The following is a 121,896-nucleotide window of genomic DNA, read 5'->3' on the forward strand; positions in this document are numbered from 1 at the left end:
AGCTTTTTATTTTGGTGTGATCCAAATAGTTTAGTTTTGCTTTTGTTTCCCTTGCCTGAGGAGCTATATCTAGAAAAGCGTTTCTACGGCCAATGTCAAAGAAATTACTGCCTGTGTTTTCTTCTAGGATTTTTATGGTTTCAGGCCTTACGTTTAGGTCTTTAATCCATTTGGAGTTTATTTTGGGGTATGGGGTGAGACAGGGGTCCAGTTTCATTCCTCTGCATGTAGCTGTCCAGTTCTGCCAACACCATTTGTTGAAGAGACTGTCTTTTCCCCGTTGCATATTCTTGTCTCCTTTGTCATCGGTTTACTGACCATACAAGTATGGGCTTATTTCTTGGCTCTCTATTCTGTTCGTTGTTCTATGTGTCTGTTTTTGTGCCAGTACCATACTGTTTTGATAATTACAGCTTTCTAGTATTCCTGAAATCTGAGTACTCCAGAAACCTCAAGCTTTGTTCTTCTTTCTCAAGATTGCCTTGGCTATTCAGGGTCCATACACATTCCATACACATTTTAGTGTTGTTTATCCTAGTTCTACAAAAAAATGTTGTTGGTATTCTGATAGAGATTGTGTTAAATCTGTGGATTGCTTTGGGCAGTATGGAAATTTTAATAATATTGGTTCTTCCAATCAATGAGCATAAAATGCCTTTTCATTTGTGTCATCCTCAATTTATTTCATCAGTGTTTTATAGTTTTTGGAGTACAGGTCTTTCACCTCCTTGTTTGATTTTATTCCTAGGTATTGTATCATTTTTTGGTGCAATTATAAGTGGGATTGTTTTGCTTCTGCTACTTCATTGTTAGTGTATAGAAATGCAACAAATTTCTGTACATTAATTTTGTATCCTGTGACTTTGCTTAATTCATTTATCAGTCCTAGTAATTTTTTGGTAGAGTCTTCAGGGTTTTCTATATATTATATCATGCTATCTGCAAATAGTGAAGGTTTTACTTCTTCCTTGCCAATCTGGATGTATCTTATTTCTTTTTCTTATCTAACTGCTGTGGCTAGGACTTCCAGTACTATGTTGAATAAAAGTAATGAGAGTGGATATCCTTGTCTTGTTCCTGATCTTAGGAGAAAAGCTCTCCCTATTGAGTATGATGTTAGCTGTGGTTTTTCATATACGGCCTTTATTACGTTGAAGTATGTTCCTTCTAAACCTACTTTGTTGAGAGTTTTTATCATGAATGGATGTTATATTTTGTCAAATGCCTTTCTGCATTCTGTTGAGATGATCATATGGCTTTTATATTTTCTCCCGTTAATGAGATGTAGGACCTTGATTGATTTGCAAACACTTTAACCATCCTGCATCCCTGGAATAAATTCCACTTGATCGTGGTGAGTGATTTTTAAAAATGTATTGTTGGACTTAGTTTGCTAATATTTCTGAGGATTTTTTGCCTCTGTGTTCATCAGTGATATTGGCCTGTAGTTTTATTTCCTTGTGTCTTTGTAGAGTTGTGCTATCAGGGCAGTGCTGGCATAACACAATGGTTGGAAAGTGTTCTCTCTGCTACATTGTGGAAAAATTTGTGTAAAGTTGGTATTATCTCTTCCTTGTTTTGTAGAGTTTGCCAGCAAAAATATCTGGGCCTGGAATTTTGTTTTGTTTTGTTTTCTAGGGGTCTGTTGTTATTGTTAGAAGGTTTTATATAAATATAGGACCATTCACGTGAGATTGGCACATTGTGTCTTTCAAAGGAGTAGTCCATTTTCTCTAATCTAAGGAATTTATGGGACTAGGGTTGTTTGTAGTATTTTCTTACCAGCCTTTTAGTGTCCATAGGGCTGGTAGTATTATCCACACTTTCATTCATGATATCAGTAATTTGTGTCTTTCTTGTTTGTTTGTTTTTTCTTGGATATTTTATTGATTTTTTTCAAGAGTTTTACTGGTTTTTCTCCAACATTTTTGTTCTGGATATCGTTGATTTCTGGTAGTATCTTTAGCTTCTTCCTTATAGTTGCTTTGGGTTTAATTTGTTCTTTTTCTAGTTGCTTAAGATAGAAGTTCAGATCATTGATTATTTTTTTCTTTCAGTTTAAAATATTTTCTGATTTCCTTTGTGATTTCCTCATTGGCTCATGAGTTGTTTATAAGTGTGTTATTCAATTTTCAAATATTTGTGATTTCCCAGAGATCTTTCTGTTAATGAATTCAAGTTCAATTCTGTTGTGGGGCTGAAATAATTTGTAAAATTTAGTTATCGGTGTTTTTTATTTTTATTTTTTGTGAGCCAGAATATAGTAATTTTGGTGATTTCCCATGTGCCCTAAAAAAGAATGTGTATTCTGCTACCATTAAGTGGATTATTCTATAAATATCAATTAGGTCGAGTTGGTTTATAGTTTTGTTCAGGTCTATATCCTTACTGTTTTCTCTCTACCTGTACTATTTATTATTGAGAGAGAAGTGTTGCCAGAGATTTGTCTATTTGTTTAGTTCTATTGGTCTTGTCTGCTATAGTTTGAAGCTCTGCTCTAATTGAGGTGCATAAATATTTAGAATTGTTACGTCATCTTGGATAACTGACTCCTTTGTCATTCTGTAATGTCCTTCATTATCCTTAGATGTATTCCTTGTTCAGAAGTCTACTTTGTTTGATATCAATGCAGCACGCCAGCACTCTCTCTTTCTGTGTCTCTTTAAAAATAAATAAATAAAGTGGGGTTCTTGTAGAAAGCAAATAGCTGGAGTTTGCTGTTTTTTTTTTTTAAATTAAAGGTTTTATTTATTTATTCATGAGAGACACAGAAAGAGAGGCAGAGACATAGGCAGAGGGAGAAGCAGGCTCCCTGCAGGGAACCCCATGCGGGACTTCATGCCCGGACTCTGGGGTCACGCCCTGAGTCAAAGGCAGATGCTCAACCGCTGAGCCACCCAGGCGTCCGAATGTCTAGTTCATTCTTATCACCCCAAAAGGGAACATTGTCCCCATGGAGCAGTCACTCCTCATCCCCCCCCCCCCAACCTCCTCCTGGCAACCACCAGTCAGCTTTCTGTCTCTGTGGACTTATGTATGTATTCTGGATGTTTCATACAAATGTAGTCATACAATATGTGAGTTTTGCACCTGACTACCTTCACTTGGCATAATGTTTTTGAAGTACATTCATGTTGTGACATTTATCAGCACTTTATTCTTTCTTTTTTTTTTGTATTATTTATTTTGTTTTTTAGTAATCTCTACACCCAACATGTGACTCAAACTCACGACCCTGGTATCAAGAGTTGCATGTTCTTCTGACAGAACCAACCAGGTGTCCCTAATTCTCTTTATGACTGAATAACATTCCATTGTATGGAGATGAAATGTTTTTGTCTATCCATTCATCAGTTGTTTCCACCTTTCACTTATTGTAAATGGTGCTGCATTAAACATTTGTGCTAAGGTATTTGCTTGAGTCTCTGTTTTTAATTCTTTTGGATATACCTAGGAGTGGAATTGCTGGGTCATATAGTAATTCTGTTTAACTTTTCTTTCTTCTTCTTCTTCTTCTTCTTCTTCTTCTTCTTCTTCTTCTTCTTCTTCTTCTTCTTTTTTATTAAGATTTACTTATTTGAGAGAGAAAGAGAGCATGCATGAGCTGGGGAAGCGCCAGAGGGAGAGAGAGAGAGATAATCCTTAAGCAGACTCCCAGTGAGCACAAGGCTTGATCCCAGAACCCTGAAATCATGACCTGAGCCAAAATCAAGAGTGGGCCACTCAACTGACTGAGCCACCCAGGCGCTCCTGTGTTTAACTTTTTGAGGAACTATCAAACTGATTACCACAGCAGCTACATCATTTTATGTTCTCACCAGCAATGCACAAGGGTTCAATTTTCTCCCCATCATGCACTTGTTATTTTCTGATTTTAAAGTTATGGACAACCTAGTTGGTATGAGGCAGTATCTCATTGTGGTTTTGATTTCCATTTCCCTGATGACTAATAATGTTGAGCATCTTTTCGTGCTTTTTGGTCATTTATACATCTTTTTTTTTTTTAAGATTTTATTTACTTATTCATGAGAGACACAGAAGGAGAGAGGGGCAGAGACACAGGCAGAGGGAGAAGCAGGCTCCATGCAGGAAGCCTAATGTGGGACTCGATCTCGGGTCTCCAGGATCACGCCCTGGGCTGAAGGTGGCGCTAAACCGCTGAGCCACCCAGGGATCCCCTATACATCTTTTCTGGAGAAATATCTACTCAACTTTTTTGCTCACTTTTAATTGAATTGTTGACCTTTTGATTCATGAGTTAGAAGAGATACATATATTATGGAGACTAATCCTTATCATATATGTGATTTGCAAATGTTTTCTCCCGTTCTGTATATTGTCTTTTTATTCCCTTGATATTGTCCTTTGATGCACTAAAATGTTTCATTTTGATGGAGTTCAACTTATTGACTCTTTTGTTGCTTGCACTTCAGGTAACATATCTAAGAGATTTCCACACCCAGATCATGAATATTTACCCTTATGTTTTCTTCTAAGAGTTTTTCAGTTTTAGCTTTTGTATTTAAGTCTTTGATCCTTTATATTTTTTATATATGGTGTGAAGGGTCTAACTTCTTTCTTTTGTACGTGGACATCCAGTTGTTTTAACATCATTTGTTGCAGAGTTTTCTTTCCACATTAATGGTCTGGGCACCTTTGTTGAAAATCAGTTAACTATAGATATAAAGTTTTCTTTTGGGACTTTCAATTTTCTTCTGTTGATCTAATATGCCTTTCCTTATGCCAATACCACACTGTTTTTATATCTGTAGCTTTATACTAAGTTCTAAAGCTAGGAAGTGTGACTTTTCCAACTTTGTTCTTTTTAAAGATTGTATTGTCTACGTGGAGTCTCTTCAAACTCCATGTGGATTTGAGAATCAGCTTTTCCATTTCTGAGAAAATGGCCAGTGGACTTTTAATAAGGGACTGCATTGAATCTGCAGATCACCTTGGGGAGTTACTGCTATCTCTATGATATTAAATATTACAGTCTATGAACATGAGATGTCTTTCCATTTACTTGGTCTTCTTAACTTCTTTCAGCAGTGTTTTGTGGTTTTCAGGGTATATGTCTTGCAACTTTTTTGGTTAAAGTTATTCCCAATTATTTTTATTCATTTTGGTGTTATTGCAAATAAAATAATTTTTTAAACCTCCTTTTTTGGATTGCTCATGGTAATTGTATAGAAATAAAATTGGATTTTGTGTGTTGATCTTGTACCTTTCAACCTGGTTGAATTTATTAGCTCTAATAGGTTTTTTGTTTTTGTTTTTGTTTTTGTTTTTTTTACCATACATTCTTTAGGATTTTTCTATACATAGGATTATGTCATCTGTGAAGAGAGATCATTTTACTTCTTCCTTTTGAATTTGGGTACTTATTTTTCTTTGTGATTGCTCTGCCTAGAACTACCAGTACAGTGTTGAACAGAAGCAGTGAAAGTGATGTCCTTGTTTGTTCCTGATTTAAGGGGAGAAACTTTCAATCTTTCACCTTGGGTTAACTGTGAGTTTTTTATCTACGGTTTTAATCATGTTAAAGATGTTGCCTTATATTCCTAGTTTGTTGGTTTCTTTTTTTAAATCATAAATTTTGGCAAAGGTTTTCTCTGCATCACTTGGGATGATCATGTGGGGTTTTTTTTCACTCTAGCAATGTAATATGTTAGATTGGCTTTCATATGTTGAACCATCTTCTCATTTCTAGGATAAATCCCACTTGGTCATGGTGTACAATCACTGTAATGTGCTGTTTCTTTCCACATTAATGGTCTGGGCACCTTTGTTGAAAATCAGTTAACTATAGATATAAACTTTTAGATATAAACAGCTTTTAAGGTGTTTTTTGCTAGTATTTTGCTGAATATGTTTGCATCTATGTTCATCAAGGACATTTGTCTGTAGTTTTATTTTCTTGTGATGTCTTTGTCTAGCTTTAGTATCAAGATAATGCTGCTTTCATAGAATGAGTTAAGAAGGGTTCCTTTCTCTTCTATTTTTTGAATGAGTTTGAGAAGAATTGGGGTGAATTATTTGAGTATTTTGTAGAATTGATCAGTGAAGCCATCTGGTTGTGGGTTTTTCTTTGTTGGGACATTTTTGTTTACTGATTTAACCTCTGTACTAGTTATAAATCTATTCAGATTTTCTATTTCTTCTTGAGTCAGTTTTGGTTGGTATTCATGGTTACTCGATGTTAAAAACACTTTCTTTTTTTTTAAAGATTTTATTCATTTATCTGACAGAAAGAGAGCGAGCACAAGCAGGGGGAGAAGCAGAGGGAGAGGGAGAAGTAGAATCCCTGCTGAGCAGGGAGCCCAATGTGGGACTCGACTCGATTCCAGGACTCTGGGATCATGACCTAAACTGAAGGCAGGCACTCAACTGACCACCCAAGTGCTCCTCAAAACACCTTTCTGAAAAAAAGGTATATATAAAATATATTGCATATACTTAAGTACATGGAAAGACTAATCATTGGAATTTTTTTATGTTGGAATTTTTTTAGTTTCAAGAAGTAACTTCATAACCATGTTATTTAGAAATACGAAGGAAAATACTAAGGGAATCCATTGAAAGGGATAAAAGCAATTGACTTCAGGAAAGGAAGTGGCAGAGGAATGCTATTTTTCTGAAGAAATATAGCTGCACAATTAGACTCTTTGTAAAAATAACAAACAAATAATAGGTGATGTAACAAGAGTTCTACAATCAGGCTGTCTAGATCTAAATCCCACCTTGCCATTCAGTAGCCGTGTAATTATGGGCAAGTTCAAGGTGTCTGATCTCTCAGAGCCTCAGGTTTTCCATTTGCAAAATGGTAATGGCAATGGTACCCAACATATAAAGGATCTATGGGAACTGGAGGAAACAGTGAATGTGAAGGGCTTAGCTGGGGAGTGTCCTGGAAATAGAAGCTTCTTCTACATCAGGCTGTCTCAGACCAAACTAACTTTCCTTTTGACTAAACCAGAACTGTCTGGTCACTCTAAAGACCCCCTACTTGTGTTACTGACTGACTACTTGACCTTCAGTGTGTCTCTTCTCCTAGGATCCTTTGGAGGCAACTTCAGAAGGGCCCTAAACTTAGCTAGCTCCCCCAAGCACAGGCTGGCCCTGTCCCAGACTCCAACTCCTCCCCCTGGGGGTCATGGCTTTGTTTTCTTCTGAAGACCCAAGATTTCCAAACTCTGTGGTTGCCTTGCCTTGCTAAAAGGGGAAGAAGAGGATCAGCCCAAGGAGGAGGAAGAGGAAAACAAGAGAAACAGCCAGTACAGCAGAGAGGAGTGTGTGTCCAGCAGCCCTGGTCCCTGCGGAGCTAGCAGCTGAGACCCCAGTGCCTTGTCTATCCCTCAGCCCCGCATCAACCTGCCGCCTCCCCACTGAGGCCATGGGCCTAGGGGCTCCACTGGTTCTGCTGGTGGCCACAGCTTGGCATGGTAAGAGCAAAATCGGGAACTCTTCGGGTTGGGGGGCGGAGATGAGTGACAGAGAAAGCCCCTGTGTAAGGACCTCGTAAACTCCTGCCTCTCCCTGAGTGTCCCCACTATATGCCTCCATCTCCTTAGCCTGGACTGCAGGTTTGTGGGTATCTGCTTTCGAGAGGCAATGGAGGGAAAAAGAAAGTGTGAGTGGGGTGGGACCAGCCCAGCCAGGGTTGCAAATCTGTCCCAGCTCAGATGTTGACTCACTGTGTGTCCTGAACAAGCCCCTGATGCCCCAGGGCTTCTGTGTGCCCATCTATTCAATGGCAGGTTGTTGGGGGGCAGTGGTGAGCTAGGCGAAAGAATGCTTTTCAAACTCAGCTCTGCACAGATTACCTGGGGATGTTGTTACACTTTCTCACTCAGTAGGTCAGTAGGTCCCAGGTACGAGATTCTGCATTTCTTACAAGCTCCTAGGAAATGCCAATGCTGCTGATCCAGACCTACAGCTCATTGGGAGGCCCTAGAGAGCTCCGAATGGCCCTCCAGCTCTGCCAGCCTGTGAGCCACAAAGTAGGCAGGACCTGACTTGGAAAGGGCCGAAGAGGCAGGGGTTACTCTGGGGAGGCTTGGATAAGGGGCTGGGAAGTTCGGAAATAAGAGGTTAGCCTCTCTGGTCCAGGGCTCAGGTGAGGCAAATTTGGGAGGCTACTAGAGGAGGACTCGAGTAGGGCCTGTGGAGAGGACAGTGCAGGTGGCCCTGGCCAGCACGTTCCCAGACACAGGCTGCCTGGCCTCAGGACAGGTAGCTCTGTGACAGACCCTGTCCCACCTCCTACCTTCTGGTAGCAGCAGCATTGATGCAGAAACTCTCATCCCAGGTGGGTGCCCAACTGGAGGTGAGGGGCTGGCGGCTTGGCTTGTAGCTACAGTTCTGTTTTATCACATGCTTGTTTGGAGGGACCTTGGGACAGGATGGTGATGGTGTGGGGTTGGGAAGGCAGACTCAGCTCTGGCCTCCCCATAGCAGGACCTGAGGAGTAGGTGCAGCTGGTCCCCATGAGGAGATAGCCCACCGAGGGTCTTTTGGTGGCCCAGGCTCTCTGGGCCTGAGCGTCTGTTCTTTGTTACTGAGATGTAGTTTACATACAAGAGAATGCACATTCTTAAGTATACAGCCTGATGGGGTTTGACAAATGCATATGCTTGTGGACACGGCATCCCAATTAAGATGGAAACGATTCCCCTCTCTCCAGAAAGCCCCTTGGGTTTTATTTCACTTCCTTGTCCTATCTTCCTGTCCAGATTCTCACTACTGGGGGGTGGAAGGGTTGTTCAGTATCTAGACCCAGAAAAAGAAAAAATGGAAGGCAGCAGGCCAGGAGTCTCAGCTTTCAGCCCAGGAGACTTATGAGTGAGAGGTGAGTGAGTGGGGGTGCAGGGGTTGCTGTGAGGGAGTCAAGGGCGGGGCTCTGAACACCCTAGTGATGAGGAGAGGCTCACTAAGATCCTGCGCTGAGGAGACCGCGATGTCCTAGGCCTTGGTGTGCAGTGTGGGGGAGGTGTTGAGGGAGAGGTGTGGAGGTCGAGGCACATCCTGGAAGCCGAGATGGGAAACAAGACAGAAGAGGACCTTGATCAGTGTCCACCAAGGCCCCAGCCCCCACCCCAAGGAGGATGAGCCTGAGCAGGCTTTCCTTTCCCGCCAGCCAAACCAGCAGGGGGAAGTGAAGGGCAGAAGTTGAGGGTGTCAGCCTGGCCCTGCATGAATATCCGGGACAACAGGACAGGACAAAACAGGACACATTTCTCTGACCACATTTCCAGGAGACCGAGACAGGGGCTAGAGGGACAGGGCAGGGGAGGGGAAGGAGAAGGCGCCACTGAGACCAGGCGGGTGCAGAAGAGGAACACAACGAGAATTACAGAATTCAAGACAGCGGATGGTACAGTCACAGGCTGTGACCTTTAAAAGTTAAAAATTGGGACTCCTGGGTAGCTCAGCGGTTAAGCGCCTCCCTTTGGCCCAGGGCATGATCCTGGAGACCCGGGATCGAGTCCTGCGTCAGGCTCCCTGCATGGAGCCTGCTTCTCCCTCTGCCTGTGTCTCTGCCTCTCTCTCTCTCTATGTCTCTCATGAACAAATAAATACAATTAAAAATAAATAAATAAATAAAAGTTAAAAATTTTAGGGACACCTGGGCAAAGTCCGTTAAGTGTCCAACTCTTGATCTCTGCTCAGGGCTTGAACTCACAACCCCCTAGATTAAGGGGTTGTGATCTCGGGGTTGTGAGTTCAAGCCCCATGTTGGACTTCATGGCTGGCATGGAATCTACTTTAAAAAAATTTTTTTAAAACAAGTTAAAAACTTTAGGCGTTAAAGTGTCAGGATCAGAACGGGGGGTTAGAAATGTCATAACTGAAACTGTAGCCCAGGACAAGAGCAGTTGAACGAGCCTGGGACTGCTATAGTTTCATTGAATTCTCCCAAGACCTCAGAGGTGGAAACACACTGTTCCCATTGGATGGAAGAATAGCCTAAAAGTCAGAGAGGTTAAGCAAGCTACCCAGCACAAGGAAGAACCAAGTTTCAGCCCATGGGGGTGTGACCCTACCATCCAAGCTCTTCCCTGCAGTAAAACCCCAGCTGGGGCCCTGCATAGCTGCAGCTATAATGGGGGAGCACAGGCTCCCAGAAATGGCGCTTGCTCCTCTGCCTGGTGGTCATGTGGCCCAGGAGGGATACAACCCCCGTGTTGGCTGTGGCAGTATTCACCAGTTCACTCCATTTTTTTATGCTGCTCAGAAGCTCAGGCAGTGAGGCAACTCACCTCTAGATGGATATAAAGTCAAAACATTTAATGAAGCCATCCTGAAATACTTCGACAGAGGAGATCTTCCCAATTCTGGAGTCCACGGTGGGGATGGGGTGGAAATACCCACCCAGAGAACTTTTGTGCAGGAGAGCGGAGAACCCTGAATTCAGCCGATACTCGGGGGGCAGCAGTGTCCATGGCCCTGTCACCGGAGTAGAGGGGTTGGATTCATTAGAGACACCCAGGTGGTCAGTGGCAGAGCCAGGCCCTACAGCCCAGCATGTTCCAATGTGCAGCAGGTGGCACTCCATCTCCTGGGGGTCTCTCCACTGGAGAGGGGACAGTAGCCAGGAGGGCCAGGAAACAGAAGTGAGAACATCCCTGGGACAAGGGCTGCAGGCTGAGCGGAAACTGGGGGCCAGGCTGGATGCCAGCAATGTGCTTCCGCCCACACAGGCTCAAGGGTGCCTGGCCACCCCTCCAAGGCCTTGAATCAGCTCTCACTTCCCTCCTTTACCCCTATTTTAGGCCTGGAAAAATGCTGACACTGCAGAGGCAACGGGCCTTCTTCCCGGAGGGCCTGATACGGGTTTCAAGTTCTCTTTTCTCCTTCAAGAAAATTTTCCTTAAAAGAGATTGGCTTCCTAGTAAACACAGCAGTGCTGGTATACTTGGCTAGAGTGATGACCAACTCTTACTATTTATTTGGAGATAGGTGAGGTTCCAAAGGCTTTCTCCATGCACTTAAACCTCCTGGCATCCCAAGAAATGCATATAATTATTGCTCCCATTTTATAGGTGGGGCAAGTGAGACACAGAGCCTCTGAACCGTCCCATGGTGCTGCAGAGCAGATGTCCAATGGTGGGGGTGGGCATGACACAAGTCTCCTGGAACCCTTCTAAATCTGCTGTGCCAAGATCCTATGGCCTTTCTCTTCTTCCCCATACAAATTATGTTGGAGGACTTTGCTATGAACATTCCACTTATTTGTTTTTTCTGTTGCTTGTTTGCGCCCCCTGCTCTGAGCCAGGTCCTGGGTCTCGCACGAGGGATACAGCACATTTTATACATGAGGCTAAAGGGGTCCGCCCCTAGGGAGAAAGTTGCATCACAGCTGGGAAGGCTGAGGCTGGGGGAGACTCCGTGGGACAGCAGCTGACTGGGAGCTGAGAAAGCTCCCAGGTCTCTGTTTCTCAGAGGAGGGGCCTGCTGGACATCAGTCCCTCACCTGAGTAGATTTGAGGTGCGGGGAAGGGAGGGTGGCGGGGAGGAGGGCCCAAGCAAATGACAAAGGGGACAGGACTGCTCAAGGTGACCCCAAGTCACAGCTGAACCCCAGCCCCATACTTCCCCTGCCAGGGCACCACCCATCTCAGAGGCTAGGGTCAGCAGATCAGGGAGTGCCTCCTCAGGGCTCACCTCTATCCCCTCTTTGCCCCACCAGTTCGAGGAGTCCCAGTGATAGAACCCAGAGGCCCAGAGCTGGTCGTGGAGCCAGGCACAGCAGTGACCCTGCGATGTGTGGGCAACGGCAGCGTGGAATGGGAAGGCCCCATCTCCCCACACTGGAACCTGGACCCTGATTCCCCCAGCAGCATCCTGAGCACGAATAATGCCACCTTCCTGAACACCGGGACCTATCGCTGCACTGAGCCTGGAAGCCCCCTGGGGGGCAGTGCCACCATCCACATCTATGTCAAAGGTGAGGACTCTGAGCCCACTCCCAAGAGGCCTGGCCCAACAGGCCCCGCCAGGAACGGGCAGGAGGGCTGAGCCCTAATATTAATAACCATAACAAGCCAGCTCTACATTTATTGAGCGCCTGCCATTGACAAAGACCAGTGGCAGTGCTTCCAATTTCATGTAGTCCTCATAATAACCCTGGAGGTAGGTTCCATGACTATGCTCATTTCCCAGAGGCTCAGATGAGTTGAGTCATTTGCCCAAGGTCACACAGCACCAAGGAGTAGGGCTGAACCTGGTTCCAGCGCCCCCACTCTGAAGCATCGGCTGAGCTTCTCAGGTGTTGTGTGACCTCTGGCAAACGATCAGCTTCTCTGAGCCTCCCTGTCACCAGTGTTCAGAGACCACTTGGCCTGGTAGAGGGAGACAGTTGTAACCCCATATCCGCTCTACCCCAGACCCTGTTCGGCCTTGGAAGGTGCTGACCCAGGAAGTGACGGTGTTGGAGGGGCAGGATGCGCTGCTGCCCTGCCTGCTTACCGACCCAGCGTTGGAGGCAGGCGTCTCGCTGATGCGGGTGCGTGGCCGGCCTGTCTTGCGCCAAACCAACTATTCCTTCTCGCCCTGGTATGGCTTCACCATCCACAAGGCCCAGTTCACCGAGACCCAGGGCTACCAATGCAGCGCTCGAGTAGGCGGCAGGACGGTAACGTCGATGGGCATCTGGCTTAAAGTGCAGAAAGGTGTGTGGGGCTGGGAGGGACAGGCCACCGTGGAGGGCAGGGACAGAGAGTCGGTGACTTGCGAGCCGTGGCAGGGCTTGGGCCTGATGGGGAGTAATGGGGTGTCCCTCTTCTTTCACTTCTTCCTTCTAATTGCATCATGGTCATCTATAAGGGGCCCTTTGGGGCAAGACAAGCAAAGTGTTGGGCCCAGAGGCAGCCCAAAGATAATCTCAGCTCATGAGACACACTATGCAAATCATTCCACAAGGGGATAGGAGAGAGTGGGGAGGGGAGGCGCTCTGAGAGAGTGACATTTTATTGGAGCTGAACTGTGAATGATGGGAAGCAGGTGGCCGTGCAAAGCTCTGCTTCAGCAGAGGAAACAGCAGGTACAAAGGCATGAGGTGGGAACAGGTTCTGACTGTTCCAGGAACGGGAGGAGAGCCTGAAGCTGTCCCACATCCTCAGATCTGGGTTTCCCACTCAATTCATTGAACTTGAATTCAGTGTCTACTCTGTCTCAGGCACCGCGCTAGCCACCGGGGATACTGCTGTCCACCAGGGGTAGGGGAGACAGACTAGAGAGAGCAAATAACATGCTGACGGTGATCAACAAGAAACCAAGCTGGAGAAAGCTAGGTGTGTGTGGGATGGGGAAGCTCATTCAGCTGACTGGTCACAGAAGGCTTCTCAGAATGAAAGATCTAGAGGATGAGAGCAACCACCCACTCACAATGTGGAAGGAAAAAGCACTCCAGGAGGGTGGGCAAGTGTGCAGTCTGTGTGGCCAGGAGGCCGGTGCGGCTGCAGAGCGGTGAGCGAGAGGTAGCAGGCACTTGGATGGTCAGTAACGGGCCTGGGCTAGCATCCCATGAGTGATGGGAAGCCACCAGATCCCAGCCCAGGAGTTGCATGTGATCCAGTCCACATTCTTAAGAGCTCCTTGGGCTGCTGCAAGCAATCTGTGTTGTGCAGGGGTCAGAAGAGAAGTGGGGGCCTTCCAGGTGGCTGTTGCAGGCACCCAGAGCAGAGACCAGGGTGAGACTGGGGAGAGGTTGGCGATGCAGGGGAGTAGGCTTCTCAGAGTCCGTTTAAAAAACAGGACCTACTGTCTGAGGCCTCCAAGGCTGCCTCCTGGGTTTTGTGATAGGAGTGGGGTGGGGGCCTCAGCAAGTTTCTCCCTGTGGCAGGGAGCAGAGTGACAGCTCAGGCCTGGGTGTTTATGGGTCGCTTTCCCTGGCCTCAGTCATCCCAGGGCCCCCGACCTTGACGCTGAAGCCTGCAGAGCTGGTACGGATTCAGGGAGAGGCCGCCAACATCGAGTGCTCGGCCAGCAATGTTGATGTTAACTTTGACGTCTTCCTGCAACACGAAGACACCAAGGTCAGTCCCTGGGGTGACAGTGGGATTAGGTGTGCCCATCGTCCCAGCACACCAGGCCCTGCAGGATGGAGCCCCAGTCCTCCTACGAGCTGGCTCTCTGGACTGAGGGCACGGCCCAGGCCCTAAGATCTCACTGCCCGTCAATGGCTGATTCAGAACCAGGACTCAGGCTCACGCCACTGAATCTTGTGGGGGGAAGGAGGTGATACTCTACCACCTTGACCCATGACCTTTGTTTGCCCCAGTCTGTAGACAAGAGCCAGAGGTCAGTTCACTTCTGACTTAGTGAGGGGTTCCTAGGCCACCTCAAAGCCCAGGAATATAAAGGCCATTTCAAAAAGATTGGAGAGAGGGAAGCAGAGAGCATCTCCAAAGGAGAACGGCACTGGGCTGCTTCGAAGAGCCCCTTGCTGTCCCACTGTGCCTACTGTGTGTCAGGCACAATCCTACCCACATTTACAAGCAATAGCTCATTGTTCTTCCCTACAACCCTAGGAGTATGGGCTAGTATTAGTCCCATTTTGCAGATGAAGACACCAAGGCTCAGAGTTCAGTCTTTTGCCCAAGGAAAGGCAGATGGTAATCTTTAAGGGTTGATGATTTGAACGCAGGGTTTTCTAATCCCTAAACAATATTGGTATCCCATTTTCATTCTTTCTGGCTACAGCTCACAATCCCTCAACAATCTGACTTCCAAGGTAACCAGTACCAAAAAGTCCTGACCCTCGAGCTCGATCACGTAGGCTTCCAAGATGCTGGCAACTACACCTGCGTGGCCACCAATGTTCGAGGCATCAGCTCCACCTCCATGATCTTCCGGGTGGTAGGTAAGCATCAGGGTGATGGGGGAAGGCTGACAGAGATCCCAGCTGGGCGGGGGGGTGCAGAGAGAGTGTGTGAAGGGATTGAGAAGGAGGGAGTTCATGGCACAGAATGAAGAGACACTGTTGAGAACACCTGCACTAGACTCCCCTTATCCTGGGCCTGGCTAGGGAGCCACACCACTGGGATCCTTCCCAGGTCCTTCCCAGGTCCTTCCCCAGAATCCCTCACTCCCTTCCTAGGGCTCCTATCGTGCTTTTTTGTTTTGTGACTGATGTCCAGTAACTCCCTGTTGGATTGCCGTTCACTCCATCATTCATCCCTTCATGCCTGGAACACCCACATCACGTGGACATTGGAGCAGACGATGCTCACCCAGTGTGATCCATGCAGGAAGTATGGAGTGTCCTGAGGACACCAAGGGGACCCCCCAACCCTGACTTGAACAAAGTGGCCTACGTTAGGCTCAGAAAAATCGAGGCAGGTTAGCAAGGCAGAAGGGTAACAGCACAGCATGTGGAAGGCCTAAAGGGAAAGAGATCAGAGAGCATTTGAGACGTGGAGAGAAGTTGCCCATGGCTAGGATGTGAGTGGTGTGACAAGTGGCCCAAGAGAAGCAGAGACGGAGGCACCATCCAGATAGTAAAACGGGTGGGAGGTTTGCATCATATCCTGTTGGGAAGTCATTGAGAGTCTAAGAGGGGAGTGATGGGATGAGACTGTGTGGAGGGGTACGTGGTGGTGGCCTGCAGCCCATACTCCCAAGGCAGCATCCCAACCTGGCTCCGCCAATGACAGCACATTGCTTCTCTAAAAAACAGGGATACTAACAGTACTAGGAGTCACTGTCTCATAGGTTTGTTGTGGGAATTGAGTGAATCTATTTATCATTATCATCTATCTATCTATCTATCTATCTATCTAATCACTCTGGCACAGACTAAATGCTGCCTCGTGTGCATAGGAGCTGTGATCTCAGAAGGCCAGTCAGATGTCCTGTGCATTAGATGGGAGATGGGAGTCTGGGCAGGCTAAGTGGGAGTTTCTCAAGGTCAGGACAGGCTGAATGACTTTGGTCTGGCCACACCTCATGTGTTCAATGTTATGGGAGATAGAGGGGTACTGGGGAGACCAAGCATGACCATCACCACCCTTATAGCACCTGCACTCCCCTAGGCCCCATTGCTGGGAGCTGTGTGGGGTGAAAGAGGGGAGGAGCTCATAGCATTGTTCCCCAGTTACGGGTTCTGAGCCCGTGTGTTTCCTAGTGTACGGGTACCACAGTCACTCAATGTTCGTGTTCGTGCACACTTCTGGGCAGACACTGCTCTCGATGCTGAGGGTGCGGCTGCAAAGGAAACATACATGGAGGCCCCTGCCCACATGAAGTTTGTGCTCGAGCTGGGAAAAGACAAGTGATGAGAAACACAAATTCTGAAAACTGAATCAGTTCTAGAGTTTGCCATTTAAAGTAGAGTGTGTCCTCAAGGAAGGTCTCACTGGCCAGCTCACATTTGAGCAATGACTTGAAGTTGGTGAGGGGGTAAGCCATGCAGATGTACTGCCGAACAGAGCTCCAGGCAGAGGGCAAGCGATGTCCTTGGCAGGACTGTGCTGGCCACGTGCGAGGAATAAGTCAGCCAGTGTGGCTGGGGTGGAGCTCGGGAGGAAGAATGGTACAAAGTGAGCCAAGACGTATAGTATCCAATTCCACAGGGTCCTGTAAGCTGATATAAGGACTTGGTTCTTTTCCCCTTGAGAGAGATGGGATGCCATTGGAGGATCTGAGTAAAGCAGTGTGACACAATCCGACTTGCATGTAATAAGATTTAACATGGTGCTTTGTGGAGAGTAGAAGAAGGGAGACGAGGTAGGAGGCTACTGTGATTGTCCAAGCTAGAGGTGGTGGTGGCTTGATTAGGCTTGATTAGGGTGGTGGTGGTGGAGGTGGTGGGAGGATGGATGGAGGATGGAGAGACTCATCCTCCTCAGATAGATGGCTGAGGGGAGAGAGAGAAGAAGACAGAAGCCTTGCCCTAAAAGCTCCCAGATTAGTTAGAGAGGATGGCTATCTGAAGGGAGAAGATGTATGAAGTAGAATAGATGTGGTGCCTAATGGATGTGTAGTCTAGAAGGGCAGCAGGAGTCCTGAGGAGGAAGAGCCCCCTGTGGCCTGAAGTGGTGGATGGGGACCCCCTGATAGGGATGAGCCTGGAAGGATGAGAAGGATTGAAATAGAAAAGAGGAAGTGGAGGGGGCTCCTGGTGGAGAAACTGGCTTGATAGAAACCTCCACGGTAGGAATGACTGTGGTGTATTCAGGGCCTATGAGAACGCCCAGATGGGTGGAGCAATATATGTGTGTGTGTGTGTGTGTGTGTGTGTGTGTGTGTGTGTGTGTAGGAAGAGGGGCGACAGCTAGACGGGCATAAAGAGAGACCTGATTGAGGAGAGCCTTGAATGCCAATCTGTATGGCTCCAAGGGGAGCCAAAGGGACTTAGGAGCAGGCAGGTAAAAGAGTGAGTTTTAGATTTCATAGACGAGTAAGGAGAAGAACCTTTAGAGATCATCTAGTTCCAGGCTTTTTGTAAAGTCTTGGGGGATTTGAAAAAGTATTTCAGGAGCTTCCGTGAGAGGCATGGAGAGGGTGAGTAAGTGGGGATTCTTGCCATAGCTCCTCTGCCTGAGATTCAACCAAAGCAACTTGATTTTAATTCATGCAAGATTTAATTAGAAGAAACAAGTCAGGACTTTTTCAGGCATAGGTAACAGAAATCAACTTGAGCTAGCCTGATCACAAGAGGATTTTATTGGCCTTATAGCTAAAAAGCCCATGGATCTGAACTTCAGGTGAACTGGATCTTGGTGTTCAGTTGATATGGACAAGAACCTGTTGCTTCTTGCCTCTCAGCTCAACATTTTTCTTGTGGACTCCTTCAAGTATCAGGCTTGACAACCCCCTGGAGTTAGGGCTTCTCCTTTCCCAGAGCTCCAACAAAAATCATGGAAGTAAGTGTCAAAGGACCCAAGGGCTCATGTGCCTACTCTAAACCACTCACTGGTCCAAAGGGGACACACTACTTTGACTGGCTGGCCTAAGTCACATGCCCTCCTTAGAGCTAGATGTGGAAGCTTCACTGCCTGAACTATAACCAGAAGAAGGGGAAATGAGTGAGGGTGTCTTTGCATTTTGCCACTTTGATTTTTTTGCCACTGAAAAACTTTCAAAGGTTATACCAACACAAAATATTCAATCTCTTGGTTATATAAATAAGGAGGCAGAGGTAGCAAAGAGGATAAGAATTTGTCCGAGTTCTCCCAGGGGCTCAGCGAAGTGTTTGGGTTTCTGTGGGGCTGTGGTGGGAAGGGAGATGCCAGAGCATGAGTCTTGGTTAGGGGTGGGGGCTGCACACCTGGTGCACACAGGAAGGGTCCAGCTAAATGGCTGAGTCAATGGGTGGATCACCAAATGAGCAAATAAACTGAGACATCTTCCCAGCAATGCCAGATCTTTACGTGTTCTGCTTTCCAGAGAGTGCCTACTTGAACTTGACCTCTGAGCAGAGCCTCCTCCAGGAAGTGACTGTGGGTGAGAAGGTCGATCTCCAAGTCAAGGTGGAGGCCTACCCAAGCCTGGAAGGTTATAACTGGACCTATCTGGGACCTTTCTCCGACCAGCAGGCCAAACTCAAGTTTGTCATCACGAAGGACACATACAGGTACCACCTGTCAGCTCAAATCTGGATGGCCCCACAGCCAGAAGGGGAACACTTCAGCCAGGAAGCAGGACACTGACTGGGTCATATCTCAGCCTTGCTAGTGACCTGGATCAAATAAATCCCTTCCCTTTTCCGGGTCTCACTTTTCCTGACTATAGAACCTCAATATCAGTCATCTGTGTTTGAGACTTTGATAAAATTGGCTTGCCCCTCTGTCCCACATCCTTGGAAAATCCAATGCCCTCCTCAAGAGTTCTACTATTTCTTGGGGTGTGTATTCTCAGGCTCACTGAAGATTCTTTTTTTTTTTTTCACTGAATAATTCTTAATCCCATTAATTCTCTTCTTTTGTGGCCAATCCAAATATAGAAGACAGTGCTTCATGATTTCTTTTCTTTTTCTTTTTTTTTTTTTTTAAGATTTTATTTATTTATTCATGAGAGACACAGAGAGAGACACAGAGACACAGGCAGAGGGAGAAGTAGGCTCCATGCAGGGACCCCGACGATGTGGGACTTGATCCCGGGTCTCCAGGATCACGCCCTGGGTTGAAGGCAGCGCTAAACTGCTGAGCCCCCCGGGCTGCCCCATGCTTCATGATTTCTACTCCTAGACACCCTCCTAATAATGACTACACAGGCAATCTACCGCATACATGGGTTTAGGGGGTAGACAGAACTAGCATCACACAATCACATATACATCAAAAGTTCTTTAAAGGGCTCATTCTTCTCTACAGGCTCAAAATGCTTCTCATAAAGTGCCATCTGACTCCTTTTCCCCCTTCTTTCCACTTCTAGAATCTGGCTTATCTCCCACACACAACATGTTAGAAGTCTATTTTCTGTCTCCTTACGACCTCAGGGTGTCACTTTCCCATCCAAAGTGGTGTAACCAGGTTGTCTACTACATAAGAGTCTCGTCTATAGGAGGAACACCAGTAGCAGGTGTTAAAACAATAGCTTCTTTACCCACTTGTGTCTGAACAAGAGTACGGCACTCAAGAACAGCAAGCATGCGCTGTGCATGCAACCCATTCCTATCCCACGCTCTTGACAGACATCTCTATTCTACTGTCGAGCTCTTTCCCTCAGGGTCCCCATGCAGCCTGGGAGTCCTTGACACCATCTCCAGCCAGTATTTTCATCATTAATTGACTTAGGAGAGGAGACATGTTTGCCATTATTTAGGGATTTGCTAGATGTTTGCTAGATACTCCCTTAGCCAACTTCTAACTCCAGAACTCTCCGGAGTTCTTTTTCTAGCTTCTGAAGCCCAGACTTCATGAATGCCTGGCTTCCAGCTTGCCAAATTTCAGAATCAAAACAGAACAAAATGTTCAGCAGGACAAAAATGTTTCCTTGTCCTCCTCATTTTTCTCCTCCCAGTTCCTTTCTCATCTATTCTGGTCAGGATTTCTAGCTTCTCCTTGTCTAAAGCAGAAGTTCTGAATCTAGAGTCTATAGACCCCTGGGAGGGGGTGGTCCATGCACAGGTTTCAGGGATCCATAGACAACAGGGACATTGCAAAAAAAGAAACTCTGGAGATCCCCCAAACACGGTAGTGTGGGGTCATCCAGCACAGGGCAGAAAAACCTGGTCACCAAACAGCCACCAAACTGAGCTCATGTGATGGATGTGTTCATTCATGATGGTGACTTTGAGTCACACAAAAAAGTTAAATTCTTCCAGCTTAAGAGGCAGGTGTGTAGAGGGGTTCTGTATGCCTAAGGTCTAGCTGAATGAGATTGCCCTTTGAATACCATGGGTATTAGCCCAGTGTAATTTATAATGATATGCTGTAGTTTATTTTTAAAAAACATATCTGTTACCTAAACAGTGCATGTCCATAATGGACAAATGCTAAAATAGAGCTTAAGAAAAGAAAAAAAAAAAAGGAAAAATTATCTGGAATCAGCTGAGGATAACTTCTGTTATTTGCATTTGCTTCTGGGTCTTTTCTGTAACAAAAGGCACCATTAAATTGGTATATAACCGCAATCTACATTGAGTTGGGCTCTGAGTCAAGTACCCCGAATATATGCCCCTTTCGTCCCCAGGCCAAGCCTGTGAATTAATAACCATCAGTGTAACCCTCACAGAAAGGGAAGCAAAGGATCAGACGTTGAGTACCTTGTCTAAGATCACACAGCTAAGAAACAACAGCACAAGAACTTGAACCCTGGTTTCTGCAGCCCTGGGGCTACATCCTGCCTCTCATCCCTCTCACAGTCCCTCTTGGCAGGGTTGGTGCTTTCGGGGCTGCAGCTAACCTGGGTGCTGGTGTTTTGAGCAGGGACTGCTTAACCCAGTGATGGTGGTGTAAGTAGATACATTCGGGGGCTGGGGGGAGGGCTTTGATGTGCTTTCCAGGGTCGGCACTTCACAGACATCATTTCTATGAAATCTCAGGACAAAAAAAAAAAAAAAAAAAGGGAAGAAATCTCAGGACAAAACTACTTTGCAAATGAGAGAAGCAATTAAGGAATTGGGTTGCTGATTGGGTTTGCTGATTTTCCCATGTCTCAATGGCACTCAGCCTGTGCCTGGCTCAGCCAAGGCCTTTGTGTCCTGGACAGTTTACCAAAAATAAAAAAGCCCTTTAGGAAGGTTGTCCAAGTACCAGGACTGGGGTTCACTCCAGACAGCTTGCCCCTCTTTGCAGGTATACCTCCACCCTCTCCCTGCCTCGCTTGAAGCCTTCAGAGGCTGGTCGCTATTCCTTCCTGGCCAGAAACACTAGAGGCGGGGATTCTCTGACCTTTGAGCTCACCCTACGATGTGAGTGATGGGGCAGGTGCGTGGGGGTGGGAGCGGGAGTTCAGTTAGGGGGCTGGGGAGTAAGGTCCCTGGGCTGCCTGTAGGTCCCTGGGGCTTGCAGATGGACGATGGAGGGAAAGCAGCTCAGTGCAGGGGACTTGGGGCCTCTGGGGCTGATCCTTCCCTCGTCCACTCCTCTTTTTCTCCTCAGACCCCCCAGAGGTCAGGATCACATGGACCACTGTCAACGGCTCTGACGCACTGCTCTGTGAAGCCTCTGGGTATCCCCAGCCCAATGTGACATGGCTGCAGTGCAGAGGCCACACAGATAGGTAAGCGGCTCTGCTCACCTTCTTCACCCCAGGCCGAGGGGCTGAGGGGCCGAGGGGCCGAGGGACTGGGCATCCTGAAACTCTAAGCCACACTCTGCTCTTCTCAGATGTGATGAGGCCCAAGCGCTGGTCCTAGAGGACTCCTACTCGGAGGTCCTGAGCCAGGAGCCCTTCCACAAGGTGATCGTCCACAGCCTGCTGGCCATGGGGACCATGGAACACAACATGACTTATGAGTGCAGGGCCCTCAACAGCGTGGGGAACAGCTCCCAGGCCTTCAGGCCCATCTCCATAGGTGAGCCCTCACCCCTCCCAGGCCAGCGTGGGAGCTGGGCCCAAGAAACTGCCCCAGCCCCAGGGAGCCAGGGAGCCAGGGAGCCGGAGCCGGAGGGCCAAAGTGGAGCAGATCCCAGCCCTACCGAGTTCCACCTGTCTGGGTCCGACTCCAGCCACCTCCTGAACAAAGGTCTCCTGAAGAGGCAGGTGGAGGAGTCCAGAACCCATAGGACTAGAAGCACAGGGGGCGGGGAGGAAGAGCGGAGGGCAGGAAGCCATGAGGTCCGGAGAGAAAGCAGCCTGAAGCGTGGCTTCGCAAGTATGTATTTAGCATGAGCTGTGTGCCAGGCACTCAGGGATGCACAGGGGGACGGGGCATCCGTGCAGCTCCGAGCACGGGGACAGAGACAGGCAACAGGTGGACACAGCCCAACCACACCTCAGGGCCAGCCCCCTCAGCCTCCTCCTTCCCTCTCAGACACTCTTCCCTCCAGATACAGTCTCCTTCACTCCGGGCCACTGTCCAGGGGTGCTGATGGCTAGCCGGGCACTGACGCAGGCCGCGTCTGCTTAGAGGAAGGGGTGCCTTTCCCTGTCACACAAGGGCTCCGGCTGAGTGTGAGTGAGAGGCCTGCAGCCGCAGACACCCGCCGCACCTTCAGACTTCGGCCAAGCAGGACTCAGCACCACTGTGTGCCTGGCCCTGGCGGGGCTCTCTGGGCGGACAGCGCAGGGCGAGCCTGTGCCCAGCTCAGCGGGGGCCCTGCGGGGGCCTCGGAGCAGCTGCGACTAGGCCCAGACTCCACACGCAGCTGCCTGCGGCTGCTCTGCCTCACTGCTGGGGGGCGTATGTGGACAAATCTAAACGGATGGTGCGCTGAGTGCTTACGCTGTGCCAGGCGTCGTGCTGAGCACCTTACGGTCATTGTCTCAGCTCACACAAGCCTGGGAGGTGAGCACTATTTTCCTTCCCACCTGGGAGACGATGAACCAGAGGCTTAGGGAGAAGTCACAGACTCGACGTCACATGCCTCTTGAGAGGCAGAGGGGAGATTTGGCCTCAGACCCCCACACTATTGATCTGGGCAAGATGATGGACACAGTGTCCTTCAAACGTATTGAAAGAAGTAAGGTTATTGATCTGGGAAGAGGAGGCCCAGGGGCCATAAGCCAAGCTTTCAGACCCTCAGAAAGGCTGTGGTTCCAAGGGATGTTCGAGAAAGCAGTGGGGGAAATGCTGGGACGGCAGATTAGTCCAAGCGCTAGGTCTTTCTGTGTGAGCTGTCCGGAGGTGTGGGTGGTGAACGCCCATCCCTGGGGGTGGGGGTGGGTGGGAGTGTGTATGGTGTGCATGAGTGTGTGCATGCGTGCATGCGTACACACAGAAGCCACAGCTGGGCACTAGGCCAGCCTGCTGCAGAGGCTCCTTGTACTGGCAGGAGGGGGTACTGCAGCGACCTGAGGGGCTCCCCAGCCACAGAGGCTGTGACTGAGCAGGATTTGGGGCTGGGCGTGAGCAAAACTGGAGGGGCTGTCCTCCCTGCTCCTGGCTGGGGGAAGGTCTATAGGAATACTCCCTGAGGCTCTGGGGCCTTCTGGGTGAGAAGACACTTTGTTCAGTCAACAGGCATTTATTGAGCACCTACTGTGTTCCAGGCAGTGCAGTGGCCTGATCTCAGTGGTGGCAGGAGGTCTCGGAGGCCCCCTCTGCCGGCTTACTCCTCTGCTCCACCCCTTCCAGGAGCCCACATCCAGCCTCCTGACGAGCCGCTCTTCACGCCTGTGTTGGTCACCTGCATGTCCATCATGGTCTTGCTGCTTTTGCTGCTCTTGCTGCTTTTCTACAAATATAAGCAGGTGAGCCTGGGCAGGGCAGTGGCGGGGGGAGGGTGCATCCGGGCGCCAGAATGAGCCAGACCCTGGGACGGTGCCACCAGGTTGCGAGAATCCACCCTGTAGCCCCCCTAAAAGCTCCCTCATTCTGTCAGCCATTCAGCCAACAGCTCTTTAGTGGGCACCAACTGTATGCTAACATGAGCAGCCGGGTGCTGAGTGAGCCAAAACTCAGAGCCTCTGAGGCTCTTCCCTCGAGGGGTTCACTGTCTAGAGTAAGAGGTGGTTGCCTGTCAAACAACCAGAAAAGGGAGGGTGAGGATTACAGAGCCAAGGATGCAGTGGGGAGAGGAATGGTGTTCCGGGCGAGCAGGAACATGGGGGTCTGTCCCCCTGGGGGATTCAAGCACACAGAGAGGGCCTCACGGGGCCGGGTCTGTGTCTCACGTCGGGTGGTGGGCGGTCTAGTGGAGGAGGAAGGCTTGACCATCATCATCCCCTTCGTTAGTTACTGCTAACGGAAGCTGCCCTGGACGGCACATTGACGTTTAGCGCACTGCCTGTCACCCTGAGCTCTCAGTCAGCGATGGCAATTTTAGGGGCAATGTTGTGAAGCCTGTCACTTACCTCCTCTCACTGAATGTCCTCGACAACAGCGCGCGGATAGCATCGCTAGGCCTGTTTTACAGAGTTGGAAGCTGAGATTCCGAGAGGTGGAGGCAGCTGCCCTAGTCTACGGCTGGTCGGTGGCAGAGGCTGGGTTTTAAGAAACCATGTTCCTAGTCATCATGTGAAACACTGAATCATCTTATCTTCCCCTCCCGACAAGCTGGGAGCAGGGACTGTCTGGCAGTCAGTATTTTATTTCATTTTTTTGGCAGTCGGTATTTTAGAGTTAAAGGCGCTGAGGGCTGGCGAGGTTGAAGAACCGGCCCAAGGGTCCCAGGTGCCTCCCACATGGCAGCCCGAGGCCTCCTGCCACCCCGCCTCGCTGCCTTCCTACACAAAAGGTGGTGTCCCCTGCAACAGTGGCTGAGGCCAGGTCAGAGCGGGATGGATGTCTTCCCCTAGTGGGGAAGGGAGACTGCTTGGAGAAGGTGGTTGTCATGAGTGGGACAGATCTTGGAGAATGCAGGGTGTAGCAGGGGGACGGTAAGGGATGGAAACAGTATCTCTGGGGGAGAGGGCAATGTGTACCCGGGGGAGGGTGGGGTGGGGTGGGGACCACCAAGGCAAGATTTAGAAATGTTGGTGCCTAGAAGAGGAGGCAGGTTGGGGAGTCCAAGGAGTTGGGATCCATCCTGTAGGCTCAGAGCTATCAGTGGGTTCGAATAAGGGAGCAATGTGATTTAGGGGTGAATAACCCACGTTGCGGGCCTCCTCTGGGCCTTCTCTTCTGCACCCCTGCCTTGGGGGTTTTAGTATGAGAAGAGGACTTAGTGTGGATGGGATGAGGGGGCCCATGGGGGCCCATGGGTTCAGCTCTCATGCTCATGCCAACACCCAGCCTGAAGAGGCAGCTTTGACCACAGCCTCCAAGAAGCAAAGCTGCCGGGTCAAGACTTGAAGGATCTGGGTCCCGCTCTGAAACTCTTATTTGCCGTGTGACCTTGGCTGACTCACTGCCCACTCTAGTCCTCAGTTTCCCCACCTGTACCATGGGACTGGTTACCAGTCTTCCTCCTCTGACACTCCAAGAGCCTACTGATAGTCTGGTTTAAGAGCCAGGGGTTGGGAGTTGGATGGATGTGGATCCTGCCTCTGCCAGTCTCCAACTATGGTAACTCAGGGGAAGCTGGAGGTGTCTCTGTTTCTCCATCTTGCAATGGGTTTAATAATGGTGGCCGCCCCACCAGGTTGTCATGAGGATTTAACAAGGGACTGCATGTAGGGGACTTAGCAAGGCGCTGGGCACAGACAGTGCTCAGGACAGAAGCTGCACGCCCTTGTGCCAGGAGGAAGTGGCCCGGGGAACCCATGTTAGCTCATGCATCTTGGGATTGTAGGAGTGTCCCAGATTGGGCATCTCCTTGACCACACACCCACAGTGGTTGTTGGGCCCTGCTCGCCCACCTCTGAGGACAGGCCTTAACTCACTCCTGTGGCCACCTCTTCCTTCTCTGAGCAGCTCCAATTGTTGCAAACTTCTTCCTTTTATGGAGCTGAAAACTGCCTCCCACTGCCCCTCCTAGAACTGCCTCCTCAGCCCAGGACACTCCTGCAGAGATTCCAGAGTAGGGCCCAGTTCCCTCTCCAGCCCTTTCTACCTTGAGGTGCCCAGCTCCCCGGGCCAGCATTGGCTTGGGGACACCTTACCCTCTTCTCCATGGGACCATTTTTGGAACATGTGGTCCCAGCCACCTTGTTTCCCATCCAGGAAATGTAACTGCCCCCCTGAACCAATCAATCTAAGGCCAAGAAAAGGAGGGCATCCCATGGGACAAAACCTCAAGGGGTCAAGATGGTCATGCTCTTGCCTCTAGGCCCTTCCGTCTAAGTCCCCTCTGCTTTGCCCCATGGGGTTCTGAGCTTTGCGTCTGCACTGGGGACCCAGCCTGGCCCGGCCTCCCTGCCTGTGCCTGCAGTGAGGGGGAAGGGTTGGTTCTGCCTCAGGCCTGAGTCATCACCTTTCTGGCCCCTAGAGAGACCACGGGGGTGGGGCTGGGGGTGGGGGGGAGAAAAAGGCAGGAGTCAGCAGGCTGGAAGGAGGAAGGAGGCAAGGAGGAAAGGATGAGGCAGGGAGGCAGGAAGGGTTGGGATCCTGGAGTCAGAACTGAGCTCTGGGGCCTGGAGGCCAACTGGGGCAGTACTGGAGGGTCCCCAGGGTTTCCAGTGGGAAGTGTTGAGGTCCTACCTTTTCCTAAGACAGAGAACATCCAGCAGCCCAGAACCGGCAGGCCTAGATGGGGAGGGTCACAGGACTTGGAGGTCGGCCTGCCCAGCTCAGTCACTGAGGGGAAGTGGGGTGAGGCCTGGGCCTGGGCCTGTCCTACGGAGTAAGTGAGATGTGAGATGACGCACACCCAGTGTGCTGCCACAGGGGCTGCTCAGGGAGCACGCTGCCATTAGGGACAACTACTGCCATTAGGAAACCTGGCCCAGGTGGCCCGTCCCGACTTCCCTGGAAGGGCTCTCCGTCAGGCGGGCACCCCAAGGGAGAAGCCCTGGGCGGCCAAGGGCACAGAAGCCGAGCTGCAGGCTGCCTCCCAGGAAGGGGTCGGGATGCCAGAGACGTGGAGGGGGAGGTGGGGGGGGGGGGCGAGCTGCGTCTTCCTCCAGGTAGAGTCTGAGATTCAGAGACCAGAGATCCAGCCAGAGGACATCTTCCTCCTTGGAGCCCCCCCTTTCCCCAACACCCCTGCCTGGCTGGGGGCGGGGCAGCGCTGGGGAGGGGGCTGACTCAGCTGCAGGGGCCAGAAGGAGAAGTGGCGAGGAGGAAAAACAGCTCTGGCCACAGGAGCCCCTGGAGATGGAAGTGGCCTGGGGGAGGTCAGAGAGTCCCCTCCACCCCCCCAGGGCTTTCTCTCCATGTTTTGAGCTGGGGAAGTCACCCCACACGAGGCTGGAGTCCTCTGTGACTCGGGAGCCTCCTCCTTTGCTCCTGCTTCCGACTCTCCTCCCCAAACCATGGCATGGATGTTAAGTTTGCCCGCAGGCTCCCTCCAGAGTCAGAACCCGGAAGTTCTTCTTTGTGTCTAACCACAGTCTCCTCTCCCAAACTGCCATCAGGAAGTTCTTCCCTACGGCTCTCTGGAGTCTTTTCATCTGGTGCAACTTGCAGCCCCCGGCTGCCTGCCTCCCCAACACCCATTCACGTACCCTTTAGCTCCCCCAGGCTGGGTGCCTGGAGAAGGAGCCCAGCTGCTAAGCACAGCCCAGCTGGTCCCTGTCCCCAGGGGCCGACCGGAAAGAGTGGGACTGCTGAGCCAAGGCCTCAGTGTCCTCTACCATCCAAGCCCAGCTTCCACTTTCCCCCTAAAGTCCCTCTTCCATCAGCACTTCTCAGGGGCACCCCCCCTGGCATGATGCCCCCAGGCAGCTGCCACCCTGGGCAGGAAGGGGAGGCAGCCATTCTCTTCCCCAGATCTGGCTCTGGCCTCTCCCTCCTGCTTTACCGATATAAAGTCCGACGTCTCCCTCACTTCCATCCCACCCTCAAGGGCTCCTCGGTGCAGGTAGGAGGGAATCCATTCACCTATCCCAGTGCTCAAGATTTGCCGCCTCTGGAACAATCCCCACCTCCCTGCAGCCCACGGCAGCTTCCAGCCCCGCACACTGGCTAGGACTTTGCCCACTGCAGGCCTCTGCACCTGCTACCTACTGAGCCTGCGACGGTCATCCGACCGGCTTCGCACCTCCTCTGGGGCCTTCCCTGACCTGCCCTCGGACCAGCACTCTCTAGCCCATTACCCGGTTTTATTTTCTCCACAGCACTATACGAAAATGTCAGACATATACATTTGGTTGAGGTGAAGGCCTGTCTTAGCCCCTTGCATGCAAACTCCGTGGGGGCAGGGGCTTTATCTTCTTCGGGTCTGAATCCATGGTGTCTGGCACTAATAGGAACCCGGTGAAATATTTGTCTGGAAATGTTATTCAGCCTTAAAAAGGAAAGAAATTCTGACACTCAGATGACCCTTGAAGACATTAGGCTCAGGAAAATAAGCCAGTCACAAAAGGACAAATACTGCACGATTCCAAATAAATGAGGTACCTAGAGTCGTCGGATTCAGGAGATAAGTGGCCAGGGGCTCAGGGGAGAGAGGAATGGGGAGTCACTTAATGAGTACGGTCGCTTAATGAGACGCTTAATGAGTCACTTAATGAGTTTTGCAAGATGAAAAGAATTCTGGAGACGGGTTGCACAAGAGTGTGAATGAACTAGTGAAGGGTCTACTCAAAACTGGTTGAGATGGTAAATTTTATGTTGTATGTAGCTTACCACAATTAAGAATAAAACTAGACAACATTTGGATGGGAGGATGGATGGATGAATGGGTAGAGCTCAAGATCTTCCCCTCCCTCCTGGCTCAAGAATTACCAAGTTGTCAGAGCTGCCAAGGCTCTCAGAGGTGACCCTGTCCACGCATTTCAATACAGGGATGGGGAAACAAAGGCTTGCCCAAGGGAAGGTCACATGGTGAGGCCAATCCAGGCAGGGACAGGGCTCTCAGTGCCAGCCCCTCCCACCCGCATCTCAGGCCACCCCTGCCTCCTCCTGCCTGCCTTGGAACTGCCCACACCCCTGTTCTCGGGGGTCAGGGATGAGATCCCAGATCCGCCTGTGGGTCCAGCTGACATATGCCTCCCCTCTCCCCTGCAGAAGCCCAAGTACCAGGTGCGCTGGAAGATCATCGAGAGCTACGAGGGCAACAGCTACACGTTCATTGACCCCACCCAGCTGCCCTACAATGAGAAGTGGGAGTTTCCACGAAACAACCTGCAGTTTGGTGAGATGGGATCTCAGCACCCACCATGCCCTCCCGTCATGGTGCACTGCAGGGAGCCTGTGGGCCCTCAGATGAAGGGCCCTTTGTCGTCCAGGGCTCTAAGTAGGCTATGTGTGTGTGTCTGTGTGTGTGTCACAGGGAAGACTCTCGGAGCCGGTGCCTTTGGGAAGGTGGTAGAGGCCACAGCCTTTGGTTTGGGCAAGGAGGATGCTGTCCTGAAGGTGGCTGTGAAGATGCTGAAGTGTGAGTGAGGGGCAGGGGCTTCGGGAATTTGGGGGAGTCAGGAGAAGGTGGGTATGCTAGGGGAGGGCCTGCCCTGGCCTCACAAGAGGCACCACCCACATTTTTGGCCTATCAGAGCCTGGGGGACAGGGCCTGAGATTGGGGGCAAGGACTCTTGGCCTCTTTTGTGAGCTCCAGCCTCCCGCTAACTCCTGGGTCAGGAGAGGCTTCTGATGGAGCCTGAAAGAGGCCAGGCACACAGAGGTCACCCTGGGCCATGGTCTGGCCACAGCTTGGTTTTCTGCCACTTAAGAGCAGTTCAGGGATGAGCCACCTCTCTTCTCTCCCTAAGTGCCATCTGTGTGTCTGCATTTTTCCTTTTCCCTTTTTTGGTCACTAATCACTTTGGGGCACTGGGTGCACCTGCTTGCTCTCCTGGGTGTCTCCCGTCTGTCTGTGTGACTCTCTATGTCCTGCTTTCTCCCGATCTATGGGACCTGTGGTTCCATCTTCCAGCCACAGCTCACGCAGACGAGAAGGAGGCCCTCATGTCGGAACTGAAGATCATGAGTCACCTGGGCCAGCACGAGAACATAGTCAACCTTCTGGGAGCCTGTACCCATGGAGGTGAGGGGTCCTGGCAGGCAGTGGAGCCCATGGTGTTGGAGCCTCTTGAGTGTCTCAGGGCCCAGGGCCACCTCACTCCATCCTCTCCTTCCCATCTCCTCCAAGTGACTGTAGGATTTCTATAGACCTCAGAGTTCCTCAAATTCCTGGACCAGGTGCCTGGATTGGTCAGAAGCTGTTTATGACGGATTGACAGTTCTGTGTGCTCTGATCAGTGGTTCTGACCTTGGTGGGTGTCTGAGTCAGCCAGAGAGGGGATAGAGTGCAGATCCCTAGAGTGCAGAAAGTCTGATTCTGGGGATCTAGAGTGAAGCTCCCATCCAAAGACACTTGGACACACCACAGATGGGCCTCAGGGCCCGTCAGGACTTCCAGTCTCTCCCTTCCTCTTCCAGAGCAGCTTTGACCCATGGAACCCATGGAACTACCATAGACTTCCTTTGAAGAAAGAATTCTTCAGCTACAGTTTTTGAGATTCCTCTGCTTTAGACAGATGGGATTACTGAGATGCAGAGAGCAGAAAAAGCTGTTCACAGACAGGATTAGAATCTAGGACTCCCGAGTCCCATTCCAGGGGGCCATGTTGCCCCACCTCATATTCCTGTCCATGTGCCCTTACCCCACTGTCTTGGCTGCTGTAGGCCCGGTTCTGGTCATCACCGAGTACTGTTGCTATGGTGACCTGCTCAACTTTCTGCGAAGGAAGGCTGAGGCCATGCTGGGACCCAGTGTGAGTGTGGGCCAGGACCCCGGGGCAGGTGCTGGCTACAAGAACATCCACCTGGAGAAGAAATATGTCCGCAGGTAAGATCCTGGCAAAGGACAGGAGCAGGGGTAAGCCCTGGGTGTGGCCGTAAAGCTAACTCAGGCTTGGGTGGCTGTGTGGCCTTCGCATTCCTATCTCTGCCATGGGGAGAAGTCACCCCAGATTATATGGGCCAACTCAGCTTTTCTACTACTTGTTCCTATCATCCAACAAATACTGGGGCATCTACTATGTTCTAGGAGTATTGAGGGCAAAGATGTGCAGCTCAGAGTCTGGTGGAGACAGGCATTAATAAAATCATCACTTTAATGTATATAAAAGATCAAACAAGATCCATTCAGGGCTCTGGGCAGAGATGGGCAGATCTTGGGGGCAACTGCCCTATTTCTCCCATACTGTCAGGGGCTGATGCTGTCAGGGGCTGGCTGCACAGCACCTGGACAGAGTCTGCTGTTTGTTGGGTGAGAAGGTGCAAAACAATGTGACTGTGGCCAGGTCCCTGATCTACTTGGGCCTCAGTTTCCCTGGGGTGAGCTTTCAGGGGGTTGAACCTCTCAGAGTCTTTCCTACTCTGTTATCCTATGATGCTGTGATTCCTGGAAGCCACCCGGACGCAGATGGACAAAGCCACATGGGGAACCAGAGAGAGGAAGTGGCCAGTTCCCTGTCACACATGAGTCAGGGGCAGAGGCGGAGCCTGGGCTAGAACTCTGTTCCCTGAACTCCTGGTCCAGTACTCACCTAAGCCCACACCACTGTCCTGAAGTCTCAGTCTTGGGGCGTGTGGGGCCTCAGGGTCAGGCTGCCGAGACAGGAGCAGAACGAGAAGGGTATACATTGGGTTCCTAACTTAGCCACTGTCAGCTGCCAAGCCTGGGGAGGCGAAAGGGGAAGGAGGCCATTTCATTCCACCCAGTATCCTCGAATATGAGGGCTGGCAGGATCTGCTTCCTCTTCTATTCTCTGTTGCCCCTCTGAGAGGGCAGCTCACGCTGGGCCCCTGCAGGCTGGAACCTCAGGCCAGGTCAAATCAAAATGAGAACTAAAGTAAAGTATTAACTTCTTATCTTCAAACATACAGGTGGGGAAAGTGCTCAGTGGAGCAACTTCAAGGGCAAATGGCATGTGAACCAATCTTGCCAGTGGGTTCCCAGGCCACATTAATGGAAGTATAGTTTCTAACCCAAGGGAGGGGATGGCTTTGCCATGGTCACAGCATAAATAAGACACTCCCTTCTCTTTCTGGGAACACTAGAGTATGGGTATTGTCAAGGTGCACATCTTCATCACAGAGGGAACAGGAGGGGGTGGAGAGAGTCCAGAAATCATACCTAGTTGGAATATTAGAAGCAGTAGTGACTATTCAATCTAAAGAAGTGCTTTCTTCAACTGCCAACTCAAAGCATGAGCTCATAGGCGTCACCTGAGACTTTTAGAAATGTAGGAGCTCAGGCCACCAGACCTGCTGAGTAATAAGATCGCTATTCATAGGCTCACAAATTAGTTGTGGTCTCAACTCAGGCTGCACCCTGGAATCACCTGGCCAGATTTCAAAGTGTGAATGACTGGGTTTTGCCCCTAGTTTTGGAGGTGGTCTGGGCACAGGGAGAGTTGACAACTCCCCAAGTGGTGAGAGACACTGTCCAGACAGAGAAGGCTCAAAGAAGGGGCCCTAGAATATGCTCAAATGCCTGCAGAGCTGTTATGGGGAAAGGGAGCTTAATTGTCTATGGCCCTTGAGCAAGAACCAGCGGGAGGAAAATCCCAGGGGGCAGACCGGCATGAGGGACAGTGAAGAGCTTTCTAGCAGGCAGAGAGCTGCCCAGCGATAGAACAAATTGTCAGCTTCCTCATGGAAGGCCAAGCAGAGATCAATGTTTACTCACATAGAACGTGGCATGGGATTCCCGGTCAGAAAAGGATGTTCAAGTTGACCTTGAGGTCACTGTCCTTCCCTGCCCATTGGTGAGGCCAAGGCCTGAGCTGAGTGGTGTAGCAATAAGAACTCACCCGCCGTCCCCAACCTTTTCTCCTGTACAGGGACAGCGGCTTCTCCAGCCAGGGTGTAGACACCTACGTGGAAATGAGGCCTGTCTCTACTTCTTCGTCAAACGACTCCTTTTCTGAACAAGGTGAGGAGGTGCTGGGCTGCAGGGTGGGGTGGGGGTGGGGTTGCTGTGCAGAGAAGGGCTGCTGGGGTCTGGGCAGGGAGGGGCAGGGGTGCGATGGGGCTGCTGTGACATCTCTCCCCACACCAGACCTGGACAAAGAGGATGGGCGACCACTAGAGCTGCGGGACCTGCTCCATTTCTCGAGCCAGGTGGCTCAGGGCATGGCCTTCCTTGCATCCAAGAACGTGAGTCATAAACTGGGTCTGAGCATGATCAGGTTGGGCAGGGGGGATGGCTGAACCTCTCCCCCACCCCTACCCCGATGAGGCTGGATGACTGAGGATGAAGGGGAGGAAAGGGGAGCATGTGATGGAGCTAAGGAGGAGCCAGAGTGGCAGAGAGCAAGTGGGCAGCGGCCACACTGCCTCTAGGAGTGAGTGGGAGAAACCTGTGCCTGCGAGTTCCTCCTCCGCAGGACAGGGAGAGCCCCAGCCTGCGCAGCCCCGTTTCCCTGGTGTGCAGCAGGCTGCAGAGGACCCCATTTCCAAGAACAGGCTTCATTCCTTGGTTTGGGTCAACAGTGTGAACAGGACAACCCATGTGTCCCCTTGTGAAGCACACGGTCTCGTGGGGCTGATAAAGGGAACTCCCTGAGTTGTTGTGAGAGTATGAGAAGGTGTTGTGAGGGTATGTGTACAACACACTCAACCCAAGAAGGGCCCAGTGAGTGGGAGCTGTGACCGTCCTCCTTACAGCAGATCTGGGAGTCCAGAGTTTGATTATTGGCTCTGCCATTTGCTGTGCGACTTTGAGCAACTATTGCGATTCTCTGAGCCTCAGTTTCTACATCTATAAAAATGGGCATAGTCACAGGGTTATAATGTGGGTTGATGCTTAGAGAAGAGCCTGGCTTGGTAGAGCCCTAGAGGTGGCAGGTGCTGTTGTTAGTAACCAGCGAGGGGGGCAGAGGCTGTTCCCAGTGCCAGGGCTCACTACTTCTCTGCCCGAGCAGATTGCTTAGCTCCAAGTCAAGACCTGGTGCTCAGGGCCAGAGGGCCACAGCAATTGGTGGTTTTTAAATACTAAACTATCTGACAGCATTAAATTTTCTCCGACCTGGGTCTCAGTAGAAGGTAGGGACAGGAGCCAGAGTAGAGGACCATGACTGATGCCCACCCCCTCAATGAGGAGCCCAAGGCCTTCTGGGGCCCTGGCTGGTCCCCCCCAGCACCTCAGGCTCAAGTAGGGGAGGGGCTGAGACTAACCCTGCAAGCGCTTCCCTTCAGTGCATCCACCGGGACGTGGCAGCCCGAAACGTCTTGCTGACCAGTGGGCGTGTGGCCAAGATTGGGGACTTTGGGCTGGCCAGGGACATCATGAATGACTCCAACTACATCGTCAAAGGCAATGTGAGTGCGGGGATGTGAGGGTGGGCCAGGCTGGGGAGCGGGGGTGAGCCAGGGTCCGAGATGACCGGTGTCTGCTGTGCCAGGCCCGCCTGCCCGTGAAGTGGATGGCTCCAGAGAGCATCTTTGACTGTGTCTACACGGTTCAGAGTGACGTCTGGTCCTACGGCATCCTGCTCTGGGAAATCTTCTCACTCGGTAAGCCGCTGGCCCAGTGCAGGATCGGCCTGGGGCTGACTCGTGTTGTTACCATGGTGTCCGATAACTCATGGAGGATGCCACTCAAGGATACCTGGTGCCCAGGGCGGAGCAAAGGCTGATGGGAGTGAAATGATGGGCAAAGAGTCTGAAAACCAAGCAGTGCAGCTCCCGTGAGGGCTGAGCAGAAGCTCACGCCACCAGGCATCCTCTCCAACCTTTTCCCTCACTTGCCTGCCCATGCAGTTGCCACTTCCTCGATGCAGTTTTCTCTTGTAATGTGCCTATCTTGCTTTTGGAGCACTAGGCCCAGGGACTTGGGCTAAGCCCTTCAACAAGCTCCTCTAACATCTTATTCCAAAGCCTGTGCTGGAATTCTGGGTGTAACTGCGAGGCCTGCGTGAAAACCCCCCAGTTCTATTGAAGCCTACGGCCTTTGTAATGCGCACCCCAGCCTTCCCAAGATGTATGTGGGTGTGGGGAGATGAAGGTGAGCACTGAGCATGGTCTCCTACGCGATCTTGGCCTTTGCAGGGCTGAACCCCTACCCTGGCATCCTGGTGAACAGCAAGTTCTATAAACTAGTGAAGGATGGATACCAAATGGCCCAGCCTGCATTCGCCCCCAAGAACATGTAAGTGAGGGACCCCAGGAAGGAAAGAAGACACCCCAGGCTTTGGCTGAAGGGGCTAGAAGTGCGCCTGGTCCCAGTCTCCCTATCGGGTGGTCCAGGGCCAGGCTTTACCTCCCCCACAGTGGGCCAAACCAAACCTGTTTCAGAGCGAGTTCAGGGTTTGCACTGGTTTCCCAGGTAGCCTAGAGGGTGTTCTCAGAGGTCTCCTAACTGGGACTGGTTACACAAATGATTTTTAAATCAGACTCTTATCATGACCTCAAGGCAGGCTCCTGTCATTTCTTCTGTCCTGGCAAACCATAGTGTCAGCCAGCCTTTCACTGCACAGCCTGCAGCCACTGCGGCCTCTCCACTGCCTCAGCACAGCTGGCCCACCAGGAGCTGCTGACCCCCCACCGCACCGCGGCCTCTGCACAGGCCAGCCGGCCATGAATCCACCCACTGCACTCCTCCCTGGCCACTCAGCACAGCCGCTCCCCGTGCCCCATCGGGTTCACCAGCCCCAAGCCCCTGCAGCCCGCCTGCCCTTAAGTCTCCCGTTAGCCACTTACTCATCTCTCAGCCCAGCCCTCAAACCACCTACCGGCAGCAAGAGCGCCCCTTCTTAGCTCTGGGAGCTTGGGCAAGAGAACACTTCTGAGCTTTTTCTCCTTTCAGTTGTCAAATGGGCATGAAATAAATACCTCCCAAGGGCTACTGGGGAGATTAAGATAATGCAGGTCAAGGGCTTGGCACAGGTCTTGCGTCAGGCCCGTTCTCACTAGGTTTCAGGACCTCTGCTGGGCAAGACTGCAAGGTGTGGGGGGGGGTGTGTGTGTGCCTGCTTGCCGCGCACAGCTGTGTCACGATCCCCAGATCCATAAGCAGTTTCTGTCCCATCAGATACAGCGTCATGCAGGCCTGCTGGGCCCTGGAGCCCACCCGAAGACCCACCTTCCAGCAGATCTGCTCCCTCCTCCAGGAGCAGGCCCAAGCAGACAGGAGAGAGCCAGTGAGTGGGGTCAGCCTCAGGGTGGGTGGGTGGATCCAGCAGGCCAGGCTGGGCCTGAACCATCAGGACTGACCACCCCTGGCCTCTCCAACCCAGGACTACACCAATCTGCCAAGCAGCAGCAGTAGCAGTGGCAGCAGTAGTGAGCCAGAGGAGGAGAGCTCTAGCGAGCACCTGGCCTGCTGTGAACAGGGGGATATTGCCCAGCCCCTGCTGCAGCCCAACAACTACCAGTTCTGCTGAGGAGACGACCGGGAAGCACTGCTTTTCCCTTCCTCCAAGCTTCAACTCCACTGTGGATGGGGCACCACGGCGGGGAGCCTACGGACTCTGCCCTTGGTCATTTCACTCAACAGCTCGGCCCAGCTCTGAATCTCAGGAATGTGAGATCCACAGGAGTTTGGGAAGAACCCTTCCGGGACCTGGGCCATCACTGCCAGTCAGGGGCTAGGGCTGAGCCCCCCGCCCACTGTTCTCAATGCTATGGCCTCATGCTTGCTATGCCAAAGGGGAGAACCCCCAGCTCACCCTCTTAACCTTGTTCCCACTCCCAGGAACCCCCTTCCCTACTCTCCCTCTTATCTCATTGGAAACGGACCGGTTTTGTGCCTATCAACTTTGGGAAAACCAGGCTTCTTGGGCTTTGTCAGAGTAGGACGCCTCCTGTAGCTGAGTGCAATGGCAAGAGCAGAAGGGTGCTCAGAGACTTGTGCCTGGCTCGGGCGCCTCAGAGCAGGGTGGCTCCTAAGAATGAATTGGACCTCCTAGTCCGCGCCCTCTAACCTGGTCTCTACAGCCCCACTCGCTCTGGATCTGGTCGCTACAATGAGCCAGGTGGCAGCTAAAAGTTCGGGGTTCTGACCAGTCCCCTATCATTCTGAGCTGGAAGGCAGGGGCCCGTGTGGCTGGCCACACCAAGCAAGCAGCATGCACTCCAAGCTGACTCCCCGTAACTAACAGTTGCCCTGCGGGATGTCTCAGTCATTAAACTAACAGCATTAACACAGCTGGCCTCCAGTTCTCTGTGTCCCTGGGGGGCCTGTGGATTCCCCAGGGTCTCTTCCACCCTCCATGTCAAGTGACCAGCTTGGCACCTCAGATGCTCAACCACACTGCACCCCACACAATGAGCATGGAATTGACTCTTGCTTCACCAAAACAGATAATTTAATAAATTTTATTCTTGGCAGGGGAAGAAGGAGGGGAAAAAAGCCACCTACTCCACTCCTCTCAATAAATTAAATAACACACGGCCAATTCCCGTGCCCTAAGCAAACCTTAGGCACTTGAGCCAGTCCCGCTGTTTCCTTATGGCCCAGTCTGCTTCCCCTTCACAGAAGGGAGTTTTTCCTACTGCCGCCAGGTTATGTCATGCCAACGGGCCACATCCCCTCTGTGGTGAGGGTCCAGGGCCCAGAAAGGATGTAGGATGCAGCAGCAGTGGCCAGGGAAAGGAGGAAGGGGATCCTCTTCCTCAAAGCTCAGGGCAGAGAAGACAGTCCTGGAAGAGAGCTGTGGCTGTTTCTCCCTCCTCAGCTTCCCCTAAACTTGGGTGGAGGAAGAGGAGGAGGAAAATGCATCCCTCCTCTGGGAAAATCAAGAGCCCAAAGGGACCCCTAGAGCTAATGAGGCCCCCAAGGCCCCAAGTCAAAGGCAACAGGCTAAGGAAGTCATGTGGCTGCAGGGGCTGGAAAGAACATTCCCCAGGGGTGGCAAGAGAGACCGCAGCAGCCTCCCCACCTAGCGCCGGACTCCGCCGCCTTAGCCTACCCCAGGTTCTCCACCCTGACCCACAGGAGGCTCCAGGGAAGCCACCAGCTACCAGCACTCCCTCAGCCCTCCCTTCCTCTCCGCTGAGCATACGATGTCCCCCAAGTGTTCTCTCAGGGCTAGTAAGGAGTGTCCTGGTGCTTCTCCTGACCCCCAGAAGGTTGAGAACCACGGACCCCAGGCCCCACCGTGCTCAGGAAATGGAAGCTCTTTGGTCAGTCCCAGCATCAGAGGCCTCCCCAAAGGTGAACGTTCCCGTCAGTCCCCTGGATGGATCTGCCTTGGGCAAGGGCCTCACTATGGCTTGAGACGGTGCAGTCCCTGTGCAAGAGCCCAGCTTATACTGTCACTGCGGCCACCTCTTCTTCTTCACCCTCCTCCTCTGCCTCTGTCTTGATCTGAGCAACCCCAAGGCGGTAGAGGGTATCTCGGATGACCACCTCGCCAGGCTGGCAGCTCTGCACAATATCATGGATCTGCCGGTTGACAATTTCACGGCTGGTGAGGAAGTCCATGAGGCGGTTGTAGAGGTAATAGTGGGTGGCATTGTCAAAGGCAATGGGCCGCTGGCGGACACTGTTTGGTTTGCTGTCTGCTATGGAGGCCAGGATGGTCGCATAGGGTGCCAACTCAGGGCACAGGGCTGAAGAGTGGTGCCCAGTGCTGGGGTCACCAGGACTGGGCTGTGTGTCTACGTGGACGATGTGACGTGTGGCAGTCTTGGTGACTGGGTGCTGGACAGAGTGCTCAGCCTCCATCATGTCCACGGTATAATGCTGGTCCAAGAGTTCTGGGCAGGATACGCTCTAGAGATAAGAAACCACTCTGACATGAGAGAATGACTATGGTAAAAGCTGTATGGTGGGTGAGAGTGAAGGGGGGTGGTGTCAGTCAGCCCTACTGAAACCCTCAAGTTACCACATATGCTCACATCTCCTGGGGCAAGTCCCCTCTCCTCTTCCTGGGCTTCCGTCCCCTTGGGAGGACAGTGACAGTCACAGAGGCCACTTCCCAGAACAGATGTTAGATTACCTGAGCTGCTATTGCTTATTACCATGCCTAGTCACTTCAGGCTGGGCTGCAGGGGAGTGGAGAGCGGGGCTCTCACTGAGGCTCAGGTGCTTTTCAGCAGTGCCTGGCACAACCTCCCAGAGCCAGTGAGTCCCTGGGAATAAGGAGAAGGTAAGTGATGATAACGTCCCCTTCTTCCTGTTGCCAGTCCTAACGGCTCTTCCAGCAAAGTGCACGTATGTCTGGTAGGAATCACTGCCTGGTACAAAGCACTAAAATACTGAGATGAGGGTCCTGCCACTTATCTGCTATGTAACACTGGACAAAGTCCATCTCCCCTCTCTGGACCTTACTTTACATTTTCCTAAAAGGAGAGGGTTGGCTAGAGTGGCATTTTCTAAGCCTCTGGGCCTCTAGATCACAACCGGTATGCCATGCATTATATTCAGTCAGACCCAAGACCTGATTGATCCAGGCCTTTAGTATGCCAATGTGCATGACATCTCCCAGAGGCAGTACTGTTAAAGGCTTATCAGTACTTGGAAGGCAACCCCTTTGACCCAAAATATCTGTGCTTGGGACACCTTGGGCACTCTTAAGTGATATGTAGGGGACTCACACACACATACAGGGCTTGGTCAGTAAAAATCTGTGCAGTAAATGCTGGCTCAGAGCATCAAGACAAAATATTAGTTGAGACAAAGGATGCTAGAGATGGTTCCCAGAAGGCCTTCCCAAATAACCAGGAGGTGAGACATGGTCAGTCTGTGGGACTTATTCTAGCTTCTCAGAAGGGAACTTACCACAGGTGGCTCTGCGGGGCTAGAGAAACAGCCCTGGTTCCTCCCCCACATTTGGTTGGTCAGCTCGGGGTAGCAGAGGTCAGCACACAGGGCCACTGGTGTGGCCATGTCTACCACGTAGACAGGTGGCCAATGGCGGGAAGAGACAAGCAGATCCACGTGGTCGCGGGCACTCTCACCTCGCACAAGATACTTGGAGCCACAGATCACCTGAGCAGGGAGATGGAGGGCATAGCACAGAGTTAAGAAATCAGCAGACAGAGTTGAGTCTTCTTCCCAGAAAGATGAATAATCAGGTTTCATGACTAAAGCCATGGCTGTCCTGCCAGAGCCCATCACATTCTGCTTCCTATTTCTGTCCCTAAATAAAGTTGCCAACTCATCCCTGACTTCCTGAGAGAGTACAGCTGGGAGCATCTGGTCTTCAATCGAGGCCAAGAGGTCCCCAACCCCACCCTCCACACTGCCCTACTAAGTACCATCTAGTCCACAGGCTCCAATTCCTAGCCACACAGCCCCAGCAGCTAACAGCTGGTTAGACGTGGGGGTTCCTGGACCCTATCCCAAACCTAAGGAATCAGCCTTTGGGGATGGGGTCTCAGCATCTGGGCTTTTGAGCAGCTCCCCTCCAGACCCGGATATGTCGCCCAGATGGGAACCCCATGTAAACTAGTAAACACCTCCACTGATTGTGCTTCCCAGGAGCCACTTCATTGCTGGGGAGGAGGAGCTGTGTGTGCAGTGGGGACCCAGTGTCTCCCTCCACCTCCTTTCCTTCACCCCCACCAGTCTTAGTTATAACCTCTTAGTGCTACCGCTCGCCCATCACAGCCCTGAGCTCTGTAGCTCTCACAGCTGTGTGGTCATGTGCTTCTCATGAGCCAGTCCCTAGTCAACAAACACAGTCCTCTGCTCAGGGTCTGTTCTGCCAGGGGAAAGGCATCAAGCCTGCCCCTCAAACACGGCTTTTGTTGAAGAAGTTGATAATCAGATTCTTTCTTGACAGCCAGTTGCCATGCCCACTCATGCAGCTGAGTGAACTGAGGGCTCTGCTAGGAATCCCTCCCCCATTTGGTACCTGTTCAGTGGGTCTTCAACCCCAGTATCTTCCTGAACCTGCTTTGTCATACAGTGCGAAACCTTCCCAGAGCTATCCCAGTGCCTTACCCTGTCCACGCTCCACAGACTTGAGGTGTGCCCTCCTTAAACCAAATCAGAACTACCTCTTCCCCAATTCCTACTCAGAAGAGTCCAGTGGGTCCCTCACCACCCTCAGAAGGAAACCCAGACTGCTATTGCGGCCTACAAAGCACTACATGATCTGGTCTCTGGTTACCTCTCCAGTCTTCCTCTTCTGGGCTCACCATGTTTCCCTACTAAGGACTTAGTGGTCACCCTTCCCTCTGCTGGAACATTCTTTCCATAGCTCATCATTGGGCTTTCAACCTTCTCTGGCTGCGCCAGACAGGAGCTCCCTGTTGCCTTCTATCTCAGGGCTTTATCTTGTTCCTTCAGAGCTAGCCCCCTAGGCCATGGTAGCTCTATTTCTTCTCTAAGTGAGGTCAACTAGAGAGGAATGACATCTTCACTAGTCACCTCTGTACCTTCAACAACTGACACAGGGCTAGCATCCGAAAGGGTGCTTAATATTCACTGATGATGACCCAAGCTCCCTTCCTAGTCCAAAGGGTGGCATCTGACCCAAAATGAGCTATTCCACAGGCTGTCCAGTGACCTAAGTGCCAGCTCCCACAGGATAAGCTGATCAACCAGATTCTGTGTGGGCAATCTGTCATGGACAAATTCACCCCAAGCTCCTCATTATCCACTTACCTGATGGGGGCACACCTTGTAGATTTTACCCCCCGTGAGATGAGGTGGGGGCTGTCTAGCTCTGGTTCCATTCTGTACAGACTCATAGAGAGCCAACAAGGAGAAGCAGAGCTGTTCCTGGAGCAGGACAAGATTAAAAACAAAGTAGTAAATGCTAAGGGACCAGGCTTGGTGTGCAGCACCAAATGCTCACTTCAATACCCAAAGCAAGAGAATAAACTGTCAAGGTCAGAGTATGCCTTGGAGCCTTACTAGCTTAATGTCTTAGGTACAGATGGGGACTCTGACGCCCTGAAAGGACCAGGTCCCAGAGAAAGCCAGCCAGAGTGATCAAGGTGCCAGAGTCTTTGAGGCCTGGGGGTCTTCCTACTTTTCACAGGGTAGGGAATGCTTCAAAAAGAAGCTAATATTTGAATCTGAACTTGAAGGAAGCATAAAATGTTCAAAAGAACATTAGTTTGAAGAAAAGTAAATAATGAATGGATAATGCACACACACATAGCCTCCGTCCCTTTCTCCCTACCCCTCTCTCTGGATATAACAATGCTCATTCACAAAGGGCCTGGAGAGGCGATAACCACACACTGCAAAACGCCTTCCTCACAACCTTGTCAGGTCAGTATTTTGGTTATTTCCACTTTGTAAACCAGGAAAATGAGGCTGAGATGAAAGATAACTTATCCAAGGTCATACCTAGACAGCGGGAAAACCAGTATTCCTGACCCCAGAGTCTGGACCCATTACCTTGGCCAGAAGAACTGATTGGAGGGAAAGGCCTTGCATACCTGTCATGACCTGGCTGCAAATGATCCCCCAGGTCTCCCTGACTGCCAGCCAAGCACCTTGTGTACCACAAGAGGCACTTGTTGCAGATGCTCATCTCCTTGCTCAGAAAGCAAACCACCAGTCTGCTCCCTAAGTCCCTGTCTGCACGGAAGCCCCCACCACTCACCTTGGAGTCCTCTGTCCCAAAGGGGATGCCACACTGCCTCAGCAGGTGCCGGAGCTCCTCCTCACTGTAGGAGCCGATCTCCTCCAGCTTGCAAGTGCCCTCGTGGAGCAGCCTCACCAGGGCACTACCATGGCCTGTAAGAGACGACCCTGCTGAAGGGAGGACACTGCCACCAGGCAACAGGGGTTACAGGGAGTCCCTCAAGTGTGAGGATGAGAACCAGGGAACGAGGCCTAAATCCGGCAAGCAGTAGAAGCAGGCTCTGCCCTGAGCACTGCCCTCGGTGCTGAGGGAGGTGGACTCCAGGTGGGTCTTCTAACTTCTGCAGATATTTCAAGTCTCTCAGAACTGGCTTTTTGACCTTGAACGTCTAGGATAGAGATCCAGCAGAGTGCCCTTGCAAAGAACTCGAAAATCGGTATGGCTTTTCATCTTTTAAGGTTTTTCAGAACCAAGATCTCAGAGGATTACCACAAGGGCAGCAACACGATGAGCAGTGGGTCTCATTTCAAAACTGTACCGCCTAACCAACAGTGAACTATGTGGAGATGTTAAAAAGGAAAATGAATTTTAGGCCCTAAAACATCAAGTATGAGGTGGGACCTCAGCATCTAAAGTTAGGAAGTACTGTTTGAGAACTAGTGGATCACAACATACTCAATACTTATAAAATCACCTCAGTGGGTCATATCCAGAATTTTAAAAATGAAATAGAACAGAAAATACATTCCACTTTGTAAGGAAAAGTACTGTTTTGTGAAAGGTGGCTGCGGCTCTTCAAAATTCTACACCTGACTTTAACCTCTAGGGAATTTCATGACCCCTTGTCATGATCTTTCTATTAAGAGCCCTCTAAGTGGGCCTTCCTCCACCCCCTTCTGCCACTGATGCTATCTGGCCATGGAAATGTTCCAGCCTCTGGACTGGGCCCTTCCCTGACCCGAGTGAGCCACCAGGTGATCTTACCAGGTACCGGCTGCACATCCAGGTTTTTGTCCTTCTCGGTGTTGACGACCACAGCGCCTCTCATGAGTGGTGGGAAGAAGGGGGCAATAACAGAGGCATCAAACTTGGTGATAGGGATGCTGGCAGGGAAGGCCACCTGCTCAATCACCTCTGTCTCCATCGTGGCCCAAAAGTCCTCCACGTTTACCTCACTGGGGCCCAAGAACTCGGGCCAGGTGAACTAAAAGGTCAGGATAAAAAGATCAAACTATAGGAGCCACAGAGTATCAGTAACACAAGAGTCCACCATCTTGATCCACTCAAGACAACAAAGGTGGAAGGTGTCAGCCAGCCATGCACTGCTGGGCGCCCCCAAATCTGATATCTTAGTACCTAACTGCCTTTTGGCCACATTCATCTCCCCCATACCATAGCTCTCCCCAATACTTGAACAGCTCTCAGGCCCTTCTGCATCTGCCTTTGTTCAAGTCCTTTCCCTGACCTGCAAGGAAAGGGGAGCTACCACCAAATACCTGTTACATGTTGGACACTGTCTGTCTGATTAACTACTGCACAAGTCTGGGGGCTGTCTGAGGTGAGACTACCACAGCAAGGGGTTGAAAGAGAATGTGACTGAAGGTCTAGTTCCAAAGGCCAAGCCCCCTGTTCCCCACCACCTACAGGGCTAGTGCACACTGTAACTACACAAGTCTCCCACCACACTTCGCAGTCACTGAGCCATCCTCTCCATAAAACAAGGGGGCAAGGAATGCCAACTGAGCGTACTGCTGTGTGCACAAACTGATGTGTGACTATCATCAGTCTAGGGGGTCCTTCTCTATGCAGTCCCTGAGGGGAGAGGCCACCAGACAGTCTCCTCGTGGACAACTGCCAATTTGAGTTTAGTTCAGAAACTTGTTTCACCTCACTGACTTCAGAATACCCTTTACCTGCTTTTCCACACAGGCACCACATCACTTGCAACATACAAAAGGGAGAAATAGAGTAGACCCTGATCTCTAGAGAGATATAGCCAGTACCGTAGAGAAGAGACATGCATACTGAAAGTGAAGGGAATTCTACTCGATTCTGTGGGAAAGAGCCTTGATCAGAAAGGCAGAGGCAGATGCCAGTTAGGACTAGGAGAGGAGTTTTTGCAGGGAGGTGGGCATCTGTGGTCTCTATAGCTAGATGTGTTTTTAAAATAAAACTTGGGGGATCCCTGGGTGGCGCAGCGGTTTAGCGCCTGCCTTTGGCCCAGGGCGCGATCCTGGAGACCCGGGATCGAGTCCCACGTCGGGCTCCCGGTGCATGGAGCCTGCTTCTCCCTCTGCCTGCGTCTCTGCCTCTCTCTCTCTGTGTGACTATCATAAATTAAAAAAGTTTAAAAAAAAAATAAAATAAAATAAAATAAAACTTGGGTTCAGAGTCCCAGGAAATGCTAGTGAGCATGATGGCAATGCTCAGGAGCTCAGACTCTGGAGTCAGACAAAGGTCAAGTCCCAGCTCCACCCCTCCTGGCTGAGTAAGCTTGAATAAAACCCCTGGGCTTTGGTCCTTTCATCTACAAAAATTCACAGGGCTGAGGTGAGAAGTGAGTCAAGCCCTGAGCACAGCATAAGAACTGGCACATGTAGGGTGGGGGTGAATGGGTGATGGGCACTGAGGGGGGCACTTGACGGGATGAGCACTGGGTGTTATTCTGTATGTTGGTAAATTGAACACCAATAAAAAATAAATTATATATAAAAAAAAAAGAACTGGCATATGTAGTAATATGCTCAATGAATCCTAGCTGTGTCACTATTAACACTGCCATTAGATTGCCATTTGACAAGCACATCCAAAAGAGTTTGAAAATAGACTCTTGGTGAGATAACATAAAAAAGCAAAATTTTTTATAGTTCATTTTATCTATGAAGAACACTTAGAAGACTCCAGAAAGCATTATACTTACTTTCATATGTCTTGTTATGCACCAGCATCCTTCAAATGGGATATGTGAACAAGATATAGACTTTTTTTTTTAATTGGGAAGAAAAGGAGGAATATACATTAAATCTCTAAGAGCCTCAGCTGGCTATGCCAAAACGCATCCAAGCTTTTCTCTAGAGGGCTCACAGCACCCCTGGTGGTGAACAGGTGAGCTGCAGGTCCAGTGCCTAAACAGACACTTCATGTTGCAGTGCTCCTTCTGGGATGGAAAACTCACCCCCATCCCTCACACCTGCTACTACTAGCACACTCACAGGTACTCCATCCCTATGCAGGCAGACCAGACCTCCTGAGCATGATCATGGGAGAAAGTTCAGCAATCTATGCAATTTTTTAAAAAACACCATGTACCAGGTCAAGAAAGATTTCTATTATTCTCAGTTTAGTAAGTTTTTTTTTTTTTAAAAGATTTTATTTATTCATGATAGTCACAGAGAGAGAGAGAGAGAGGCAGAGACACAGGCAGAGGGAGAAGCAGGCTCCATGCACCGGGAGCCCGACGTGGGACCCGATCCCGGGTCTCCAGGATCGCGCCCTGGGCCAAAGGCAGGCGCCAAACCGCTGCGCCACCCAGGGATCCCTCAGTTTAGTAAGTTTTATCATAGATGGTGTTGAATGAGAACGAAAGCCTTTTTTACATCTACTGAAATAATCATATGGGTTTTTTTCTTTTAAACTGTACAAGAGCAGGGCAGCCCAGGTGGCTCAGTGGTTTAGCACCGCCTTCAGCCCAGGGTATACTCCTGGAGACCCCGGATCGAGTCAGGTTCCCTGCATGGAGCCTGCTTCTCCCTCTGCCTGTGTCTTTGCCTCTCTCTCTCTCTCTCTCTCTCTGTGTCTCTCATGAATAAATAAAATCTTTAAAAAATAAAAATAAACTGTACAAAAGCAAATTATATTTGTATATTTTCTCATGTTGAAACAATGCTGCTTTCCTTGGATAAGCCTGTCATGATGGGTTACTTCCTTCACTGTTAGATATGATCGGCTATTATCCTATTCAGCACTGTGGCATCTATATTCATGAATACAAGCAGCTCCAATTTGTTTTCTTATATTAAAAGTCTGGCTTTATTTTCAAGGTTATCTAGCCTTATACAATGAGGTGGGGAAATATATCTGCTTTTGTCATCTATGATTAGAATCATATTTCTCGGGTAACTGTTAGAATTAATGTATGAAACCATATAAATCTGGTATTATCTTTATGTGAGCATTTTTTAGTTAAGAACCAAGTCACAGATCAAAATCTATCCACAGTTCTCCATCTCACTCGGTCTAAGTCCTCACAGTGGCCCACATGCCCCCATGGAGAGTCTGGCTTCCCGCAGTCTCTTGAACCTCACACGTCCTACTGTTTTCTCTGCCAGTCACGTGCTCCAGCCACATGGCCTCCTTGCTGTTCCTCAACCATGCACAGCAAGCCCAACTCAGACTGTTTCACTTCTTTCTCTGCCTAGAATATTCCTCCCCTGAAAGCTACTTGGACTTCAAATTTCTCCTCAAATGCCACCGTATCAGAGAGGGCCTCCTTGATTACCCTCTAGAAAACAGGAATCCCCCTCTTTACCACACTATTCTCTTCTCCTTACCTCCTTTACTATTACTATGCTACTTTTAATTACTACATACTGTTTATACAATAGACATTAATATAATATATACAATTATTAATAATGTTTGTTTCCTGTCTCCCCAAATCAGAATTTGAGCCCCATGAACACAGAAACTTTAAGGGTTTCTTACTGGCATGTACAAGCATCTAAAAAATGCACCTGGTTCATGTTTAATAATTCGTTGGAAAGTAACAAATGCCTCTATTTCCATCCAGCCTTCCTTAGATGAAAAAGCCATTCGCCTCCCCCAGGCAGGACTAGAGCCATCTGCTCCTGGGACAGCATGTAGGAAGGTGGCTGCCGAGTGAGTGTGAAGACAGTTCTAAAGGTGGCCAGGAGGCACTTACTTCCACACTCTTCAGTGCCAACACGTTTTCTTCATTCCTCTGGGCCATTTCCACTTTGGGGGCAACACCACAGATGCCACAGATCATGTCATTATAGTCTCGGACAGTGAGGCACTCGAAAGCCCAGTAGCCATTGCATAGCAGCTCCTGCAGCTGGCTCAGCTCGTCTGAAGTCAGAGTCTTTTCTGCAAGGAGAGCAAGAGCTCTGAGAAGGTCACAAAAAAGACCCCTAGGTCACTGGGGATGAGCGAGGGGCCAGGCCAGCAAGAATAGCGACTCTTCAAGAGTGCTCCTCTAAGGACACTCAAGAGCACCAACCACCCCAAGGGTCAAACACCCTGGCCTTCAAGGGCTTGGGTGGCAACCCCTAAGGGCAATTCCAGTCAGTTATATAATTGTCTTGCACTAACACCTATCAGGCACCAGACTGTGCTGACAGCTTCAGATACGTTATTTCACTTACCTCACACCTTTACAAAACAAGCTATTCTCATTCTCAATTTATAATCGGAGAAATTGAGGCACAGAGAATAATTGGCTCAAAAATCATACTGCCACTAAGTGGCAGAGCCAAGACTCAAACACATGGCTGTCTGACCCTAGAACCTTTGCCCTACTCCATCTGAGCTCATAGCAGGCAAGGTGCAAGGGAACTGAAGTCTACAGGGTTAGGAGGGAAAAGTATCAAAAGAAGGAAAGCAAGTAGAAAAACAATTTCTAATATTAAGGAGGGTGGTCTCCACCTTCAGGTCTCAATATAACATGCAGCAAGGCCAACTCTACTTATGATCCTTTGATCATAGAGTCAGCTTACTTTTGTGCTCAGGGTCTCTGGATGGATGGAAAGACTCACACTTTGGGTATTTGTAAAATTCAAAAGGAGGAGTGTACCAGGGAAGCCAAGAATGTCTCCTTTTCAAACTATTAGACTCTTCTCTAAGGTGATTCAACCAAAGCCCATCACTAAAAGTTCCCAGGGAACTCAGGACTAGTACGGGAAAGGGAGGAAGCCAACCTGTACCTGTCTGTTCCTGCACCGACTTCAGAACAGCACTGATGGACACCCTGGGGTCCTCTCCCAGCTTGATCTGGTTCCGGATTGCAAAAAGCAAGTCCAAGCTCACTAGTAGCTTGTTCCCCACATTAAAGAGACCTGCAAAGTTAAAAAGAGGCAACAGAGAAACTCACTGTAAAACATCCACAATGGCAAAAAATTAGAAATAAACTAAATACCCAGTAATAGGGGAACAGTTACATTAATTATGATACATTCCTAAAACAGAAAATTATGCCTCGTTAAAAAAGAATAGGGACGCCTGGGTGGCTCAATGGTTGAGCATCTGCCTTTGGCTCAGGGCATAATCCCAAAGTGCTGGGATCCAGTCCCACATCGCGCTTCCTGTAGGAAGCCTACTTCTCCCTCTGCCTATGTTTCTGCCCAACTCTGTGTCTTTCATGAACAAATAAAATCTTTAAATAAAATAATAAAAATAACATAGACCTAATTGCTCTGACATGGAGTTGTCCATAATACACTGTTAAATGAAAAAAGCCAGCCATGAAATCTGTAGAGAAATTTAAAAAACAAGAACAAAAATCCTCTCTATGGGCCACCTTAGCCCTCACGACCACCAGGGCCCACTCTTCCTCTATTTCTTAATGACTGCACTGTGGGTAAAGGCCAGGAGCACACTCCAAGCCCAGAGATGTGTAGGAGATATAAAAAAGCTACAAAATCACCCCTAACCAAACAAATCCCAAGATAAAAGACTCAGAGGGATTTATATGCAGTCAATTTAAGACAAATAAAAGAGGATGATTTTATAAATACAAATTTTTTTTGCACAAAGTACAATGCACAAATTTGCACAAAATCAGGTTCTGGAATGTGCAACCATGAAAGAAGAGTATGGAGGAGTGGGGAAAGCCTTTCTGGGAATGATACCAAATGCTGAAACCATAAAGAAGATCAAATCTGATTACATAAAAATTAAAACAAAAACAAAAAGCAAATAAAATCCCCAAAAGACAAAAACACTTTGTGTCCAAAAAAAAAAAAAAAAAAAACCCACAAACAAGTTAAAAGATGATTGATAAAATGGGAAAGAACTCAGTCAACAAAATATTCCAATGAATGGAAATATTTACAAAATTCAAAGAAATTAAAAAAAACAAAAAACAAAAAAACCCCATATAATCCTCCTTGTAATCAAAGAAATGCAACAAATTAAGATATGATACCCCAGGTTTTACCCATCAATATGGCAAATTTCAAAAAATATTGATCTACAAAAAGTTCCTAAAGCTGCTAAGTGAGTTTAGCATGATCACCAGATAAAAATTCAATAGACAAAACCCACTGTGTTTCTACACTGATACTGAACAGTTAGAAACTGAACCACATCATTTAGCATTGAACACAGTAACTTAAATAAAACAAAACATGTAGAGGATCTACATGCTGAAAACTACAAAACACTAATGGAAGAAATAAAAGAAACTCTAATAAAATGGAAAGGGATAAGTTTTTAGGGATTAGAAGACTCAATATTTTTAAGCATGTCAAGTTTTCACAAATTGATCAACGGATTCAACGTAATCCCAATTAAAATTCTAACAGGATTCTGCAGATACTGAGAAGCCGATTTTAAGATTTATACAGAAATGCAAAGGAACTAAAATAGCCAAAATAATTCAGGAAACAACAATTCAGTAAGAAGGCTGGAGGTCCCACACTGATTCTAAGATCTACTACATGGCCGTAGTGATAAAGACCAGTGTGGTATTGGCAAAAGAATAGACAACATGAACCAAAAGAACAGAACAGACCATAGAAATAGACCCACACATATATGATCAACTGTTTTTCAACAAAGGAGCCAAAGCAATCCAGAGATGGCTGACCAACTCTGTTAATTTACGAGTCACTGAATTGTACACTTAAAATGAGTTTAACACTATATAAATCATAACACAATAAAAAAAAGTGGAAAAAAATGACCCAACTACATTCCATAAGAAACTCATTTTTTAAAAAACATGAAACTCACTCAATGCAGAAAAGACTACCTTTCAACAAACGGTGGTACAACTGTATGTCCACATGCAAAAGAAGAAAATAAAGAACTCAATCTGGGTCTCCCACTAACAATTAACTCAAAATGAATTACAGACCTAAACACAAACTACAAAATAATAAAACCACCAGAAGAAAACATAGAAAAAAATATTTATGATAATCTTTACCTACACAGAGAGACCTTAGATCATTAAAAGCATAATCCCTAAAAGAAACACTTGATGAAGTGGTCTTTGTTATGACTAAGAACTGTCCTGTGGAAAATTCCATTAAGAGAATGAGAAGTCAAGCCAGAGACCATAAGACAACATTTGTAAATCACTTATCTGACAAAAGACTTATGGATCCAGGATATATAAAGAATTCTCCAAAAAAAAAAAAAAAGAATTTTCAAAATTTGATAGTAAGAAAACAATCCAATTCAACAGGCCAAAGATGGAATAGATACTTCACCAAAGGAGACACATGGATGGCTAATAAAACCATGAAATGATGCTCAATTTCATTAGTCATTGAGGAAATACAAATCAGAACCATAGTGAGATTCCACTTCACACAACTATCAGAGTGGCTTAAAAACAAGAACCAAAAAATGGACAATACCAAGTGCTCACAAATGGAGCAAACCAGAACTCTCACTAACTGTTGGGGTAATGCAAAATGGTACAAACATTTAGGTAAATAGTTCGGCAATTCCTTTAAAAAAATTAAACCTACACTTAGCATATAGCTCAGCAATTTGACTCCTTGGTATTCACCCAAGAGAAATGAAAATTTGTGTTCACAAAAGCTGGTATGTGAATGTTTATAGCAGCTATATTGGTTAAGTGTCAAAATCTGGTAACAACATAGATGTCTTTCAACAAGTGAACAGATAAACAAATTGTGGTATTCCACACTGTGGAAAACTACTCAACAATGAAGAAGGAACTATTGATACATTTAAACAATATAATATAGATGGCTCTCTTTTTGAGAGTGTGCATGAACATGTAGAGTAGCAGAGAATTCCAGAAGACTCTATTCTGAATGTGGAACCTGATGTGGGGGCTCGATTCCAGGACCCTGAGATCATGACTTGGGCTGAAACTAAGAGACACTCAACTGAGTAAGCCACTCAAGTGGCCCCAACATGGATGACTTTCAAAGGCATGATGTTTAATCAAAGAAGCCAGATTCACTTAAAATGCTACTTACGTTGTATATTAACTATACTTAAAAATTTTGTCATTTTTAAAAATCATTTTTAAAAAATGCTACATATTATGATAAATGCCATTCAGAAAAGATGGAGCTATAGGAATGAAGAACATTATCAACTGGTTGCTAGAGGCTCAGGGGGAGGGCTCAGGGGGAGGGGTAGGTATGATTATCAAAAGCACAGTACAGGAGGGTTCTGGGCAATACAACTCTTCTATCTACTTATGGCGTTGGCAGTTACACATCTAGGTGCATTTGTCAGAACTCACGCAACTGTCAAACGACGAAGTAAACTTCACTGTATGTAAATTTAAAAGTAAAGCTAAAATTTAAAAAACATAATCCTGTGTACTACTGCACTAGACAGACTGAAGGGAAATGGTGCTCTCATTAACTGCTGGCAAGAGCATAAAATAGTACAAACTAAATAGAGCAACACAAGACATTAATTAAGAGCATGAATTCAAAATAAGGCACCATAAGGTTCTGAAGACAAATAGAAAAATATTCTTTCATCTTCAGCGCTCAATTCTACATGTAAAATTCAAGATCCAAATTCTGACAGTGTTGGTACATGGTGAATGTTCCATAGATGTTTGACACTGATGAATGTATAGGGGGAATGGGTGAACACATAGCAATTCCATTTGGAGCACTTATCCAAAGGAAATAATTAAGGCCTACACACCATGAGTGAGAATTCTAAAATGGAGTCCCACACAGCCCTTAAAAATGGTCATGGATTTCTCTACTTGCTGGCATAGGAAGATGCCTATGCATGTCACCGCTAAACTTAAAAAGAATATTCCAAAATGATGAATAGCACAATCCCACTTTTGTTGAAACAAAAACTATAAACCCATTAATCTCATACTTCCTTATATTCTCTATAGATGAAAATAACACATCTGAAAGATTAAAGAGCATAATGTTAAGTGTTTATCTCATAGCAGCACAATTACTAGTGATTTTAGTTTCTTTTTTAGATTGTCAGCATGTCCCATTTTTTCCACAATGGAGATGTTATTTAGGAATGAACTTTGTTTAAAGATCCCAGATTAAGAGTCCTAACACTTGAGAAATAAATATCATCTACTGGGGCTGAGATACCCAGGAGGAAAAATTCCCTCTCCCTCAGAAGCCCCATCTGAGAGAAGGTCCAGTGCTCAAAGGAGCAGAGGTGTGACCCACAGAGGCTGTTCCCAAGCCTGCTTTGGGACCTTTGAGGAAGAAAGGCTGACACCCACCTGTATAGATGTCCATGAAACTGTGCAGGGCCAGACAATGAGGATTCAGACACACCTTCACCTGGGCAGTCACCACCTGCAGCCGGCTAGCTGTCAGCAGCCAGCACTCCTGCGGCCCAGCCAGGGAGCTAGTACCAAAACATCACCAACAGAAGAACAGAAGGGAAATCAACATGATGCAGTTCCTGGGCTCAGGGATCAATGGCAAAATTCTCAAGACTCTAATGAGGTAGGCAAATGAAGGTGCTGAGTGGGGCTTGTGTTCCAGGGTTTTCTAGGCGGGTATTCCCACTCTGTTGGAACAAGGTCTGTGAAATCACCCCTAAAGTTAACGTAACTCTGGATTTATTACCCAATTTAACCAATCCCCTTGAACTCCCAAATCCAAGCTTTGTGCTGGATAGTCCAGATGTAAATAAAATCCTAACTTGGTGACAGTAACTTTCAGGCATTTTCCAATAGAAATAATAGATAATTACTATTATTTTACTTTAGCAATTCAAAAGCAAAGGAAACTTAAGAGAAGCAGAGAATAACACCTTCAAAGGCTATAGTTTTACAGCTGTCTGAAATAAGGTACAATATGGGCCGAGGAAGACCGGGCACTACAGACAGGGTAATTCTGAAAGGGGTGCTTACTTTTGTCCCCCTTTGAATAATGGGCTGCTACAGAGTAGGCACTGCGTGGACGGAGACTCATAATAATTCGACCAAGACGTTTGCTCGATGGTGACTGTCTCCTCACTCACGTTGGACAGAATGAGTCGAGAGCTGTTGAGTTCGTGAATCAGGGCGAAGACCTCGGCCAGCTCTGACTCGTTCTCAGGAATCTGCAGGACTTTGCGCAGCAGCTGCAGCGTGGACTGGCGCTGGATCTCCCTTTGGGCCAGGCTCAGCGGCTCTGTGGCACTCAGCACATCTGGGAGGGGGGAGCTGACCTCCTGGGAAAAGAGCAGACTGAACGATCAGCCAGCACCGAGACTCAATCAGAGAGGCTACAGGTAACAGAGGGACGGGCCTGGCCATGGTGGAGGGGAGGAAACCAAGGCTTCAAACCAGCTCAGTTAGTAATTTGCTTTGTGACTCAAAGCAGGTGCTTTCTCTCTCTGGCGCTGGTTCTCTCTCAGTGAAACAAGAGGATGACACACACTGCTTAGTAACAGTTCTAAGAGTCAGCTTCCATTCACCAGGGATAGGGTTTGGAAAAGAACACACCCAGGTCTCACTTCTGGACATGCCACCTAAGAGCTACACCTGTGTGACCCAAAGCAATATACTTAAATCTTTCTGAGCCTCAATTTCCTTACCTATGAAATGAAGGATGAAATACTAGTTATCTCCTATAGTTGTACAGAGTAAATAAAATATTGCAAGTATAGTACTTGGGATAGTACCGGGGAAACAAGGAAAGCTCTACGAACAACAGTTTCAATATGTAAATAAGTAGCTGCATTGCTTCAAGTATTTCTCTAACACCTTTATCTTGCAGGTACAAGGGAACTATTTTAAACACTAGTCAGAGGCTTTCAGGAACAAGGTTCTGAAATGCTCATAAAAATAGGTCCTTTTTAATGGAGGTTCCTCCCTAATCCCTTGTACAAATGCAGTAGGAATCACTCCCTCCCGGATACTCCCAGCATCCATTCTTTTACTGCAGAATTCACTGACTCACAGTTGGTGAGACTATTCCCTCATCTTTGGTGAGTATAAGCATCTTTTCCGTGCTTGTTTACACATTCTCGATACCAGCATAAGAGCACACAAAAATGCTAATTCATACCTGCTGGACATATTACATGTTGCTTTGCAGAAATTAATTGCTTAATAACAAGAAGGAACTTTCTATTAACTCTGCACACCTACAAGAACTCTTACCTCATTATAAGTTTGGCTACCTATCTTTATTCCCACACTAGACTGTAAACTCAAGAGAAGGGACCACCTCCTATTTATCTCTGTATCTCCAAATGCCTGACCTATAGTAGGCATTCAATGTATGCTTGCTGAAAGAAAGAATGAATGGCTGCAGAGAGTTGACACGAGGAGTTGCCCCGGAAGATAGTGTGTTCCCAGTCATGACTATGTGAACCATGGACTGGAAGAAGAGTTGGCAGGAATACTGTATCCCTTTGCTCGGAGTCACAGATCCAAGATGGAAAGGGATGAATATCATTCCTGTCCAAAGTCTTAATTACAGCCTCCAATTACAGCATGGGCCATGCACAGGAAAATGTATGGCCACCAGGGGACTCCAAAGAGCATGACAAAGGATCCGGGGTCTCTGACCAGTGTTTTAGTTTATGAAAAACAGGACTTACATTTTATTTCTCTAAAATTTAGTAAGCTGAAAAGAGACAGAATGTCAGAAAATAAATGTCCTGCGGGTAGGCAGCTATTAGCCGAAGACAAGAATATAGATACAAATCTCATAAAGTAGGATTTGAAATCAAATGGCCAGAAGTCCTGACCATTCCCATCTGACCTGGAAAGGTAGGTCATCTCATTACCCCAGATCTAGGGACCATCATTCATTTCCATTCTGCATACCACATCAACAGCTACAATCAAATAGGAGAAAGGAATGTTCAGAGCCTCTACTTATACAGAACTCAATTCCATTCTATAATCACTGATCCACACATTGAGTATGCACATTCCAGGGTCAGAAGGTACAATGAAGGGATGCCTGGGTGGCTCAGGGTGTGATCCTGGGGTCCTGGGATTGAGTCCCGCATCGGCTACCCTGCAGGTAGCCTGCTTCTCCCTTTGCCCATGTCTCTGCCTCTCTGTGTCTCTCATGAATTAAAAAAAAAAAAGAAGAAGAAGAAGAAGGTCTGGGAAAATAGATATACCTGCCGTAAAAGAGATTATGATGTCACAAGGAGCTAAGAGGAAGTCAAGACACAATGTGGTCAACCTTAAGTGAAGAGTACCACATTAGAGCATGGAAGATCCAGGAAGCTCATTGCCAGCAAGGGACAGCCAATGGAGCAAGAGAAATCTAATGGAAGCTATGGATCTATTTTACATGCTATTTCAGGGATTTACACTTTTTTTTTTTTTAAAGATTTACCTATTTGAGAAAGAGGGTGTGCTTGCATGAGCACAAGTGGGAGAGGGACAGAGAATCTCAAGCAGATTCCGTGCTCAGCGCAGAGCCCAATTCCACGACCATGAGATCAAGACCTGCACTGAAACCAAGAGTCTGATGCCCAACTGTGCCACCCAGGCGCCTCAGGGTCTACAGACTCCTTAAGGCTCAATTCTGAGTCTTCTCTGGGTCTGATGGCCCTGAGAATAAAATATCCAGACGGAATCTACCTTGCCTGCCTTTTTTGTCAATGGAGAAACTAAAACTCTGAAGAGGGAAGGCATCCAGCTCAGGGCCAGGTCTCTCAATTCCTGGTCCCTGTGTTTCTTCTACTAGGCCATCAGTGCCCACATACTTTACCTCCACTTCACTTTCTCACAAGGACAACCTCAGACCACCACCTTGAGCATGGAAACAAAGCCAGGACCAGGGGGATGAGATTCATCAGTCAGGAGTTCCCCCTGCCCCACCCCTCCACATGTATTGAAAACAGCTTGAAATAGTTCCTCACCACCTCAGTAGTCCTGTCCACTCCCAAACCCCCAGAAGTCTCTCTCCTGACATAACATCTGGGCCTCACTCTGGCTCAAGGACATTCAATGTGACCCTATTGCCTAAAAACCAAATTGCCTGGTCTAGCACTAAGGATCTTCCACAATATGACCCCAACATGCCTTCTGAGCCTTATTTTCCATACTCCTCCCTAAATATCCTTCTCTTTTAGGTGACTGGACCACCCTCTCTAGCTCTTTACTTTTAACCTTGCTTAACCCGGAGTATGGCATGCCCTCCCCTTCCATCCAAATCCTGCCCACCGTGCAAAGTCCAGCTTAGATGTGGAGTGGCCAGGCTCCACCTTGGAACCTGACCTGGTCTGGATGCCATCCTGTGTTGCTCCAAGGCAGATGGGGAAGACTGTCTTCTCACCCCCATCCTACTCATTCTATCTGCTGTCTCAGGTGCTACATTTTTCTGTTCAGTTCATGAAAGTCACAGGACCTCTGAAAACACCCATTTTTCCTGGTTCTGATAAATAAAACACCAGCCCTAAGGAGCCAAGTGGAATGTGTTTTACTATCCACAAACAGCTTGGTCCAACTTCAGAGAGATTTGCCAAGACTGCTAGAAGTAAAGCTCTGTGTTAAGCCACAAGCTCTGCAAGGAACCTGAGAAGCAGTGATCTAATCTACAAAGTCTTTGGGTCAGCCTTCTCCAATTCCCAAAATAGTCTCTGAGCTAAAGAATGTAACCCTTCTATCCCTCTCTTCTTCAGAACCCTCCTTACAGCCTGTATTCCATTCTCTTTGGAGAATGAACTCTTGGTCCACTGGGCTAGAAAGTTCTCAGAGATTAGGGTACCTAGGCAACCTAAACCAAACTTAACAATAAAGATAAGCAAATCTGGAGAGAAGGTGGCTAGGCTCAGAACTTAACTGGTTCTAATTCTGGTGTTCTAACTATCATCACGTACTAAGAAATCATCTTACTTCTACTAAAACAGGTGCACTAAGAGCTCAACACAGGGCTAGGGAGTGTGTCCAGGGAAAGAACTCACGAGAGCCTTGGTGGTTTTTTCAGTCCGGTCTTTGGCAAGGTTAAAACCGCAGCTGGGACAAATCCTCGGCTTATGTCTGTTGGTGTAGACATAGTTACAAGAGGGATTCTTGCATTTTCCCCGGCCTCTTGAAGTAGCCAGGCCCAAATCCTAAAAAAAAAAAAAAAAACAACAACAACAACAAAAAACAATATTCAATTTTACAAAAGTGACACCTGAGCAGAATCAAAACCAGGATGACCAGCTATCAGTCAATCAAAGAGAGTGACAACTGCAAAAGCCGATGTGGACTAACTTCCAAAGGGCCTTGAAGCAAGATCCTTTTCCTGTATTAAGTTGAAAGTTACCCCCTTTCGACTTAATGCAGCCTGCGTAATTTTGGCAAGTCCTTCTCCTCCATTTGTGAAAGAAACAAGTGATGAGTGGACTCTTAAGAGTCAGGTATTCAAGGCCATTGGCAGAGTGAAGTACGCCTGTTCTAACAGCAGGCTGGTCACTGTGGTGAACTAAAGAGTGTGCACCCTGCCTGAAGACAATCGTGACCTTTGTACAACCTAAGCTCAAATCTCAGGGATCTAGGCTTCTATGACAAACAGCTATCTAATCAACCAAAAAGAAAGGTCCTGAAAGTTGCCCCGGATGGTAACCCTAGTAGCCTCCTGTAGCCAAGGGACAGGGAAGTAAAAGTACAGATGGCATGGAGAAGGTAGTAATTAGGTCTCTGGGAAAAAGAAACCTGAGCAGACATCCAGGGTAAAGGAGATATTCTTTTTTTTTTTTTTTTAAAGATTTTATTTATTGATTAATGAAAGACAGAGAGGGAAAGACAGAGATGTAGGCAGATGGAGAAGCAGGCTCCAGGCAGGGAGCCTGATGTGGGACTCGATCCTGAGACGCGGATCACGCCCTAAGCCAGGGGCAGGTGCTCAACGGCTGAGCCACCCAGGCATCCCTAAAGGAGATATTCTTAAGGATCAGCGCAGACTATGCACTAATCCACCATTCTGTGCTGTCTTGCTACTGTGGAAGCATCAGCACAGGGCCTGGCCAGAGTAGGTGCTCAGGAAATATTTTTTGAATGAATGAATGGTTCTCCATCTGTCTGCCTTCATCAGATAAGAATTTTCAAAAATCCAGCTGCTCTCTCAAAACCTGTGTATCTTACTCAACTCAGAGAACCGCCTACCTGATACCTAAAGGACCAACAAAATTAGAGGATATTAAGAGCAAACAAAACAAAACCACCCCCCCCCCAATATGATATCTAAAACAATGCAGCATTTTACAGATGGTGAAAACTGAGGACCAGAGAAGCAAAGAGCCTTGGCCAAGGTCACATGGCATGCTGGCAACCAACAGAGCCAGAACCACTTTAGGACTAAGTCCTTCGAGTGTTTAACCCACTGCTCCATGTGGCTTACCTTGCTGAAGAATGCCCCAGAGTCACACAAAAATAAAAGGTGGGTAGGGAGGGAAAACCTTGGTAAGAAATGCCAAGTGAAACAAAGTTGCTTTACCAAAGTACTTCTCAAATCCTTTGATACATCAGTACCGAATGTGACACTGTTTTAAGGAGGAAAAATATAACTTTCTCAAGCTTATCTGTGGAAAACACTTTTGAGGCTGAAAGTTCCAAAGATTGCTGAATGCTAAAGCTGGACTGGATTCTCATCTCCAATTACTCTCCAAGAACCTTCCATGGCTCAGTTGGCCTACACTCTGTAGATCTCATCTGGGAAAAATATAGCTGATTTACCCAGCAACTATCATTTTTTAGTAATAGAATCTTCAGAACCAATGATCTGTCCCTGACCCTACTCTCACTCCCAACTACCACTCCCCACCTCCCTCACACTTCTACTCACCCTCTGCCCGAAAACCAAAACCACCTCCATGTCAACTCACCATCACCTGTGGCTGCACTTACCAGTGTTACAGTGCAACTGTACTTGTATGGAGGAAACATATCAGGCTTGACCTCTACAACTTTCACCTGAGACGTCCTACTGGCTGGGCCATTTGGTAGCTGTGGATCAGAACAAGTGATTTAGTGTTTTTATATAAAACCTCAAACTGCTGAGGTGCTGTGTCCTGAAACAGCTTGAGGAAATAGTTTCCCAGGGATGAGTGGAGCTATGCACCATGAGAACCCTCTAAGGTGCTAGTCAGCATCACCAGCCCACCACAGGTTGAGTATCACTTCCAAGTCCAGGGTTGCCACACTCTTCTGTGCAGCGTCTAACACAGTATATTAGAAATATTGTGAGTCAGATTTATAACCACTACCAAGTGAGAAAAGCTCATAATAGTTATACATGTAAATATGTGGTTGAATAATGTTGGCACAAAAAAACATCGGAAAGATTGTTTACTAAATATAAAATCTCACGTAACTTAACTGGCTTAAGACTAGCAAAGGAGGGCAGCCCTGGTGGCGCAGTGGTTTAGCACCACCTTCAGCCCAGGGTGTGATCCTGAGGACCTGGGATCGAGTTTATTTTTATTTATAAATAAAAATAAAATAAATAAATAAATAAAAAATCTTTAAAAAAAAAAAAAAGGACTAGCAAAAGGACTATGGCTTTTAACAACCCAATGTTGTCAGTCAAAAGGAAACTATTTACAGAGAAGACTGAGAGTTTACAGAAGTAAAGGGAATCTCAGGGCTGGAAATCTACAAAGCAGTGGAAAGCTGACTAGATCACCAGCCTCTACACCTAGAAATCCCATACAGTCCCAGTGCTGACACCACCTCTGGGTAACAAATAGATCAGACTTCAAAGTAAAAGCCACTTGATGTTCTTCTTGGGGCAAATCTGGAACAAGGGAAATCTGCTCTACATTGCCTGGTAGAGCACACAGCAAGGGAAAAGGCCAGCCTGATTTTCCTATTCCAATTTGGTCTAACAGGGTTTTTGAACTACAGGTCACAATCCACTTGAGGGGTCATGAAATTAATTTAATGAGTTAAAGCCAGCATTCTACAAAAATGGAAAATACCAAAATGACTGGCTATAATCAAGGCATAACTTCCTTATACTTCTTACATATGTAGGAATATGGATAAGTTTACTGGGCTGTGATGTGAAATATACTACTGAGGGTCATGATCTAAAAAAAAAAAAGAGGTCTAGTAAAAAATGCTGATTTAGGGAATTTTGATAATTATTCTAGTCACAAATGGAAAAAGAACTAAGAAATAAAAATCTAAGAGTAAGTGTGCTAGAACACTGAATTTTTGGCACCTGGGAAACCTCTAAAAACTCTATCATTAAAGTTGAATGAATTATACTGGCTATAAACTAGAATGCAGAGTAAGAGCTGTTTTTTGGTTTTAAAAATTTCTATTAAAACACAAATAAATAAAACATACAATACAAAATACACACACAAGGGGTGCCTGAGTGGCTCAGTTGGTTAAGTGTCTGTCTTTGGTTTGGGTCACGATTCCAGGGTCCTGGGATTGAGTCCCTCATCCCGCTGAGCAAGGAGCCCGCTTCTCCCTCTCCCCGCCCTGTTCATGCTCTGACTCTCTCTCTTAAATAAAATCTTTAAAAAACACAAATATAGGAAAGGACTCAGGATGCTCAGAATGGGCACAGAATGCCAACAGTAGTTCTGGGCAGCAGGATTTCATGGGATTTATTTTCTTTCTGCCTTAACCTAAATTTTCTGTATTTTCTACAATAGCCATGCATTCATTTGTTTCAAAAGAGGCTAAAGGAACAATATAACTAAATGCAATATCTAGTCCTAGACTGAATCCTGTACTAAAGTGGGAAAATGCTATAAAAAACATAACTGGGTAAAACTGATGAAATGGGAATGCAAATGACAGACTGAAGTATTGTATCAATGTTTCAGCAACAGAATATCCTGATTCTTATGAAATACACACTGAAATATTAAGAAGCAATAGGCCATGTAACCTCCCCTTAAATTACATGTATTTTAGAAGTACATTGGAGCACAAATGACAAAGTGATAACAAACGACAAAATGGACGATAAGAGAAAATGACTACAGGTAAAAAGTACATGGCTGCTCTTTGTACAATCTTTATGCTACTAACTCGTTTCCTAAGTTTCAAAATTATTATTTTTTAAGGTTTTATTTATTTGAGAGAATGAAAGAGAGAGAAAAAAGTGGGGGGGAGGGGCAGAGACGGAGAACCAGGCACCCTACTGAGCAGGAAGCCCACCAAAGGGCTATCCCAGGACCCTGAGATCATGACCTGAGCCAAAATCAAGAGTGGGATGTTTAACTGACTGAGCCATCCAAGCACCCCTCAAAATTATTTCGAAAGCCAAAGTTTAAAAACATGCATTCATTTTATAACAAGAAAAAAAAATTAACTAAAAATGAGTGACTCACTCATGCTCAGCTTCATTTCAGAGGTCTACCAATATAAGAACAGGCTTTTTGCTTATAGCTTTGATACACTAAATAGAAGCCCTGTTCTCAGAGCAGTAGACCCGCAAAAAGGCCCACCTCTGGACAGTAGTAGATCTTACCTTCACCTCACTGGTGTTAGATGGCTGTTGGAGCGGCTGGCCCAGCTGCTTCAGCGTGCTTGGCTTCAGGCCACAAGTCCTCACAGAGGGGGTTTTATCTGAGACAATCAGGAACCAAACTGGTGACTTAAGTGCACTGAGTCTCCATCCTCAACAATTCACATTCCTGTCCCTTTCCCATTGGACAGTCCCCCACTCCCAGGTTTGTCCTAGCCCTTACCACTCAAGGGGAAGGGCTGCCTGGCCCTGGGCAGTCCCATGCTGCTGCCTCGGCCCACGTTAGATGGGGCTGGGAGAATTGCTCTCATGGGTCTTGCTGCAGCCAGTAATGAGGGCTTGCCCCGAGCTTTGCCTTTAAGCTCTGGGGCTCTGGCCCCGGGAGTGAGCAGCTCAACTCTGAAAAAAACAAGAAGGCAAATCTAAAAATTTCAAACCAAGGGAAAGAAAACGAAAGTACAATATCCAAATAGCATTTTAGTAGAGGAATAGTATAGTAAACCGTCGGGCTTTAGCCATACATTTCACGGGATCATTATGAAGATTAAAAAAGCACAAAATAGTGCCCACAATGTAGAATACCAATAGTTATCATAGCTATACGACCTGACCTGCCTCAAATTAGTATTTCAAGTATATCAGTCTCCCACAAGAGGGCAGCTAAAAGACCCCGCAGAACAAAATCCATGTTTTCTTTGCAGCTTTCTTTGTAGCAGAGTCTACATGACAGAAGGCCTCAATACACATTTGCCAAGTGACTCAGTTACCCAAAACAAAAGGTCTGAACTGCATGGCTTCATTCTCTAAAGATTCAGAACCATCCCAAAGTATACATTAAATAAAAACAGGAAAGACGTAGAAGTATGTAAGTTATGCTACCATTTGTGTAAAAAAGGTAGGAAAAAGTTATACCTACAAATACACATCTCCACATACGTATACATGTATGTGTGTAAAATTATGTCTAGAAAGCAGAAAGGTGGAATATTTTTTTTAAGATTTTGTTTATTTATTCATGAGAGAAACAGAGAGAGAGAGAGGCAGAGACACAAGCAGAAGGAGAAGCAGGCTCCCTGCAGGGAGCCCAAAGTGAGACTCGATCCCGGGTCTCCAGGATCACGCCCTGGGCTGAAGGTGGTGCTAAATTGCTGAGCAATTACCCGGACTGCCCAGGAAGGTAGAATATTGACTGTGTCAGAAAAATGGAAATGGATGAGTGAAGGACAGGCTAGAATACAGATTTGTTTCAGTTTATATCCTTTGAGTTTGAACCATGTGAATTTATTTCCTATTCAACAAAACATTTTAAATCAAATAATATACACCAGAATTTCTAAGTCTTGGCACTACTGACATTTTGGCCTAGATAATTCTGTTCCCAAAGGCCTGTCCTGTGCACTTTAGGATGTTTAGAAGCACATCTGGCCTCTGTCAACTAGATACCTGCAGCACCTCCTCCCCCACAGTTGTCACAATCTCAAAAGGTCCCTAAACATTGCCTCAATGTCTCCTGGGGGCACAAGTGTTCCCTGTTGAGAACCACTGATATAAACAAATAAGGGCCATTAGTCATAAGACCACAACGGACGCTGAGAAAGGGCCACATGAAAAATCCAGTCAGGCCTTTAAGGAGGGAAGTAGGAGGAAAAATAGTCCACATTTATGGGCCTCCTCCTATCTGCAAGGTACTGGGCTGTGCAAGCTTTACACATAATCTTTTCTGTAAGATTGTAAGTCTGTAAGGTCAGCCATTTAAGATTAGATTTGTTCAATACCCAACTCAAGATTTTTCAGAGGAGAGAATGGATATGAAGGGACAATGTCCAAGGTCAAACAGAAATCAAGGGGATCTTGGGTGGCTCAGCGGTTTAGCACCTGTCTTCAGCCCAGGGCGTGATCCTGGAGTCCTAGGATCGAGTCTCACATTGGGCTCCCTGCATGGAACCTGCTTCTCCCTCTGCCTGTGTCTCTGCCTCTCTCTCTGGGTCTCTCATGAGTAAATAAATAAAATCTTAAAAAAAAAAAAAAAAATCAAGAGACTGATCACAACTACAATTGAATTCTCTGACCACCAGGACAAGAGTCATTCTGTAAGATGACTTAATAAAGCTTTTCTTTCCAAATCTAGTAACCACGATGCTAGTTTGTAACACCACCCTCAGCGTGTACCAAATGGACTCTAATAATTGTTTTAGGGAAAATGACAAAAAGAGATGTACAGGAATGTAATAGCAATGCACAGACAGCAGAGTGTAAGAGGAAAGGCAAATCATCCCATGGTTCTAGGCCTTGGTTTCTTTATCTCTAAAATAAGAACCATTATTTGGGGTCTCCTGTCTCTCAAGAATGCTGTAAGGACATAGGACAAAACATGGCTCATTTCCCAACCTGCCATTCTAAATACAGTCCTATAATATATGAACATATTAGTTTACCCTGTAGGCTTCTTAGGAGCAGGGAGAGGACTGGAAGTGCTAGTCCTCTCAGCTGGTGGTGGTAAGTCTGGTCCAGGACTATCGTTCTCGGTTGTCCCCAGAGAGACCTCAGGCTGCACACCACTCTTGACCACCGACGTCTTCATGGCTGTTGTACCACGATTCCGAGGAGCTTCCTTGACCAAAACATGGGCATCTGAGATGATCACTTCCTCCCACTCATTCTCCTCACCCACTTCTCTTGGAGGAGCTACACTTAGGAGCTGGCTTACAGCTTCTGAGTTCTCCAGAGTCAGTTTGGAGGCATTTTCCTTTGGGGAATTTTGCTCAGTGTTGACAGGCTGATGATTTCTTTTAACCACCGAACCTTTGGAGGAGATACCAGGAGCCAATTCCACTTTGACTTTGGATGGCTTTTCCTAGAAAAAATAAGACTGCTTGTATGCACACACCATTTTACAGTGAACAACACATCACAAATATTCTCTCATTCGATCCTCACAGCTATGTATGGACAACAGATTAAGAGATGAAGACCAAGAGAGAGCAACAGGCTAATGTAAGGGCCAAGTACAAAACTGGCCTGAATCTAAGTCTCCTGACTACAGGTCCCTTCTACTACAGTATTCAACACGCAGGATAGGATAAAGCTGTTCTTCCCCTAACAAATTTCTCATCAAATTTCTCTTTAAGTGGGAATCCCTGGGTGGCTCAGTGGTTTAGCACCTGCCTTCCGCGCAGGACATGATCCTGGAGTCCCGGGATCAAGTCCCACATCAGGCTCCCTGCATGGAGCCTGCTTCTCCCTCTGCCTGTGTCTCTGCTTCTCTCTCTGTCTCTCATGAATAAAGAAAGAAAATATTTTTAAAAAATTTCTCTTTAAGTTTCCAGCAAATAAATGCTGATATTTTGAGCCTGATCTTTGTTCAAAGCCTGCTTCTCCACATCTAGAAAGAAGCTGACATGTTGCCATACTGGGTCTAGAAATCCTAAATTGTCATCTTGGTGGTCCCTTTATGAGATTCAGTTAATCCCAATGTAGTCAACTCTCACATAGGGAGACTCAAAGCCTCCAATTCTTTTGGGAAAACTTCTATTTTTCGTTCCAGATTCTTTTCAGGTGAGTCTTAAGGCTAACTTACACACATACCACAAACTTCTCCCTTGGTCAAATTAATCCATACATATTAATTACTTGCTAGAAAATATTCAAACTCACTAAAAATACCAGCTGCTATTTCAGAACAACCTATTTTAAAAAATTCCTTGGTATGGTAGCTTTCATTCCATCAGCTCTGCTGTGGAAATATACTATTATTTATACATATACCTGTACACATACACATATATTTAAATACATATATATAGAAAATTTTTTAAAAGTCTGTAGTTGTCTCAAGAATACGTCTCAGAAAGGTTTTTAAATTCCATGTGAATAGCAAAAGGCACTATAAACAAGGAGGTATAAAACATAAAAGCTGAGTTCTACCTAGGTGGTGCTTCACCTCTAACTACTTATGTCACACAAGACAAACGTCATTAGAACCCCCCATTCTGCCACCATGAAATAGGAGACAGGCTCTCAGAGTTCATCAACAACAGTGCAATAGCCTTTTGGGTGGCCCAACTTGTGGTGCAGGATTCCCCTGACACTGCATTAGATTAAGATCTGTGGCTACTGAAATTAAATGTCCCTATTCTCACCCAGTCACTGACTACCAAAACCCCTTATATTTCCAAAGCCACCTGGGCAGGACAGTGCTTCTAGTTAAGAACAAATAAGGATGACCTTTAAGAAATCTCCAGTAAAGGGACGCCTGAGTAGCTCAGCGGTTGAGCATCTGCCTTCAGCTCAGGACATGATCCTGGAGTCCTGGGATCGAGTCCCACATCGGGGTCCCTGCATGGAGCCTGCTTCTCCCTCTGCCTGTGTCTCTGCCTCTCTATTTCTGGGTCTCTCATGAATAAATAAATAAAATCTTAAAAAAAAAACCAACCTCCAGGAAAGCATTCTCAGATTCTAACACACAATAATAATCCATGAGAATAAGTAATACAGAGAAAAATTCCCAGTAAACCGCACAGAGCCTACTGACCACTGGAGAAGGGAAAAGTCATCAGAAAAACAGGAGACAAGTTAAACTAAATCCCTGTAAAGAAATCTCTGAGCAAAGCACGGCCCACTAAGGAGGCTATTTTAGATAAAAATCCTTTGCAGGGAGACTGAATAATTTAAGAAATCACAGCAAAAAAATTAGCTAGTGAGCTAACATTTCCTTAACTCAACCTACCCTTTTTAGATGTCACTTTCTTTCAAGATGGAAGGTAAATGCTACCAGTTGCCCGCTTACAGAGACCTCAATTACCATTATTAGAGAGCTAAAGGAGTAAGGCCTTGAGCTAAAGAACTTTATATGCCATCTTTTGTTCCATCCAATTCATTGGGAACTGTGCCGAACGTTTCTTGGGTTAATTTTAGCCAGTATGAACTCTGGAACAATGCAAGAAAAGGTGAGTCATTTCCTGACGGGCATGAACACATTTGGAGCTTTTAGAAACTATTTATACTTGCTGCTTCAAAAATCAGACAAGAAATCTTAAGATTCTGCAGCTAAACAGCACAGCAATGCCTGAGAAGTGTGATTTAGTGGAAAAGCACTGACATAATTAGCTATGTGACCTTAACAAGTCACTTCTCTTGAATCTATTTTTCCTCAGCTAGAGATCTGGACTTGAACTATCTGATAACCAAAGTTACTTTTATCTCTAAAATTCTTTTTTTTTTTTTTTTTTTTTTTTTAAGATTTTATTTATTTATGAGAGACACAGAAGGAGAGGCAGAGACACAGGCAGAGGGAGAAGCAGGCTCCATGCAGGGAGCCTGATGTGGGACTCGATCCCGGGACTCCAGGATCATGCCCTGGGCCGAAGGTAGATGTTCAACTGCTGAGCCACCCAGGCGTCCCTATCTCTAAAATTCTAAGTGCACTAATGCTAAATGTTACACTTTTTCTTCTTACACTCACCTATTCTGATCCTATGAGATTTAGTAAGTAGGGCATCTACTCTTTACAGGGTAATTCTTTTTTGTTTTTTGTCAAGATTTTATTTATCTGAGAGAGAGGAAGGGAGAGACAAGAACAGGAGCAGAGGAGGAGGGGAAAAGGGAGAGAGAAGCAGGTTCCCCACTGAGCAGGGAGCCCATTGCGGGCCACCCAGGTGCTCCTACCAGTAATTTTCTTTTTTAAGATTTTGTTTATTCATGAGACACACAGAGATAGAGAGAGAGAGAGAGAGAGAGAGAGAGAGGGAGAGGCAGAGACACAGGGAGAGGGAGAAGCAGACTCCATGTAGGGAGCCCGATGTGGGACTCGATCCCAGGTCTCCAGGATCAGGCCCTGGACTGAAGGCGGCGCTAAACTGCTGAGCCACCCGGGCTGCCCTCCTACCAGTAATTTTTAAAAAACCTTTGGAGAAAAAAATCTGGCTTAACACGTCAAGATGAGGGACAAGTAGCTAAGAAAAAAACTGGTTTCACATCATGAGTTTGATCTCAGAACCATGGCTCAAAAGTTATTTCAGTCAAAGGGGGAAAAAAAGACATAAACAAAAAAGTCAAAGTAAAAACAGAACCTGAAGGAGACACAGCCACAGGATCAGTTAGAACCCTTCCATACAAAAGCACAAGAAATAAGGTCATCTGACAGACCTGCTGAGCACCTGTGAAGAAGGGCCAAGGAGAATCCCGACTATCCTAGTCAATCTCTCTACTGCAGATGAGGTTGGGGAAAATAATTAGGGTAGGAGGAAACCAAGTGTTGTACAGCAGCACAACAGAGATGGTGAGCACAAGAAACTCAACAAAATCTCCTCAAACACACTGCCACTAGGTCCTTCCTGCCCTTGAAGAGATAGTGTGAAAAGCAATAATAGAGACAATTACATTGGTGCCAATAGTCACAGCAGTGACCCCTCTACTGAAGGATTTCTATACTAGGAATATGCCATCCACTTTAGAGAGATAATCTCATTTGATCCTTCTGTCAATCCTCATGAAGCAGGCACAACTATTAATTTCCATTTACAAATGAAAGATAAACCAAATAAATAGACATAAAGTGACTTGTCCAAGGTTTCACAGCTAACATCCTTGGGAGGCTGAAGTTTAAACTGAGGAAAGCTGACTCCAAAAGCTTCCCCCCCCTCCCCCCAAAGATGCTCCCCTCTCTTTTTATCACTTGAAATTTCTAGGGTTTTAGGAACTCAGTGCCAGGAACCTGGTGCAGACACCAAATACATTTTCTTTTTTTCTTTCATGTTTGTTTATGTCTGTATGTATGTAATCTCCACACATGGGGCTCGAACTCATGACCCCAAGATCAAAAGTCTCATACTCTCCCAACTGAGCCAGCCAGGCTTCCCCAGGGGTGTATTCTTAATTATGAACCTATTCTGTCTCCTGGAATTAGTGATGCTTTAAACTCCCAACACACAGCCAGAGGGGAAAAAAAGTCACCACCCTAGTATTTTACAGAGATGTTCTATGGAAACTGCCTCTGAGGAACTTAATAGATGTGCCACTATATAAGTTTTCTCCACACAGCTAAGTCTGGACCATGCTGAGTTAGACACCTAACAAACACAAACCTAGTCTAAGTTATTTTCACAAAAACAATGCCCTCTTTTTTTCTACCTACCTAAATTCTACTGATCTTTCAAGATCATCTGCTTTATAATCCAACCTTGACTACTCTAGTTCTTTTGACCCTAATAATTTAGTCTTAAACAAAAAATGTGGCAAGTATGTATGATTTATATAATCAGTGCAAAGCATAAAATAAGTAACAACATGTTGAACTGAATTTTACAGGGCGTAGCTCTGGTACTCATTTATTTATCAAGCATCATTTACTTAGAAACAGAGACAGAGGTATACATTTGGAAAGTTAATAATGAAAGACCTAAATATCAGGTTAAGGACCTTTGCTTTTAATAGGAACTATAGGATACTGAAAGGACTCAGCTAAAAAGTGAACAGATGTGAATTATGTATCTAAATAAAACTAAACAGTGTAGAGGGTAGATTATTAAAAATTTAACCCTAACAGGAAATGAGTAAATCAAAATGGTGTAGTCATTCACAGAAGTTATAGAGCAATTAAAGATAATGGTCTTGAAGAGTATTTAATTACGTTAAGTTAAAAAAAAAAGGGCAAGCTACAGAACTTGTAAATTCAAAGAAAGAAAGACTGGAAGAAAATACACCAAAATGACAATAATTGCTTTTCTCTGGATGGTATAACATTATAGGTAATATTTTATTCTCGTTTTTAAACAGTCTACAATAAAACTAACTTGTATAGTCAAAAAATAAAAACAAATATTTAAGTCCTCTGTTCTAAAGGGGAACAGGGAGCCTACTTTGTGGGGCTTCGAAAGCAGCAATGGCCAATGGACCTTACCTTTGGGATCCACTTCCCTCCTAGGAAGTTACCACAGGTAGGGCACTTAGGTGGTTTGTGCCTGGTAACATATGTAAAGGAGCAACCCGGGCTGGTGCACGTCCCATGGCCCCGGCGGGTGTATGTAGTGGTCTGTAAGGAAAAAAGCAAGTCAGAATCAACACCACAGTATAACCCCTCTCAGATCCTGATGACCATTATAACCCCAACAATGCCAGGAGGATGCCAGCTTGCAGAAGAATCGTCCATTCATGACATCTCAAAAGGTCAGAATTGGAAAGGTACTAAGATACAGTTAATTCACTTTTCAGAAATAGAGAAATTGAGTTCAAATGAGAGAAGACAGCTGCTCAAGGTTACACAGATAGGTATAGGAAGAATAAAGATAGCAACAACCACTACTAATTAAACCAAGGACCACACAGTGCTAAAGGCTTTACCAGTATCTCATTTAGCACTCTCAGCAATGCTATCAAGTAGATATAATTATTGCGATTCAAAGTGGTTAAACACTTTGGCTCAAATTTTACAGTGAATCAAGGGCACACGTAGACCTAGAACCTGAAGTCTTTGCTTCTTGGTCCAAGATTCCTTCCACATACTCCACTACTTGAAAACCAAGGACTTAGGGTTCAGAGAGATAAAAATAGATCATGGCCACTTTAAAAAAAAAAAAAAGGGAATTCCAATAGACCTCAATAATTTATTTGCATATGAATATATTCAGCTAGTGGCTCTCATTCCCTCCAATGACTTCTCTTTGAACGTAATGATTACAACAGGTTATTACATTTCAGCTACAAACAGAAATTAGCCATGCTCCATTTCTTGATTAATGCTGCAAAGAAAACATTTCCGTCTCAGATTTGTTCTGTCACTTATGAATGCTTTATCAGATATTAATCCCACCTTCCCTAGCCTGGCCAAAAAGCAAAAGCCTCTCTTAGGGAAACACCAAGCTACTAGTAGGCTATCCCTGCCAGAATGCCTAGGGAAAAGGTGATGGTAATAGCAGCAGCAAGTCAAGGATGAGGGTGAAATGGTGTGGCACTGAGGAAAGAGATTGGGCTTTGAGTTCCAACTCTACCACAGACACACTAGATGACCTGGAGGTATGTCACTTTAGCTCTTGGGCCCTGGGTTTCCTCCTCTGTAAAATCATCTGCCCTTCCTATTTCATGGATGTATCCTGAAGAGCAAACAAGGTAAGAAATTAGGAACCATGTCACTTAAACTGTACAAGATTCTATAGGTTTGTGAGAAATTATTGCTAGGATATAAAACATCTCTATCTTTGTTCACTGTGGCTCCATATAGAATATTCATTCTGAACACCACCAGAAAGCAGAGTAAAAACTTAAGTTAGGTCAGTTCTATCAATAAATTACCATGAACTTGGAAAGACTCCTAAATAGCAGCTTATAGAAATAGCTTTAGAAAAAAAAAATGTCAGTGTTCCAGGCTGATGTTTCATTCTTAAGTATTATTTATAAAAGCCTTCTGGAAAAGTCTGGCTGACACTTATTAAATCATGAAAGAACAATAATAATTTCCAGGAAAGCAAAGGCTCAGGAGAAACATGTAATTTCTCCATGAATGAGAATGCAGTGGCTGTTCCTGTTCAAGATATGACAACTTTCTCATCTAAAAATATACTGTTTATCCACAGGTTTTAGAAGATAATCTATTGCAAGTTAAGGATGTACACTATAAACCCCCAAAAAACCACAATAACTAAAACAAAGTTAAAAGCTAAAAAGCCAAGAAGGGAGTTATTAATAATATGGATTCATAAGAAACATTCAATTCCAAAGAAAGTAAAATAAAACAGGACAAAGAGAAAACAAAGAGTAAAATGACAGATTTAAACCTAACTATGTGTTTATACATTAAATATATATGGCCTAAATACCACAATTAAAAAAGAGATTGTCAGATAGGTCTTGCTTTTAGATCTAAACTGTATTACTGCCTACAAAAAAAAAAATAAATACAAAGATAAGCTGGAAAAGTAAAACGCTGGAAAAAGATACAACTTCCTAATAACAATAATCAAAAGAAAGCTCATTACCAAAGTAAATGAGATAGCAGGCAATACTGCCAGATAAAAAAAGTGGTCATCTCATGATGATGGAGGAGTCGATTCATCATGAAGACATAACAATCCTGAAACGCATGGGTAGCTCAGTTGGTTAAGCATCTGCCTTTGGCTCAGGTCATGATCTTAGGGTCCTGCCTATTGGGCTCCCTTCCCATGAAGAGTTGAGTCTGCTTCTCCCTCTCCCTATGCCCCTCCCTCTGCTTGTGCTCTCTCTCAAATAAGCAAAATTAAAATAAAAAAAAAAAAAGACATAACAATCCTAAATGTTTAGGTACTTAACAGAGTCAAAATAAATACATGACAAAAAAACTAATAAAAATGAAAAAAAAGATAAAACTTATTAATAGTGATAGGTGGATGCCTTCTCTCAATAACTGACGGAAGAAACAGACAGAAAATCAGTCAGGATATAAAAGAGCTGACCACTATCAATCAACATGACCTAACTTGACATACATAGAACACACTACTCAACAGCAGAAGATAACATTCTTTTTCAGGGCACACAGAACATTTATCAGGACACACCACATTCTGGGCCATAAAATAGGTTTCAATAAATTCAAGAGGATTCAAGTTTTATAAACTGCAGAGTTCTGACTATAATGGAATTAAATCAGAAATCAATAAAAGGGAGTATCTTAAAAAAAAAAAAAAAGAGAGAGAGAGATATCTGGAAAATCCCAGATATTTAGAAAGCAAATAATGTACTTTTAAATAACGTATGGGTCAAAGAATAAATCAGAAAGTACTTTGAACAAAATGAAAATGAAAACATACCATATTAAAATTTGTGAGATGCCACCAAAGTAGTGCTTAGAGGGAAATGTATAGTACTAAGCAGCTGTATTAGGAAAGAAAGGTCTTGAATCAATGACCTCAGCTTCTATCTTAAGAAACTAGAGAAGAGGAGTGCCTAGGTGGCTTAGTCAGTTAAGTGTCTGCTGTTGGCTTATGTTATGATCTCAGGGTGTTGGGACCAAGGCCTGCACACATTGGGCTCTCTGCTCTGCAGGGAATCTGCTTCTCCCTCTCCTTCTGCCACTCCCTCCCACTCGTGCTTGCTCTCAAGCTCTCTCAAATAAATAAAATCTTAAAAAAAAAAAAAAAAAACAACTAGGAAAGAATAAATTAAGCCCAAAGGAAACAGAAGAGAGATAATAAAGATCTGGGCAAATATCAGTGACTACAACACAGAAAAACAATAGAGACAATCAATGAAACCAAAAGTTGGTTCTTTGAAGGTCAATATAATCGATAACTTCTAGCCAAGCTTGTCAGGAAAAATAGAAATGAGACCCAAATTACCACTATCAGTAATGAGAGAGGTAAAATCACTACAGTCTACAAATATTATAAGATAAGCATTTATTAGAATTTTAAAACCCAGCATTACCGTATGATCCAGCAATTCCACTCTTAGGTATCTCCTGAAAAACTGAAATCAGGGACTCAGACACGTATCCACTAAAGTTCACAGCAGCAATATGCACAATAGCCCAAAGATGAAAACAAACTCAATGTCCATCAATGTCTATGAATGGATAAACAAAATGTAGTATACACACACAATGGAATATTATTCAGCCACAAAAAGTAATGATCTGATACATGGCACAAGACAGATAGTATGCTAAGTGAAAAAAATGAGACCATAAGGATATTCGCATGATTCCATTTACATGAGGTACCTAAAATATGCAAATTCAAAGACAGAAAGTAAAACAGATGTTACCAGGAGCTGGGGGAGAAGAATAGAGTTACAGTTTAATGGGCATAAGGTTTTTGTCTGGGATGGTGAAAACTTCTGGAAATAGGTATTGGTAATGACCCCACAACACTGTGAATATACTTAATGACCCTGAATTGCACACTTAAAAAAATGGTTAAAATGGTAAACTTGTGTTATGTATATTTCATCACAATTTTAAAAATAAGGGAATGTTTTGAACAATTTTATGTTCCCTGAAAGACAAACTACGAACGCTCACTCAAAAACAGATAATTTAAATCTATATAAAATTATTTAAAAATATATAATCTAAATAGTCCTATATATATTTTAAAAATTGGACTTGCAATTAAAAATCTCCCCACAAGAAATCTCCAGGCCCAGATTTGACCTCAAACATTTAAGGAAGCAATAATACCAATACTACACAACTCTTCCTGAAAAGTAAAGAGGATAAAGTATTTCCTGACTCTTTCTACTAGGTAATAGTAGATACTAAAACCTGATACTAAAACCAGACAAACATTATACAAGAAAATTGGAGACCAACATCCCTCATTTTGTGTCTAGAATATACACACAAAACTTCTGAGAAAAGTTTTAGCAAATTAAATCCAACAATATGCTAAAAGGATAATACATGATTGCTAAGTGGCATTTATTCCAGGAATGCAGGATTGATTTAACATTTGAAAAACAATGAAATTAACCATATTAACAAACTAAAAAAGAAAATTCCTACAACCATCTCAGCAGACCTAGGAAAAACATTTGACAAAATCCAACATCCATTCCTGATAAAAGCTCCCAGCAAATTAGGAATATTAGAGAATTTCCTAAACTTGAGGAGGATATCTATGAAAAACCTATAGCTAATATTACACCTAATGATTGGTGAAAGACTGAATGTCTTCCTCCTAAGATGAGGAACAAGATGACAATATCTGCTCTGACCATTTCTAGTCAATATTGTACTAGAGATCCCAAACAGTACAGTAAGAAAAAAGAAATAAGGAATCCAGATGAGAAAGGAAGAAATAAAACTGTCTTTATTCACAAACAAAACTATGTAGAAAATACAACAGAAACTACAAATGTTAAAGTTGTGAACACAAGTTTAATATGCAAAATAAAAGTTGTAGAATGTAAGTTTAATATGCAAAAAAAGTCAACTATGTTATTATATATTAGTAGTGAATAATCAGATATTGAAAAGTTTTGAACTACCAATTATAACAGCACTAAAAACCTTAAAATATTTAGGGAGAAATTTCAGCTCAGATGCTGCAGTATGTGATGAGGAAAACCATTAACTGAGAATCAAAAGACCAGAGTCCTGGTTCTGGCCTGTTTTGCAGCTCAGTGTCTTTGAATCATAGAGTCCTTCCCCTTCTCTAGGCCTTTTTTCTAATCTGTACAATAATAGGATTGAATCAGATCAGTGGCCCTCAATTTTTCTATACCACATATACTTCTGAAAATTTGGTAAGAGGCACTGAATCTATCCCAGGTAAATGTTCTTAAAGAGAAAAATTTGTATGTATCTTGAGGAGTTTAAGATCCTGCAGAGCTCCATTCAAAGACTCTCCTCACCACCCCCACACCCACTAAAGAATACCTGGAGCAGGTGATTTGAGACCTTTGGCAGTCCTATCTCCCTCAACGTCATCAAGACTTTTAGAAAATTACGAGGGGGAGAATTCTTACAGAGCCCTTATCTCCATTAACTCTCCACACACTGACCAGTTTGATGGAGGTGGGGTTCTCCACAACTGAGTAGGCAGGAAGAGGCAACATGATGAACTGTGTGGCTGGCACAGAGGAGCTACTCTCACTGGAATCCTGTGGGCACAACGGAGAGAAGGACAGTTATGGAATGAAGAACACCCAGGGCCGCCCACAACACAGACTGATCGAGTTCAATAATCACAAACAATGTGCTTATCCAAAAAGATGAATCTATCTCAAAACTTTAAGAACAAAAATAAGACAGAGTAAACTGTTATCGCAGAGAATGCGGACTATCCTCATTTTAAAGATGAGAAAACTGAGGTCTTAAGAAACTTAAGACTCCTAAAAATCACATAAGCAGTTAGTGAAAGAACCCAACTGTTCTGACCCTGCCAAGTGTTCTTAACATCCTATTGATCTAGCTTAACTAGGCAGGTGGCATGCTTCATTATCATAAATAGCACTAAGGCAGGAACAATAAAATGGATTTAGGTCTAACACAGATTCCTTTGCATGGGGCTACAATGCTCTCGTACTTATAGGTCATCCTATATTCCTCTTGACCGGGGCAGAACTCCTCCTCTCTGAGGATGCCACACTACCCAGGGTAATAGAAGGCGTGGTGGTAGCTCCCCTGCTTCTGGGGGGACCAGGCTGTGGGATTGCTGAAACTGCTCTTTTCCTTCAACCGGGAATGGCTGGACTTATGCCACTGGAGAGACTTCCCTCTTAACTATCGTTCTTATCAACCTGGCCTTGAAGAGAGCTTTCTTTTTCCTACCCACTCTGCACCCAGGAAGACTATTTGGAAATTCTCCTACTAAACAGTTCAAGGTGCCATTGTGTCTGCTGACACAATCTTCAGGGAACATAAAATCCTAATAGCCTGAGAGATCCTGGCTTTGATTCATGGATAGCCTGTATTATTTAAATGCTGTTACATACTTCAGGTACTCTCATGTGAAGAAAGTCCTGGCTATGCTGGGCAAAAGGAGTTGGTTGAGTGCTTAAGAAACTGAGGAGAACTTTAAGTAAGCCCAGGGGCAAAAGGTTCAAGAGGACTGTAGTCCTACTAGAAGTCCACACCAGTACTCTTAATCACCACTGCACAGTGCTAGCTGCCTTTGTAGTAGTTCCAGATAAACCAAAAGAGACATCAGTACAAAGTCACTTACCCTCATGACAGTTACCACTGACATGCTCTCCCCAACCTGGGGGTGGGGCACAGCCAGGCTTCCAGAGGGGAGGTCTGGTGAGCCATTCACTAAGGTCTCTTCAATTACCAGGCTTGTCTGGTATGGTTGGTGGCTCTCCCCTACCTCCAGGGAAGCCTCCTCCAGGAGCACATCCTGGCTGAGGATCTCTGAGGTGGTGATCTCTTGTACGACACCCGGCTGGGCAAGGGCTCCCACCTCCTCAGCTAGGGCCTCCACAGCCAGGCACTGCTCTGCCATGCCCGCATGGCTGGGCACTGCCTCCGGGGCAGTGTTGGACACAAGCGATGGTCCTTTAGGGGACATCTGGTTCTGGGCCACACAAAGCTCTAGCTGAGGGCAGTTGCGGTCCTCCTGCAGGCTGCTCTTGGGGATGATGATATAATCTGAGCGGGGGAGGATCTTGCGGAAACCTGGGATGTCCGGAACAACAGCAGTCAGTGCAGAGAGCTTGGAGTTCTGAGGGCCAGGAAGCCGGTGAGGGGGAGACAAGCAGAGATAAATGTAGTTAAGACCACATGCACATATATTTATGATTACATTTTTCAGTTTTTGGATTATTTTCTGCAAAAGGGACCAGAAAGACTCCTCTCTTGACCTAAGATTTTGAGAGGGTCAGCCTCTGCCAACAGCAACGCTGTCTTCCTCTGAACCACACTTAAGCCCATGTAGCTTACTTGCTCAATCACACAGGAGCTCATAACAGGGATCAGACTCTGGAAAGGGCAATGATCTCGGCATTCGAAACTGGGAGCTGGAATCCCAAATCTGCACAGCCTTGAGCAAATACTTTCCACTTTTATGTCTTGCTGCCCTATCGGAATATAGTTATTTATGAGCTCCTTTCCAGCTCTGATACTTTAGAATTCCAAGGTAGTAGAATGTATAATGTTCAGTAAAACCCCCAAAAGCATAAAATACAAGCCAATAGGCCATACTGGACCTCAAGACAGAAAGCAAGGGTTCTGATAACACTGGTTTCTCCCAGACTTACAGAGCAGAAAATGAACTGATCTCTTCACGAGAGAAAGGATGTATGGATGGGGATATCTGACAAGGACCTGAATATACTGGGGGATACAAATATTAACACTGACTAGGATCTTAAAGTTTAGAAAATACTGTCCTGACCTTAACAATGCTATTAAGTTGGGTAATATTACTATTCCTATTGAAGCTCAGAGAGATAAACCTTCTCCAAATACAAAATCAGTAAGTCGTAAAGCTAGGATTCCAAGCCAGGTCTTCTAAGGAGCAAGGAAACCAGGTACTAGAAGTGCAACCTTTCATGGCTAAGGAAAAGGTACTTTTGTTTTTTATTTTTTTCAAATTAAGCTTCAAGTTACCCAATAAGGAAAACAGAAAAGTTCAAAGTCAAGTTAAATGAAAGCTGAAATTAAATGGAAATCATTTCAGATGCATCTTTTAAAAGGAACACTAAGTCCATTACAAAAGGATCCTTAAATACATCAAAAGCAAGAAGTCGATGAGACTACTTAAGGTACAAAGGAAGCACTCAGAGATGAAAGTTGAAAGAAGCACTCAGATGAAACATAAAAGCAGACAGGCCAAATCCTTTATGGAGCCTTTACTGAAGAGATAATGGAGAAATGACATTCTCAAGTCACCCTTTGAAGCAGACAGGTCAGAACAAGATTAAATGGTAGCAAATGCATAGAATGATCTGGACTTAATCAACAAATCCAGGCACCTAGACACCACGGCGGCCTGAATGACATGGAACCACTGGTCCAGCAAGAGACTAGAAGGGCTGCCGAGAAACCAGGCTGCCAGTAGGTCTCTGACAGGCTCCCAAAGTATGCAGGCTAGAGGGTCTCACCTTCATACCAGGCAATCTGAGAGAGGTCAAACACGGCACCCCAAAGCCTTACCTAGTCTTGGCATATTCAGACGCTCATTAAATCACGCCTTTTCTTATTATATGGTCACTGGACACTTAACCTACTAAAGAGTGATATTTACTGACCAAGGCAATATGTGCCAAGGGCTCAGCTAGGTCCCTTATATTATCTATTTTAAACATTGTGATACTATTATTCCCCACTTTCAGATGAGGAAATGAAGACTCAAAGGTTAAATGATTCTTCCAAGGTCACAGTTAGTAAATATCAGAGCTAATTCATTCATGTCTTGATAATAGCAGTAGAGATAATAGTAGCTATAAAGTCCCAGACAAGAAAAAAATCATTGTAGATGATTTATATAAAAAACGTCTTATAAGTATTAACCTACATTAGTGTCTAGCTTTAAAACGGTTATCCCTCTGGGAAAATGTAACATTTTCTTGTACCAGGGCAGAAGGTTGCTGACTTTATGATGGGGAAACCACAGAGAGTAAGTGCACTTTTCCTAGACTTCACTTGCCCTCCCCTCTAAACTGTCCCCCAGATTCAGTTTAGAAACAAATCATCTGGGCAGCCTGGGTGGCTCAGCGGTTTAGCACCTGCCTTCAGCCCAGGGCCTGATCCTGGAGATCCGGGATCGAGTCCCATGTCAAGCTCCATGCAGGGAGCCTGCTCCTCCCTCTGCCTGTGTCTCTGCCTCTCTCTCTCTCTCTCTCAATAATAAATAAATAAAATCTTTAAAAAAAAAAAAAAAAAAAAGAAACAAATCATCTAAAGGAAGGGGTATGGACTGGTATCTCCAAGACTTTAGATAACACAAAACTTTTCCAGAAGAGGAATGCCAAGCCAATAAGAGCAAGTCATTTAAATGGCAGTGGCAGATGGCCTCCACTAAGGGAAAACACAACCTCTTCTGCTATAACATAGCTGTTGCATTCCTAAAGAATCTGTGCTCTATATTATCAAAAAAGAAATCAGAGGGATCCCTGGGTGGCGCAGCGGTTTGGCGCCTGCCTTTGGCCCAGGGCGTGATCCTGGAGACCCGGGATCGAGTCCCACATCGGGCTCCCGGTGCATGGAGCCTGCTTCTCCCTCTGCCTGCGTCTCTGCCTCTGTCCCTCTCTCTCTCTCTCTCTCTGTGACTATTATAAATAAATAAATTAAAAAAAAAAAAGAAATCAGAAATAATATTTTAAATGAAAAGAGGAGTTAAGGTTAACCTTGCAATAACAAGGTTGTTTTTCCTGCAGGAATCTCAGTCTAACAAAAAACCAGCGGTACAAATAGTTGTCAGTGTTATGTTACTATTAACTAGAAATACAAAATGGCTGACAAACTGGAACACCTCCTCATGCATTCTTTATTTCAAGCCTGTCTCCTCCATCATCTTCGGCTTCTGGCATAGTGCATAACCACCAGTGGTAACTGAAGAACATCACATTATACAAGGCAGCTGTATCTACTTCCAAGCTCCCCAGCCCAATTGCTGATTACATTTTTAAAACTGACACCAATCAGTAGAACACATACTCATGACCTTCAATGAATAACATGAACCCATGGTGCAGGAGAAATGCCTACATAAGCTACTCCATTAAGATAGGTAAAACTGACTCAACTCAAAGTTTGCTCAAGAAGAGAAAAGGAAAAAGGAAAACAGGGGGTGGGGGCTTCCCAAGGCCTTCCCTACTGACCCAATGGAGAAATTAGCTGGGAAAAAAATTACTTACAGGATCCAAGCCTTCTTTCTCTAGTTTGGCTTTCTCCAGGTAATAACTCCTTTCCGCCACGCTGAGGAGCCTCCAACTTTCACTAATCTTCTTATTGATCTCAGACTGAGGGAGGTGGGGGAGTTCCTGCTGCACTTTCAAGTAGATGTCGTAATAGTATAGAAGGTAAGCCGACCTAAAGGAAACAAGGATTTCTTAAGATTTTCCTTCATTCAACCAGTAAGTAGTTCAATGGTCAGGTCTGAGAGTGAAGAGGCAAAAACCTAGCTTTTCATTTCAAAGCACTTATCTAAATATGGGCTGAAGCAAACAAAGAAAAGCCCCAGATAGTATATAGGAGGTTTCTCCCTCCAGAAACCTGGAAGCAAAAGCTTGTCTGATTTACTTTTCCATGGACTACTTTTTCTGCAGGAATGATTGGCTTTAAAGGTCAGTATGAGCAGATACACATGTGCCCTGTCATCCCACTATCAGAAAAGGTTACTCATGGAGCTAATCAGTCTGGTTATGGCCCCCCCCACACAAGCTTTACTCCTCTACACAGCCTCTGATCACCTCACGGGTCAACAGCACCTCCCGAGAGCTGAGAAACGGAAGTAAATTAACTACCAAAGTAACCCAAAAGTGGTGACCTCAGCAAGAAGTTGGAGTGTCCAGTTAAGAGGGAGATTAGAGCTAGAACATGGATAATCTTTACACATATCACTGGTACTACTCATAACGCTGTACATGAATTTCATTAATTCTCTATTTTCAATCCTTAAATGTTGACAATGTTAATAATAAATAACATACTTCATTTGTACACAGCTTCCACCATTTGTATTGTACAATTTCCTATGAGAGCCTGAAAACATGATCAAGATCCAGCCCAGGAATGGCAACTGATGGTATCAATCAACCACTTCCTATTCCCCATCTCCCTCTCCCCACAACACCAATGCCCATCCAGAGACTTCAACAACAGGCACAGCACCCTCGGTGAATCCAGACACAGCCTAAAGTCTTCCTCAACACAGTTCTCCAAGCAGCTTGTGTTTATAAATGTCAGCTACCAAAAGGTGTTGGCTAACCTGGGTTTCTTGGCCTTTTCTCCATGTATTTTATACTTTTTCTTCTTCTTGGGTGGCCCAGGGGAGGTATAACAGTAGGCTTCCTCAATTTCCTCCATCACGACAGTTACCTCAGTACCATCATATGATGCATCCATGGCTAGAGGAAAAGTCAAATACAAACAGGTTTCAAGAATTTATCCTAAAGGTGGCAGCCACTTGATCCAATGATCCCCTATCCCTGCTAGGGCCTCAAGGTTGTCATCTCCCAAACTCAGCAGATCCTAAAAAGCACTGGGAGTACTTAAGAAACATACAGAACCCAGGGTTCCACCTCAGCTCTTCTGAATCAGAATCTCCAGAGGGTATGGAACTCTATATGCTTAAGTACCTCCGGTGATTTCTCTGACCAGGCAAATTTAGGATCACTAGCTTTGACAGCTCATTTGCTTATATTCACTCACGAGATATAGTAATTCTTCAACTCAAAGATTAGGCCCACAGTACAAGAATTCCACATGGTAACGGGTGAAAGGAATACTTGGCCAGTAGTCAGAAGTTCTGGACCTTCTCTCATGTTTAATTACCTTAAGCAAACTGCCTCACTGATTCATTCAGTTATTCATAAGATATGAAGTGCCTATATGTAAGACATTTCTTTACACCCTGCCAGCTTGTGTGACTTTGAACAGGTCCTTTAGCTATTTCAGGTTCAATTTTTTCACATATAAAAAGATAGGTATCTCACCCATCTTAGTACAGATTTATGGTGACAAGGCTCAAAAGATATTATAGATATAACTCTATTTGAGAACAGTCAAGTGCTACACAAAAGAAAGGGTTCACCAGTAAAGATTAATAACTTATGGCTGAGGTGCTTAATGACCCGCCTAAGGCCACCACACCCAAACAGGGACTTGAAAGACAAGATTTTTTTTTTTTTTTAATTCAAAAAGCCAACTCTCTAAGCCTTCTTTTGTTATACTACACTGCTCCCTATTTCCACTGGCAACCCTCTAAACCAGCACTGTTCAATAAACTTTCTGCAACGATGGAAATGTTCTGTATCTGCGTTCTCCAATACAGCTATTAAACACCTGAAATGTGGTTAGTGTGATTGAGAAACTGAATTGTTTTAATCGTAATTAATTTAAATTAGCCACATATGACTAGTGATAATGGTACTGGACAGCTTAGGTCTAAACAGTAATCTGACAGACCAGCATTAGTTCTCTGGCTTCAGAAACAGAAAATCTAACAACAGCTTTTCCTAGGAAAAGGAAGGCACACACACAAAAAACCCCTGAATGACTAGTTCAAGAACAGTTAGTCTATTTGTGGCCACATTCTTAGTTGGGGTTTTACCCAAAAGACTCAATCCTTGAAGGGAGAAAGGTTTCCAGAAACCACTTCAATTTTATGAGACAGAAATGATACACTGCAGTTGCTCTTAGGATCTGTCAGAAAAGAACTTAGGATTCTGGAAAGACAGAGTTGCGGCAATAAACACAGGATAGATCTGTGTATTACAAACCCACTCACACCTCATTTAAACCTCACTCTACAAATGAGGTATCTGGTAAGGTGAAATGAGAGAAAGAGCACTGCTTGATAACTCGGGAGACCCGGCTCCAAGGCTCAACTCTAACCATGTGATCTCAGACATGTCTACATCCCACCCTGAATTTCAATTGTTCCTCATGTGAGACCAGAAGGCTGAAATCAGTAGCTCCTAAATCTGGGGGAGGCAAGAATACCTCTGAGAATGTTGGGAAAGCCAAAAACTCTCCCCTAGCAAATGCAGACAAACAATAACGTGACCTACAGTTTTAAGGATCTCTCCCAGTTAAAAACACGTTATTCCTAAGGTTCTTTCTTGTTCTGCGTCATCTCTTCATGATTTTCCTTCCCATTTAAGACAAATAAATCCTGCATTCCGCCAGGGTGCAACCCAAGAAGAGAACATAGCCCACAACTTGGTTGGGTAAGCCATAGGCCAGTGCCTTCACAGGGGAAGGGCTAGAGTTCAAATCAAGGCTATCCAGGGCGGGATCTGTGCTTTTTCTCTGCCCCTAACAGTCTTGCAGGGAAGCAGTTAACTGCAGGAGCGCATCTGTAAGGGATGACATCTCGGTTTTACCACCCAGAGCAAAATAATTTAGGAAACATGGTCATTACAACCGCCTTGGGGTGGGGGTGGGGGTGGGGGGCAGGAAGGGACGACTCTGGATTTCTGCTTGTTTGACTACCCCCATTTTCAGCCTGGTTATGAGATTATTTTTCAAACCCTAGGCCTCAGTACAGCAACGCCCAAGAAGGCAGAATAATACAGAGGTTGAAACCAACCGAGGGCTTTGAAAGGCGAAAGCTGAGGATTTAAGTTGCACGTTTCTAGAACACCCACACAGAGCTCTATGACCTTGAGCAACCCATTTGCTCTAAGCCTCGGTTTTCTCATCTGTAAAACAGGATTAAGGGCAGTACATGAAATCTGAGGCGCTTCCGCTGTTCCAGCAGAGGCTCCTCCAAACCTCGGGAGGTGGCCTTTGACAGTCGGGCCGGCGGGGGCCCGGGCTGGCCTCTGGGCGAGCTCCTGTCGCGGCCCGGGTCCCGGATGTCCCGCACGTACCGAGCGCGGGAGTAGCCGACTAGGCGGCCGCTCGCGTCCGTGGCAGGGGCGACGGCACAGGGCTCGGAGCGCCGCGGCAGCCGCCCGAGGTCGCCCGGCAGGTCGGCGGCACCGTGCGGCGCTCGAGGGCGGGCCTTACCCGGAGGAGCGTGCGAGCCGCGCGGCTCACATTCCCGGAGGCGCCCGGCCCGGGGGCTGGACGAGGGGGCTGGCCGGCGCGCTCGCGCTCGCGCTCCCCGCTGTCGGCGAGAGGCGGCTCCGGTCGTGACAGCGGCAACAAGGAAGTGGAGGCGAGGGCTCGCGCGCGCATCCCGGGGGCTGGAGGAGCCCCGGCCCCGCGGCCCCGCCCGGCGACACACGGCGCGGAGTCGCGACAGCTCCTCTCGCTCCCCCTCGTCGGAGTCGCGACGTGGGGTCGCGGAGGGCGCGTGTGGGGCACGGGTTCGCCCCGCAGGCTCTTCGCCGACGCCTGCCGAGGGCCCCGGGGGTCAAGCCCCGGGGAGCCCGAGGGAGACGGCAGGACCACGGGCGTCCCCGCAGCACCGGTTCGGCGGCGGCAGCGGCGGCGGCGGCGGCGGCGGCGGCAGCGGCGGCGGCAGCACACCTCGGATCGCCAGGGAGACCCTTCCCGGCGGCCCTCGCGGCGCACCGGAAGCGGCCGGCCGCGCGTGACTGCGTGCGTCCCCTGGCGCATGCGCGACAGTGCGGCCCTCGTGGAGGGACGGGCCCCCGGGCACTGCCTAGACGCCCGAAGGGGGCTGATGAGGCGGACGGACTGTTTCCGGCTAGAGGTTCCGGGACGAGGAGGAAGCTGCGGCCGCCCGCGGTGGGACGCGCAGGCCGCTTAGCCCCGGGCGTTGCCGTGGGGCGCTCAGGTAACCGGGGCGGGGCTGTGCCGAGCGCGGGAGGTCGAGGCCCCGCCTCGCCTCTCCGGGCCGCGTCGGGCCCCGGGGAGCCCCCGCAGCACCCGGTCAGCGCGGTGTTGGAGGCCCGACCCCGACCCCGACCCCGGCCCCGCCCAGCCCGCCCCTGCGCGTTCAGGATGCGGCTCTCGCAGCTTAGTGCCGCATCGCGCCGTCCGCCCCACCGTCCCACACACACACTTAGGTGGGGAGTTCCTCGAGTGATTGAAACCGCGCCCAATGACCAAGTGGAGAGGCTCTGCAATCAGACAAGGATGCTGTACGTTTCTCCCGCCAGCGTCGCAGACTGTTCTACGTTTGGACAAGTCCTTGCACGACCCCACCCCACCCCCACTGTCTTGCAAGTGTATTTCCAATCTGCATACTTTCCTCCTTGGACCACTGTCCCCAGTCTCCTAGTCACCACTATCCCCCCTCCTGGATCGATGCAGTGTCTTCCCACCTCCCCTCTTGGCGCTCTGCAGTCCATTCTCCACGCAACAGGCCGATTGATCTTTTTGCATCTTTTTTGCGCCGTAACTGATTCAGTCAGTCCCTGCTCAAAACCTTCCAGTGTCTTTTCATTCACGTAGAATAAAATTCGAACTTCGCTTGACTTACCAGACGCTGGCCTGGCTCTTACGTCATTCTCTTCTCAGGTCACCTCTCCATATTGGTAGTTCCCAGAACAAGGTGTGTAGTACTGTATGTTCAGAACGCTGGCTTCGTGCTGAGTCTCCCTGGATTTGAAAATCCCAAGTCCTGCCGCTGTGTCAGCTGTATTAAAGCATGTAAAGTAACAAATTCTGATTACGAAGTAGATCTTCAATAACTGGTTTCCATCCCTTCAGTTGGTTCCCAATCTCTGTAAAAATGGCACGACCATCCATTGATGGCTCAGTGCTCCGGCCAGAAATCTGGCAGTTATCCTGAACTCCTCTTGCAGTTGACATCTAGTCCATTAGCAAGATCTGCAAAAACATAGTCCCTAACCAACTGCTTCTTACCATATCCACGATTACTGTAGTCCAAGCCACCATTATCGCACATCTGGACTCCTGCAGCAGCCTCCTAACTAGTCCCCTGCTATTTCTCTCAATTCCATTCTTTACCTAGTAGTTGTCTTTCTTCTTCCTTAAAATCCTTCAGTAGCTTCCCTTTGCATTCAAAGTACTGTATCCCAACTGTCTGTGGCCTACTAACCTAGCTTGCCTTTATCTTCAGATTTAGGGCCACCTCGTAGGAAAATGGATTTTACCCATTAGGTTCTCCATTTTGCAACCAAAGGACTCTTCTAAAGTGCAAATCTGATGGCATCATTTAAATAAACAGACCTCTATGGACTCTATTGTCCCAGGATCAAGCTAGAATTTCTATGATCTGGCTCTTGTGTTTTCTCCAAAGACTTTTTTCCCTGGACCATGCCATCTTGTTTTCTATACTACTTTGTTGCCTTTACACATATTTCCTTCTATCACATGAACTCCCACTTGTTTATACTTTAAGGTCCGACATCAGTATCATTTCTTCTTTGAAGCACACTACCCATCCGTGTCCCACCCAGTTGATCATCCTCATTTCCGTATTCTAGTTCATAAGGACTCTGTAACCTCTTATAGTTTTCATGCACTCCAGTGTTCATCTTCCCTGCTTCCCGGATAGGCTTCTCAATGGTGAGCAGTATGCTCCTTCCGTCTTTGGTTGGCTGGCATCGAGCACAGTGCTTTGCACACAGAGGATGCCAAGAATGGATAGATACTTGTGTGGAGGTGGTGGTAGGAGTCAGCCCTTGCAAAGGGGCAGTCACAGCAGCTTCTCTTGTCCTTTGAGGACTCTCATGATAAAATGTCTTCACAGGCAGTTACCAAAACTGCTACTGCCTGATTATGTTTACTTCCTTCATGGTCATATAACACTCTATAATTATCTTATTTATCTGTTCTTATTTTGTTTATCTTACTCCAACGTATTGTATGTTTCATAAGGGCAGGGACCTTGACTGTGTTGTTCATCACTGTATCCTTACCACTTGGCACCTATAAATATTCACTAAATGAATGTGTGGCTACCAGAAACATTCCCTCACTGAAAATCCATCCAAGCCAAATAGTGATAGAGCTTTGAAGATCTGATTTGGGTGGAATATCCAGCAGGATTATGGAATTGCAAAAATGGCACTAATTGAGTCACGAAATCTGAGCTGTATGAACTTGAGTAAGTCCCTTCTCTGAGCCTCAGTTTCTGTTATAAAATGACCCAGGTAATAACACTTTGAATTTATACAGTGCACTGCTGTTTGTAAACCTCTTTTACCATATATCATTTCAATCTATTCCCACAATAGAACTGACATTATTTTTATAGAAGCTCCAAAAGTTTAAGTGAACTAGATCCTCTGTAAGATCTCTTCTATTTCAAACACTCCTTGAGCCTATATAAGTAATCCTTACAAAAAGTCAGTTGTATAAATCCTATTTTCTCTTGGCTTTGGCCTTATGTTATCATTTCCTAGTAGGATTTTGAAAAATATGACATCTTTTAGGGGGAATTCATTATCTTTGGTTCCTGACACGTACGCCACATTTTGTCTCCTCAGTTTTCTACACTTGCAGCAAAACAAGCCAAGAGGAGGAACACACTCAGCCCTGGTAGTTGTAACCCAGCACTCATTCTGTGAATATGGCAAACAAGGGGAACAAGAAACGTCGGCAGTTCTCCCTGGAGGAGAAAATGAAAGTTGTGGAAGCTGTAGACTCGGGAAAGAGGAAAGGTGATGTGGCAAAAGAATTCGGTATCACTCCTTCTACTTTGTCTACGTTCTTAAAGGATAGGGCCAAATTTGAAGAGAAGGTACGGGAGGCATCTGTAGGACCCCAGCGGAAAAGGATGAGGAACGCTCTCTATGATGACATTGATAAGGCTGTTTTTGCTTGGTTTCAGGAAATCCATGCCAAAAACATTCTTGTGACTGGTTCTGTCATTCGGAAAAAAGCACTAAACTTGGCCAACATGCTTGGCTATGACAATTTCCAAGCAAGTGTGGGCTGGCTGAACAGATTTAGGGACCGCCACGGAATTGCTTTGAAAGCAGTCTGTAGAGAGGATAGTGACAGATTAATGAATGGTCTAGGAATAGATAAGGTTAATGAGTGGCATGCAGGGGAAATTATAAAACTGATTGCAGACTACAGCCCAGATGATATCTTTAATGCTGACGAGACAGGAGTGTTTTTCCAGTTGCTTCCCCAGCACACGCTTGCTGCTAAAGGGGACCATTGTAGAGGAGGCAAGAAAGCAAAGCAGCGGTTGACAGCACTCTTTTGTTGCAATGCTTCCGGGACTGAAAAAATGAGACCATTGATTGTTGGTAGGTCAGCCAACCCACACTGTCTCAGGAACGTCCATTCCCTCCCATGTGATTATCGAGCCAACCAGTGGGCATGGATGACGCAGGATCTGTTCAATGAGTGGCTGATGCAAGTGGATGCCAGGATGAAGCAGGCAGAGCGCCGCATCCTCCTGCTCATCGACAACTGCTCTGCTCACAACATGCTGCCCCGCTTGGAAAGGATTCAGGTGGGCTACCTGCCCTCTAACTGTACTGCCGTCCTGCAGCCACTGAATCTCGGCATAATTCACACCACGAAAGTGCTGTACCGAAGCCACCTCCTGAAACAGATCCTCCTCAAGCTCCGCAGCAGTGAAGATCACAAAGAGGTGGACATTAGGCAGGCCATTGACATGATTGCTGCAGCATGGTGGTCAGTCAAGCAGTCCACGGTGGTGAGATGCTGGCAGAAGGCAGGCATCATCCCTATGGAACTGATGGATTCTGACACAGAAGCAGCAGTCAGTGAACCAGAGGTAGCCATTGAGAAGTTGTGGCACTCCGTGGCTATTGCCACTTGTGTCCCCAATGAAATCAATGTCCAGGACTTTATCACTGCAGATGATGACCTCATCATCTCGCAAGAGCTGATAGACGCAGAGGTCATCCCAGGCATGGAGGTTGGTGAAAATACAGATGAAGCCGGAAGTGAAGAGGAAGAGGAGGCATCTTTAGCACAGCAGCCAAAAATCACCATCACAGAGGCCATCTCAAGTGTACAGAAACTTAGACAGTTCCTTTCCACTTGCATAGGGGTTCCTGATGCCATTTTTGGACAGCTGAATGGTATTGATGAATACTTAATGAGAAAAATGACACAAACTCTTGTTGATTCCAAAATTGCAGATTTCCTTGAAACAAAATAACATAGGCATTTCCTACCTCTATTCATTTTGAAAATGTAGTTTATGAGAATAAAGTTTTTTTTTTTTTAAGATAGGCTATTGAACTTAAAATGTAAGCAATATTATAATGACAACATTCCAGTCCTCTGAAATAATCAGGAAACTTCCTTGAGTGGAATCTGTAAATGAAATTTGACTAATGTGTGTTATCTTTTGATTAATCAAGTGGTTCCCAAAGTTGTCTGCACCTAAGGATCTCTTGAGGATCTTTAAAAAATTTCCAAAGCACAGGCCTTATCCCAGACCAATGAAATCACAATCTATGGTGCTGGGTCACAAGCCTTAGTAGTTTGTAAAACTCCCCAGGTGATTCCAATGTCCAGAAAAGTTTGGAAATTACTGTGCTGACCACAGGAAAATCAAGCACACTGTGGGTCTGGAGCTCAGTGGTTTCCAAATGTTAGCTCACTTGGAAGGTTTGCTAAAACCCAGATTGCTGGGCTCTACCTCCAGTCTTCTGATTCAGTGGGTCTTAGATGGGGCCCCAAAATTTGCATTTCTAACCAGTTCCCAGGTCATGCTGATGCTAATGTGGTCCAGGATCCCTACTTTGAGAACCACTGGTCTAGCTGGATTCTAGTACTTCTCCCTTCAGCCAACCAACTGAATACTCACACTAGCAAAAGAAAAAGAGGGGAGCATTAGCTGTTCTTATTCCGGATCCACTAACTCCTTTCTACTGATTTGGTAACTCTAGAATCTTCTTAGCTTTTCTCTTGGATGCCCCACCAGCTAACCAAGTAGTGAGTAGAGGTACATCTGTCTGTGCCCAAAGCATTGACAGGAGCCACCGAGCATATTAACACATCTCGTAATGCTTGAGGCTTGTTACCCAGAGGGAGCTGGGGCACAGGAGAATTTGAGAATTAAGGAGAAGGTATGATACAATGTAGGGGGCCTTGTATATCAGAATCCTGGGAGAGAACATACAGCTTTGTGTACCTCTGACTTTCCAGACAAGGTGAGAGGGAAGTTTGTGGGAGAGAGGACACGTGTGACAGGATTTGGATTGGTCCCTGTTTGGATTATTCACGCTGCTCTCCACACCTGTGGATAATCCAGCCCAGATTTTGTGATTAAGATGAAGGCACACTGTTTGCCTTTGTTAAAATCACTTCACCTTTAATTCCTTTATGTTTGTTCTGCATAGACGTCTGCAAGAGCAGAGTTGATTTTATTTTTTTTTTTTTTTTTTTTTTTTTTTTTTTTTAAAGATTTTTTATTTATTTATTCATGATAGTAACAGAGAGAGAGAGAGGCAGAGACACAGGCAGAGGGAGAAGCAGGCTCCATGCACCGGGAGCCCGATGTGGGATTCGATCCCGGGTCTCCAGGATCGCGCCCTGGGCCAAAGGCAGGCACCAAACCGCTGCGCCACCCAGGGATCCCCAGAGTTGATTTTAAATTATTTAGAGCTACATAAATTTATAATCAGATTTATATTAAAGTTTTTCTCCTATAAAGAAGTCATTCTTAATATCCTTTATAACCCTAGTATCTGTTCCTAATATGGAAGATAAGTGTCTCTTTCATTTTTAGAAGATACATACAAATACCTGTCAGTGTTGTAGTATAGTTTTTCCTTTCATACAGGTTAATTTTGTGGTTACTTCAGGAACCCATTGCAATTCAGTTATTTTTCTTTCTGTAATCATTTAATCAAAACATATATAAGGCAGATATATCATAGAATGTATGGCTCAGCGGTTTAGCGCTGCCTTTGGCCCAGGTCATGATCCTGGAGACCCAGGATCGAGTCCCACGTCGGGCTCCCTGCATGGAGCCTGCTTCTCCCTCTGCCTGTGTCTCTGCCTCTCTCTCTCTCTCTCTGTCTCTCATGAATAAATAAAATCTAAAAAAAAAAAAAAAAGTACGGCTTCCATGTTGAACAAAACAACAATCACAAAAAGCATATTTAAATGGATTTTTGAAACCTTATTTTGTATATTTTTCCTTTTAACAAGTATAATTTTAATTAAAAGTACTACACATATTTTAAATCCCTAACACTTCAGAAAGGAAAATAGTGTCTTCTGGCTAAGTCCTGTGGTTCCACTTATTGACAGCAACTTCACTACGTTGCTGTGTCATCGTTTTGTGTCAGGATTACTGACACAATTTCAAATTCCTTTCTTCACCTTTCTTCTGTTTGGCACATAATGTTAGATCTATTGACATCCTGCCATTTCCCCTGCCTGAGTGTCTGTAGTAATTCTCAAATGCCTAAAATAAATAAATAAATACAAGACTAATTATTCAGTTGAGTTTTAGCACCCTCTAGAGTTGGCTACAACCTACATTTCCAGCTTGCTTGCTCAGTACAATTCAGTGTGGGCACTGCCCCCGATAGGCGGTTTTCTTTCACTCTGTACCCACGTGTGCTGGCATGATTTCACTTGAATGCCTCCCCCTGCTCTCTACCAACGTAGGTCCTCCACAAAACCCCTTCAAGAACTGGAGTTCTCTTTCATAGCCTTTTTTGAAGATTCAGTACCTGTTTTACCCTTTTCTCAACTCCTTGGCACTTACAGTCTCTACCAATTTTTATCAATGAAAAAATATTTTTTTATCAATGTTTCGTGGCTCTTGGACTAGACTGTAAGCTCCATGGAAGCAGGGACCTTTGGTTATAACCTTAATGGTGCCTAGCACTGTGCTGGGCCCATCACAGGCACTTCAATAAACATTTGTGTATAAATTGATATATACATATAATGCGTCAATGCCACCTTTTTATAAAACTGCATGAAGCACTGATTCTATTAGAAAATGACTTGAAGATAGGGTAAGGCTGTCCTCTATTTGAAAGAATTTGCAAAAATTTTCCATGGATATTATTGCCTCAAATAGTATTCCAGTCCAGATTATCATCTGTTTTTTGATAGTGAATAGTTCCAATATATAAAGTTAAGCCTATTTCCTTCCACATAAAGTCATTGCAGGATTTACACACATAAGACTTTGGGGGCGAAAGCTTTAAGTGCCTTGCACATAGTAGTACTCAGTAAATATGTGCTTAAACTTGCTTAAAAAAAATACCATGTTCTTGATTCATTTAATATATCATAATGAATTAAACCCTTGTAGGTGGAAATTATAGCCAAAAGAGAGAGCTTCTGTAGTCTGGTTTACACTGGCTAAACGTTTTACTTTGATTCTGTTGGTACATTATGGTTTTGTTTGATACTTTGTTTTTTAAACTAAAAGAGGTTGCTATTATCCCTTCTGAATCAGCTGTTTCATCAGGCCTGTATAGCTTCTCCCTGACTCTCTGGTCCCTCCTTCCCCACTTGATTTATTTCGCCCCAGTTGACCAATTCACTCGGTAGGCCAACATTCTGGAACTAGGCATCTACCTCAATTGAGCTATTATGAGGAAAAGAAAGTATATCTGGCAACAAGCAGTATTCTACAAATGTTATGTCATTACTATCCATCCTTATTTGGAACTTTACAAGTACTATCTAAAGGCAGGGCCCTCCCTTACCAGACTTTCCTTTCACTAACAGATTTTGGGGTTTAGTGTTCCAGAACCAGCAAGCCTGATTATTAGATAAAACTCAAGTTTTCTTTGCCCTGTTCTTAAGATGGGCTCTTTCATTAAAAAAGAAGAAAGCTGAGAATTGTTGCCTATTACATGCCAACCACCATTTTACTCCTTGTCATTCAATCTTTCCAGAAAATTGTAATGCAAAAGGACGAATGGGCTCAGATAATGAATTCCAAAGTTGCATAACAATTAAAGAATTGTTCAGGCTACCAGAAGCCACATAGTTCTTTGAAGTGGAATGTGGTAGCATATTCTGGCCACCAGAGGGCAGAGGGAGACTATATAATGGAGACCACTTAGCCAACTCCAGAACCCTTGGAAACAGCCGCGTGTAATTTCTCTGACATGGTAGAGATTGAAAAGGAAAACAAGGAAAGATAGAAAAGATAGGATGTGAGGCTTGTTCAGGCAACTAAGAAATAATCGTAGCTTGGACTATCTAATCTACCCCATTACACACCTATCCCTCCACCGGGGAACGGGGAATTTTTCCAACCTATTGATAACCACAGGCCATGTAATTGACCCTGGAAAGATAGACATGCTCTGCAGATGAACCAATGTTAGAGCACTAACTATCCACCAAAAATATCTATGCTTGGACCTTATACCCACTGCCGGCCATAGAGGTTTTAAGGATGAAATACAGGGGCCCATCTTCAGCGAGTCCAGTTAGTAGGTGAGATAGAAAGGAAAAAATAATAGAGTGGTAAATGCCATTTTAGAGAATATGGAGAGATGAAGTCCAAACGAGACTTTGCATGAGAAGAGGAATTCAATAGGAAATATTGCAAGAGCAAAGGGACATTTAGTAAGAAGTATTTGGAAGAGGAGTAAAAAGTTACACATACAGGGCTGGAAGGCTACCCCTGGCAGAAGGAACAGGATATATATATATATAAAGGCCTGGGATATTTTTAAATGGCCCATTTGGGATCATCCAAGGTTGAGCAAAGGGATGTGTGACAGGACAAAAGATTAAAGATGTAAGCAAGGCCAGAGTTTTTAAGGTCTTGTTGGCTATAGTATTGATTCTGAACTTACTCTGAAAACACTGTAGAACCACTTAGAAGTAACAAAGGTCTTTTTTTTTTTTCTTTAAGAAAATAATTGATAGTGTGGGCTGGGTTATAGATAAATAGATTAACTAGTAAGGCTGTGGAATTGTCCTGAAGATAAATGAACATTGAGGGCAAGAAAGAGATGTTAGATTTCAGACTCTTACCAGGTAGATGGACTTGGTGATGGAGTTGAAGAGGAATATTCTAAAATTTTCTAGGTTTCTGGCTTGAGTTGCTGGGTCATGCCATGATCAAGACAGGTTAACGGAGAAAGAGAAGATGAGTTTGAGGATGTGTTGCATGTGAGGTGCCTCTGGGCATCCACCTGTTATTGGACAGCTTTGAAGATTTATATATAGATACACTGACTGGTGTTCTAGAAAGACTAGAAATGTTTGGCTGCCATCAGCACACCAATAATAAAGCAATTGAAGCCATAGATGTGGATGTAGTCATCTAGAGAGAGGCTTATATGCAAAGTATTCATGACACGGGGGTCCATGAACCAGCCTTTTTTATAATCGTGTGTATATACATGCACATGTGGCATTTCTCTAAGAAGAGCCATACTTTCATCAGTCTCAATCAGATCTGAAAATTCAAAACTTAAGCAATGATGCTGAGGAGAAAAGAGGCCAAAGACACAAGAACTGAAAGGACAGGTGGGGAAGCAGAGCCTTCCAAGGTAGCTGGAGAGATGCCAGAGACTGTGAGGCACATCACAAAGCTCTGGATCCCAGGTGCCGCATGCACACAGGGGGAGTATATAGGATGGTAAAATTGGAAAGGCCCTTAGAAGACCATTCAGTCCAACTCCTTCATTCTATTAGGTAGGTAGCCTCAACCTATTCATGGGGGGAAAAGTGGCTCAAAATTCACTTATCAAAATTCAGAGTTAGGAGTAGTAAATCATTAGACAGTTTGGGGTTTTCTGATTCCAACATGGTATAGAATAGTAGTCATGCAACATGAGAACTGGAAAGGTCCTCAATCTAAAGCTCCTCCCCTCTTCACTGATGAGTCCCCAAAGGGTTAATGTATTTACTCAGAACCACAAAGCAAAAAGGAAAGAAATGTGTGTTTTTGTGCATTATGTCTTTCTAGAAGGACAGATCCTCTTGTTAGAGTTGGGAAAAATTAATAACTGAATCACTCTGCAAATATAAAGAGATGGTATTTCAAAGCTTACTGGTGACCTGAATGTGTTTCTTAGTTGCACTTAAATAATTTCGACACAGAGCAATATTTTATTAGCATAACAATTAGCAGAAATTAAAATGACACCTCTAGATCTCAACACATGTTGGATCTTACATAATAAACAACACAAACATATCCTTCCAGAAGAAAAAGACCTGCTATTAACCAACTCCCCCCTCTCCTGCAACAAGCTGCAATCCATCAACTCATCCTCATCCCATAAAGGGTTAAGCCTGATTTATATGGAATGGCATCAAGGCACTTGCTTTAATTAAAAAAGATATATGTGGTATAAAATATGTTCCTAAAAGTCATTAGCTGTGAATAATTGAAAAAAAGGGCAGTATACTGAGTACACAGAACTGAGACTTTATGTTCATTCACCTGTCACCTGATAATGTCTTGTTTTGTATATAAAATTGCAGAGACAAAAAGGGTAGCATTTCATATAAATTGATTTGTTCCCACCAATTTTTGAGAAATCATAGTAGCATCAGAACTTAAATAGTAATTTCCCACCTGATTTGAATGAAAAAGACATGAGCTTTTTGATTCCCGGTTTCTTATTATTTTAGGGTTAGGGGATGGGAAAGAGGGGGAGAGAACTTCCCTAAAGTAAGTTTATTAAAGCTGCCGTTAAAAATCTCTTCTGGCTAAGGCTGCTTATCTATCTGCCAACTAAAAAACCTTCAGTTAGAAATTCTGTCATTGGTATTTCAAAATAAGATTATAATTATTTGGCCTTTTTCAGAGCCATAATTCAAGTCCAAGAAAGGTACAAGGTTCCAGTGTAGACTTGCAAACATGGTATCTCAAATAAGGGCATTTAGTGTCCTTCATTATTCTAGTTTTCACAATTCTCCTCCTTCTTTTATATCACTAAGAGAAAAATAGAATACACACCAAAAAAATCCAGTAGTTAGTATATTGCTTATTTAACTTTCCCAACTGTATTTAACATGTTTACTTAAAAAATAGGTGCAAAACACTTTTAAAAACAATAGTCCTTGTCAGGATAAAAATGACCTTATAAAAATAAATCTTCCCCTACTCCCACATCTAAATTCTCCTTCCCTAGAGTTACTAATGTTAAAAAAAAAAAACAAACAACACACACACACACAACTAAAATGTACCTTTAACTTACAGTATTTCAATAATATTTTACTTTAATAATAGGCTATGATAACAAAGCAGTAGATTTATTATTTTGGCCTGTTTCATTATATTTTTCTTTTTCTTTTTTTAAGATTTTATTTCAAAGAGCGAGCACAAGCAGGGGGAGGGGCAGAGGGAGAAGCTGGCTTCCCCTTGAGCAGGGAGCCTGACAGGGGAATTGATCCCAGGACCCTGAGATCATGACCTGAGCCGAAGGCAGACACTTGACTAAGCTACCCAGGAGACCCCCATTCTACTTTTCATTTTTGTATTAACACTTGATGATTCCAATCTTGATTATCTAATAAAATCTTAATACAAACGGGGGAAAAAGCCAAGTTAGTTCAAAACTGAAAAGGTTCCTAGATCTAATTTCCTCCTCCTTCCAGTTTTTTAAACCCAGCTTCAAATTAAGGCATCACTAGAATAGATAAAGAAAACAGGGGGAGAAAAGAAAAACATCAAAGAACAGAAAAACTAAGCAAAAAGCCTAAACTCTGTTGACTGGGTTTTTGCGATCTCACTGTAGAATCATTCCCTAAATAGATCAGGGGCATCCATGCCTCCTTGTTTGCCTCAGTTGCCTGTCTCCTGTTCAGACCTCGGTCCAGGCTCAGCTTGGCTCCTCCAGAAAGCTCCTCCAAGTGCCCCGGTGTTACCTAGGAGAGTTACCATATGGCCCATCTACTAGATTTGGTACCATAGTCCCAGCACCTGGCCCAGGACTCTAGACCCCTGCATGGGTCCTCAGTAAGTAGTGAGGTATTATCTACACTGGTGCAAAAAAGATCCTATAGCTCATCTATAGCAATATATAGAGGAAAACAATTCATTAAGAACAGTAACAAAGACCATAGAGCTGAAATTGATCATTGTAACTTCTAGACTCAATTTTAGTTCCCAAGAAATTCACTGCCTTTTTCTCATTTTTATAATAAGATCAGGGCTAACACCCAGACAATGTGTTTGTTCTTCAGTGACAAACTATTTAAGTATACATCTGCAGAGAATAACTGTTCCTGTTAAAACATGTTCATTAGCATTAGAATAGTCTAATGAACTCATCTAACATCTTGATACATGTTTAAAGATCACCATTTATCATACTGTAAATTTACCAACAAATTCTGGCTTCAATGACTACTACTGTTTCAAAGCTAAGTTGGACTATTCAGATTTTCCTTTGGTTCCACTAAAAAAAAAAAAATAATAATTGTCAATTAGACATTTGTCCCTTTTACCACCATCAGAGGCTACAGTCACTCAGTCTATGCTCCAGATTAGGTCAACCGGGCCTTTGCCCCAACTCTGGGGTTCCACATGCTCCTCAGCTCTTTCATCTTTGGTGAATCCACCCTCCCTTTCTAGAAACCAAAACCAGTTCTGACCCTGCTGTCAAACTAAGGTGTGGCTCCTATTTCTGATCTCCCTACTGCTACATGGGGCTAAAAAGGGATTGTATCCTGTTCAACTTAGTCCTCTCCTTTAGCCCTCTTTTGGTCAAAGAGGTTTTTTTCTTTTTTCTTTTAAAACATTTTATTTATTTATTCATGAGAGACACAGAGAGAAAGGCAGAGAGAGAAAAGAAGGCTCCGTGCAGGAAGCCCAATGTGGGACTCTATGCCGGGACCCGGGAATCACGCCCTGAGCCACCCACCCAGGCATCCCCAAGAGTTGTTTTCAACAGTATATTCCTTTCACTCCTCTTGAATGTTATCCTTACTCTGCACATTAGCATACTCTGTCTCTGGCTCTAAGTTTTTAAGCATCAAGAATATATACACTATGTTTCAATTAAATGACTATTTTAAGATATTTAGAATTTTATACATGTCAATAAGCAATGAGAAAATGCTTTAGACTCTAAAGTGTAGCATAAGCAAGATATTTTTGTATCAATAAAGTGTGTAAAGTATCAGCTTTTGAACTAAAGTCCAAGCCTTGAGCAAGAAAGAAAATGAAAATAGTTTTGTTGGTGAGTTAGATTTTGGCTTTAGGCTGATTTCTTTAAATACTAGCAACCAACAATGTGTCACAAAAGGTGGACCGCAACCTGAGCAGAGAAGTGAGATATAAATTTCTGTGAATCTTAAATGTTTTTACAAGTGGCTGCCAAAAGCAGAATCTCCTGTATGTTTGTCTGGGTAGAAGAGGAACAAACCAGAACATAATTCAAGAATTTGCTTAATTGCATAAAACTCCAGAATTGTTAATATCCATATATGGACAGAAATGTCAGGTAAAAGATCCTGTTACTCCATTCTAAGGCATTTTCTAAATTTTTTGGATCCTTTTTTAATTTTTTCTGTGCTAGTGTTTGCTAAATTATAGGGTCATCTTTAATATGTACTCATTTACTTTCTCACATGGCATTCGACATCTGGATTCAAACCTGGAGGGTGAGGGGGTGGATAAGAGGGATTAAAAATAACTAACCAAGACACTATAATTGTACTATTACTATTCCTAAAATTGGATAGAAAGGGCAAATAGTGGCTAAAAACAAAAGGAAAAAAACCCACAAATACAAACAGCAGCTAATATTTCTGAAATTCTAGATTTAAATTCTAAAAGGATGTCAAAATTTAGTACTATTATACTTAATCATGAAGTCAATCACCTTCAAGACAGAAATCCAGCTTTTCTATTGAGCAACTGCTTTGTTTTAATAGAAAGGCATTTTCCATGTAAACAGATGGACAGAGTTCTATCAGTAGAAAAGCAACACTTGAAGGTTTTGGAACCAAAAAGAAAGTTAAATATATTTAAAAGTGTCCAACTCCAATAGATGCCCAACAGATAGGGCTTGCTTCTCATAAATATTTAAGTTGTTTAGAATGTAGTAACAAGTTAAAAAATTATTCACATTTCTGTAATTATTATTTTGCTTGCTTTAAATAGTGTGGGTAAATGTTTCAATCTTGAAATTTTTTATTTGTTTATGATAGAGAGAGAGAGGCAGAGACACAGGCAGAGGGAGAAGCAGGCTCCATGCACCAGGAGCCCGATGTGGGACTTGATCCTGGGTCTCCGGGATCGCACCCTGGGCCAAAGGCAGGCGCCAAACCGCTGCGCCACCCAGGGATGCAATGTTTCAATCTTGAAAAATTATTCTCCTAGTCCTAACTTTGGAAAACTTTTTTTTTTCCTTGACTATCAAGGTCCACATACAGAATAAGCTTTTAATGTGGGACATTCTTGCTTTTCAAAAGGAACTGAGTAAAGATGAATAGTAGCTTCTATTTGAGAAAGACTGTCAATCCCCAGTGGACCCTTGCTAAAATGCCATGGAAAGGAAAAAAAATTCACTGCTAAGTAAAAAAATTCTTTTTTTTTTTTTAGTTTTTTATTTTTTTAAGATTTTTATTTATTTACTCATAGAGACAGAGAGGCAGAGACACAGGCAGAAGGAGAAGCAGGCTCCACGTGGGGAGCCTGACATGGGACTCGATCCAGGGTCTCCAGGATCACACCCCGGGCTGCAGGTGGCGCCAAACCGCTGCGCCACCGGGGCTGCCCAGTAAACAAATTCTTAAGGGAAACCGTCAATCATCTCTTTTTTTCAATCCATCCTTACAGTAGCCTCAAGCTCATTTAAAATGCTGTCTAGAATTGTGTAGTCAGCATTCTGCCCTTTACCGAGCAATCTTGTAGCAGGTAATGTGTAGCAGTATAAGACAGATTCTGTGGGAAACACTAAATGAACGAAAGCTACAACAGAGGTAATAGTAGAGAAGAGTAGAGAAATACTCAGTGACAGGGACAGACTGAGATCACAGGAAAGACATGGAGGTGTCCTAGTATTTGGCCGATTATGAAGAAGAGCTCTTTGCTTACTTACTCTAAATAAAGAGGCATGAATAAAAACATCAAATGTATTACAAAGAATGTTCTAAGTAACATGAGGCTGGCTGATAGGATTTCACCTATCAGCCCACCCAGCCATCAAATTCCTAATAAGACTATGCCTGTGGAGTTCCTAGCCCTAGGAAAGGAATGGTGCTCTCCTACTAAAAGCCAGAGATCCTACTGCCATAGGGGAGCAAAGACTGGGACCGGAGAAGTACAAGTAAGAACAAACCTTTTGCCACAGAAGTCCCCTGACCTGCTGGTATCAGAGCAGGTACAACACTATTTCCCTGCCTCCTTTCTATTCTCTCCTAAGAGTCACATCAAGTAGCCTCTAGCACTTCTCACGTCAATGTCAACTTTACCTCCAGGAGAAGGAAGAGTCCAAATGCTTTATCTTCTAAAACAGCATGGTAATTGAGTTTGAAGCCTACTTTACAGTTCAATTCAATAGGTATTTATTTAATTTCAAGAATACCTCATATCTGCAAAAAGGCCTAAAACCACAAAATTGTCTTCTTTTTGATTCTGCCTAACTATAAGCTCTACTGCATTTGTGTCTCTACAAAGGCCATCAACTTCAAAGGAATAATATCTCTCCATAGGTTAAATTTTCAAGTACAACATTTTCCACTGTGGAACTAGAAAATATTACATACTTCAAATCTTAAGCTATTGGCTAGACATCATTCTTCTTTCCATCTACTTTCTCAGTCAATCACTGGAAAGGCTTAGACCATTGGGAATACACACTCCTTTCTGATTCTGAGATTCTTCTGCAAAGGCCATTGCTTCATACACACTATAAAAGAGAAGGTTTTCTTCTTCCTTTTTGCAATACTCTCCACGTGCCAGGGAATCCCTCACAGAGGGATTGCACTGAGCCAGCAGAACCTGGATGCCGATGGCTTCATAATCTCTACGAACCTCTTTCAGCGTATGAATCCCCGCTGTATCTAAAAACTGTATTGCACTGCAGTCAATCACTATGGTTTGAAGCTCCAAGGGATCATGGGAAAGTTGCACTGAAACTTCATCCTGGACTCCACTGAGAATCACTGTTTCCTTTGTGATCTTTCTCTTTGCGGCCTTCTTCTGAGCTGCCTTTACTAAGACTGGGTTGAGTGTTTTTTTGTATAAAGCAGATTTAAAACATTCTTTGTTTATGTAGTAGAGAGGGGCTACAAAACGGAATATCTTGATTCCCGGCTTAGTCTGCAGATTCTTGTAAGCAGACATGGATTCAAAGATTTCAGACTCTTCCACCAAACCAAGCAATGAAGTCTTTGGCTTCTGAGTACGGAGAATGACACAAAACATAGAAAAACAAACCCCAATAAGCAGGCCTATTTCAGTACTTATCAGTGCAGAGGACAGCATGGTAACAAACCAGATAACCGTATCCATTCTGCTAACCTTCCACATTTTGGGCAGATCCTTAAACTTACGTAGGGCTCCCCGGAGATTTACAATGGTGATTACACCAAGGACACTTTTCTGAAGGGAATAGAATAAAGGAGCTATTACTAGGAGGACCAACAGAAGAACCAAGGCTGTTATCACACCAGAAAGCTGAGTTTGGCAGCCTGTTGATTCTTTAACCAAGGTCTTTGCAAGAGCTGCACTAGTAGTAAAGCAGTGGAAGAAGGAAGGGATGATATTGCAAAAGCCAATGGCATACATTTCCTGATTAGCTTTGACTGAGTAGCCATGTTTTTTGGCAAACATCTCAGAAAGTGATACAGTAATAGCAAAACCAATGATTGAAATAGCTATTGCATCTACGGCCAAACTAGGTATTAGGTTCCAGTCCGGTGCTGTGGGTGGCATAAACCCTGTGGGAATAGACCCAGCAATACTGGTATTATATTTCTCATTTAGTTTTCCAAAATGAGAGGCTAATGTGGCTGCCACAACAACAATGAGTTCAGTAGGAATTGGTGCCTTAAGCTTGGACTTGAAGTGCTCATTGAGTTCTTTGGTTGGCAAAAGAACCAAAAGGCACAAAAGGCTGGTGATGAGATCACAGATATTGGTCTTATGGATGTTTTTGAAGATATGTATCCACGTAGTGATGAGCGAGCCCACACCATTACTCCGAGGAAGGCTGAGCCCAAGGAGATACTTGGCCTGAGATGTAAGAATAGTGAAGGAGGCACCAGTGACAAATCCACTCAGCAAGGCATCTGAGAGGTAGACAGAAACAAAGCCCACTTGAAAGAAGCCCATCGCTACCTGGAAAGAAGGATATACAAGTGTTAAATATAAATGGAAAAGAGCTTCCAAACACTCTAATAAATACCCTGGCATTGCTTTGTGTGGAGGCATACCATCAGAGCATCGCAAAATGTCGGAGGTAGAAAAAACACAATTGTACATCAGTTTTACAAAGAGGGCTCTCATTTTACAAAGGGAGGGCTCATTTCACTGACACTCAGAGGGCTAAGCAACTAGCCCAAAGTCACACTATTACTCCGCCTGGATAAGACAAGTAGTTAGGATTCCTACTGTCTTATACAATCTTTCTTAAATGTGGATAAAGTTCAGACCTTTTTGAAAAGAAAAGAATTCTTAAAGACCCACAAGAAATTATAGAAACTCAAATTGGAAAAATTCTCCTAATTAAAAAACCATGTATTTTCATTAAATTACAAATCATTACTATAATAAAGTGAAGTTTTAACTGATAAACAAAACTGGATTCATATCAAAGAATCACATTTAAAATTATTATAGAACACACTTCTTTAGCCTCACGCAGAGAAACTCTTCTCATTCAGGGTATATGTGCTTATTATGCCAAACTACTTCCCATACTTATTCTGTATCCTCAAAGAGAACTTTTTTTATTTTTTCCTTTTTCCAATGATTCCTCAGAACTCTGCTGAGCCCTTCCTCATTCTTGATGAGACATACTAATAAAAAAAGAACAAGAGATCCTGCAGAACACCAGTCTTCTGCACATCCCCCACTTCTCCTTTTCCTCTTCACCAGGCACCATATAAAGTGAGCTACTCTTCCTCTGCCCATATTGGAACCAAATGCCCATATTGGAACAGAGAAGAGGTTTAATGCTGGCAATGACTCCTGGATGCCAAAGACAGGGGCATGATAATAATGGCGGGTTAGTGGATTCTATGAGAGACTCGAAGAGAATCTCATTTTCTAATCCTTTCTTTTGGCTGATTAATATGAAATTGTGGTTCTCAACTTGTTCCCCAGAAGTCCAAGAAAATTGCTCTCTTTGGCGAGGGTCACTCACTAGAGCAACAAACCTAAAGGCAGGCAGGAGGCGGGGTGAAGTATGGAGGGGAGACACCTATAGTTTGAGACCTCCTCCACTCCTCCCTTTGCCATCCTTTATCCTGTTACCCTTCTCCTGCTTGTTAATGCTGACTCTGCCAATAACCAACCACAAATAAACTCAAGCAAACCCAATGTTTCTCAGCATATAAGATTAAGGAGTTGTACTAAATGATCTAAGGTCCCTTTCTGGTCAACATTTTTACAAGCAAATAATTACAATCTGGCTGACTGAAATTGATTGGCTAAGAGGTAGCCTAAAGTTGAGAAAAGAGAAGCAGCCTTATCTTACCTGTAAAGCCAAATCAGGGTTAGAATTTTGGCTCTATCCTTCATATATCCTAAACAGTCAGTAAATGATAGCTTTGATTATTATGATCTCAGACATCCCTTGCAGACCTGAGATTTCATGTACAGTGATTTTTTTTTTTTACAGTGATTTCTTTTGCTAGCAATAACCACTTGTTCGTTTCTTACCTGATAAACTCCAGCCATAAAGGTCACAGTGCTGCCAACTGCAATTGCATAGCAACTTCTGTCACATATCCGGTCTGATGTCTGGTTTAATAATGTGCTCCCATTCAACACCAGTCCTAAATCAGAAGGCGCATTATCGGCAGTGTCATAGCCAGCTTTGTGTAGTTCTCGGTCAACTACCTCACCAATCATAAGGCACAATATTCCAAAAATGCCCACAGAAATGTGACGGGAGGTACCCAACAGGAAATAAATGATGCTGGCAAAAAATGATGTGTACAGACCATAGATAGGTTCTTGGCCAGCCAAGAGGGAATAAGCAATGGACTGGGGCACTAATAAGATGCCCACAATCAAACCAGACATCACATCCCCTAAAATGTTTTTCTTCATATCATATTTTGGGAGCCATCGCAAAACAGGAAGGAAATCAAAAATCATATTTTTGGCTTTGGCTGGACTGCACTGGCAACTCTTCTGCAGTTTTCTAATGACAAATTGCTTGAAGTTAGTACTTGATTTCTCTCGAGGCTCCATATGGATCCTACGATAAAGTGTGCATTGATCATTGGCTTCAAATTGCTTGAAGTCAGTACTTGATTGCTTTCCAAGCTCTGGATGCATATTAGACAGAGGACTGTGTTGGTCATTTCCTTCAACTGAATTCTTGAGTGACAGATCATGTTGTTGTTTACTTTCCAAAGACATTTCTGGAGATAGACACTTCAGCCTCTACCCTGAAAAAAAACACCAGAATTAACCAAGTAATTCTCAGTGTTCACACATTTTAACGGTTCTATTAGTCATTCATGAGAATTAAGAGGAGTTCAGTTTGGAGGTAGTTATCTCATATTTACTTTCTTTATTTGACCCTCATATGTCTTGATGGGAAAACAAAACCAACAAAACAAAACAAAACCAACAAACCATAATTAGCCAGTCAAAGCAAATAAGTCACTGGGTATAGGATTTCCCAAAAGTATAAACCATGAAGAATTTTTCTCCATCTTGTGTTAGTTAAGTAAGAGTCTCTCCAGCTCCTAGAGGAAAGGATATCTTGTTCATCGTTGTAATCACCAACAAATGTATAACGACTCTGAGATAGGAGGCTTACAAAATATTTGAATGAATTGAAGAATAAATTAACACACAACTTTATGACTTTAGCCAAATACAGATAAGATATATTAGATGGAAGACTCAAAATTTCCTATTTTGGAATTGATAGAAAAATACACCCTTTACTGTAAAATTAACCCACATTAATTTTAATAAGAGTAAAGTAATGTTACTTGATGGTCTTATTAAGTACATAAAGAAGAAAAGAACAGATTTAGATGACCACTTACCCTGAGCAAGTCAATCAAATTTGTGGCTACACACAGCAACTCTTCATTCCTCAATGCAACTCGTCTATAACTCTCTTCTTACTTCCTACTCAGGCCAAGCTAGTTTGAATACATTTCTTATGTCCTTCTATTTTGGAACAGCTTTTAGTGATTCCTGGGTCAAAAGGCTTTTCCAAACCTAAGATATGCAAAAGAGGCATAAGAAAAAAACAAAATCCAAATCTTGCCCTACATGGCTGCTATCTGGGACGGAAAAAGATAAAAATTAATGCTAGAAAGTCTAACAGTGATGGAAACTGTAAGAAAGAATTGAATTGAAATACTAAAAGTGAAAAAGACAGTAACAGATGAAGAATGAATGCCTCTGACAGGATCATCAACATGCTTAACAGAGCCATAGAAAGAATCCATGAAATTGAGGACAGGTCAATAGAAATTACCCAAACTGAAAAAGAAAGAGAAACACAAAATTAAAAAAAATCAATGACAACAATGTAAGAGAACATTCAAGAGCTATGGACATATTAAACAATCTAACTTATGTTTAATTGGAATCCCAAAAGGAAAGGACAAACAGTGGTCAGAAAAAATATTTGAAGACATAGTAGCCAAGAATTTTCCAAAATTAAACACAGACACCAAACTATAGATCCAAGAATCTCAGAGAATACCAAAAAACAAAAATATAGAAATGAAAACCAAACAAAACCCCACACCTACACATATATTCAAGCTATGGAAAATGAAAATAAAATCCTGAAGACAAAGATACCATCCTGATGACAACCAAATTAAAAACACACATTAAGGGGCACCTGGGTGGCTCAGTGGTTGTCTGCCTTTGGCTCGGACACACACATTAAACAGGGCACCTAGGTAGTTCAGTCAGTTAAGCATCTGCCTTCAGCTCAGATGATGATCCCAGGGTCTTAGGATTGAGCCCCATGTGGGGCTCCCTGCTCAGCTGGGAGCTTGTTTCTCCCTCTGCCCCCATGCCCCGACTTGTGCTCACTCTCTCTCTCAAATAAGTAAATAAAATCTTTAAAAAACAAACAAACAAAACACACAGGAATAAAGACAAAAATTATAGCAGACTTATTTGAAACATCAGAAGATAACAGAGTAATACCTTTATCACAGAAAAATAACTGTCAACCCAGAATTCTTTACCCATAGAAAATATCTTTGAAGGAGATAAAGGAGAAATAAAAACTTTCTCAGACAAACACTAAGAGAATTTCTAGTAGACCATCACTACTATATATACATATATACAAAGGACATATATATACACATACATACATATATATCAGAAACTATGTCTACACAATACACAACAAAGAAATAAAGTCCAGGAATGGAAAACATGGAAATTACATACAATTCATTTTTTAATTTAAAATATATTTAATTGCTTTAAAAGATAAACATCTAAGCAAAAATAGGAATGTATTTTGTTTATAGCATAAGCAAAATAAAATATATAAAAATAGCACAAAAAGTGGGTGGAGGAATTGGGAATTGTAAGGTCTTAAACTAGATGTGAAGTGATAGATTATTATTTGAAGGCAGGCTCTGATTAAGATGTATATTGTAGGGGCACCTGGGTGGCTCAGTGGTTGAGCATCACCTTTAGCTCAGGTCGTGATCCCAGGGTCCTGAGATTGAATCCCACATCAGGCTCCTGCAGGGAGCCTACTTCTCCCTCTGCCTATGTTTCTGCCTCTCTCTGTGTGTCTCTCATGAATGAATAAATAAAATTTAAGATTGTAAATAAAATCTTTAAAAAATGTAAAGATGTATATTATAAATCCAAGAGTAATTACTAATTTTTTAAAGGTATAAATAGTAAGTCAATTGTAGAGATACAGTGGGATCATAAAAAATTCTCAATCCAAAAGAAAGCAAAGAAAGGAAAAAAGGGACCAAAAGTCAATGGAACACATTGAAAACAGCTTGCAAGACAGTAAAATTTAAAACAAACATAAAAATAATTACATCAATTGAATGGTCTAAACATGTCAATTAAAAGGTAGCAAATGTCAGATTAGATTAAAAAAATAAGATTCAGCTATATGCTATCTATAAGAAACTCAACCAACCTTCCTTCCTTCCTTCCTTCCTTCCTTCCTTCCTTCCTTCCTTCCTTCCTTCCTTCCTTCCTTCCTATCTGAGAGAGCTGGGGGCAGGGGTAGAGGCAGAGAGAGAAAGAGAGAATCTTAAAGCAGGTTCCACACCCAGTGTGGAGCCTGACACTGGGCTAGATCTCACGACCCTGAGATCATGACCTGAGCCGAAATCATTCTCTGTCTTAAGAATCAGACACTTAACCAACTGTGCCACTTAGGTATCCTAAGAAACCCACTTTAAAAACAGATTACTAAAGTGAAAGGACTTGCTCAGTATAGTAATTTATTTAGCTTGTAAGTGACTGAGCCAAGTAATAAAATCCAGATTTTAGGACTCTAAGCATAGCTCTGTTAGAGCATGGCACTATTCCTATCACCTATCTAATTAGCTTTCTCTAACTTCAGATACTTCCAAACACTTTAGAATTCAGCTATCCTTCACATCTCACTATTACCTCCCTGCTACCATAAACTTACCACTGACAACCATAAACTTGTGCCCTCTCCATTTGCTATACTCTTGGCCATGGTCCTTTTCTACTTCAAGCTTTCAAAAATTTAGGTATTCATCCACAAACAATCCTAGAAGTAGAACTGACACAGCCATCAGTCTGAACCCAAAAGTCATCTAGTCTCCTTTATCTGTCCTATTCACCTTCTAAAATTCTCAACACTATATTTCTTCTTCACACATATCTTAAAACCCAAAGCAACATAAAACTACACTTAAAAGTGCCTTAAACTAAATTGTAGGTATGACCTTCATACTAACGAATTTGAGAGCAAGCTCCACTCTCATTCATCTTTGTATCCCCCAAAATGTCCAGGTATGTGCTTTCTAAAGTAGGAACTACAACATCTGCTAAGCAAATAACTCAAATACAGAAAAAGTAGGATGCAAAGCAGTATTTATTTTCAAGTGGAAATATCTACTTCAGAACATATTTTCCAAATATTCCTTTCTGCACAAAAATCCTCTTACTTCCCAAACCAGTTACTGCTTTTAATTACAGTATTCATCAATTATTTCATGAAAATTAAGAGATGACAGTGTTTATTCTTGGAATAGAGCCTACATCCAGACATCCATTTTAAGGAGACTGAAATACAAACTATTCATCCCATGAAGTTCAATAAAAGACAATTCTACTGTATTGATTGTCTAGGGTAGTTTCTCCCTTTATTAACACTGATAACCGAGAGTGAGAAAAGGAAAGGCTCAAGGGGAAGACACTTGGACTTTCCACATTACTTTGCAGAAAAAAACATAACATTTGAAAAATACATTTACATATTCATACATAAAGTACAACAGTAGGTCAAGCAGCACAAAAAGGAAAGATATTCTGTCCTTTCTTCTTTGACTATCTAGAGAGTGGACTGATCCATATGAGTAACCAGCAGCACTGGCATCATTCCCATGTGAATGAGAAGCTAGAGCACTGGACTAGAAGAGAAGTTGCATCTCTTCTTCTTCTTCCTCTTTTTTTTTTTTTTTTTTAAAGATTTTATCTACCTATTCATCAGAGACATAGGCAGAGGGAGAGGCAGGCTCCCTGAGGAGAGCCCGATGCAGAATTCGATCCCAGGACTTCAGGATCACGACCTTAGCCAAAGGCAGACGCTCAACCACTGAGCCACCCAGACGCCCCAAGAGGTTGCATCTCTTCTATATATGCCCAAGAGTGGTCAGCCAACTTTTTTTTGAAGATTTGGTTATAAGCAAAACAATGTCTACTTTTGGTAATTATAGCATATCATTTTAACTAATGGTGCTTATATAGCAGTTTTGCAATTTGTGAAACCGAAATGCCTTTTCAGGGGACAATTGTTTTCAGAGGACAAAAGTAGAGTCTACCTCTGAAACATTATGGTTCCGTAGTTAACGCTTTGTTTGACCTGTATGTGCGTGCCACAACTTACTGCTACATAAAACCGAAATTGCCGACTATGATCACAGCATCTACACAGGGGAGATATCTCCAAGAGCTGGACTAGTTTAGAAATGCTTCAAGGGAAGAACCTGTCTCATGTCTTACCTGGGCTCTAAACTCTAGGTCAGAATTGAAAGGAGAGGACTTGGAAAATGTAGAAGGGAGAAGAAAACTCAGAGATAGTTCTGAGGTTAGAAAAGAATCAGGAATTAGAATGTTTAAAGCACCAGATGTACATGGGGAACTGGTAGAAGAAGGAGCTGCCAAGGTACCTGGGAGAGATTCTGAAGGGTCCTATATGCCAGGTTAAAAAGGTAGACTTTAATCTGCAGGCAGTACAGCATCCCTAAAGGTTTCTGAGAAGGTTTCAGATATTATTCATTTGATAAATGATTATGTATTATCTTACTACATCTTCTGGTCTGTTACACTCTTTAATTATTTTCCTACTAAGCAATTAATATTTTACTTTTTTTTGCCTTTTATGAATACAGAAATAGGCTTAAGATTGTTTTAGAAAAAACTAAACCATAAGCAAGTACAACTAAGGGAGAGTCTCCAGTTACACAGTGCCATCTGATCCTCCAACTTAACTGTTTGTTGCCAGACAAATCCAGGGAAGATCATAGCTTCCATTCCACTCTCCATCCCACTCACAGGTTCCTGAGGCCAGGATGGCTGGCGCCTAAACTACTATTCCGGGCCCCTGACCTAGATTAAGAAAACACTGAGAGCATAGGAACTCCTGGAGGAAAAGGAAAGACTGGTCCCCAACAGATGAAAATTCAGACCCATCTTATCTTTGTTCTATGAGTTTGCAACCCTTGCTTATTCCATAAATGTTCATTAGTGCCAACAAGTCTTCCATGGCTAGATTGGTTAACTTTTCTATGTGAGCTCCTAGAGACTGGGTACTGGTCTTCCACTATATTATATTTACTAAGCACCTACTATAAGCTAACCAATGTGCTAGACACAATGCATCAGAACCTAGACCCCTGGGATGCCTGGATGGCTCAGCAGTTGACGGTCTGCCTTTGGCTCAGAGCCTGATCCTGGTCAGGGGATCGAGTCCCATATTGGGCTCCCTACGAAGAGCCTGTTTCTCCCTCTTTCTGTGTCTCTGCCTTTCTCTGTGTCTCATGAATAAATAAAATCTTAAAAAACAAAAGAACCTAGATTCCAAACCGAGAAGTCAGTCTTTCTTTTCCCTACCCCACTAATCAATCCTATCCTATATATAATCCATTAGTAAGTCTTGTCTGTTCTACTTCAGATAAGATATTCTTCTTCTTCTCTACTGCCCAAACTACCTGGAATCTAATCACTTTTCACTCTTCACCACCATCACATCTTATCTGGGCTACTCTCTAATAGCCTACAAAATCTGAACCCTGCCTATCTCTCCACCTCATTTCTTATTGGCTTTCTTGCTTTTCCTGGAACATGCCAAGTTGATTCCTTTTAGGGTCTTTGAACTTCTCAAGTTCTCTTTGCCTGAAACAATCACCCCCAGGTCTTTGGAGGCTGTTTCTCATCCTTCAGGTCTCAGCTGATGTATCATCTCCTTAGACCTTCCCTGGCCATTCCAAATAAAATAATACTCCATCCCATCATTCTCTAAACCCTTACCTGGCTTTATTCCTTCATAATACTTTCACAGTGACTTCTGAAATTATATTATGTATTTATACATTAAAGAAACTATTACAGTCTTTCTCACACATACTGTATCCCCAGTGCCAAAAACAATGCTTAGCACATGATAGATCAGTAAGTTCCTATGAAAATAAATAAGAAACCCAGGTTTTACCCACAATCAAAGGGTTAAAATAATTATTAACAGATAATCGATAAAACCCTCAGACTGGGCAGGGATGGAAGAGGTTTGACTTTTCAGTGTACAACCAGACAAGAGACAGTAAAGGAGAAGAACAAATCTAAGATGAATCTGAGATGGACCACACAAAAGGAAGAATTATGTACAGATATATGGAAGAGGAAATGGAAAGAAAGGAGACAACAAAAAGCTTGACTTTAGGTTTCATAGGTTTGAAATTTCTATTATGTCCAAATGAGGATGTTCACTGAGCACTTCGAAATGGAGGTGTCAAGTACAAGAGAGAAGCCAAAACTGGAAAAATAAATGAAGAAAGGAAAAGTATTTTGATCATTAGCACATAAATGGTATCTCATTTTTCTCTGAGTTCCCATTGTGTAGATGTTCAATAAATGTTCAATATATGCTTTACCTTCTCAACTAGATTAAAAATCATTCAAGGAGATGTTTCACACATTTTGCATACTCTCACAATTTGTAGCATAAAACTTGGCACACAGAGAAGACATTTAATAAATATTTTGTTAATCGGCAAACTACTCTCTATTTTTAAAAAGTTATTTTAACAAAAAACTCCAAAAAGAATTACCTTTGACTTTTAAAATCTGATTTTTGTTTCTCGAAAAGATAACTGATACACTGCTGGTGGGAATGTACAATGGTGCAACCACTGTGGAAAACAGTCTGGTATTCCTCAAACAGAGAGAATTACTGTAGGACACAATTCCACTCTCAGGTATATAACACCTCCCCCAAAAATTTAAAAATTGGGACTTAAACAAATACTTATATGCCACTGTTCATAACAGCATTACTCACAACACCCAAAAGGTAGAAACAACTTAAGTATCCACCCACAGATGAGTGGATAGATACAACTGGTACAACCATATTGTTTAGCCACTAAAAATGAATGTAGTTCTGATACTCCTCATCTACATCATGGATGAACTCTGAACCTGTTATGCTAAGCAAAAGAAACCAGACACAAAAGGACAAACACCATATGATTCCGCCTACATGAAATATCTACAACAGGCAAATTTATAGACAGAAAATAGATTAGAGATTACCAGGAACTACATAGAATGATTTCTTGCTTAATAGTTACAGTCTCTATTTTAAGTTTTAAAAATATCGACTGCAGATAGTTATACAACATTGTGAACTGTACTTGATGCACTGAATTGTAAATTTAAAATGGTTAAATGGAAAAAAAAAATAAAAAATAAAAAATAAAATGGTTAAATGGGACACCTGGGTGGCTTGGCAGTTAAGCATCTGCCTTTGGCTCAGAGCGTGATCCTGGAGTCCTGGGATCGAGTCCTACATCAGGCTCCATGGAGCCTGCTTCTCCCTCTGCCTATGTCTCTGCCTCTCTCTCTCTCTGCATCTCTCATGAAAAAATAAATAAAATTAAAAAAAAATAAAATGGTTATATGGCCAATTTTATGTTTAATATATATTAACGTAAACAAAAGTAGGAGGAGAGGAAGCATAGTATTAGAAGTACAGTATTATGCTAGACACAAAACGGTACAGTATCACTGAAGATAGGCTATGATAAATTAGGGATTCCTACTATAAATTCTGGTGTAATTCCCTTAATAACACAGAGTTATGGCTAAAAAACCAACATAGGAGATAAAATGAAATCACAGAAAATATTGAATAACCCAAAAGCAGAGAAGGGGAAATACATAACAACTATATATAGTAACCTAGATCTAAAGTTTTTGGAAAACTTGAAGTTTTAACATTAACCTAATATTAACGTGAACAAGTCCTCCGCCGAAAGACTCTCTTCACTTAAGTGGAAAAATCTCAACTAAACTAGGCTGTAACTGGCGTGGACTGTGTAGTTTGGAAATAATTTTCCAGTACCCGTGCTGCTTATAAGCATTGGAATAGTGACTGGAACCAAAGCCTGTCTGATTCACACCTACTCTGTCTCTGGATTGCTTATTTTGAAACTTTTCAAATCTTCAGAAAAGTTAAAAGAATGATACATGGAACACTGGTATATTCACAATTCACCTATTACACAATTTAACAATTCACCAATTGTTAATGTTTTGCTACATCTGCACTTTTGCACTCTCCAAACGTACTTGTTTGGGGTTTTTCCATTCAACAACTTGAAAATTACAGACATATTTCAGCCTTAAACACCTAATGGAACTAACTTTTTTTTTTTTTTTAAATATTTTATTTATTTATTTAGGATAGTCACAGAGAGAGAGAGAGAGAGGCAGAGACACAGGCAGAGGGAGAAGCAGGCTCCATGCACCGGGAGCCTGACGTGGGATTCAATCCCGGGTCTCCAGGATCGCGCCCTGGGCCAAAGGCAGGCGCCAAACCGCTGCGCCACCCAGGGATCCCGGAACTAACTTTTTTTTTTAAGATTTTATTTACTTACTTATTTACTTATTTTTTATTTTTATTATTTTTATTTATTATTTATTTATTATTATTTTATTTATATTTTATTTATATTTTATTTATTATTTTTTATTATTTACTTATTATTACTTATTTACTTCTTTATTTTATTTATTTACATGAGAGAGAGAGAGAGAGAGAGAGAAGCAGAGACATAGGCAGAGGGAGAAGCAGGCTCCATTCAGGGAACCTAATGAGGAACTCGATCCTGGGACTCCAGAATCATGCCCTGGACCAAAGGCAGGTGCCAAACTGCTGAGCCACCCAGGGATCCCCGAACCAACGTTTTTTAACCACCATGCTATGCTGCCTCTTTCCAAAAGAAGCATTCAATAACAACATGAGATCAAACCATTTGGATACACCCTTCAAAACCTGCAATGGCTCCCCACCTCCTCCTGCATATAGTCTAAAAAGTTTAGTACAGGCTTCTCTCTATCAATGAGCTGAACTTGCCTTTCTTTTGCTTCCTTTCATGCACTACTGTTCTAGTCACCAATCCACGAAAATATTACACATCCTTTGTTTCTCTGGGTCTTTGCTCATGTTGTTCGTTCATCTGGAATGCCTTTCCCTTCTATCTCCATCGATCTTAGTCCTTTTCCTAATCCTTTAAGGTTCACCTCAAATGCCACAGGGCAAAGAGGTTAAAACTTCTGTGGCTATGCTGCCCTGACATATTCCATATAATCCTTTAGCACTTAAGGCTCCATGTCTTTCAAACTAGAGTATACATTTAAAGGCATCCTCGTTCCTACATAACCCAACACCTGACACAATGCCTCTATTGGTGTGTAGGTGGTATACCTATATTTATTGAAATGGACAAACAGGTGAAGTTTCAAGTAATTGGAATGAAGACAAAAAAGTCTATCTATTTTCCAGTCATCACAAATAATCAACAATGTTCTTTTATGTCTGTGATGCAAAAAGAAGAACCACCATAAGGCTTATACAGTAGTACAAGCACTATGACATATCATTTCTGGTATAAAGCCCAATGTAAGACAGAAAAGTAAAATACCCAAGAGGAAAATAACAATGTAAAACCACAATCGAATTATTTAATAGTTCCTTCACAGTAATTCACTGCTTTCAAAAAGATTTTATATATATTTCCCAACTGCCTCCTGAATAAATCTGAGAACAGATTATGAATCCTTTCCTTCAGTCACTTGCTCAACTAGCAGGACCAGATTCTCAACCTTCATTTTCCAATTTCCAAGGCTCCCTCTCTTTCTAAAATACCACTCACTCACCCCTAAATTCGTTTCCTTGCTAAGAAGTTTTAAGAGCTAGCTCAAATCAATATTTCGTGGTCAAGTGCTCAACTCATTTCTGAATCTTACTAATTTTAATAAGTCAAGGTAACAAACTGCCTGAAGCAGTTTACACAACGTTATTGAAGCAGGTGTGGTAAAGGAATAAGAGTGAAATTACTTTTATCTTTCATATGAACACACATGCATTGGTAACATTTTCATTTACCTTTTCTATCAGGAGGAACAATGTAAAATTTACCTCTGTAACTACACTTTGGGTTCAAATTCATATCCCAGCCAAGAGTCAAACAAGCCAAGCAGGTTCCTCACTCCATCTACTTTTGCTGGCTCTAACTGGAATGCTGCTCGGGGCTAGGTTCATGGCTTTGCCTCTTGCTTCTTTTAGGTTTCTGCTCAAATACTGTCCTAATTGGTCCCTTCTCAGACACAACTTATAAAACAGCACCACTACCAAAACCATGCCTCCCTCCTGGGCCCATCTCTGTCCTGCATTCCTATCCCCCACCTCCCCTTACTTAGCTTTATTTTTTTCCATGGCCCTTCTCACTGTCTCACACTATATACATCTATCTATCTATCTATCTATCTATCTTCTATCTATCTATCTATCTATCTATCTATCTATCTATCTATCTATCTCCATGGCCCTTCTCACTGTCTTGCACTATATACATTCATATTCATTCACTCATTTATAGTTTCTCTCTCATGGGGCAGGAACTTGCAGTTTTGTTCACAGCTGTATCTCCTGTGCCTTGAACCATATATACAGCACCTAATAAGTGCTTAAACATTTGTTGAGTGAATGGATGATAGGTTAACAGCTATGGAGTAAAGAGAAAGGAGTGAACCCTGTCTTTCCACCTCCATACACCATAACTAAGCTACATCAAGAAATTACAGTTTGGTAAGCACCTGCTTGGGGATTTATGCTCACTAAAAGTAATGTCAATGTTCAAAATGCTCACCCCTCATAAATCTAGTCTAAATCTCTCCAAAGCCCTAACTATGTTAACTCTAGACCTTCCCCTGGGAGGCAGCATATTATAGTACAATGATATTTAAATGCAGAGATCTGTTAAAATTCAGATTCTCAGGCAAATTCAGGAATGAGATGCAAGTGGGCACCCTGGGTGACTCAGAGCCAGTGAGGTGACGTCCATAAGAGAATCACTGGGTATATACTGGAATCAGACAAATCTCTATTCAGATCCCAGCTACACTATCCAACAGCTGTATGGCATTGGTATAAAAGTCCCATTTTACTCACTATCAATTTCTCACCTGTAAAATGGGGATAATATTATCTGACTTGCAGGTTGTATAAAACTAACATGAGTACTTAGTGCAGTGTCTGGCATATAGTATTTGTTCAATAAGAAAGCTACTAAGTCTGTCCTTTGAGATTCTTAAAAGGAAAAAAAAAATGTGCTCATTTCTTCCAACAGGATTGGCTCTCCATTTCTAACTCGATTTTCACTTGGTCGTACGCAAAAGGCCGAGAAGCAATCTTGCCTGATTTTCAAAAACAAGAACTTCTGCTTAAGCCAATACTGGATCTCACATGAGTTCCAGATTTTACATAAAAGTCCCTAGAGATAAGGAGGGGTGGGGGTGGAAAAACGGTACTAGGGTGCCAGAAAGTTTTAAGTCCTGTATGCTTCTAACTCACGTGGTCCCCCAATCTGTGCAAAGGAAGGGGCCCAGCTGATAGTCTGAGTTTGGGGGAGCTGGGAGCAAGTTCCATCTCGGCAAATGACTTGCTGTGTAACATCAGGCAAGGATCTGGCCTTCTCTGGGTCCTTTCAGCGTCTCTCCATCTTACCCAGCGAAAGAATTCCAATTTGGCCTGCACGAGACTGCAAGAAGTACAGTTCCCCGTTTGTACCTAACCAGGCATGTGGTTTTAAAAGCCAAGATAATGAAGTCCTCTCGCGGGTCCGAGCCTCTCAGTCTCCCCATCTGTCCAAAGGTGGGAGGCTGGGTGGAGCTGGTGGCTCCAGTCTCCTCGGTCTTTCTCCCGGTTATCTGGGTTCAAGACGGCTGGACGGAAGACTCGGGCAGAAGAACAGCACCGGTATCCGCGGGGGGCGAGGGGCGCGGGGCGGGGGGCGGGGTAGAGGCCCGGGGAGCGGGGAGCCCGGGCGGGAAGGCGGCGGCGGGAGACCCGGGCTCCGCCCCCGCCGCCGCCCCCGCCGCCCGCGGGGACAAGCCCGACGCACGCCCACCCGCGACGCCCGCGCTTCCCGCCACGGCCCTCGGACGCGGGCCAGGATGCCCCCAGGGGCGCCGCTGCCGGCGCGGGGCCGGCACTGTCCCTCCCCTCTCACCTGTCGGTCCTGGGCCTCCCGGCGCGACGAGGCCCCGCGGCGCGTCCTCCGCCGTGGCGGGAGCGAGGGGACACGACGGCGCGGGCAGCGGTAGCCCGGTGCCGGGCCGGCCTCGCTTTAACCTGCCCGTCCCCTTCCCCGCCCATCGCCCGGCCCCGAGGAAGGCGGGGCCCGGCCGGGCGGCACCGCGGGGAGCGCCCGGCGCACCCGCCGAGAGGCGCGGAACACCCAGCCCGGACGACCGCTCGGGAGGTGGCGGTCACGTGGCCCCGCGGGCGAGCGACGCGGCCGCCAGCCAATGGCGCGGCCCGGCCCGCGGGGGTACCGCCCCCTGGCTGCTCTCCTCCTCCCCATTGGCTGTCGTGAGCCGCGGAGCCACGAGTCCCCGAATCTTAGGCAGATTCCTCCTCCGCGCTCGCGCTCGCGCTCGCGGGGACGTGTCACCCGCTCTGCACCTTAACTCTGGGCGCGTGGGGAGGAAAAGAGACCCGTCGGCGGAGACCCGGAAGCTCTCTGTCTGGAGCTGTTAAGTGGTGTGCGTTGCGCGGGGCGAGGTCCTGGTCCCCGACTCCTTGGGACCCCCCTTCCCTCCCGCCTCCGCTCTGCAGACGGCGCCTGAAGGCCCAGGAGGGGGAAGGGGCGGATGGGAAGTTAGGCGCTTTGCCCCCAGGGCAACCCACTCTCCACTGAAGGTCCCAAGAGCCGGAGTTGCCTTTTCAGATGTGAATAAAAATATAAGAATAAAAAATATATATATATAAGAATAAATATGAGATATGATTCCAACCTCTTTTAAGATCCTCAAGTGGCTTTTCTTGACATTTGTAGATCAAAATCAAATTCCTCCCTATTCTTTCGAGGCCCTGAATGCTCTGGGCCCGCCCTGGCACCTTTCTCCTCGCTAGGATCTGTCTTTCCCTCTCTGCTCTCCACCATCCTGGCCTCCTTTGCCCGCCAAGCTCGTTCTCTTTTGGGACTCGGAACACTGCTGCTTAATGCCTGGTTTCTTTCTTGTCTCAGGTCTGGGCTAAAAGTTGGAGCCCCCCCCCCCCCACCCCGGAGGCCCACGTATCCTGCCAGTCACATCCTATGGTGTCATCCTGCTTTAATGATCTGCCCCCTAGCTGGGCGCTCTCTGATACCGAATTCGTGTTTATTCTTTTCTTCCTCTTGTTGATAGCCCCCGGGGCGGGAGGGCGGGTGCCACTAGCCTTGAGTGGAAGGTCAAGAACAGCTGCGAAAGAAGAAAAATGGTTCACTTCCTTTCTTTCCCTTTCCAGTGAACCTCGTCACAGTAATTTTAAGGAACTCCGTTTCTTGTCTAGAGATGATCCTCATGTTTCCATCAACCATCAGATCCAGAGCTTCCAGAAGTCACAAGCCGTATTGGGAATCAGAACACCTGGATTCTACTCCTCTTGCTGTCCCTTGTAACCAGAGTTAAGTCAATAGACATGATGAGTGTTCTCATGTCTCCAATATAGTTAGTTGATTGCTCCCGGCCTCCCAACTCACACCTCATGTACCCCTCCTTCCAAGTCCTGGAGAGGGTCAAGTAAAACAACGAATGTAAAGTACTTTGCCGACTCCCTGTAGGCTACAAAACATACAATGGCAACAGATGCTGATTTCTGGATGTATATTTCTGGATGCACAAAACTCTTTCCATTTATTTTATTTAATCCTTATAGCCACTTTCAAGGAGGTCCTGTAGGTGAGGAAATGAGACTCAGAGGTGTTAGGTGACTTGCCCAAGGTCCCAGCTAATAAGTGACATAGATATGATTTTAACTCAGTTACATCTGACTGCAAAGCCCACTTTTAACCACCACACCCACTATTTTGGTCAAATGTAAAAATCGACCTTGCATCCTTGCATGTAATAGACACCAATAAAAACTGCCGTCTATTTAATAATGGCTATGGTTTTCTTTCCCTTATTCCATATTTTTAATCCACATTATGGATGAGGAAACTGAGGGTCCGAATATTAAGTTATTTAAGAGGTCACACAACTGGTAAGTAGCGGATTTTGAGGTGGGATAGAGATGGATTTTGGAAATGCCAGATGCCAAGACACAAGAACGGGTGCTATGACCTAATGCAAGGGGAAGGTGCTAGAGAGGAAGTTTAGGCAAGTCATTGGTGCCTCTCTCCTTCCCAGTTCAGCATCTCCAACTGCAACTTAATGCAGTGGGCCTCTGTGCCTCCCTTCACACACATGCCCAGGGCCCCTGGAAGCGGACTTTGGTCTGCCATTCCTACCTTATCCTCGTCAATGCTTAGGTCCCTGCAGGAATCTAAGAGGCAAAACAGATTACCAAATCCCTGCTATTCTGCTTTTCCTCAATAACAGGAGGTCAGCTGCCCCAGCCAGCCAGAACCCAGATCTGTTTATCCCTCCCATGTAAGCCTGGATATTTTCCTCCTGTTGGTCTCAGGGTTCACAGAGGTGCTGGCAGCTGGAAGGTCACGTATTATAGCCATTACTCTGTCCTAAACTGCTTTCCAAAGTGTAACTAAACTTGAGGGTGTTGTGGGTCAACAAGTAAGTCATTTCAGGTGAGAGGCCACGTCAGGATTTACCTCTGCAGCACTTTCTGACCAGTCACACTTCCCAGGTAGGACAGGTCACTTGCTCGGAGGCCTTGCTATAGTGGGCCCCAGACTGACTCCCATTATTGAATAGGCTATTCCCGATTTGCTATTCTGATTTATTTTCACTGCTATGGGTTAATTTTACTTTTTTAAAAATGTGATTGTTCTTGAAAATGGGTAACATGTATAAGTAAATAAATTCAATAGATCAAAGAGTTTAGGATGAAAAGTAAGTCTCCCACACTATCCATTCTTACCCCATTGTTCCTTCTGGAGTCAAACACAGCACCGGTTTCCTGTGTTAGCTTCCGGTTATTCTATACCAGCAGTTCTCAATCCTGGCTATACATCAGAATCTCCTGGAGAACTTTTTTATTTTTAAGATTATATTTATTTATTCATGAGAAACATGGAAAGAGGCAGAGAAATAGGCAGAGGGAGAAGCAGGCTCCCTGTGGGAAGTGTGATGTGGGACTAGATCCCAGGACCCCAGAACCCCAGGATCACAACCTGAACCAAAGGCAGACGCTCAACCACTGGGTCAGCCAGGTGTCCCTCTCTTAGAGAACTTTTAAAAGATAACAATGTTTGGGTCCCATTCCCAGATATTATGATCGAATTCTAGTAGAATGCCTGAGCTCAGGCATTGATATATTCTTAAAAAACCCAGGAGATTCTAATGCCAACACAGGATTGGCAAACCAGTGATCTATGCATATACAAAACTATTTCTTTTTATTTTTTTTTATTTTTTTTTATTTTTTTTTTTACTATTTTTTTTAAATAAAAGGGACAATATACACTATTTTACACTTTTAAAAAATTAATATTATACATTGAAGACTGTTCCATATCAGTGCATAAAGAGCTGCTTTCTGGCTATCTACTGCTGAATAACGAATCACTCCAAAACTTTTAGTGGCTCATCATTTTGCTAATTTGCAGTTTCTGTGGGTCAGGAATTTGCTAAGAGCTTGACTGGGTGGTGTCTCATAGACCTATAGTCAGAAAGTGGCCAGGTTGGGGACAGGGCATAGGGATCAAGCTGAAGGCTGTCTGGGCCTCTCCTTGTGGCTCTGTGTGGGCCAGTTTGTGCTTCCTCACACTATGGCAGTCTCAGAGAAGTCTCTGTTTAAATGACAGCTAAAGGCTTCTAGAGCCAGTGTTCCACCAAAAAGGACACTGGATAAGCCTTTTACAATCCAGCCTTCCCGCCTTGAAAGGCTCATAGCTTCACTTCTATTGCACTGAGTAGGTTGAAAATCATAAAAGCCTGACCAAGGGGTGCTGACTATGTGGTTCAGTTGGTTAAGCTCAGATCTTGATCTCAGGGTCTTGAGTTCAAGCCCTACATTGGGCTCCATGCTTTCTGTAGGCATGGAGAAAAAGAAAAAAAGAAAAAGAAAAAAAGAAAAGAAAGAAAGAAAAGAAAAGAAAAGAAAAAAAGGAAAAGAAAAGAAAAGAAAAAAGAAAAGAGAAAAGAAAAGAAAGAAAAGAAAAGAAAAGAAAAGAAAAGAGAAAAGAAAAGAAAGAAAAGAAAAGAAAAGAAGAAAAGAAAAGAAAAGAAAAGAAAAGAAAAGGAGGGAAGGAAGGAAGGAAAGAGCAAGCGAGCCTAACTAATTTCAAGGGTAGGGCAGTAGACCCCAAATCTCCATGGGAGAGGTGTCAAAGTCACATTATAAGAAGGAGTGGGATGGGAAATATTTTTTTTTAAGATTTTATTTATTCATGAGAGACACGCACAGACAGAGGCAGAGACATAGGCAGAGGGAGAAGCAGGCTCCCCACAAGGAGCCCGATGTGGGACTTGATCCCAGACCCCAGGATCATGCCCTGAGCCAAAAGCAGACACTCAACCACCCAGGCATCCCTGGGATGGGAAATATTATGGCTATCTTTGGTCACAGCAGCTGAATAATATTCCAATGTTTGGGTATACTGTCATTTATTTAAGCATTGAGGGACATTTATGTTGTTTCCATTCTTTTAATATTACAAAGGGTGCTTTGAACTATTATGGATGTTTTCCTTCTGCTCCCTATCCCCACTCCTTAGAAGGGGCTTGGTCTTTTGATCACTTACCTCTCAGGGCCACTGTGCAGCAGGACA

At 44.9% G+C, this 121,896-nt stretch overlaps 4 protein-coding genes across 7 annotated transcripts; 2 read left to right on the forward strand and 2 right to left on the reverse strand.

Annotated features, from left to right (window-relative positions):
• The first annotated feature begins 7,203 nt into the window (after positions 1-7,203).
• On the forward strand, positions 7,204-37,189 carry CSF1R (colony stimulating factor 1 receptor). Its single transcript, XM_025434403.2, has 21 exons — positions 7,204-7,442; positions 11,690-11,947; positions 12,387-12,671; positions 13,900-14,036; positions 14,704-14,863; positions 18,391-18,577; positions 21,243-21,358; positions 21,549-21,669; positions 21,777-21,964; positions 23,687-23,802; positions 29,102-29,228; positions 29,367-29,471; positions 29,967-30,077; positions 30,719-30,881; positions 32,884-32,975; positions 33,102-33,199; positions 34,241-34,363; positions 34,447-34,558; positions 35,093-35,192; positions 36,075-36,183; positions 36,280-37,189. The coding sequence occupies exons 1-21, from the start codon at positions 7,394-7,396 to the stop codon at positions 36,424-36,426; spliced, it is 2,904 nt and encodes a 967-aa protein (XP_025290188.1). The 5' UTR covers positions 7,204-7,393; the 3' UTR covers positions 36,427-37,189.
• A 143-nt stretch (positions 37,190-37,332) lies between these two features.
• Positions 37,333-84,419, reverse strand: HMGXB3 (HMG-box containing 3). 3 transcript variants are annotated; one of them, XM_025434400.3, is made up of 21 exons: positions 83,807-83,913; positions 81,482-81,620; positions 80,409-80,583; positions 76,775-77,272; positions 75,612-75,710; positions 70,036-70,167; positions 64,846-64,992; positions 64,574-64,749; positions 62,362-62,537; positions 62,142-62,239; positions 59,555-59,653; positions 57,628-57,777; positions 53,621-53,922; positions 52,982-53,109; positions 48,477-48,608; positions 47,456-47,640; positions 43,519-43,738; positions 42,553-42,686; positions 41,601-41,717; positions 39,768-39,977; positions 37,333-38,759 (listed from the first exon to the last, which is right to left on the reverse strand). In XM_025434400.3, exons 2-21 carry the CDS (start codon positions 81,616-81,618, stop codon positions 38,292-38,294), a joined length of 3,783 nt encoding a protein of 1,260 aa, XP_025290185.1. In that variant the 5' UTR covers positions 81,619-81,620; positions 83,807-83,913; the 3' UTR covers positions 37,333-38,291. The 3 variants fall into 3 exon arrangements, with proteins under 3 accessions (XP_025290185.1, XP_025290187.1, XP_025290186.1); XM_025434402.3 differs by lacking the exon at positions 83,807-83,913 and adding an exon at positions 84,229-84,419 and having other exon boundaries at positions 64,574-64,992; XM_025434401.3 differs by lacking the exon at positions 83,807-83,913 and adding an exon at positions 84,090-84,215 and having other exon boundaries at positions 64,574-64,992.
• Positions 84,420-84,772: 353 nt separating this feature from the next.
• TIGD6 (tigger transposable element derived 6) lies at positions 84,773-89,312 on the forward strand. Of its 2 annotated transcripts, XM_035715604.2 has the most exons (3): positions 84,773-84,964; positions 85,197-85,271; positions 87,588-89,312. In XM_035715604.2, exon 3 carries the CDS (start codon positions 87,671-87,673, stop codon positions 89,243-89,245), a length of 1,575 nt encoding a protein of 524 aa, XP_035571497.1. In that variant the 5' UTR covers positions 84,773-84,964; positions 85,197-85,271; positions 87,588-87,670; the 3' UTR covers positions 89,246-89,312. The 2 variants fall into 2 exon arrangements, with proteins under 2 accessions (XP_035571497.1, XP_025290190.1); XM_025434405.3 differs by lacking the exon at positions 85,197-85,271.
• Positions 89,313-95,156: 5,844 nt separating this feature from the next.
• Positions 95,157-117,438, reverse strand: SLC26A2 (solute carrier family 26 member 2). The gene is made up of 4 exons (XM_025434404.3): positions 117,190-117,438; positions 105,232-105,409; positions 103,883-104,619; positions 95,157-102,337 (listed from the first exon to the last, which is right to left on the reverse strand). Exons 3-4 carry the CDS (start codon positions 104,588-104,590, stop codon positions 100,817-100,819), a joined length of 2,229 nt encoding a protein of 742 aa, XP_025290189.1. The 5' UTR covers positions 104,591-104,619; positions 105,232-105,409; positions 117,190-117,438; the 3' UTR covers positions 95,157-100,816.
• Positions 117,439-121,896: the final 4,458 nt, after the last annotated feature.

The sequence above is a fragment of the Canis lupus genome, chromosome 4 (assembly GCF_003254725.2).
Source record: "Canis lupus dingo isolate Sandy chromosome 4, ASM325472v2, whole genome shotgun sequence".
Taxonomy (NCBI): domain Eukaryota; kingdom Metazoa; phylum Chordata; class Mammalia; order Carnivora; family Canidae; genus Canis; species Canis lupus.

Coding starts and splice junctions, on each gene's coding strand:
- HMGXB3 (XM_025434402.3), bottom strand. CDS start 81,618: ATGGATGCATCATATGATGGTACTGAGGTAACTGTCGTGATGGAGGAA. Junction 64,993..70,035: donor GAGGGAAGTGGATCCCAAAG/GTAAGGTCCATT, acceptor TATTTTTTCTAG/GAAAAGCCATCCAAAGTCAA. Junction 62,240..62,361: donor GCAGCCCTTCCCCTTGAGTG/GTAAGGGCTAGG, acceptor TGATTGTCTCAG/ATAAAACCCCCTCTGTGAGG.
- TIGD6 (XM_035715604.2), top strand. CDS start 87,671: ATGGCAAACAAGGGGAACAAGAAACGTCGGCAGTTCTCCCTGGAGGAG.
- SLC26A2 (XM_025434404.3), bottom strand. CDS start 104,590: ATGTCTTTGGAAAGTAAACAACAACATGATCTGTCACTCAAGAATTCA. Junction 102,338..103,882: donor TTATGGCTGGAGTTTATCAG/GTAAGAAACGAA, acceptor CCTTCTTTCCAG/GTAGCGATGGGCTTCTTTCA.
- CSF1R (XM_025434403.2), top strand. CDS start 7,394: ATGGGCCTAGGGGCTCCACTGGTTCTGCTGGTGGCCACAGCTTGGCAT. Junction 18,578..21,242: donor ATCACGAAGGACACATACAG/GTACCACCTGTC, acceptor CCCTCTTTGCAG/GTATACCTCCACCCTCTCCC. Junction 21,965..23,686: donor CTTCAGGCCCATCTCCATAG/GTGAGCCCTCAC, acceptor CACCCCTTCCAG/GAGCCCACATCCAGCCTCCT.